At 41.4% G+C, this 131,021-nt stretch overlaps 5 protein-coding genes and 1 pseudogene across 7 annotated transcripts; 4 read left to right on the forward strand and 2 right to left on the reverse strand.

Moving 5' to 3' along the window:
* Positions 1–4,278: 4,278 nt before the first annotated feature.
* Positions 4,279–5,961, reverse strand: LOC138605038 (E3 ubiquitin/ISG15 ligase TRIM25-like). The gene has a single exon (XM_069677106.1). The coding sequence runs from the start codon at positions 5,959–5,961 to the stop codon at positions 4,279–4,281; it is 1,683 nt and encodes a 560-aa protein (XP_069533207.1).
* A 2,883-nt stretch (positions 5,962–8,844) lies between these two features.
* atp8b1 (ATPase phospholipid transporting 8B1) lies at positions 8,845–48,266 on the reverse strand. Its single transcript, XM_069677126.1, has 30 exons — positions 48,184–48,266; positions 33,092–33,273; positions 32,741–32,838; positions 28,603–28,716; positions 28,428–28,526; positions 28,114–28,175; positions 27,829–27,901; positions 25,735–25,805; positions 25,024–25,106; positions 23,647–23,805; positions 23,070–23,158; positions 21,901–22,091; positions 21,663–21,747; positions 21,297–21,420; positions 19,890–19,933; positions 19,397–19,553; positions 19,076–19,264; positions 17,935–18,047; positions 17,676–17,840; positions 16,135–16,246; positions 15,884–15,959; positions 15,623–15,755; positions 14,758–14,886; positions 14,512–14,668; positions 14,194–14,417; positions 13,940–14,023; positions 12,501–12,746; positions 12,061–12,199; positions 11,197–11,327; positions 8,845–9,815 (listed from the first exon to the last, which is right to left on the reverse strand). The coding sequence occupies exons 2-30, from the start codon at positions 33,252–33,254 to the stop codon at positions 9,582–9,584; spliced, it is 3,744 nt and encodes a 1,247-aa protein (XP_069533227.1). The 5' UTR covers positions 33,255–33,273; positions 48,184–48,266; the 3' UTR covers positions 8,845–9,581.
* Positions 48,267–51,593: 3,327 nt separating this feature from the next.
* On the forward strand, positions 51,594–60,296 carry txnl1 (thioredoxin-like 1). The gene is made up of 8 exons (XM_069677251.1): positions 51,594–51,860; positions 53,702–53,798; positions 55,303–55,476; positions 56,626–56,748; positions 58,445–58,514; positions 58,666–58,838; positions 59,808–59,912; positions 60,004–60,296. Exons 1-8 carry the CDS (start codon positions 51,763–51,765, stop codon positions 60,031–60,033), a joined length of 870 nt encoding a protein of 289 aa, XP_069533352.1. The 5' UTR covers positions 51,594–51,762; the 3' UTR covers positions 60,034–60,296.
* A 2,935-nt stretch (positions 60,297–63,231) lies between these two features.
* On the forward strand, positions 63,232–66,804 carry LOC138605039 (E3 ubiquitin/ISG15 ligase TRIM25-like; annotated as a pseudogene).
* Positions 66,805–69,944: 3,140 nt separating this feature from the next.
* Positions 69,945–81,377, forward strand: nars1 (asparaginyl-tRNA synthetase 1). 2 transcript variants are annotated; one of them, XM_069677349.1, is made up of 15 exons: positions 69,945–70,136; positions 72,466–72,548; positions 72,702–72,767; positions 73,025–73,117; positions 73,320–73,409; positions 73,701–73,779; positions 74,793–74,863; positions 75,356–75,442; positions 75,867–76,088; positions 76,879–77,078; positions 77,515–77,650; positions 77,884–77,997; positions 79,116–79,247; positions 79,753–79,884; positions 80,177–81,377. In XM_069677349.1, the coding sequence occupies exons 1-15, from the start codon at positions 70,094–70,096 to the stop codon at positions 80,306–80,308; spliced, it is 1,680 nt and encodes a 559-aa protein (XP_069533450.1). In that variant the 5' UTR covers positions 69,945–70,093; the 3' UTR covers positions 80,309–81,377. The 2 variants fall into 2 exon arrangements, with proteins under 2 accessions (XP_069533450.1, XP_069533451.1); XM_069677350.1 differs by having other exon boundaries at positions 69,945–70,115.
* A 3,390-nt stretch (positions 81,378–84,767) lies between these two features.
* On the forward strand, positions 84,768–107,163 carry fech (ferrochelatase). Of its 2 annotated transcripts, XR_011309312.1 has the most exons (12): positions 84,768–84,919; positions 86,490–86,574; positions 88,327–88,446; positions 91,948–92,096; positions 93,302–93,436; positions 95,619–95,725; positions 96,029–96,127; positions 97,557–97,664; positions 100,467–100,631; positions 101,298–101,357; positions 104,820–105,047; positions 106,695–107,163. XR_011309312.1 is itself a non-coding variant. In XM_069677312.1 (11 exons), the coding sequence occupies exons 1-11, from the start codon at positions 84,880–84,882 to the stop codon at positions 104,955–104,957; spliced, it is 1,206 nt and encodes a 401-aa protein (XP_069533413.1). In that variant the 5' UTR covers positions 84,768–84,879; the 3' UTR covers positions 104,958–107,163. The 2 variants fall into 2 exon arrangements, 1 of the variants encoding a protein (XP_069533413.1); XM_069677312.1 differs by having other exon boundaries at positions 104,820–107,163.
* The last annotated feature ends 23,858 nt before the right edge of the window (positions 107,164–131,021 follow it).

Below are 131,021 nucleotides of genomic sequence, written 5' to 3' on the forward strand. Positions count from 1 at the left end.
CCCGACACACACCTTTACCTTGTGGCCTTGCCGTGTCGGCGCCCTCAGGTGGGCTCAGTCTGCAGCAGAACAGCTTCTTGTGTCGGTCTGAAGCAGATATTCACGCTTAAGGAAAGTTCAATGACTGTAGTGTTAGTGTTAGTTACATCTCCTCTCGCCGTTCCTCTACTCTGCTACTCGGGAACTGCAGGAGCTCCATTTGTCAACAGAGCTGTCAATCATGAGGCCACACCCCCTTTTTATAGCATCAAATAACTAATTAAAAGTAAACTTGTCAGAAGACACTTGGACATAAATCAGCATGATAAGAACTAACTATAATGACAGAAACCATGTTTGAGAAAAATCTATTTTTGATTTTAAAGTTTGACTCATGTCCCATCTGTTAACATGGAGGAGGCGGGCTTTATGAGCTATACTGCAGCCAGTCAGCAGGGGGCGATAGAGAGGGTTTGGCTCCACTTTAAGGGAGCTGTCATGTCGGCCATCTTTTTATACATATTATCTAAAACTTTTGCTGCTTCTTGAGGCAAAAAAATCTCTTGTTTTTGTGGGTTCCTTTTTTCTGAACTTAACTTTAATTGTTATCTGTTTTGTAAAAAGAAATAATGAAGATTCGAAGAAGAAGAAGTTATGATATATATTTGACAGATTGTTGCTTTCACATCAAAGCCTTTCACTGTCATCTGCGTGCTGTCAGTGTTTGGGAGGCAGGTTTGTGTGTTCAAAGTGTGGGTGTTGTGAAGGTGGCTCTGTGATAACAGTGTACAGTTGTCTCAGTGTTTATTAGAGAATATCATGCTGAAGAGCAGGACAAAGACCAGTGCAGAAATACAAGCTGATCACAGCTGGTCCAGACTTTTCACATCCACAGGAGGTGAGAGTTTGATTCTTAAAAGACTGATTGTTTGAATATCACTTTCAGATGATACACATTGTGTTTATCTGTCAAATCCACCTGTTTCATTGTGTCCGGCTCACACTGGTCCGAGCATTTAAACTTTTATTATTTAGTGATGTGTTTTAGTTCTGTAACTGTTTTATTTGAAAGCTTTATTATTTGTATTTGTTGAGATTGTTACTTTTTATATTCACTGATCATTGTCACTGATCAGCACTTCCATCAGGCACTCCATGGCGGCGACTTTGCACTGTTTTTCTATTCATGCACATCTACTGTAATATATTATAATAGTATAATGTCATGCTTTGCTACGTATACATTTTTATAACGTCATCCATACCGTGCAATTGTGTCTGTGCAATTACTTTTCATGTGCAATTGTTATTTATTATGCAATATGTCACTTTACTTCTCATCAACCAGATCACCGTGATACACACCGTGTGTTTTTGACCTGGTGCAATTATTATTTTTTACAAAACTTAACCATCCACAATAAGTGAGAGGTGAACATAGAGTATATATTTATTATTGTATTTTATTGTCTTTTTGTCTTGCTTTTTTTATCCATCACTTGTTTTACCCTGTCCTTTATTTTGAGCTGTAGTGAGGGAATTTCCCCCAATGTGGGATCAATAAAGTCTATTTTATCTTATCTTATCTTATCTTATCTTATCTTATCTATCTGTGTCCAAGTATAAGTTGTATGTAGATTTTGACCTGTCTGTGTCATCTTTTTTGTCCTTGTTTAAAGCTACATGTCTTTGTTTCTCTACTGCGTTGTTCTTGAGCCTGTTTGTAGGTACAACTTCAAATTTGAGAGAAATTCAGCATAAAAAAGGAACAATATGTTGAACCTCCTGTCGTGGCTGTAGCGTTAACTTTAACTTTAAAAAAATTAATTGATTTATACTTAATAATTGCATGTTTACATATGAATTAAGCGATTTACATCTTATATTATTTCACTTGATGAAACATATGAGGCAACTATGGATGCTCGATATCTTAAAATCCTGCAAGAACTCCTAAAGCAGAAATTATGTTCATGCTTTTAATATGTACAAATACCATGGCTTTTACAAAAAGAAACACGCTCTGTAGTAAGAGCATATTAAGAGAACGTGCAAGTGTGGATACATTCAGAGCCATCGATCACATACCATCTCTGGAGCTCAAACTGCAAACGCAGGAGAAGATTCATCACGTCTGAGGAAACAAAAGTGATGAAACCTGTTTCGATGTTTGGTGTCGTGTGAGCTGCCATCCACCGTCTCTGCAGCTGAACTACAGACAGACACAGTCCTGCAGTGACACCTAGAGGCTCCACACAGAACTGCTTTGTTCACATGTGATATCTGGTCACAAGGCCTTTAATCAAAGACTTGTTCTCATGTTCTTGATACTTTGACACAAGTAAAGATATAAACATATAAATATTCATGAATAAAATGTGTATCTGGGTTCATGTATAAATTCAGACAAAAACTCGCTCGCTTTTTAAAAAATTCCTTTCACTCCAAAAGATGTGATTATATGACCGTATTGTTCAGCAAACATATATCCCTCATGTTGATGCTAAACAGAAAAACAGTTAGTTTTAATGTATTGTTTAATATATATTACATTTAGTATTGCATTTTCTTGAGTTGTGGATGATTTTTAAGGTAATTTCACTGAAACCATCTTGAAAGAATGAAGAATTTCAAACGGGATCCGGGGTTTGACTGAGAAAAAAATTTACAAATTAAATTAAATACATTTAGAATACATTATCAGTGAGTGATACATGCTTTTATATCAGCCGGCTCCCTGTTCGTTTGAGGATAAACTTCAGATTTTAAAGTTCGATTTAAAATCTTTGAATGTGTAAGCACCTCCCTACATGTCTGACCTCTTGCATGTCTATACCCACTCGACATATTTAAGGTTCGCTAATCAGTTTTTTCTTGTTCCTAAGACGAGGCTGAAAACCAGCGGTGACCCCGTGTTACCAACCTTTAAATCACGCCTACAAAAGTTATTTTTATTCTTAGGCTTTAACCCACCTGAGAGTTGTGCTTTTCTCTCTGTCTGTCTGTGTCTTTTTATTGTTATTATATTATTATTATATATTATTATTGTATTGTATTTTTTATGTATTTTACTGCGTTTTTATTTCTGCTTTTTAATTCACTGTGCAGCACTTTGGTAAACTTTTTAAAAAGAGTTATATAAATAAAATGGATTGGAGAATAAAATCAATTAATGAATTAAAAAAGATTCTATGTTTAAAATGTATTGGGTACTTGAAAAAAATTACAAAGGTGAATTTTTCTTGAGTTCACCAAATCTAAATAACAATTATAATAATGATAGTAATGATAAAAAATAATAATGATAATAATAATAATGATTATATTAATATTAATGATGATGATGATGATAATAATAATGATAATGATAATGATAATGATAATAAAAATGATAATAACAATGATTCTGGTTCTTTTATCCTCAGACTTAACTGATTGTATTATTTATTTGTCATGTCGTATCTAACTGCATGCTTACCCTCTTTGTTGCACTTGATTTTTTTAACCCAAATAATAACAATTGAATTTAAAAGACTAAAAATTTTAAAAGACTGTTGTGTTTTTTCTGTTGACTCATCAACAACTTCCAATAAATAACCAGTAGTTGGATTTCTAGAAACAGAACACTGAGTTTGAATTTATTTATTCTTACAGAAATTACAAATACACATCTGGAAACTTTTGTTCAGTTCACCTTTTAAACCCTCCATGTTCCTCTCCTCTTGATGTGTCAGGACATACCCAGAAGTCACTGAGAGTCTGTGATTGGTTATAAGCATGACATGATCATTTGTCATTACAACTTTGCCCTCTTGGAGGGGCTATAACACAAGGTAACTGACAGCTTTTACACACCTGTTCTACCTGAACTGATTCATAAACTCCTGCAGAATCCCAAAACTTTTACAGTTTACATCCATATAACGATTAAAAAAAAAGATCTTCATTTGAAACGTTTTAACTGGAGAAGATTTATTCATTTCTGTCGATCGACTTATCAATTAAATGTTTCTTATGTGGCTGCTGCAGCAACAAAAGGACGTAAACATTTAGGTTGTGAGCTCAAACATGTATTGTAATTTGTAATAAATGTAGCTTCATACTTTTACTACGACCAAAATTGCATTTGATTTATTGTCACCATTTTCCAACATCAGTGGCAAAACTCTTTGCTTAAGATAACAATGATTAACGATAATCCACAGTGAATGGCATCAACAATAACAATGGTAAAGGTCAGCCAAGTCACGCTTACACCTTATGATTATCGTCTCACCCACCTAACCCATACCTTTCTGTTTACTTAAACTGAACTGAGGATTCGTAACCAACCCAAAGTCCAGCATAGAGTGGCTCTGTGAATGTAGTCTGGACCGTGTGGAGGAGAGTCATGGTTTCAGAGACACTGTAGAAAGACAGAACACCTGCATTGTGATCCAGGTACACTCCCACTCTGGAGGACTGAGGGCCTGAGATGGAAGTTCTGGTGTTGTTATGTCTGAATTGATAGGTGCCCTTCAAACACGCTAATGCCCAAGACTTGTCATTGTACCCAAAGGCCCTTTCATGTAGCGCTCCTCTCATACAGTTGTAAGTGACTGCTACTGAAACTGCAGTCCCACTCCACTCCACCTCCCAGTAACAACGCCGAGTCAGACTCTCTCTGCTCAGGACCTGAAGCCTGCAGAGGTCATTCGGGTCATCTAGGGGAGACATATTAAACTGCCATGACATCTTCAACAGATCAAATAATAATAGTCCCATCAGTGATGCTTTTCTATCTCCATCAGATACTAAAAGCTGACTGTTTGCAGTGTTTGCATCTATTGAGATTGCACGTGAATATTTCAAGAATTCAGCTCTGGTCTTTGGCTCTGCTTGGAAAATATCCACTGATCTCACTGCCTGTGAGATCTTGGTCCATGCATCACTAAGAACATCCTGTAGTATATCTCTGACCTCAGACACAGCAGCCTTCACATCCTCAAAGTACCGCACAGGATGGATGTTGATGCTGGATAACTCTGTAGATTCACTGAGAGAAGACAGTGAGGGGTAAATGTGGAGAAACTGGATGGGGTCCTCTACGCGTGAGAGCTTCTCCAGCTCAGTGTCTCTCCTCTTCAGCTCAGTGATCTCCTGCTGCAGCTTCTCCTGAAGCTCTCTGACTTGACGGACTTCGGTTTCCTGCTGGGATCTGACCTGCTGCTTCACATCAGAGCGTATTTCCTCCATGAGACGGATCAGCTGAGTAAAGATCTTCTCACTGTCCTCCACTGCTTTATCAGCAGAGCGATTGATAGCCTCCACCTCCTGATGAAGCACCTTCACATCTTCCTCTCTGTCCTGGACTCTCTGCTGGATGTTTTTCTGACTCTCCCCGAGCAATCTCTGTATTTTAGCCCTTTCTGCAGCAGCTGACACTGTGACGTGGTATTTATGATCTTCTACAGAGCAGAGATAACAGATACACTTTTGATCAGTGCGACAGTAAATCTTCATCACCTCATTGTGACGAGGGCAGATGTTCTCCTGAAGCTTCATGGAGGGGTCGACCAGCTTGTGTTTCTTAAAGGCAGGGGACTCATAGTGAGGCTGGAGGTGTTGCTCACAGTAAGAGACCAGACACTGCAGACAGGACTTGAGAGCTTTCAGCTTTCTCCCAGTGCAGACATCACAGGCCACATCTCCAAGTTTGGTCAAGCTGGGACCGGCCGGAGCAGCTTGAGGTCCGGTCTTCTTCAGGTCCTCTATGACGTCTGCTAGCATGGTGTTTTTAACCAGAGCAGGCCGGGGTTTGAAGGTCTGTCTGCACTGAGGGCAGCGGTAAGCTTTCTTCTGATCCTCTTCATCCCAGTGTTTTCTAATACAGCTCATACAGAAGTTGTGCCCACAGGGGATAGTCACAGGATCCTTCAGTAGATCCAGACAGACGGAACAGCAGAGTTTGTCCTGGTCCACATGAAATCCCTGCTGCGCCATTTCACCTCTTAGAGACAGCTAATGTCTGGACTGAAATATGTGGACTGAAAGGTTTTCAGGACATAAAAAGGAGAGCTTATCAGATCAGACTTTGATTCATGTCTGGAAGATGACTGGTGGGGCCTAAGGTTGTGTTTATAGGCACCTGTATAACTGCTGCTGTGATCAAGTTGTTCCTTCAACAATCGATGATTCATGTCACAATTTCTGCTTTTGAATGAATAATTTATTTGAATCAACAAACGACAATGTTAAACAATAGTTGTAACATACTGAAGGGATGCCAAGATGACACAACCTTTTTCCACAAACACATTTAAAGTCCTCTTTAACCAGCAGGGAGCAGCCACACCTGTGAGCCTGTAGATCATTATCCTGCTTTTATAGCAACTTGACTTTGTGCATAGGTAGCGTCGTGATGAGCTTGTGATGAGCTCAAATGCTGTAACAAAATGGACAATGTTTGCTTTGTGTTTCCTGTTTGCATTCGCCCATTTGCTACTGTAAGAGAACCCCTTAAGGAACCACTTTGTTGCTAGTCAGTGCTGTACTCTGCCCCATGATGCCCCCATGTCTAAAAAAACGTAGCGGAAGTGCCTTCATGGATGCCCCTGTCATGGGTAAAAACGATTAAGTGCCCCCTGGGTGCCCTACCAGTGGGTAAATGATACATGTGGGAAAATTGGCTGGCCTCTGCACAATCATTCATGTGAGACAATGTGCCCTCACGGAGCCCCTTTTTTTGCCCCTGCCCCTCAAACAGCCTGAGTACGCCACTGTTTCTAGTATTATTTTTTCTATGTTCAATGATACGACAGGAAAGGTATTAGGCCTAAATTCCTTGCTAATGGTTATGTTAGCAAGCTAGAGATGGCTGGATGGACAGATAGAGTAAGAGTTGCATAAATGCTAAAATGAGCTGTTTTGACTTAATTACCCAGAATTACCCAAAATGCACCTCAACCACCAAAAGTTCTTGGTGGTTGAGCATTTTGCATTTAGCTTTTTTTTTTTTTAATTCAGCAGCAACATCTCTTTTCCAGAAAACGTCCCTGTTCCTCTTGATGATCCATATTTTAATTATTTATATGAACCACATCCGTCTGAAATAGAGCCTGTGAAAACTGTTTAGTACGTTCTCTGGAAATACTTAGCAGATATTGCATAATGAATATTTTGTTTGGCCCTTTGTACAGAAGAGTCTTAGGGCCAGGCATAAGGGGAAAAAAAGATGAGTAAGATTAATTTTTTACTTTGCATTGCAAGATTGAAGTCGAACTTTCAGTACGAGTTTAAGCCAAATATAAAAAAAAAAAAGTAAAGCTCCTATGAGGAACTTTGGGTTTGTGCTGATTTTGGCGCCCCCTGTGGACAAAGTGGTACCTTGTATCTCTTTGCTGATCTTGTCCTGTACATGTGTTTTCCTTTAACATTCAAACATGTCGCTGTGTCGCTGTGACACCTCGGAGTCGATCGCGCCCATTCAAGTCAATGCTCGTGATTCCACAGCACGCGCCGCGGAAGCGACGCTCTGCTCCGCTAAAGATACGCAACGGGTCTATTTTGACGGAGGCCACTTAAAGCACGCGTCAAGCTGAACGGAGCAGATCGTTCCCAACAGGAAGTCACACACGAAAACAGCATAGAGCATCCGGTCATTTCAAAATAATCCTGTGGGATCGAGGTGGTCTTGTTTGCTTTTGTAGCTCGTCAAGAAGCAGCATTATTAATTTCAGTCCGCTTCATAACTAACTAAAAACTCCTCACAGAAGCTTTAAATTACAGAATAAAGTTAATTTAACTTTGAGAATAAATTCAAATGTTACATAAAGTCGAACTTTTAGTTCTTGTAAAAGTTCTTTATATTTATTTGTATATCTTTATATTTCCTTCCATTGAGCATCTATACCGCTTATCCTGTTCAGGGTGGCGGGGGGCTGGAGCCTATCCCAGCTGCCATGGCACATAAAGACCGACTTTTACACTCACACCCACGTGCAATTTAGAGTCACCAATGAACGAGCATGTCTTTGGACTGTGGGAGGAAGCCGGAGTACCCAAAGGCATGCAAACTATGTCCTGACCGGGATTCGAACCAGGAAGTTATTGAAAAAGGAACCATTTGGGAAACGGTCATGAGTTAGATCTTAAGTACTTTATATCAAATGTTATCATGCCAAGTAGAAAGACTACATTCATACATAAATTATAGAAACACAAGTAACCACAATGCAATAATCACTTGTTTCAGATTGCTAAATGTGCCCTTGGCTTTTATTAACAACCACATGATAAAACACCATCATAAGACGGAGAGCAAACTGCTGCCGACACAATCAACAGGAGTCTGCATCTACTGCCTCCATTCATTCAGTAATAAAAAGACATCGTCTGCGTACAGTAACAGTCAGAACAGGAATGTGTCGGTTTTGGCTGTGTGGTGAACACCAAGAAGCTGATTACAGGACTGGAAAACAAACATCTTTGGGTTTCTTGTAAACAACCATTGATACACACACACACACATAACGATTATTATTTTCATCAATTAAAGAACGGGTGATTCAACGTCTATGAAGAAGAAGAAACTACTATAAAAATTCTGTGTCTTTTCCAAGTAGAAGGAGCTCTTCAGTTTACATTTAGTGAACATAAATTGTGACACTGTTGCTGAAGGAAGACAAGCCAGAGTCCCGTGCAGGATTCCAATAGTTCGGAACTCAACAGTGTGAGATACAGAACGAATGATATTAGCATCCAGCTTTGTGAGAGGCATTTAAAAGATATGAACCCAAACAGAGTTGTAGTCTTATTTAAGGGACTACAACCCCCACCTGTAAGGACACTTGTGACATTTGATACAGCAGAGGACAAAAGATCTTAAATTAAGACACTTTATCACATCTGACCACCTTGCATAGCCTGGCAACGTAACATCCCGACATCTACAATAAAACATTAAAAGAGGACATGTCGGGTTGTAACGCATTGTTTTAAAGAGAAGATTTGGATTTCTAGGTAGTGATATATAAGTAACAGATGCTGCGGTTTGATTTCATGTAGCTTACGGACTGATTGATTGACGGGGATATTTATTAACACATCAAGTGCTCTGCAGACTTTGGGCTAAAACTGTAAATGTCAGAAACATTAAATATTACGGCTCAGCATTCGGCTGCAGCAGCAGTGGGAAGGGGATTAAAATAAGGCTTTTACTTTAAAAGATCCTGAGTTAAAGAACAGTCAGTCACACATTCACTGCATGACCTTAAACCCGGTGGTCAAGTTTTCGGTGAGCTTTTTCTTATTTTTCCTTTGCAAGAGTCCGTGCATAGAGGGGGAACTGAAGGCAGGGGAGTCAGGATCACAGACCGGAGCATAAACACATCAAGAGCCGCTTCTTTTCATCCTCTGCAAACCAGCGATTAACACACTGCTGGTCAACCTTTCATTTCATAAAACTGAGCGACTTCTTTTACCGTCTTTTAAGGCACTAAAGGAAGAGGTCGTTTCTGTGCAGAGCTTCTGATGTTGACGATGAAGAGTGTTCCTTCCACTTCCCCAAATATTTACAACCCCTCTGGCCACAGTGCTGCTCCATCTCTCCCACTCAGCCACCTTTAGATGTTCTCAGCCTCTCTCTGGGGGACCTCTCTGATGCTGTCCTGGGGTCCTCCACGAGATGCCGGGCGCCGCCGAATGCTCCGCCCGGAAGCGATGAGGTCGGCGTAGCCTCGGGAGTGAGAGAAGGCGTAGGCCGAGCGGCGTGAACGCGCGCCGCGCTTGAAGGCTGATGGCTTCTTCTTCTCGTCCTCTTCCAACTCCATCTCGTACTTCTTCCTGTTTCTATAGACCTGGGGGATGATGGGAAAAAAGAAGGCGACATTAGCGAAACACTGTTGTCATTTTTTCACCTTTTGGGAAAAGAAGAGGTACAGGGTTACTTCTATTTCAGCTAATTACACTACTTAAACTTCATTTCTCATCCCGTTCACAATTCAGGATCCGTTCAATTTAAACACTTGTTTAAGTTTTTTTTTCCTTTTGACATATCATTATTTGGGCCTTATTGATGATAGACATGTTAAACGTGGATTTTTAAAAATGATTTATTAAAATGCTGCGGAAGTTGGTAATATCGCAGTTACACAGTGTCCAGGAATACACTGATGAAATTACTTATTACATGGCTGTCTTAAATACTTGATTCTGATTGGTTAATTGTGGCATTCCGAGGTCTGTTATTTCTTGATAACAGACCGTTGCAGCTCTAATCACACCGGAGGACTAACTGTAATCATATCAATCTGCCGAAAGAAGTCCAGTAAATTTGAAGTCGGTCTGTTTACGGAGGGAAAATGAAAATAGACAAAACAGCGGAGAGAAAGCAGAAAAGGTTAAAAGATATAAAAACTGAAGGCTACGACAGAGAGATCTACAAAACTGAAGACGGCCATGAAGTAAACATTAAACAGAACACAGTACGGGATGTGGCGGTGTTTAAAGACTGACTCCTCTGGTCCGGTTTATCGTGTCTTCCTTCACCATCAGTGGAAATGTTTCCATTTATTGTGAGTATAGCTAGCTTAGCTCATTTAAATGTGCGTAAGAACAGCTCTGTAACAGACTATTTTTAAATGTAAAATGAAAATATACTCATTTTTAAATTAATAAAATAATTTCCAGAATGGCAACGCTTCGCGTCGGGTCCTGCTCACCCTGTCGGGGTTCCATGCCACGATAACAACCTGCTCACTTTATATTATCCCTTCCTTAACCATCGGCCCAACTGTCGTTATGTTTTTTTTAAGTGGGTTATCAAAGCTGACATGATCATGATTACTCTTGGTTGTATTCTCACACCTTTTTTTACCGTCCTCCTCCCATTTGCTAAAATGACATCTGGTTTGCAGTCTACTGTTTGACTTCAGCATGAAGCCCTCTACAGACGATGACACTCGATCTTGTATAATATCAGGTGTAACTGTAACACCGGTGTTACAAGTTTAGTACCCTGTGGGAAATGTCCTGTTACATCCCTATTGGTTATAAACAGACTTTGTTCTATTTTGGGCACACAAAGGGAGATGTAAAGTAATGTGTTTTTCAATGCTGTGTCCATCCTTGTGTAAATATATAAAAAAAAGGTTATGTCACATCCACTTCCTCCTCTTTTAAGGAATTATTCAGAAAGGCCCCGCACCAGGTTGTAAGCATGACCCCCTCAGGTCTCACCTTGTCTCCTACAGAGGGCCAGATGGTTTTATGGAGGAACTGAATGCAGATGACGGGCAGCAGGCTGATTCCCACAGTCAGGATGATGGTTAACCACAGGTAGGGCTGCCGCAGAGCGTTCGATGCTGCACCTACAAGACAAATATTACTGTTAAGAGAGTTTGGTTTAGCAGTTGGTTCGAGACTAATCGACAGTCTGTAAGATTCAAATTCTGCCAGTTTAATCTGACATACAGTGTGGGAAGATCAAACGCTGTTATAAACACAGTACATGTGATTTGACTCGAGTGAGAAGGCTTATTTGTTGTCCTTTTTTTTTTAATAGACTGAAAACACACCAGTCTTGCTGAATTAGCTGTTGTGACGCCAGGCAGACTTAACTTAGCACCCACTCATGTTTAAGCATTGAGATAATTTACACGTGTGAGTTATATACAGATTTAATGCACACTTTTTATAAATAGAGAAATGAGCTCTAGAGACCAAAACAGTTCTTTGTACCAGCCTGTAAACAAGTTGGGCGTTTTAACATGGTTCCAGATGGGGTCTGACTTGCTTTTGGAGCCATCCTCAAGTGGCCACATGAGGAACTGCAGTTGTTGGCACTAAGGCATCCATTTTTTTGCCCTGGAGGTTCCTGCTTTTGTGATATTCAAAGTGCGACAGGTTTAATGTCGCAGTTGCAAAGCTATGATTACAAAATAGCTGCTCATGTTCAGTTTAGTGAGGGCTATAATAGTGCGGCTTTGGTGTTTTGAAACAGCCGATTTCAATAAAAGACAAACTTTCTTCATTTTTACAGCTTTTAAACCAACTCGAATGAAGTAGAGACGACGAAGCCAGACAGGCTTGTTGCAGACTGACCAGTGAATGTGAACGCAGAGGGAAAGATGACGTGGATCCCAGCGCTGTGGATGTCGAACATGATGCCGAAGTAGATGGCTATGCTGCCCAACACTGCAAAGCAGTTTACGAAGGTCCAGTAGGAGGTGTCGAGAGAGATCTAAGAAACGAGAGGTAAAGAAGATAACAGAGGTCAGCCGGTCATTCACACATCAAATCAATACATGCACATCTTCTAAACCTGTTTACATGCAGTTTTATTCTTATATTAGGGTTGGAAAAGTAATCTTATTTCACAATAATGTATCATATGTATTCTGATTCAAATAAGACTTCAAAACATATATCGATGTTTCCTTTTTATAAACCTAAAGCTAAAACACTTCCACTCATCACAAAGATAAATATCAAACCTTCCCAATCCGCTCTGTAATTTTAATTGCAGCTGATGTGCGACTCACCTGTAGGTTGACTATGAAAACGAGTGACGAGGCGGTGACGACGGCTAAGGACTGGTAGTCGGAGGGGGCTTCTCCGTCCTGCCCCATGGTCTGTAGGAAGGCTCCGTAGGGGATGAAGAAGATGATGAGCGAGACAAAGATGCCGTGGAACAAGCTGATGAAGAAGTTCCTGTAGTTGAATAACACCCCCTGCTGGCCGGGAAGGTAGAGCTTTGGGAACTTGAGGCTCAGTTTATCGTTAACATCCTGCAGGAGGAGGAGGAGGAAGAAAAAGGATTAAATGACTGGCTGACTTTTTGTTTCTCTCTTCTTGAGCAGAAAAGGATGAAAAATGTGTGAGGTTGTAAGTGTCAAAATTACAGAAACAGAACAGAGACGGCAATAGACTAGAGCTATTCCCAACAATTATTCTTTAAATTATTCATTTAGACTCCAAATATCCAATATGTTTCAGCTCGAACTGACGCAGCGAGTAGCTTCTCGTTTTCTTGTATGTCGGACATGACATACCCTGTGGTCGTGGAAAAGATATTACTCTGTTTCAGAAGGGTGAAAGTGTTGGCCTGCATCAAGCAAAGAAACCAACTAAGGAGATGCTGAAACTACTAAAACTGGGTGAAGAACTGTCCAACATTATTAAAACCTGGAATGACAGAGGTGAGCCATCATCTTCAAGGAAGAAATGGGGTCAATCTTGAATGACCGTGAACGGAGATCACTCGTAAAAAAAATCAACAGCAAAAATCTGTTTAATAGTGAAAGTAAGAGCATGTCCACACGCACAATCCGAGGAGAACTCAAGGGATCGGGACTAAACAGCTGTGTAGCCTTAAGAAAACCACTCATCAGTGAGGCTGATCGGAAGAAAATGCTTCAGTCTGCTAGGGAGCATAAAGATTGGACTGGAGCGATGGAAAAAGGTCATGTGGTCTGACGAGTCCAGATTGACCCTGTTCCAGAGTGATGGCCGCATGAGGGTGAGAAGAGAGGCGGATGAAGTGACGCACCCATCAGGCCTCGTGCCTACCGTACACGCCTGTGGGGGCAGTGTAATGACCTGGGGTCGCTGCAGCTGGTCAGGTCGAGGTTCAGCAACGTTATGTGCCCAAAAAGGTCAACTGAATATACCGAATGGGATGTGCTGGTGAAGACTTCACGCAGCGACCCGACTCTCCAATCATCAATACAAGATCTTGGCGAAAAATAAATGCAACTCTGGACGGAAATAAATGTTGTGACATTGCATGAGCTTATCAAAACGATGCCACGGCGAAAACGTGCCGTAATCAAAGCTAAAGACGGTCCAACGAAATATTAGAGTGTGAGACAACTTTGTGACTTTTTTTTTTGGCCAGGCAGTGTATGTAAAGAAAGAGTAGGACTGTACTTTCCCTTTAATTTTCTATCAACCCGTGCAGCTGTAACTGTTCTGTCTTTACCTGGTCAAGAAGTCCGACAAGTAGAACAGGTAAGCTGCTGTAACAGAGATTGTAGAGAGTGATGAACCAGTCTTCATAGGCGACCTGCAGACAGGGGAACAATCATTTAGTGTATCTCTTATGCTAGCAGGTTGTGACAGATGACAAGCGAAGATTGATTTCTCTATCTGGTAAAAAAATTACGCATTTAAGTAACAAAATGTTCAGGGCTAAAAAATCCTTTTGACCGGGGCGAATGCTGCAGAGCTGCTGACCTGGGAGGAGTATCCGCTGAAGAAGGAGTACCAGAAGTGGACCAGTGTGAAGGCGAAGTTCTTGAAGAAGAAGAAACGCAGGAACTTGCACATTCGGATGTAGGACCAGCGTCCGTGCACCAGCAGGAGGCGCTGCAGGTAACGGAACTGAGCGAAGGCGTAGTCGCTGGACATGACGGCCTGCATCCCCTCCTGACCGCTGATCCCAACACCGATGTCTGCAGCTGGAGGGAAGAAGATCAGGAGAGGGGTTAAAGAGGATCAACTGGAAAAGAAAATGTGTCCTTTAACGTGAGCAGAGTTCCCTTGTGTCCTTACTCTTGATCATGTTGACGTCGTTGGCGCCGTCTCCGATGGACAGCGTCACAGCTTTCTTGTACTTCTTCACCAAGCTCACCACGTTAGCCTTCTGCTTGGGCGTGACGCGACAGCAGATGACCGCCTCGCACTCACAGGCCATGTCCACAAAGTCGATCTGTAGAGACATTTCACCACGTTTGTTATCACGTAAACCATCATGAAATGGACTTCAGTCATGTCTCACTTTCATCTCTTCATTAGTACCTGTCTCATCTCCTTCTCCCAGTCGTCCATCGGCTGTCCGTCCTGAGGGCTAGTGGGAGGTGGTCGCTTTCCCAGGCGGCGAAGACGCAGGCGACGGCGTTTCTTCTTCTTTTCATACAGAATCTCGTTCTGAGATGGTAAGAGACAAAATATATCAGTACAAATCAACTTGTTGGCTGGTGGGCTGCTTTTCTCAACACTAAAATTAATCATTTATCATCATTTTAAAATCAATGTTTAAGGGAAATACTGCTATTTCTAAATCTGGGCCCCATTTTTACTGATCTAAATGACTAAGCCATGAAACACGCTGTCATGGCTGCAACATCATCATTCTGTGCAAATGCACACAAACGACCATGTCCACTAAAAGTTCTTGTTCTTCAACGTGTCTGACATTATTACAGAACAGTACCTTTAAAGATTTTCATGTAAATAAATGTCTGTTAAGTCTCTATCGCCGAATGAGGTGACACAATGGTGATTGAGCATATTCCCGCTGATGAAAGACTTTGCCTTTGCAGTATTACAGACTGGGTGTGGAAAAAAATCACAAGCGGTGCCCAGATACAACTTCAACAATAAGTGAAAATCCAAAGAACAAGAAACAAACTCGACGCTCAGATGAAGCAAACAGTCTGAAAAGGAAAGCGACCGTCAGCCAGGAAAATCAAGAGTTACAACCGGAGCCAACTGTGGACGTCACACATGCAACACTGTCTGGATATCTGTGTGCTCCCGCAGTTACAGTTTATCGCCATAGGTGGCGCCAAAGAGAACGTAACAGAGATCTTCGAGATTACCACTTTAAGTAATTTGGACCATACTATATGACAAAAAGGGGCCATTCTTGAAGAGAACTCACCAGCCATCCTCCGGTGATGACAAGAGCGTTTTTGCCGGGCGCAGGGAAGAACGGCTCCACAGGTCTCTTTTTGCCTCGCCGGAGAGTCGGAGGCTCGTTTCTCCTGTTGGTCTGGCGAATCCTCAGCTTGTCACTGGAGACACGAGAACATCAGATATAAGCTTTTACTTTAGATTTCTGTAAGATTGAGGCCCTAAATAAAGACACCTAAACAGTCTCCCCGCTGACAGTCGCTGTATTACACATTTCACATAAACTCACTTGACGTCTTCTCCGTAGTGGATCTGCATGTCGTCTGTCAGAAGGCAGCAGGAAAATCCGATGTTCTCCGCCGTTTCTGGGGTAAAGAGAAAACACATTTAGAGAAGAGGAAACAGAAGCAGGACAAGTTCTGATCATGTGATTGTGATTCAGAAAAGCAAACCGAAATTACTGCAAAAACATCAGAAAAAACACTGCTACATGATTACAGGTTAACTAACTGACTCCTCTGTGTTCTGAGCTCATGGTACCTTTCTTATCTCCAGTCAGGACCCAGATCTTGATGTCGGCCTTGGCCAGTTTGGCGATGGTCTCTGGCACTCCGTCCTGCAGTTTGTCCTCGATGGCCGTCGCCCCGATGAGCTGAACAGAAGGAAACAGCAGCTTAGAAGTGGCTGGGACTTTTTTTATAGCTTTGAAGGAATTTTAAGAATATTTTACTCCTCTGATGTCAAAGATAGAAAGGTAAAAGTATGGAGAAAAACAACAAAGAGAAGCTAAGTGTGCTTAAATCAGCTTCTAAAGCCTCTTCAAGGTGAGTAGAAATAAGAGAAAAACAACACAGAGTAAAGCTTTTTTAGAAATTGTAATTTTCCGTTAAAATAATACACTTTTTTTTTGCATATGTAACGCATAAATTGTGACCTATATGCCAGTATGTAGCTAAACAATGGCAAAAAAGTCGTCTGTCAATATATCGGCACCCTCGGAGCCCATCAGCTAGTGTCTGTTGATGATGACGAACGTTTCGGGCATGTCCGGTGTAGCCGGCGTTTAGCAATAAGGACTTCTAGCCAAGACGTCCTTCTACGTGCGCTGCATTGTTTACAGTCCGTGTGTTCAGATCAAAGTGAAGTGAATTCTCCCCTCCAGATGTGTCTGCTAAATAAACGCTGTCATGTCTCGGTTCATTCGTCTCCCGGAGGAGCGCCCGTTCATCTGTCTGTGCTGAGTCTCAGTCTCACTGTAAACAGTAAGTTACACAGAGGCTGCACTCTGGCTTACTGCAGCGGGATGAAGCCCAAACAGAAACAGATTTTCTTGTGATCGACTTTAATTAACGGCTCTTCAGTTTGCTGAACTAACAACATCATGATGCAGATTAGGAACAACATGAAGCTTTGTCAGGTCTGTCCTCAAGAGGAGAAGAACAGTACTTTAACATGAGACATGACATGTTTGTTGAACGGAGGACGGAGCCATTGTTTTTGATGCATTCGAGGAAGTCGGGAAATCTAAACGGCTTTTGTGACACAGTGTCGAAGGAATTTGTGTCACGTTGAAAGTTTTGATCTAGAGCAGATTGTTAGCTGAACCTGCTGCAGATGTCTGTTCATAGAGATCAATAAAAAGCGATCTCGTTGTCAGATGACTGCCGATAGCAGCTGGCATGTTCTAACCGAGGACTGTGTTCCGCCTGCTTTTTTTTTTTGCTCTTCATTTTCCTGCATACACCAAAGCCTGCTGACATGATTGGTCAATACTACTCGGACTACAAACATAGTACAAAAGGAAACCAGAACACTTCTACTAAAATTACCAATGCAACTCTTTATTGTTCTGTTATTGGAGCAAAAATAAATGTCCATTACTTTTTCTATTTTCCTTACTTCCAAACAAAAACCTGCACAATCTTTAAGTTGTGCTCTGATCATTTTACTAAACCCCTTTAATTGTTCAGATTCTTATTTTTTTGTTCTATAATCTCTTCCCAGAGGATGAGTGCCCAGCCGCACCTCACGTTTTGTAACAGTACAGTTTACTTGTCAAACTAACGCTGTTTTTCACTCACCAGCAGGTTGCTCTCGATCTGCTCGTACACGTGGTCGAGGGCACCCTCTCTGTCCGACAAGCTCACTTGTGCGTCTTTGTGTTTCCTGGACCAGTCAGCGTACTCGGCCGCGCTGATGTCTTTGTAACACAAGCACAGCGTCCGCAGGGTGGCGTTGGCGAAGATCTGAAGCACAAAACACAGGCCATGTATTCTTCCATAGAAAACAGAGAAATATATGTATATATATATATACACGCATTTCTGCAGATGAACTCACATCCAGAGCTGCCTGCGTGGTTTCTTTGTGTCTGGAGTCGGGGGAGAGTCGCTCATAGATGACGGTGTCGGCTCCTTTGCAGTACAGGCGAATTCGACCATCAGGAAACTTCACTGAAAGACAGAGAGGACAGAACATTTCAGTTTGGACTGAGTCTTTGTTTTGAAAGACACTTTGAGGTCTTAACTTGGCTTGTCAAAAGTTCACAGTCATGACCAGTCCTTAGTTTAGTAATCCAGAACAAGTCATTATTTGTCTGTCTGCTGTTGCCAAACACACTTTTCTCTCCTGTACAGACAGGTGAGTGGCTTCTGTTGGATTAACTGGCATTAAACTATTTTCTAGAAGTCTTAAGAAGTCTTAAGTCATATAAATGCGACTTGCATCAAGGTTCGAGTATGGAATCTCCTAATTATCTGTAAATCAGTCAAGCTAAATTAAAAGACTTTGAATCCATGTAAGATTTCTAGGCTTTTATAAAGGTATGGTAGCTAGCATAACATAAGTAGCTTTTAAGCTAGCCTTCTTGACTTATGTTTTATTAGATGTACGGCTCTGAACTAGGTTTGGATTTATACTATATTTTTCGGATTATCAACAAATCCTGTGAAAAGCTCAGAACAAACATGTGTTCCTTGTGTGTTTGGCAACATGCTACATACTGCAAGTCAGGGAGTAACTGCACACTTAGGGCCCGATCAGACAGAGCGCGTTTTGCAGGCTGTAAAACGCGAGGGGCACCACCGAATCATAGCTGTCATTAACCTAATCGTTATATTGTAAACTGACAGAAGGCCCGCCTCTCCTTTCATCCGATTGGACAAGGAGAAAAAACGGCCATGACGTCGGCCGCTTTTCTGCTTTGAGTTGAAGTTTTTTCAACTAGAGGCGCTCGGAGCGTTTCCTCAAAAACATGAGGCACACAGAGTGGAAAAATGTGAGGCGCTCTGCAATTACAAAAGAGCCGCCAGCTGCTAAAACGCGCTCTGTCTGATCGGGCCCTTAAACATGTTTTTGAGCAGTAATCCAAATTATATTGCTGTTCTCTAATGAAACACATCAATGCTATTACATGCTGTAATATTTTATTCTGGTTTGAACGTGCACCTGCATGCGTGTGTTTGTGTGTGTGTTCTCTTACAGATGATGGACATGCGCTTGCGGTCGGAGTTGAAGTCGAGCAGCGCCAGCATCTCGTAGGTCATCTCCTGGTCCATCTCCTTGATGGTGATGGTGTCCTGCGTTCGAGAGAGAAACACGTAGCCGAAGTTCCTGGCTGCCGTCACCAGAGCGCCCTCATCAGGAGACGCCGCCTGGTACACCAGCTCACCTGAGAGACAGAAATGAACCCATGCAGGAGGTCAAACTACGGCTTTCATTTACAGCGACGTTTCCTTATTTAATTCAGTGAAAATATAAACAGGCTTCTTCCCTTCTCCTCAAATAGGGCTTTAATGATCACCTTCTTTGTTCTCCACCATGACGGTGTGGCAGAGGGAGAGCAGTTTGAAGAACTCTGAAGCGTCTTTATCCTTCCTGGATCTCACGACAGAAACCAGAGAATGGTCCATGAACGGGAACTTTTTGTCAGCGTGCCGGTTCCAGCTCCAGTCCACCAGCTAACAGGAAAAATGAAAAATAAACTTGAAAACTAAAGCAGAAGCATCCGGTAATTGTTTGAGTTTGTCTTTAGCTTAGCAGCAAAGTGTGTTTACAGGACGTGGGCATAGTTTAGCGTTTAGGTTGTTGCCATCTTGCTTTAATTATTCAACTGAGAAGCAATTCTGTGGTAGGCTTCCATCCTATCGGACTTCTATCTGCAACAAGAGGAGTCACCCCCTGCTGTTCGTTACAAAAAGAGCAGACCAAAAGGCTACGTCTACTTCTTATATTCACTCTCTGCTTAAAAGTTGTCCAGAAAGTTATTTGTAAAAGAAGCTGTTTGTGGTTTTTACCCGTCCTCTGTCCAGCGTCACTCCCTCAGCAGTGGTCGGTTCACCTGCGGAAAAATAAAGACAAATCTTGGAATGAAAAAAAAAGACAGATCTACACATGAAAGGGGGCAAAGAAGAAGTGCAGTACATTATTAAGATGAATGCTGGACATAGGTTTTTCTGCAGTTACTTATTTTCATGACCAAATGTAAGGATATTTGACGGCCATTTTTAGCTGACTGTTGGGGTCATCCCTACACTGAGTAACTGACTGAGTAACTGACTGAGTAACTGAGTGATTGACTGAGTGATTGACTGAGTGATTGACTGAGGGATTGACTGAAGGATTGACTGAGGGATTGACTGAGGGATTGACTGAGGGATTGACTGAGTGAGTGACGGTACTTTCAGAGCCGTAGAGACAGAGAGAGTTGCGACACCGCAGTGGCGGATCATGGAGCATATTGGACCTCAACTGATGCGACTCTCCGTCTATATGGCTCTGGAGCCGAGTGACCAGCTGGGCGTACGCCTGGTCGTAACCTTACGTCCAACTTAGAGCTGAAAGTTACGACAGACTTAAAATTACGCCCTGTGCACCAGTTAGACTTAAGCCCTGTTTGTGTTGCAGCCGGGTTTATCTTTTACGCCTAGGATGGAGCAGGCGTAAGTTTAGAAAGTCGGACTTAAATCCACAAAAAACGGTAAAAGTAACAGTCACAAAACCTAAAAGAAAAACATAACGGCAGCACGTCTTGTTGTTTTACAGGATAAATAAAAGGGCATTAAACCGAGAGAGAGAGAGAGAGTCATCCTTGATGGGACAGTATGTTGATCTAAAGGTTTCAAAGAGCTGTCCCCTCAGCTGCAGCATGTGTCGGACAGACACGCGACGCTGTTCCCGCCCTGCAGGTGCTGACTGAGCTTAGATTTTGTGCCAGTAGGGCCTCTCAGAACAGACAGAGGGAGATGATAAATGTACAACGAACAACGGCATGCTTGATTATTTATGTTTCCTCATTTCACTATCCGTAAAATGTATTTTTCTTTCATTGTTTTGTTATCCATATCTTCTGTCGATCATTTGATGAGAAAGGTTAGCGAGTGGAGACGTGTGTTGCTTGGTAACAGTCACCGCTGTGCGAGTGTTCATGAACATTTACTTATAAATCCTACAGGTTCAAGTGAGCGGTTGATGTTTTCGTATCAGTAAAACAGTCATTGTAATAAAAGACAGCAGGTGTCACTTTCTTCCTTTCTCTTTTCCTCTCTACCTCCACAACTCTCGTTTTCCTTCTGTGCATTTCCATTGTTTTAACAGGTTTATTCACCAAACTCAACCTCAACAAAGGCCATGGGCTCAGATTCAGCATGTCAGACAGAGTTTGTTTTACTCTTTATGTTTTGTGAAATAAAGCAGGTCAGTACCGTAGGTGCGCCCAGCGATGGTGCACTTCTTGAACTGCATGATGTTCTGCGTCAGAGTTCCCGTCTTGTCTGAGAAGATGTACTCGATCTGACCGAGCTGCTCATTCAGGGTGGTGGTTCGAGCCTGCACAGGGGGGAAGAACGGATTTAATGAGAAGGTGCAGAATGAAGCACAGGGAGACGTTATCGCTGCTGATCTGCTGCTGCAACAGGAGCTACTTTTTATTATGTGCTAAAGACACTGTTAGAAGCAACTCTTTGGTTCTTTTTTCCTTGTAAATAAGAAGTTATAAACCATCTGTGGACAGGATATGAATTTAGCAGTATGCCAGGAAGGCTTGAATGCTTATAAAAGTAGTAGTGTACCTTAGCTGGTGTGTCTTTCTCTGCAAAATACATCTGCAGGTCCCAGTTGATGAACTTACTCTGGCCCAGACGGATCACCTCCACACTGAACACAAGCAGACAGAAAAGGGGTTGGAGGTTAGGCTGCTTTTTGCAGTTTTTTCATCAGTGCCAGTACTGAAACAAGACTTTCCTCCTTCCTCCCAGGAAAGCTGAAAATGTGTACAGGAGCCAGATACGTTGGTTTGGTTTAACTGACCTGACATAAAGAGAAATGGGCACCATGGTGTTGAGGACGATGATGTAGCCCCAGAAGCTGAGGAAGCCTCTGTAGGAAGCGTCCTGGTCTTTCCCGTCGTTCAGATACCAGGCCTTCGAGCCGATTTCCTCGTACCAGAAGGTGTGACCGATGGCGAGGCCGGCCGCCACCAGGACCAGCAGCACGAAGATCTACAGGGAGGGACCAGGAACACAGTCATACACTGACTGAGGAAAAGATCTAATTATATTCACCAAACAATAAACTTAGAATTGTGTAACCTGGAAATTTTAAGTTCTGTCAACTCTCTTAACTCTCTAAAACATAAGTGAGCAGAAGAGCGAGGAGAGATCAGTTTTAAATGTTAAAAATGTCAACCTGGTGTTTTAAATTCAAACTAATGCATCCTTGAGTCCAAGTCTACACATGTGCACAGGCCTTGCTGTGATATTAGTGGCGTCTCAAGCCTTCGAAGGTGGCAGTCTACGGAGGACGAGTGGCCGAAGTAGACGCTAAATCCGGCCTGAAATGAGACGGTCTGGTCCAGGGATTTCCTGTTTGCGTCACCAGCTGTTCCCGCCCCTACAGGTAGCTAGCAGGCTAACTAGCTAACATAACAAACGTCGCATAACTTAACCTATTATTTCAAAGATAATTTGTTTCAAGGTTCCCTTTCTTTTTTTTAATACATTTGTATCGCAACTATTCGATTAAGTTGAAACCAAAAACGTTTACATTTAAAGTGTATTTCTCCACTGCGTACGAGTCCACCATCAGCAATGAATCTTGGGATACATTGGGCTGTGAAGAATGCACCCGTTGGATCCTCTGTGGCCCGGGAAACAGAGGACGCATTTGTCGGCAGCATCTGAAGGAGCCTTCAAATTGGGACAGCCTTCGACGCGCCGCTGTGACGTAATCAGCCTTCACATACATACCTGAATTGGGACGGGCTAGTGTGTGTTTTTTGGGACTTTTACGGCTTTACTGAGTGGGATGACAGCTGATAGTGTCGGAAACAGGGAAAGACAGAGTGGGGGATGACACTCGGAAAGGGACTGAGGACTGCAGCCTCTGCACATGGGACGCGCAATTTAACTGCAGAGCTAAACGGGCGAAACGAAACATTTTTTATGTGATGATTATGACTGCATCTGACAGAGACTTACTGTGTAAACCATGTAGTTCATCAGCTCGTCAATTTTTGTCCTCTTGAACCGCGTCTTTCCACCGTTCCTCATGATCTTGGTGTCAGCTCCTACGAAAAAACATGTATCAAAAGAAACGTATTCACTATTCTGATCAGATTTAGTTTGGTAGCAATGAGGGATGGGTCTTGATTAGGTCTGTGACTGGCTGTTATTTTAATTTGCTAAAATTATTCAGTCATAAAATGTCTGAAAATAACGACAAAGTCTCAAAACCAGTTGGCAGTTGCGTCCAAATTACAGCGATATATGACAGACACATTCTCTCACTAGAAAAGCTGAACCCAGAGAACTCAGACAGCGTCAGACTCTTTTAAATTATGTGGATTATTATTCATGTGATTAATTCAAAGACTAAATTTAATAAGTCAATGATATAAATCGGTTACAAGAAATAAATCTGTGAACCTTTGCTTAAAATGATCACACCAATTAGCAAGCAAACCAGGAGGATGTTCATCCACATTTTCCGAATGCACTGTCAGCACTAAATTATTTTTATATCATCATCATCATCATCATGATCAAGTGTTCAGACCTGCGAAGATGACGAGGCCGTGACTTTCCTCCGTGTTCCTGATCTTGCAGCCTCGGAGCAGCATGTTGTCCAGGTCCAGCGGGTATTTCTCCCTCTGCCACATCATCGTCCCCGTGAACTTGTCCAGGCGATTGTTGGGCTCCTCGCACTCGATCAGAGCTTCAAAGGAGACAAGGGGACACGATGAGGGCTTTCATTGCTTTCAAAGAGTAAAAAGTAAACACTGTATATACTTACATGTCAAAGGAGTATGTGAAAGCTGATTGGGTGCTGTATGCTCTCTGTGTGTGTATGCATATTTTTAATCTTTTAGGCTTTGGTATTTTTTGATGCCGTTTGAATCTTTTCTTCTTTGTATTTCTGTACTTTTGTTTTAAATGTAATGCAGTTTGTACCCTGTGTTTAAAAAGGTTAAATATAAATAAGGACTGACAGCTACATACAGTTTAGTGAGAATTGAAGAATGAAAATGAAATTTAACAAGGTTATAAACACTTTGCATTATCCAGACAGTGGCCCCTTTTTATCATCTTTTATTGCTTTTATTCATCTTTTTGTTGTAATGCTTTATTGCTTTATTGCTTTATTGCTTTATTGCCTTATTGCCTTTCTAGGTCTGCCTGTTTTATCACTTGTATTGCTTTTAACTGCATTTATTCTTGTTGACCTTTAGCGCTGTCATCGTGTTCTTGCCTTTTAATGAATTTTCTAGACTACTCTCTGTTTGGCTCATTGTTATCTTCCTGAGTCCGTGTTTTGACTTTGTTTGTCAAAGCACTGTAAACATCGGTTTTTAAAAGGTGCTATATCAATAAAGTTGTAATTATTATTTTTTTTATTTTTTTTTATTATTATTATTATTATTATTATGTTACACTGCCAGGTCAAGGCAGGATTTTCACCACTTGTCTTCAATGTAAAACCCACAGATGGTGGGGCGAAGTCCCTCCGCCTCTTAGCCGACGTTGGGGGTAGTAACAGAGGTGAAACGGTGTCAGTGTCAACAGGGGAGCCGGCAGAACGACACAGTGCCGTGTGTATGCATGTGAGGCACGCTGTTTGTGTATACCACACATGCTTCCCTTACACAATGTAAAAAACTCACACTTGGGCGGCTTTACGCCGGCATTATTATTCTTCATTCTAATCTGCGACTCCTGCAGCCATTATAGTTTTCTTTACTATTATTATTCAATGGCACTCAACCTAAATGTTATTTTGGTTGTTGTAGTGGTAAAGGGTTAGGGTTAGGGTTAGGGTTTTTGTTTTCTTTATTAAAACAATCTTAGGTTTTGTTCTCATGTTAGTCTAAGAGGGATTACTAGTTATTTACATTAATGTAAATAAAGTTGGCTTATAGTTGTGAAATGTATTCACCATTAAATTCAGCCAGCTGGCGTTCATGCTGCAGCCTCTCATCAGTCGCTCGAAGTCCCATCTTAAACTTCAGGTTGGTCTCTCTGCAGAGGAAGAAAACACAAAAAGGACTAAGAACTGAGACTAGAGGAAGTCAGGTAAACATATTCGAGTTCATATAACTGGGATTTAGTCAGAAAGTGATTTCCTCTGCATGTTGTTCAGGATAACTTGCTCAACCCAGATAATGAAAAACCATTTAGGAAAACAACTACCTCATAATTCAGTCTTTTTTGTAATTTCCACAAAGCTTTGAATAACACAAGTAAAGATTATACTGATATCTGTTTCAGTTTAGCTGCCATTTACTGTAAAAAGGTTCCATTAGAGATCAGCCTGGCTGTTGGATTTCAAGGCGTTCCTCATTAATCACAGAATATACTGTAACGCTGGTCACATGAGGGAGTTTGGCAGAGGCGGTTTAGTTCTTGGCAAAAGCTCTTTACAAATTTACTCTTCACTGATCGGTGAGTAAGATGTTGACTGAACTCTTGAGAAGACCACAGAACAAACAGAAACTTATCAGAGCAAATAGCACCCAACCTGCATCGCCCGGTACATAATGTTGACATAGCAATACTTATAGATATTACAGTGCAAACTAAAGTGGGCTTAACACTGAATTGTGATTGAAATAAAAATTATAGTTGTTGTCATAAAGGTTAGTCTCACCCGTCGAGCTCAGCTGTTTCTACGTAACACAAGCTGTTTGGATTGGAGCTGGATAAGAGCAGGATGTCAGCCTGAAGAGAAAGAAAAATATACATTATAAAAAAGTGAAACTCATGAAGCATTCTGAGGAGTTTAACACTGAAAAAAGATCACGCATCTACTCCGGATGTATATCTGTCCTGCTTTAGTTTGGCTTTTGTGGCACAGCTACCTAAACTAGATCACTCTGTACTCTGTCACAGACACTGAATATCAAAATTGCATAATCCGAAACCATAAATAAAATTGTTGTAACTTGGCTAAAGTCAAAACAAATTCACAATACATTTCAAATTATTTAGTATCTTGGTTTAGCAGAGTCTTTGAAGTACAGAAAATGCTGATTAAAGTCTGAATTGATAGTTGGTATCTGGATCCTGGCACAGCCTTTGACTTCATCAGCCATTAAATGCTATGAGATCATTTACAAGAATAGTTCAGCGTCTTTGCTTGACTAGTTCAAATCTTGACTTTTAAAATGAACTTTCTTGTCAAAATGCATGATTTAATCTCATAGTTTTGCTTGGTGAGTGCCTCAGGGGTCCAGTTTAGGTCCTCTATTGTTTTAGTTTGTATACAGTATGCTCTAAATGTGACACTCTTCATTTCTTGGAACTTGGATTGAAAAACAACTATTTCCTGTAATAATAGCCAGTGGTCCATTAAAAGCTAGTCTCAAGTAATGGTTGGGGGCGTGGCTGACACAAACATATAAAAGGATGGTCCCAAATATAGGATGGGCGAAGGAGTGGATAATAGCGTTTATATTCTCATATATGCATTACAATCAAAATATACATGTCCATCTGATCTAATAATTCAACGAAATAAATAATCCAATTACTAATTTCTTGTTACATGCCTGTATTTGTAGTAAGATACATGTGTAACAACATGGCAGTAGCTACATTTCGAGTGCCTTACAAGAACTGTGCAAATGGATTAATTTTCCATAAAAACGTAACAGAAAATGCTCCGCGATAAAATCCCTTTCAAGATATTAAGGATTCTGTCCACTGAAATTCAAGGGGGCTTTTAATTTGAAATGAATACACAAAGTGTTGAGTAGCAACAGTGCAACATTAATTGTCAACAGGAGCTGATCAAACTAGACCTCTTACTATAAATGACTAATTATACTGGTCAAAGAAACAGAATTAGAAATAAAGGTGTTTTATCGTCTATGTATGCTATGCTACTCTTTAATGTACTCGATAATAATGTGGTAAAGTCAGGATTTCTTTTTTTAATAAATGTCAGCTTACTTGTTAATTAAAAATAGTAATCAATGTTGTTTCAATAGGTATCGATAATTTGCCATCAGCTCACTGAACATCAGTGTTCGGGGTAACGTGTTACAAAGTAATCCGTTAGAGTTCTAGGATTTTTTTGTTGTTGTTGTAACCAGTAACGTGTTTTTCCTGCAAGTCAAGTAATCCGTTATTTAGTTACTTTTCCTTTAAAGTAATCTGTTACAAAAAAGTGCTGTTTTTCTCCTTTGCTTTTTGTCGCTACAAAACAAAGAGAAACCCCGAAGCACTGTTTGTTTCTCTCCTACTTCTTGGCAGGTAGCTGCGTACCAGCAGACGGTAAACACAGCTGCGTCAGTCAGCATGTGTAGCTAGCTAATTCAGCTAGGGAGATGTCAGAGAGGACAGCGTTTACTTTGTGGAAATATTCACATTATTCTGAATGTTTGGGTGAAAGGGACGAGAACAACATGACGGTGAAATGTAAGCTGTATCTGGAGGATAAGTGCTCGACAGCTGTGAAGAGCTCGACTTTAAATGTGAAGAAGCATCGATGTACAGCAGGCTACACGCCGTCCTGACAATATAACACACACGTGTAACGAGTCGCAAAGAGGGTTTAATTTTTGGTAACACAAAAGTAATCTAACGAGTTAATTTTCTCAGTAGGTAACATAGTAACGTAAGAAGTTATTTTTAAAAGTATCGTTACCCAACACTGCTGAACATGAAACTTCAGCTATCCTTCAGCCAAGTAACTGTGACCCTGACTAGCAAAAAATGTATTCTGGCTAAATCACCATACCGGGATGAAGTCATTCTTCTTCAGGCGAACCACATCTCCAACCTGGATGTGCCTCCACTTTGACTCTTGAAACCTGAAGCGGAAAACAATCACAGTTTTTACACTTGTATTTCGTCATTATTTGATTATTTTAATGACGTAAAAGTAAAACAAAGTTATACAAGATTTATCCTTCATCATCTTAAAATGCTGTTATTAGGTTAAACTAGCTTTCCTCAAAATTGACGGCAGATTTTAAAAGGTCTTGTTTTATAAACCAAAGCTTATAGAAAAGTAACTTCTGACCTTCCATCCAGCAGGACCTCACACTTCCTGTTGTTGATCTCCTTATCCATCCTGTGCCGGGCCTAGAAGAAAAATATAACTTAATATATAATCACATGGCGATGTACAGTGGTTTGAAAAGTAGTAGCTTGTATCTGCCTCAAAAAGTCTGGTTTTGGTAAGGCTACATTAAGGATCGTGCATGTGCAACAGCAAGATGAAAGTGACTGGTATAACATTAACCTGAAAGTTACTGCCGGAGTTCTATGAAGAAATGATTGCTTGAAATGAAACTTAAACCTGAGCCTGAAGAAAAATGTGTCAGCCTCTCTTACCAGATCGTCCACCAGGTCTTTGATGGCAGTGACTCCCAGCACCACGACCAGAGGAATCAGAGTGGTGTACCAGGGCAGAGTGCTGATGTCTGGAATAACCTGACAAAAAAGAAAACGTTTAATGGCACAAAAAATGAAAACATAGGCAGCTATTTTTGTATTTATTTTATTGTACCTGTAGGATGAGCAGAGCCAGGAAGTACAGGTTGGCAACTCTCTTAAACTGCTCGTACAGGTTTAGAGGAATGAAGGTGAGGACGTTGTACTTGTACGTCTTGATGGCATTTCCCTGAGGAGAAACATAACAGACAATGATGAGCATAAAGTTTATAAGGATTTTGTTAAAATACACCACTGGGGCATTTCCCTATTGTTACTTATAAAACCTGGTTTACTCATTAATGGGACAAATACTCAACCTTACACAGTTACATAATGTTGCCTAAGCTCTGGAGGAACTTGATAATCTAGATGACATCACAATGACATCATCAGGTTAATTTTAACTCAGGTTTGGAAACTATAAATGTATAACAGAAAGTGGGGATTGTGTTACAAACCGGAGGACTGGAATTTAAAAAGCGTTGGTGGTCATCAGGCAGAGACGATCTATATAAGATCCAACATTTTGACCCTTCAATCGTGCCGATGACCTCTGCTGCCTGGATTTGGGAGCTCTCTTAAATTTTTCTCGTCCGAGTCCTCCATTTTTTGGGGAAATAAGCAATACTCAATCACTGGAAGACTAAAGTTATCAAGGGTTTACAAAGGAGGGCTAGTGCTCTTCACCAGAGCACACAGCGACCAATGCAGGGCATCAGAGTCTGTGTGGGTCACCTGCAGGAAAAGGAGCATGCAACGCTGCAGACGTTCAGTCACGCAAGGTAGCTTTTTAGTGTGTGTAATCCTGCGATCAGCGGCACCTCGTTCCGGTCCTTGTTAATACTGTGGCCATAAATTGGACTGTTCAAGGAGCGAACGTGCCGCAAAGTGTTTACTTTTAGCGGCTAAACCTGCAGCGCACACATGGCTTGAGTTTGTGTGTGCTAACAGGAAGTAGTAGGGTGAGCTTACGATTCAAAAAGTTACCCTCAACTGGCGGGTCATGTTGATTTAATGTACATTTGACCACTGTTGCTGACATACCGTAAAAGTTACGAAACTGTGACTCACAAGTCTGTTTGTGTTGATTTCATTAAGAAACACATCACGTCTCCCGTATCCTCTCTACTTTTTTATGCAGCTGTCAAAGTCTCTGAACCATGTGTGGTGAAAGTAGGGGGGGGGTTGTTTTGTTAGAAGAAAATAGACTTTAAATGTCCTAAATAATATAAAGTATGATTGTTCATTGCATGTATCTGGTATATTTTCCTGTTTTTTTGTTGTTGTTTTTAATCGCAATAAATATTGCAAAACAAAAAGTTGTTGCAATGTCATTTTCCCCCCCAATATCGTGCAGCCCTATTACAAAGCTTTACAGGGCTTCCTCTGTCAGATATGTAACCTGAAGACTTTTTAAGTCAATAATTCCTTGCAACCCGTAATAACACGTTTGCCCAATGCTTGTCTGCCATTTTTCCTTTCAATAGAATGTGCACACAGCAATTCACATAAGCTTGAAAAATTCAAATACTCCTACATCAGGGGACAAAGCAGCCTCAGAGGGGGCAGTTTGTCCTGTATCAGTAGGTATCAGTCTGTCATCATGGGTGTCGGCACTGTGGCGATGCTGTGTTTCAGCAGAGGACAACCATCTGGTCTCTGTCCATCTCTTTACGGAGGTGGCTCTGAGCAGGCGAGGATTGTCGTGTTAAAAAGGAAAGTCTAATAAAACTGTTGCCAAAAGTTGACACCATGATCTAAAATATATCTGGAGGCTATAGTATTATAATTTCTCTTTAACTAAGGGTGCTACCAAAGGTACTGTTTGTGGGCGGGATAGGGATTAGAGTACTGCTTCAGTAAATAGTCTTCTCTATAACCTGAAGACTGTGTAATACAAAGGGTTTTCCGACCTATTAGTCAGAGTCCTGGTTGACTGTGCAGGCAGTGACCTAGTTTGTAGGGACACCAGTAATGAGACAGAGCTGCATTTCATCTTAGATAACCACCCGATCAGTTAAAGCCTCGATTCAGCTGCAGGACAATAACATGCAGTCATTTATCACGTTTCTACCTTCTGTCCCCAGGTTTTCTGTTTGATCTAGGACTCTAACGTACACATGTTTAGTGCTGAAGTTGTCTCTAACATGTTCTGGTTTCAGTCCCACAGAGTGTCTAATGTGTCTATTAGTGAGATACAGGTCGGCTCAGCTGGTTGATCAGGTTTCAGCCTCCACAAAGACTGACGACAAAAACGACACACTCCTCTGCTCACCAGCTGCTCACAAAACAAAGTCATACCAGCGAGTCCAAGCATTTCACCTTTTAGCTAGCGCTTAAAAATTATAGAAACATACTTCAAATGATGTTAGTTTCTACTTGAAGGTCAGGCTAACGGAAGCTGAATGATAGCCCAAAAATGGAGAGGAACAAGGAAAAGCCACGGCTCAAAGCTGGTATGAAAAACTTTATAAATCAAGTACACCCAGACGACTTTCATCATCATACTTCATCTTCTCTTCCATCTACCTCTCATTCAAAACAGACTGTGTAAAACATGACAGTGCTGCCAACGTGTTAATAGGTTATAAGATTTTTAAAATATGACCTTTCAGACGCTCAAGGAGCCCGTATGGAGTCAGAAATGACTCAGCAGAAACACAGAGGTCACAGCAGGAGGAAGCAGACACCAGCAGGTTCCTTGTTGTTGATGTAAATCAAATAGATCCTTTAACATAAGATTTATGTTTCATACTCACTTGTCTTTGGCAAATAGGGTATATAAAGAAACGTAAAGACCAGGCTTTAAGAGCCCCCTCAGATTATGGAATACTAGAACATCTCCTAACATGTTTATGTTAGATGACAACTCTACATAACAGTGTCACTAAACCCTCTTTGATTGTTGTTCGTTTTTATTGTATTTATATGTATTAGTACTACTATGGAGGTAGCTAAATCTATGCAGAATTCAAGACCAAGACAAATTTCGCTACAGGGACAATACAGTACATCGTAACAAATCAAATCGTATCATATCGTGTTGTGTCGTAACAAATCAAATCGTATCATATCGTGTTGTGTCGTAACGAATCATATCGTATCGTGTCGTGTCGTAATGAATCATAACGTATCGTGTCATATCGTATGGTAATGAATCGTATCGTGTCGTGTCGTATCGTAACGAATCGTGTCGTGTCGTATCATATCGTAATGTATTGTTTGGTATCGTGTTGTATCGTATCCTATCGTTTCATATTGTATAGTGCTGTAGCGTATCGTATCCTATCGTATTGTTTCATATCCAATCGTGTTGTAGAGTATCGTATCGTATTGTATCCTATCGTGTTGTATCGTATTGTAACGTATTGTTCCATATCGTATTGTATCGTATCGTGTTGTATCGTATTGTTTCGTATCGTATTGTATCGTATCGTGTTGTATCGTATTGTTTCGTATCGTATTGTAAGGTATCATATCGTATCGTATTGTTTCGTAACGTAACGTAACATAATGACCATAATGTTTTAAAGTGATTTTCATCCCCAATGTTTTTAGGTTTTTTTCATTTATGAAAATATTGAAACTCACTCAGTGTGAATACCAGGACATACAATATTTAATGGATAATGTAGAATAAGGTACATCGATGTTTTCAAACTCCTTCTTGTGTGCAAATTCAAGTGCTTCGTTTCTCTTTGGCAACCTGATCCTCAGCTTATGGTTTTCTTAGTGTTTGTCTGGACTGGTGAAGGGGTGCTGGTTTAGCTCAGTGGTTAAAGAACGCTGTGTATAGAGACTCGACGCAGCGGGCCCGACCCTCGGCCCTCTGCTACGCGCCATCCCAACTCTCCTCCGATATTTCCAACCCTGTTCACGGTCCTTTAAAAAGGCAAAAGGCCAAAAAAAATTATCTTAAAAAAAATTTGACTGGTGAAGGCAGAGCTCTACTCTAACAAAAAGTATGATTAAATTATAGAAATGAGGCCAATGACAGGCTTGGAAAGAAGAAAATAAATCTAATGAAGACGCTTTGAAAAATAGAACATTTTAAATATACAAGAGGACACACTTCCCCTGCTCTTTGTCCAGGGTGTGTCTGCCATGTTCAGCTCTATATGTTCAAGATTACTTTATCCAAGATCAACAGGAATGGAGGGTAAAGGTGCAGGATCATTACACAGCAGCTTTATCACAGAAGTTCAACTTACAGAGTATCTGCTCTTCTTGAAGCACAGGAAGACTTTCTTCTGAAACTCTGGCAGGTGGTGATACGGCCGGTCGTTAGCTTTCACCTTCCATCCCATCTCTGAAAAAGACAAAGTTATTAAAGATGGTTAACATAAAAGTCAAATATGAACTTCAGATAAATAATGTTTATGTAACTCCTTTAAATGGAGCAAAGTTAGCAGGTTCCGTCTACTTCCACTCTAAGCTAGGTTCAGCACATCACAGGATATCAATCTTCTCTTCTAACTTCGAAAAAGGGATTTCTCAAAAGAAAGTTAAATTCAATGTAAAGACAGAAAAAAGTCATTATTGGTGTGTCTTTAGTGACTCACCGCTGGGTTTAATCTCCACCGGGGGCAGTGGGGCTCCTTGAGGCTCTTCAGGTTCCTCTTCAGAGCTCACGTCCAATTCGTCATCCGTCTCATCGTCACTGTACGGCATGACCTCATCGTCAGGCCCCAAGGACCCATGGGAGTCCGCGCGCCGCCGATTCATTTTAGCGCCTCAAGTTTCTCTGGAAAAAAAAAAAAGGAGAACTTAAGTTAATCAATCAATCAATCTAGGATGAAATTATAAATATTCTTACATCATTCACATCATAAATGACGAGTTGAAGGAGCTGCACCCAAAGAGTCTTTGACTTCGTTAAACAATCCGTCAACCACATCCCACATGATGTAGCAGCTGTCATTTGGTAACATCCTGCCAATAAATTCAACTTTTGATCAATTGGAGACAAATCCATTATAGGTATTCATGTTTTCAAAAGGACCCACTGACTATTTGACTTATTTAACACTTTAAATAATGACCAGAACACCAAAAACTAATGACATTCCCATCAGTCACCGCTGTAATTTGTGTTTTTATTTATTAGAATATGTATCAGTACCAGAGTATCGATATGTTTTTAAGCTGTATCAATTCTATCAGTATTGATTTTTTAAAAATAGTTCATGTGCAAAGATGTTATTTTTTTACTGATACAGGCAAATGATGATGATTTGCTCAGACTGCACAGAAAGTAGTGCTTTGTTGTTGGATGTTACAGGGACTGTGATCAATAAAAGGAAGATTTGACTGATCTGTTATTATCAGAAGCATAACCTTCATGCTAAGATATAAAAGTGTAATGAAATAGATTTTAAAATAGCAATATACTGAGGTGTACATACAGTAGCTTAGGATAAGCATTCTAGCATTGTCATTATGAGAAGGAAGTGAAGCTTAAACACCGATTTAAAAAAAAAGAATTAACGTCAGTCTTTTGATACTATCAGGAGGAACGCAGAGTTTAAGATAAATGCCAGAGGAAAGATAATTATAGGGAGGTGATGGCTGCAAAAACACTGGCAGCGGGTCTAACTGGTTTGAAACTGACAAACTGTGTACCATTAAGAAAACCAAATATATCCTGCAAAATGGCTTCACCATGTAGGAGCACGGACAGATCAAGGATGCAGGTAAATCAGGGAAGGACGCTGATTAACAGAAGGAATAAACTAATGTCAAAGTAATACGCATATGCTGATAGATCAGTTACACTAAGGTTCACTTGTTTATGCAGTATATGGTGGAGGATATTCACGTGTGTTGTTGACTGCAAACAATACTCCGTGAACAGATACAGAAACAGAGCTGCAGTTGTGGTTTACCATCTGATTTGACAGGCCGGTCTCTGACAACCTCCTCATGTCACATGCTGCATGTGTGATGACGCTGCAGTGTGTCTTTGTGTGAAAGTGTCATATCAAGGATGAATACGCAGGAATGTGAACACACCCTTGTCATCATTGACACCTTCTACACAGGCCTGGTGGAAGGTGTGATAACATGAGCTTTGTTTAGCTGAATTGTCTATATTTAGAAGTAACCAGACACCTGACATGTTGGTGTGAACACTACACCTGGTGTCCTGTTTTAAATTAAAGGACCGAGTTAACTCTGCTACATGTGTGATGCAGAAACCTCACTATCATTTAAACCAGGGCTGGGCAACCCTGCTCCTGGAGTGCTGCCTTCCTGCATGTTTTAGGTTTCTCCGCACTCTGACACACCTGATTTGAATGATCTGCTCGTTATCAACCAACTGAAGCGTCTCAAGGGGTTGGTAATGAGCGAGACATTCAAATCAGGTGTGTTAGAGTGTGGAGAAACCTAAAACATGCAGGAAGGTAGCCCTCCAGGAGCAGGGTTGCCCACCCCTGATTTAAACCTTTCAGCAGGCTTCCCAACATGTTTTAATCTTAGTGAGACTGGAAGAGCCGGAAGAGCCGCTGAAAGCCGACGCTCCAGATTCTTTAATGAATGGATTAATCTTTAAATTCCTCTCGGCCATAGATCTCAAAAACGATTAAAGAAGAAAAAACTATTCTGAGTCACAGCTTTACACTGGGTGACATGTTCCTTCATTATCAAAACACACACATGCTGTAGTCTATGAATGCCACGTACACCTCCCTGCTGCCGGAGGACCGAATAGATGAGTGGTTCTCAAACATGATGCAACACAGCTCCTCACCACCGTGTAACACTAAAAACACTTCATGAGATTTGCTGGATTCACGTAACTTTTGGCTAATGTCTCCTTGCAAAGAAGCAAAAGGCCTTGGGCAGGATTAAAACGAGAATAAAATGTATTCTTCCCGATACAGAGGGAATTTCAAAGGGCTTTTTCGTTTTGTTCTTTCATTTGTTTTTCCCTGTTTTCAGCTGTAATGCTGCTACGTTTCAACCACATCATTTTTTTTTATTTCTAACCGTCATTCATAATCTACGGTGCAATAGCCTAAACAATTTATATTGGAAGCAACAGGCTGCAAATTCAGAGACGATGCAAATTCAAAAACGCATGCAAAGGTAAACATTGGAACACAATGGAAACGTGTTGCAAAAAGCTAAAACAAACGCATTAACGTTAATGCATATTTACTGTTTTTTGTCTACTTTCTTTAGAGATTAAGATTGACTGCCACAACTGTTTTGATGATCATATTTAATCCTGTTTCTATCAGACCGAAGATGTAAGAAAGTCTGCAGTCTCATTGGATATCCAGCATCCAGGAACATCCACCTAACATCTCGTGGTTAGCAGGAGCCAAGTTTACGTTGGCACCAAACAACTTCCAATCTCTTAAAGTTTAATGATGTGGAAGAGTCTATTAGCCCAGCAGATAAGGTCCATTAATCCCCTTTCCAAGAACAAACACCTAAAAAGTGCTGAACAGGGACACACGGGGACAGCTGCCGGACTCAAATAGGTGAAACGGAAGAGTTAAATATTTCTACGCTTAGATGTGTCCATTTTTGTCACTGCATCGGTTTTCTTGTGGGCGGCTCCAGACTTTAGAAATGTTTCAACAACAGAATGGGTGGTAAGACATTGCGCAACAGGAACCAGGCGTTTCTGCTCAAACGGAGTCGCTACTACAGTTTCCTAAGCTTTAAACCAAACATGAGCAAAACAGCTAATGAGACCAGCACAGAGGGAAAACCCTGACACTGTTCTCAAGTAAACTCCACATTTAAAAGAAACTGTGGTTTCTCTGAATGAGCTCTGCCTGGTCACACAAGTCCACACATGAATCTGAGTGAGGAGGGGGAGGGCAAGACAAGAGGAGGGAATGAGAGGAGGAGGAGGGAAGCCTCGAGAGGTGAGTAAATAAGATGACAGCTAAACCCTCAGCTGGTATTTCAGATAATAAGTATTAAGTAATAAAAGGTGAATCCCTGTATTGTGGCATCTAAATGACTAAAAGGTAGAAATATTTTGGAATTGCTTCAGACAGGCTCAAATGGCTGCAACCTATAAATGCACCCGAATAATGTACGTCCGTAGTTTTTTCTCCCCACTGACAGGCTCAGATTGTTCCTCTAAACGTCTGACAGCATTACAGAAAGGATCCCTACAGAGATAGACATTTTTGTCAAAGAGGAAGATGCTTTTGTTTTGTTTTTCCCCGTCAAGAAAAAGCTGTGAGGTTGCCACCTTCAAAGCAACCAGACTCCATTGATAAAAATGATGATTTTTGCCTCGCAGAACACAGGAGTTGCTGGCCTGCCGCTGTCTCGACCTGTAAGTTTGTTGGTGTTATCGTCTGACTTTGGTGTTATTTTAAATTGTAAACTAGACCAAACTTGACACAAGAACACAAACAAACATACTGATTAAGGCAGCGTCTGACCAGCAAGTCCTGTGATCTGCAAGGTTAAATTAGTGTTTATGTGAATGGAGTCTGGTGGCTTTGAACAGAGCGATTTAACAGCTGTGGTTTGGTTTAAAAATTGGATCTTACTGTTAAACAAAAAGGTTTTTACAGTTCTGATATTCCACTGAACAATTATCAAAAAATAGGAAGAAAAAAAATGAACGATCGCAGCGGCGGAACTTGTTCAAACTTCATGACTAATATTTGTTTTTACAGGAGATCATTGTTCCAGTGCTTCTGTTGCACTTTGAGTCTACTTAGACTAATGGAAAAACATCAACTTCAGACGCCCTTATCTTAATGCTCCTTCGAGGTCAACATCCAGTTAAACAAGGTGCCACACCAAAGGAACACACAACCTTAACAAAAGTGCTGCGTCACACCTGCATTCATCCGTACACTCTTTCAGAAACCTGTTATCACTGGAGGCATGCACCCTGTAAGAATAGAATACAGAGAGAAACGTTTCCTTGATTGCGAAACAGAGAAAAATAACATGTCTTTGTCTTTGTAGTGAGGTGGCTTTACGTGTTTAAGCTCAGTATTACGCCTCTGTTACGCCCCGTCTTCAATGTAAAAATGCACATTCCACCTCTGAGCCGGCATCGGAGGTAATAACAGAGGCGGAACGGCGTCAGCGTAAACTTTGCAGGGACAGCTCCGTGTGTGTGTGTGTGTGTGTGTGTGTGTGTGTGTGTGTGTGTGTGTGTGTGTGAAGCAGGCGCTGTTTCTTCCCATGTCACATGCTTTTTGCTTCCGTAACGGCATAACGCTGAGTAAAAACAGACACTGGGGCGTCTTTACGCTGGCGTTGCTTGGTCAAATGTAAACTGGCAAAGTTGCCGTGACGGCAGAGCTTCGTTGCGGCGCTGTGGCAGAACAACGATGTAAAAAGGGCGAATGTCTAAAGAAATTCTGTCCTATCTGACTTTTATTATTCATGTAAAATGTAATATGTAAAATAATTGAGTGTAACGACAGTCAACTAAGGCTGCATGGTATTGGAAAAAGGTGACATTGCGCTAACTATTTGTTCTGCGGTATTTATTGCGACATAAAATAAAAAAACACAGGAAATGATGTAAGATAATTGCAGTTTGTTTTTATGTAAATATACAATTAACAATTTAATTGTATGTTTACATTGTTTGGGTTTTTTAAGTCTATTTTCTTCCAACAAAACAAAACTCTATACACTATATTTTTATCACTTGGTTCAGAGACTCTGACGCCCTCATGAAAAACTAAAGAGAGCACAGGTGAAGAGGCACGTTTCTTAAAGTAAATACAAACAGACTTGTGGGATGCAGTTCTGTTATTTAATACGGTGTGACATCAATCATTTCTAACAGTGTTCAAATGTATGTTTAATCAGCGTGATCGGCCCTGTGGCAGTAACTTTTTGAAACAGAAAAGCTCACGTCTCTTACTTCCTCTCGGCACGCGCAACCTCACACCGCGTGTGCGCTGCAGGTGTAGCCAGTAAAAGTAAACACCTTGCTCGCTCCGTGAGCAGTCTGTTTATGTAGCCACAGCGTTAACCAGCATCGGGGCGAGGTGTCGCTGATAACGGGAGTACTCTCACTTGTAAGCTTTGCGTAATGGAGCGTATGCCTCGATCATCCCGCCGACAAGATCTGCGACAGCAGCAGCGTTGTGCGCATGTTTACACTCTACAGCAAGGTGACACACAGACTGCAGCTCAGCGGTCAGTTCACTCTGTGCTCCGGTGAAGAGCTGCACTCACGTGATAACAGAGACACTTTTGTTGCAGATTAGTGATGGAAAATGAGAAACTGGCGAGTTTTAGTTTCGCACCGAGCAACAATAAAGTAGCAGCTTTGCTTCACTAATGCACGTCCTGTAATGTGACTATTGCACATGAGCGCGTTGCAACTGAGATTGTTAAGCGATATATCGTGCAGAGCTACAGTCAACGATCAAAGTGTCAGCAGTTTGAATGTTTCTTTGAATCAGAGCAGCTGCTGTTTGGAGTTTGGGTTCATTTTTCATTTCATTTAAGATTGTAATGAGCAGACAGCAGCATCAGAGTGACCATCAATCCATCACTTTCATTCATCTAGTACAAGACATAGCCAACCTAAAACCTTAAGCTGCTTCAGATAAGGAGCTTTTAACCTCTAACCTCTGGGGACGATTTGATGGTGAAGTTGTGGGAGGAAATGCTCAGTCAAGTCATGATTAGCAAGCGGATTGTCGTGATCCAGATTTCAGGACTATTTGTCATTTCTTTGCAGCTAGATGAGTTTTAAATACATAATACGATATTTTTCTTGGTTATATTTACAGTGGATTAGAACAAAACCCAGTTACACCTTTATTCCCTTCATATTAAGTGTTATATTCCTCATGTTCATTTGTCTTTAAGAGCAACTTTAACTTTCTGTTATTTATGCATCGAGGCAGACAACCACCAAGTACAGGTGGGAATTAACACATTCTGCTCAGCGGCGGTGTTCCATAAGAGGACTGCAACAAGTAAAGTAAAAACACAAGCGCAATAACGAGCTGCAGCCTAAAGTCAGGGAACAGAACCTTAAACATGTAACGCAGGCAAAAATAAGTCCTGAAGTTAATTAAGTAGTAATTTTGAGAAGAAGTGTCTGCTACATCTGCCATGCTGAAAACAGCCTCATTAAAAAAAAGACAATTTCCTGCGTTGTTCCCCAGAGAGCTGCTCAAGCCCCGCCCACCTCACAAACACCATGTAATCAGATTTCAGCAGCAGCGGCAGGACTGTGAAGATCGACCAACTCAGGAAACCAGTTTGGGTGTCTGGCCCACGGCGTCGTGATGGTGACAACATGGAGCCGTGAGAGGGGGGAGGGGTTGACAGAGTGGGACAGAGGAGAACATACCTGAGTGACGACAGTGAAACCTGAGAGGTGGGAGATGGTTAAACGCTCGCCCAAGTGTGGGGGAGGATTCAGACAAAGTAAACTAAATGTAAGCACAGACTCCGCCTGGGACCAAAATACACAGCGTGGATCTGCAGATATCTCTTCTTTATTTCCCTCAGAGCTCGAAACCCGAGAATCTGATGGAAACAAGTCCTGTAGCTAGAAGAGCTTTAATATTCTTTTATATTCTGTTATATATGAAAGCAGACATCTTTGTGCAAATGAAATTCATATAAACAAATTCAGAAGTGGAAAGATTATACAGAACTGAACTTTTCTGTAGTTGCAGGTTTTGTTTACATTAAGTTTACCTCCAAATAGAGTGTGCACTTGAGCTCCATTCTGTAGGCTTTACTTGTAATCCCTTTAGGGGACATATCAATGATTAATTGACTGATAAAAAGGCACTAAAATAATCAATAATCAACAAGATTTTAAGGCCTGTTCACAGATTTTCAAGTTCAACATTTTTTAGACGATCCACCGGTATATTCTCGACGTATTTCGGATTCTGTCCCGCTCTGAGCCATCGCCTGCAGCGCAAACGGTAGTATTTCACTCCAGCGTCTCTCGCTGGGCCGTTCCTTTCAGAGCGAGTGGCGCAATGCATGCTGGGTGTTGTAGGAATGTAGAATGGGCGAAACCACGAGCTGTTTGCACAACTTTCTCCACAGCTATGGCGCCAATTTCAAATATTATTGCTTCTATTGATTACAGAGAACGCCAGCTTTGACTGACAGCGGCTTTTTCCAGGGGTGAACTGCTTCTTAAAGACAGTAAAGTTGAAGTATGTGCATCATATGTGCATGAGTGTGCAACGGGGATCCTGCTTGGGAAGGACTCCACAAACAAGCAAAATATTGAGAGGTAATTCATTAGTAAATACATGCAATGGACATTGCAGGGATGTAAACCTAAATTAATATTAGTATATTAATTATGGACTATGCTTTTGATATAATGCTCATAATATGTGAGTGACAGGAGCTGAATATGTTATTATCTTAAGCTCATGAAGAAAAAGGGTGCACAGACTCTCAGCACTGTCTGCAGCACATCCACAATCCAAATAAATAAGGTATCATTTCTTTCAGCTAAAAACACACTACAATCAATAGTTGGTGAAATGTTCCCCTCTAAAATCAATATTGGTCCAAGTTTCCCAAATCCTGCAACGGTCGAGTTCCAACAGACGAACACGCTGACACATGCCAGAAATCCCAGACTCCCCAGAGGCGTTTTCTCACCAGAAAATTGAGGCTCTATGCAAAAATACCTGAGAAATTCCCTGCATCTCTTACTAACAAATTAGACAAATAAAACGTCCTTCGCAGCCATTAAAAATGTCCTGATTGTCCTCAGCTGATCACGTAAGAAGAAAGAGCTGCTGGGTTAAAGAAAAGTGAAAGTTATTTTACTTATTCATTATTTTTCAGGATGAGTTCCTGACGTGACAGAGATCCGGGTCACAGCGGAGGGGAATGCATGAGTGTCCGTTACTGAGCGACCTGGCCGGCCGAGAAAAGATGCTATCAGTCAGATTAAAGCAGGGTCGGGTTTCTGCAGCACCTGAGGGGAATCCCTCAGAGCTGCTGTCTGTAGTCAACATGCAGGAACAAAAGGAACAATGGCTGCCTGTTCTCAGCTGGATTCCCAATAACACAGTGACTCTGCATGTAGAGAAACACAAACCATCTATCCTCCACTCTCCTCTTTTATACAGCAGCGTCTGCATTAGGTATAAAAGCAGCAGTGAGCACCGTGTCCGCCCTCTCTCCCTTGATGCTCCAGCCTTCCCTTCATCCAGATCAAGGGCCAGAGGAAGTACTCTTCATGCCTGCTTTATCAGTGCGTATCAAAGAAACCAGACGCAAGTGATCAAAATGTCTCAACTGAAAACATACTGCACCTTCAAAGTGCTTTCAAGCTTCTCAGAGGGGTGGTTTCAGAAGAGCGCCTGGTTTTAAAATCCATCAACCAAATATATTAAAAGATGGACGACATGACAGACGACATTGACCCTGTTACACGTCAAATACATTTTTCTCAAACATGGTTTCTGTCATTATAGTTAGTTCTTATGCTGATTTACGTCCAAATTTTCATTTTTCTGACAAGTTTACTTTTATTTGATGTTGTTAAAGGGGGCGTGGCCTCATGATTGACAGCTCTGTTGACAAATCGGGCTCCTGCAGCATCGAGTAGCAGAGTAGAGGAGGAGCGGCGAGAGGAGACGTAACTAACACTACAGTCATACACTACAGGGCTCCAACACGGCAAGGACACAAGGTAAAGGTGTGTGTTGGGGAGAGGACACCCCGTGCTCCATACATGAACCCTGCGGTCTACTTAGAGCCCAACGCTGATTTAATAACTTGGCAGACTGGGGGATAAAAGAGTTCCGTGATGTGTCGAGCCCACATGACAAAAAACCAATAACCCACGTGTGCATACGTTCGACTGTGGAAAAAACAAACATATTTTCCTGTGCTCACATAAAACCAAACTAAACAAATCAAACAGAAACAAAGCAAAAGTTTGCATTGCAGAAACAGCCTCCTACTATTGATCATAGCTGCTCTAATGTTTAACATGGATGGAGATGGAGGATACCCAGTGTGGCCTTAAAGCCCCATCCCATTCAGTACGATCATTACTCACTATTTATCCTAAGTACACAACGAGTTTTCATATGTAAATGTGTTTTTCATAATGTTACACAATGAACCTGCATTGTATACCTTTTACCAGTCAGATCCGGTGTCACTGCGGAAGCTCATCTTTAAACTCTTAAGTTTTAAAATCAATTTATGGGAAATGACGAACAAGAAAACTTTAGATATTATATAAAAAATCATCTGTAATGATGTCAGATAATCTGACTCTTCAGCTCATGTTTTTAAGGCTGAACTTGTTATACGTTTCTTTGGGGCGGTAACCTGCAGTACTTTACATTGTTAATCAATAAATGTTAAGTCGCGCTGAATGAGGTAACACAATGGTGACTGAGCCTATGGCCCACTGATGAAAGCCGTAGAATTTGCAGTATTACAGACTGGCTGTCTGTGGCGGAAAGAAATCACAAGTGGCGCCCAGGTAGTGACGTGTTTTCCATCAGCCAGCAGTGGTTGGTCTGCCAGAGAGGGTAGGCGGAACTAAGCGGCTGCTTTTCCGCTCTCTGCAAGTGTTGCGAGTAAACAGTAATCTACTATGGCTGAACAGACAAAGAAAAGATGGATGACTACAGATACAACTTCAACAAGAAGTGAAAATCCAAAGAAGAAGAAACAAACTCGACGCTCAGATGAAGCAAACAGTCTGAAAAGGAAAGCGACCGTCAGCCAGGAAAATCAGGAGTTACAACCGGAGCCAACCGTGGACGTCACACATGCAACACTGTCTGGATATCTGTGTGCTCCCACAGTTACTGTTTATCCCCATAGGTGGCACCAAAGAGAACGAAACTGAAATCTTTGAGATTATAACTTTAAGTTTAGTATCCGTCTAATACATATAATACTTTCATGTTGATTATAAATTAATCCACTTATTGTTTCAGAATAACTAAATATAAAAGCATCTGCACACCCAGTCGACTGCTCTGCGTGTGTGTTCGCTGTCAGTGGAGTTAATGAAGGTTAATAAGTCGAGTCTTCAGTGTTCTCCTCACAGCTGGAGTCCAGACAATGAAACCAGACACAGACAGACAGTCAGCCCACAGAGACACCTGCTGCTGCCACTGCAACATGTGACCTCACGCTGCCAGAGCGCCCGAGCATGGCAGAGGTGGAGGTTCATATTTTCACTGGATGTTTTCTAATCTCAGTCTAAAGCCACAGAGTTCTATAAACTATACGTTCATTTACAAAGTGAAATCATGCCGTCCTCCTCCTCCAAAAGCAAACACGCACCACCATCCTCCCTCATGTACTCAAATCATATTTAAATTCTAGTTTGCCTATGTTATACTGAAACCTCAGCAGGGCTCGAGCCTCGGGTGGAAAATGTGTCTGACAGCAGAGGTTTTGGTCAGATTAAAGGTGACTGTGGTTTTTTGAATCAATGCATTGATAATTAGATTGTTTATTGCTCACACTCGACTCGCGAGGAATCCAAAATCTATAAAACATCTCCATTAATCCATGTTTTTCTCCTAAAACCACACATAAGACTTGACAAATTTCAATATGAAATATGAAAACAAACCCCTTAAATAAAAGTAGACTGCATCTTTGCATAAAACTAGAAATTATATAATGAATTCTGTGCACGTCTCTCTTGAAATATGCATCCTGATCTTACTGAAACTACCTGCTTTAATAAAAGATGAAATAAAAGACCTGCATCAGAGGACGCCGCAGCAGCCACATGTTCATCCTGGCTGAAGATCTGTGTTGCATGCACCCTCTCAGTATCGCTGCCTGTTTCCTGCCGGTCAACCATTGAGAGAAATTAGGGGGCTAAATCTGCTCTTTAGCCCCTATTAGCCCCCAAGCTAGGTACACTATACAGAACAGGGTGACCTGATGCTCATAATGAGTGTCCTACTAATGGAGATTCCTAGATATAATTAGCTTCAAACTGTTTAAAATGACCAAAGAGAGATAAAAGATTGACAGTGAAACTTGGGATGTGGGGCTCGATTGTTCGTGTTGCTAGCTAGGCCTTCACGTTAAGTGCTAATAACAACCTATAAACATACTTTAACATGTAAAATTAGACAAAAACCGAAGATGTGAAACTTCAGACCCAAACAGATCCGGTACCTGAACCTGTCATGTCGTCTAAAGATCTCAAAGAGCTGCCGTGACGCCTTCACCTCAGCTTCACCTTCAGTCTATTTGACTCATAAGTCACAATTCAAATCCTCAGTACCTGCTTTCAATGTCGACCATTTCCATAAGAAGGCAAACATTTCCATAATCAAAGGAACCTGCGTCGTGTGCAGGAGGGGCGCTTCAGTTTGTGTTTATGGAAAAACACCCGGGCAGGTGGAACACAGCGTCCAGGAGCTGTTACTGTGTTCACACACAACACCAGCTACAGCTCGCAGTATGCAGGCGTGTTGTACAAACTACATGCCAGTCTTACCGCTGGTGCTGCTTCGGAAATCTTTTACATGAGCAAAGGTTTCTTTCTGAACTATAAAGTTGCTGGTTTTCTTTGCACCCTAAAACAGCAGTGGTGAGTGCCGATTCATGTGGGGTAAAGCTCCTGTGAGGAACTTTCGCTTTGTGTTGATTTTAGCGAACACTGTGGACAAAGCTTATCTCTTAGCTGATTTTGTCCTGTACATGCATAATGGCCGAGTCAGGCATGAGCAGAGTGTGACGGCTCCGGCTCACACTATCAAGGTCCTCACACGGGCTGCATGTCGGTTGCGTGTCGGCTACGGCTTCAGCTGGGTTAATCCTGCCAGCCCCGTCTTTCTACACGAGTTTCACCTTAATAAAAGGAACACAGGAATGAATGAAGAGGTGTCTGTGCAACTGTAAATAATATTTAGGCTAATAAAAATATATATTAATCACGCTTCACCTTACCTGGCTGTTTGCCATATCCAGGGGTAGTTTTGGTTCTTTGTTTTAAACGTGTCAGGGGTCAGAAAACGATCTTAGTTACATTAAAAACTGGACCTTAATTAACATTTGAGCCAACTGTATGAGCCAAGACAGAGACGGAGAGCGAGCTAGGGGGACTAACATAATGTGCTTATGGCCCGCTGGAGAGTTATGACTACGTTTTTATTTCAAAGAATATGAAGCAGGAACCGAAAGAAGGAGCCTGTGAGTGACTTTAACAAATTACTTCCTGGAAAAGTTACAAATAAAGTTTAAAGAAACAACAACGGCCCGGGAAACACTTCCAAATAAAAGCATTACGTACAAACGAAGTGAGTCAGTGTGAGGACTCTCATTTGTTTTCATGCATTTAGAATAAACATGTCCCACAGCCGCCACGCACACTCCACGCTTCCAGTGTGAATCAGCCGTCAGTAATCTGTAACCCTCATCCTGCTGGCTTTAAACTGTCAAATACTGACAAATGTAAACAAAGGCTCTCTTCTCTGCATCTGACACCGACCCAGTGAATGCAGCTTTAAACACAACTGAAACTTCTGGCTGATGGTCTTTTGCTTTTGTAGGTCACAAATACTCCTTTCCCACCGAAATTAGCGCCATGACAGGTTTTTCAGACCCGGGAAGAGCTGCAAAAAAAATGCTGATTGTCTCTCCTCACTGGTGCTTACTGTTGCTAGGTTACGAAAGTTGTCTTGCGGCACTTAAATCGCTCTGTGTGCTTAATATTTGTTTTTACTCAAGAAAATGTCACAAAGAAAACATAACGATGGAAAGGACTCGTGTCCTGGTGTTAGCAGCAGCTCTACACCTGGAAATTGAACCCTCGAAATAACAAAGGGATTAGCTCCTCCTTTGCGATTGTTATTGACAAAGTTGATATCAGAAGTCCCACCCCTTCTTGATTTTGATTGGTTGGTGAGGGAGCCGTGACATAGACGAGCACGGTGGTGTTCCATAAGTTGAAGTATTTTCAACTGAGAGTGCAGCGACAAAAAACAGTGTGTGCCGAAGACGTTTTTGTGCTGAGGACGCCGAACTGCATTGATTTTGTGTGGAAAATGTCCACTGATGGCACAAAAAACGGCGTTCTTTTAACTAAATATTTCAGCACAAGTCACTTTAAATGTCAGCTGTAAAAGCTGCAACACGAACATTTTCTCTTGCTTCATTAATGCCATAAAGACCTCCACACATCTGCATGTTGCTAATGTAGAACTTTTGTCCAATCTGCAAGGATCCAGTTAAAATAAGGACCCATAGGTTTGTCTGAATATTAAGTTGCGTTTGGATGTTGTGAACTAAAATGCACACAGTCGTCTGCATGTCCTCATCAGTTAGGATAGTTTTCACATGTCACGCATGCTTATTATGCTCTGTTAGGAATGTGGGAACCACCAGCCGCTCGTTCACGTGACATGTAACACCACATGTAACATCTCTAGCTGTAAAGATCTGCTGATTAATCCTCATCGATGTTCGAACGAGCCTTTTTAAACGGTTTGTTCAGTCAGATGTCATTCAAATGTATTCTCAGTTAGGGTTGTACAGTTTTACAACATACATCAATCAAATGTGCTACTTATGCCAACAAGGAGCGACACAACCGGTAAATCCTGTAACACTCAATAATATCATAAAGTTGTACAGTAAGATGCACAGTATCTGATCACATTCTTGGTATGAAAGACTTGACTGAAATATTATTGATTTGCAATAAAAGCTATAAGTTTAATGCTGTTTTTTAGCCGTGTTACAATTGAGGCAAACTGCTGCTTTAATTCAAACATCAGAAAGCGTCGTTTTTTTTCCTCACAGCTTGTTTTCTCCATTTTCAACTTTTAGTGGTTCATGACGGCACAACATGTTGGTCAATTATCTGAAGACATTACATGTGTAGGTCAAAGAATCAGATCAATCATACCAACTTTTATAGGAGCGTCTGAGGTTTGATAAAGCAAACCAAAAAAAAGGAGATTAACATTATTTTGACATGTTGCAGATGTTTAAGTGTGTTTTAGGGAGACCTGAGACATAATGTTGGTAAAATATCGTTTTACTCTTCTTTTCTTGTATTTTTACATAAAAGCCTAAAATTCTTGCTGCTTTCCAGAAAACAAGACGCATACAGAGCCTCAGAAGGGACATGTTTAAAAAGGAAATGTATTTTTAAAAAATAGACCTTTATTACTTTTTAAAACACTTCAGTTTACAAATGTCCCCATTGTAGTTTACGGCTGTGGTTCACAACCTTTCTGGCGTGTGATCTCTTAAGAATATGGGCCAAGCAAAAGATATAAAGGCACTTAAAAAATAAACATAATTTAATGTAGCAGAAATCGCCTTTGTTGCTTCAGTATTTTGGCCGCCTTTATGGTAGCTTTTAAAACAGAAACAAATTGAATGATGCATAATTAAAGTATTTTGAGCACTTTTTGATTACAGGAAACAATCACAAAGTTCAAGACGCAACCAGGCCCTGCTCACTGATAAAATTAAGCTCAAAACAAGCTTGAAATGAACGTTTAGAGCTCGAAACTCGGAGCAGACTGGTAGGTCTCTTAGGAGAGGAAAGGTGAGTTGAGCAGCAGCCGCCCAGGTGAAACACTCACCTACCCTCGGTGTGTTTTAACACTTTTAAACCTTTAAACTCAAAGTTTTAAAGGTCAAACACACAAACACATTAAGGTTAATGTATAGGTTTAACTGGACTTACTCCGTATCCTCGCAGTTTGATTTAAAAAGGTGAATCCTGTTCTTGGTCGGTGTCCAGGCGTGTTGTCACCGCACCATGTTTTCCTCTTCTTCCTGCTTGTAGAGAGCTCCGCGGCGGCTCCCCGCCCTTCCTGCCTCCGCTGCCTCACCTGCTCTGCCCCGCACCAACCTGCCGGACCGGTCGGACACGTCAAGCGTTTAAAACAACAATAAATACCTGGCTAAAAACAACGCGTGGCATTCAGGGAGGCTGCGGCAGCTGCGGAAGTGGGCGCCTAGGTGCTCTGGTCACGTGACGCCAGGTAAAGGTAGGCAACTGAATTCTTAATTAAACCAGGTGGTCTGTACAGAGTGAGTGCTGCAAGACTGCTGCTGCTGGTGCTGCTGGCAAACGTGCATTTTTTAAGGGTATTTGTGACTTTTGAAGCATCTTTTTCATTTAAAGTTTTGCTTGAAAGTTTAAATGGACTGATTTAAAATGTTGGAACTTTTACAACATAAAAAAGTTCATTTTACATATTTAAAAGTCCAATCAATCCTACTTTTGTCGTATACATGATTTATATTCTTGATTTTGATATGATGTGATTGATTTTGTATTTATTTGGTTACTTGAGAGATTATTGAGGCATATTAAGAGAGGTAAAAACAGATAAAGATATTCTTAAACTTTTTAAGCAATTTGAGTCACAAAAACAATTATTAATAGATAACCTATGTAAAGGAAACTGCTGCAAGGCATGCCAAGTTTATGTGTGCAGTATCCATCACCCTCTGGGCTCATTTGACAGCATGGAAGTCAGCACCGTCTTCTTGTGCTTTGGTTTCACCTGCTATCTCAAATACAGGCGAAAGACAAGTGATAAATAACTGAATGCTTGACCCCTGCAGAGAGGAGATCTAGTGGCTCTTAAACTGTTTTAGGCGTTTTACCGGTATAGTTTGGGAGAAAAGTCACTGTAAAACATCCTATGTTAGAACATTTCTAAGATATCTGGACGAGAGGCTGGACTGGACAGCTATGGACACTCTTCAGAAGAAAGGGCAGCGCCATCTGTGCTTTCTGAGAAGGCTGGGGTCCTTCAACATCTGCAAGAAACCGCTGCTGGTGTTTTACCAGTCTGTGGAGGCCAGTGTTCTCTCCAGGACTTAAAGCATATGACACTTTAACGCTCACTTATTTATGGTTATAAATCTATCTATCTATCTATCTGTCAAATATTGGTTTAGTAATCCTTTAATATTTTTCACGCGTCAGTTTGTATGTTTGTTTATTCTCCTGTCAGGGCCCCTGAACAATAACATCTGGGAATTGCTCCTCAGGCTCTGCACAGTTTCTGCCAACTGCTTCTGGATGGATACATTTGTGCAGTAATACTTTTTATCACTATCGTGTAAAATTACATTTAATCTTTACATTCTTCATCTGGTACAATATAAGTTTTTATTACTTATTATCACTGCAAATAACACGGTCAGTGTAATTGCCACCTTTACTTTCTGCCTAATTTTGTAAAAAACTTATTGTAATATTCTTATTCTATAAGTCTCTTTCTCATTTAAGTGAGAATAAAACTGGTAGTTGAATTTCCTCCTGGATAAATAAAGTTATATCATATGTTATCCTAAGTTATGCCATCTTAATTCAATAAACACATTTATTAATAATAACAATAATAATAATAATAATAATAATAATAATAATAATACATTTTATTTACATAGCGCTTTAAAAGGTACTCAACATGTAAAAACAACATAGCAAAGACAGTAAAAGCAATATACAGTATAAAACAATCAAGGTGCAGAAAAATAAAGTTAAAATGTGTATATATAAAAAAGAAAACAAACAGTTACAACAGTGATGATGAACGGTCACAGATTAAAAGCAGATTTGAGGTTTTGAGACCAGTTTTGAAAGAGGGGAGTGAGGGAGAGTGCCTGAGGTGATGGGGGAGGGAGTCCCAGAGGGAGGGGGCAGCAATAGAGAAGGCTCTGTCCCCCCAGGTCCGGTGCTTGGATCAGGTGAGAGGAGTGAGGAGGTTGCTGTTGGCGGATCTGAGGTTACAGGTGGGAGTGTATTGGTGAAGGAGGTCAGTGAGGTGGGGAGGGGGGGTAGGTTGTGGAGGGCCTTGTAGGTGATGAAGAGGATTTTAAATTGTTGGATGGGGAGCCAGTAGAGGTTCAGAAGGACTGGGGTGACCAATAAAGAATACATTAACAAGAAATATGAATTATATATTTTAAAAAATACTTTAAACAAAAAAATGTAAACTCCTGCACACTGGGGGTTTACATTTTTTTTGTTTACCTGTTCCTCTCCGACGCACCTGTTTTTAAGCGGATGTGCGAAGAATTTTTCAACAATAAAAAATAACTTTGCATGAATGATTAAAAATAATCTTGCAGTAATTTAACAAAAGCACTACAAAAATATTTGAAGGTGAAACTCATATTTCCATTAATAATTAAGATCTAATAGTTATCATAGACTCGTAATTCCAATTGTGCATTTGTGTACTGTTGTGTTTTTCCCATTGGTGGCTTACACATCGCACTTAATGGTTGAATTTTCTTTTATTTGACAGTGTTTTCACATCCTTCCAGTGTCACTTAACTTTTTTTACTTGCTAACCACAAGCTAACAACTTTAGTCAGTTCTTTTCTGACCGATTCAATTCTTCAGGTCCATTTGTAGACCAACAGCGCCACCTGAAGAGAATCCTGGATCCTGCTCAACAACGAGCCTACTTTTCTGAAACATCATGTGAGTGAGTAAAACCTCCTGCCAAAATGTAAACTGATTTCTAATGTTGGAGCTGTGGACTGAGTGGACCACAGAAGGTCCCTGTGCATCAGTTTAGGCATCGGATATGGTGGAGTGCAAGACGCAGCTTCATCATAGGGATACACATTTAATGATGTATTTCCAGGTGAAATATCAGCAGGTACTAACAGAAACAAAGGAACATGCCATTGGTGTGGCTACCCTGCTCGAACTCAAAGTGAATTTTTAATTTGTTGGTTTGTCTTTGTTTTGGGGTGGGGAAAAGGGGGAGTGGGAAACTGAGAGCCTTTTATGGACAGCAGATCAGTATTGAAAAGAAAAATGTGATCACAACGAAAAGCTAATATTAACCAGACTGAGGCTGAGACACTATGGGTTTACATGTTTACACATTATTGGAAAATAAAGAGCTGGTTGTGTTACTGTAAAAGTCTTAAGACAGGCGAAGGAGTACATTGTTAAATAGATAGTAAATTCTTTACAGTTTTTAGTCTAAGTGTTGTATTGTTCATCCTGTGGAGGGCAGTTAAAGCCATAGAAGCGTCTATACTGCCAAAAAATGTATAGACGAAGAAGAGAAAACCCCGCCTTTCCGGTTGTGTATTGGCCAATCAGAAGTCCACATCCTGAATCAGCTCGCAGTACCAATAGTGTGGCTTGGAAACAGTGCAGCTAGTTAGCTAATATACTGACAGAAAGCTAAAAACACAACACATTTTATTTATTATTCAGCCTTTCTTCCTGAACAACAGCCTCATACCACAGCCTCATACCACAGCCAAAGACTGTACCATGGTCGGTGTAAAAGTGATCGGGAGCGACCCGGATTTTCAGCCGGAGCTAGCGGCCGCCGGCTCCAAGCTCGCCGTGGTGAAGTTCACAATGGCTGGGTAAGATCACCAAACCGGCTTCGAGGCCGCGCGGCTAGCCGGGGTTAGCACCTTAGTCTCTGCTCCCAACAAAGGACTTTAAAACATTCAGAGCTTGTTGTTCAACTGTTTTAAGTAGTTGACACCAGCTGGATATCCACGTTATCTGACAGAAGTAGCTTTTATTGCTAGAAGTGCTAGGTTAGCATGCTAGCTGTCGTTTGCTAACTAGCTGTGTTGCTTAGAATGACATAGCAATTATTACAGTTATTTGGCTGAGGAGGTGTCAGACAATTTAATGACGTGTTGTTGACTAACTAAATGAAGAGTTGGCAATCAAATCTGTTCTTTGATCTGTCTAAAGGGAAAAAACAGCAATTACAATTCATTTTAATGAAGAAAAAAAGTTATAGTTCACTACATAATTTAGCTAACCCCTGTCATGTTAACCTGTGTCTTTACACCGATTGTACCTGGCTCAAGGCTTTGTTCTGATTCTGTAGGGCTGGTTATTTAGAGGAAATTCAACTAATTAATTACAGTTTTGATTTATGACGTTTTAAAACACAAGACCTTTCCTGTTCACAATAAGGCTGTTGGCAAGAATCTGTCAATGTGATACATAGAACGACGAAGGGGATACAATTAAATCTATTGTAGATTTCAAAATAATCTTTTAACTTTATAGAAGCAGCACCATATACATAAAGTCTATTGTTTTTACTTTGTCATGATTGGAACAGTGACATATGCCTCTGTATTCAACACATTCCCTGATATACCAATGAATACTTTTTGTGCAGTATGAAAACATGAATAAACATGGGCTCATATCATTTAAGAAATGAAATCTTTACATGTAAACTTTGATTTACATTTGCTATAATGTTTTTGAGACTTCATACAGTACCTAAAAAAATAATAAAACATACTCAAGTTTATCAAAATAAAACTGTAAAATTTTTACACCCCATATTTACAGCTTTAAAAAAGTTTTGCTGGTCTCCTCTGGTAGCCAGAAATAATTTTAATAACTCAAAGATTTACTAGAGTTGATCAGAAAAAGCAGATAATGTGATGATATCATTTAAAAAAATTAAAAAAAGATTTTATAGCATATATACTCATAGTAAATCATTCGAATATGAAGGCCTAGCCTCAGTAGGTATTAATTAACAGCCAAGGCACAGAAAAATAGCTCTGATGGAGTTATTTTGAAGTATGAAACATCTATAACAAGTTCATCTGACATGTTGCCGTGCTTAATATTTAGGTTTTTTGTAAATTTGTTGTTCTGACAAACATGCTGAAAAGTAGCAAAAGAAAAGCCAAACATATCTTTGATTTAGAGAAAACGTCTCCATCACATCGTCTGTCCACCAGAGAGCACTGTCACTTACATTTGCAGCCGCTCTGCGTCCGACCTTGTACATTTCTTCATCCATCCGGCCAAAAATCTGAATGTTTTGTATTGACTCCAACATAAAGGACATGTGTTCAATCAGTGCCTTAAAATCCAGTATCAGGCAAGCTATAAACAGTACTTGCAGAATGTCAGGGGTTTAACGCTTAAAAACAGTAAGTAAATGGTCAGATTCTAAGTTTGTGTCTTATCTTTTACATGATATTCAGTGAAACATATCAACATTGCAGTAATCCCCAGTATTTGTGTTTATTATGATATATTACAGCAGAGATGTGATTTGATTTTTTAAGTCATTTTTCCTCTTACTTAAGAACTGAAACATTTAATTGATTTATTGTTTTCTCTTAAGTTCATTCACCTTTTTGATAAACTGACTCCTTGTTTCAGCAAAAGAGACCAGAGCTCATCACTAACACTCTCTCCTCTGCCTCCTCAGGTGTCGGCCCTGTGTCAGAATAGCTCCGGCTTTCAACATGTTGAGCACCAAGTACCCACAGGTCGTCTTCCTTGAAGTAGATGTTCATGTCTGTCAGGTGAGTCAGCCTCATTCACCACAAGGTTTCCATCCAACAGAGTCTTGACAAAGCTGTAGAGAAGGTTCAGAAAGAACAATAGTTGTTGAACCATTTTCCTCTAACACCTTGTGTAGCCTACTTTAATGTTAAAACTTATTATATTAAGATTTTATGATTATTCAAGCTGTGTCATCCAAGAAAAAAATCATGTCCGTTAACTTGCGACTGAAAGCTTGAGTGAAAAGTAGAGTTCCTAAAGCTTAAATCTTGTTAATTTCACTATTTTTCTTGTCAACAAATCTGTTGAAAAGACCAAAACCAATTTTTGTTTGTCCTTCTCTTAATACTTTTAACTTCTCTAATATGTCTGTGGTACTCTGCTCCAAGCCAATTAGTTCCTAAAGGAGACATTAAAGCCTTAGACATTAAAAACAGTAAACAAAAACACATTTTTCAGGAAAAGGTCTGTCCTTTCAGTTATAAACAATATTTACTCAAACAAGGGGAAATTACTTTTGTGGGGAACTATTTTCAGTGACAGAAGAATACACATTTACATGAATTACAGTGCGTCCAGCAGGAGGACAGTGTAGATCGGATTCACTCAAAATTAACTGCAGTCTTTCTTCATGGTAATGAAGGAAAAAGTCACCCAGTGCCACAGCGTGGCTAAATGATGTGTTGTTTTTATTCTGACAACAGTAGAGCTTTCTGGCACAGAGGAAGAGGATATATCAGGGTTTTGATACACATGCAAGTACATGTTGGTTTGATGCATTCATCGTAGATTTACTGACATTTGTTGACAATAAGAACAAATCTCAAACATCAGTCTTATTCTTAAAATCAAAATTCAAAAGAATGTGACATGAGAGAATGGAGAATATGAGAATATGACCCACTGATATTCAGCTGCTGAAAAAAACACTGCTAAGGTGATTCTGCAAAAATAGTGGACTAGAAGCACAGATTTCCAATTGCAGGCTGAGACAGACTGACAGACATTGATTGCCATGCTGAGAAAGACATATGAAATATCAATACGTCATCAGAGCTGGCTGGTAAAGAACAAGAAACTGCATGCAGGGGGGTCCAAAAACGAATAATTAAGCCCCTTTCCCACTGGTCAAAACACCCGCTAACAGCCGGCTTTTTTTCTTGGTGGTAAAGGTTACAATCGGCATTCAGACACGCTAATCTCTGCTCCCTTTCCGGCACGATGCCATGACACGCACAGCTACCGTCTCTGTCCGAGCAGCGCTTGAACATCGTTCCAAATTTGTCGGCGCCGAGTTTGTTCTTTGTGCGTACTATTGTTTACGGTGACGCAGCAGAAAAGCTACCGAAAGGAGTATACTCCACTGTCAATGGGAAAACAGAAAATCTGCTTTTATTAGTGGGTTTTTCTGGGTCTGAAAAACCTGCGTCAACGTGCTAATTTAGGTGGGAAAGGGGTATTAGTTTGCGATGCTCTTTTGATAATACAAGGCTAATATTTACAAAACGTATTCTCTTTTCTCAGGCAACAGCAGGAGCCAACAACATCTCAGCCACACCAACGTTCTTGTTCTTCAGGAACCGAGTTCGGGTGGATCAGTATCAGGGGGCAGACGCTGCAGGTCTGGAGGAGAAGATCAAACAGCACACAGAGAACGACCCGGGAAACAGCGAGGACTCCGACATTCCAAAGGGATACGTGAGTGAACAATTTCCTCCATGTATTTGTGTAGTATAGAACAGTGGTTTTCAAAGTGGGGGCCGCCAGGGGGCGCTAGGGGGGCCTCAGAAAATTAGAGGGGAAAAAAAAAAATTTGAAAAAAAAATTTTTTTTTTATAACCATTTGTCCTGAACCGTACAACACGTAAACTGCCGTAATCTCGGATTCTCAAATTCAGCTGCAAATTCGGCATGACGACGTCATAATCTGTGTAGACCTGGCGGTTGTTATCAAGCTGCTCTGCTCCTCAAGCTGTGTGTAGCTAGCTAGCGCAAAATGGACAGGTTTTGGACAACAAATAGACTGAAGGAGCAGACCAACAGCCCTGCCATGGAGGACTCTGCTGCAAAAAAAAACTAAGAACTCAGCAGAACTCACTCTCATGAGGCAGCATACATTAAGTATGGCTTTACAGCAATACAGAAAAATGGCCATGATTGCCCGAAAAGCGTCCTCTGTCTGGAGACCCTCTCAAACGAGTGTTTAAAACCTTCGTAACTTCAGCGTCACTTGATGCAAAAACATCCGGCAGAGGCCGATAAAACAGTAGACTTCTTCAGACGTAAAGAAGAGCATTTGGTCAGGCAATCTGCTGCATTCAAACAGCAAGCTACCGTGCCCGAGCGGGCCCTGAAGGCATCATTTTTAGCCTCATACCACATTGCTCGTGCTAAAAAACCTCACACAATTAGAGAGGATTTGATTCTACCAGCTACCAAAGACATTGTCGGAGAATTGCTTGGTGAGGATGCTGCCAAAAAAATCGACGCTGTCCCACTCTCTGTTGTCTGTGGGTTTGGGGGTCCCCGGCCAGAAGCTAATGCTGTTTGGGGGGCCTTGGCATGGAAAAGTTTGGGAACCCCTGGTATAGAATATTAAGCTTCATCAGATAACATAATCCACCGTTTTTTGCATTACTCTTAAACAAGCCTCTTTTGACTCCAGGTGTGATTAAGAAATAATATCTAGCAGAAAAAGTAAAGAAACACAGTATGTGTCAGGATAGTGTAAACAGCCGTCAGAAGAGAATGTGAATTAAGCATTTGCTTTAAAGGGACACACTCATAGGGTTTAAAAGGCGGAGATAGACTCAGAAGTTGATTTTGTCTTGTTGTCTTTGTTCTCAGATGGACCTCATGCCTTTTGTCAACAAAGCCGGCTGTGAGTGCCTGAACGAGAGCGACGACTGCGGCTTCGATAGCTGCCTAATCAAAGACTCCACATACCTGGAGTCTGACTGTGATGAACAGGTATGAACTGTTAACTCTCAGTGTCCCACCCCCTCCAGAATATGTCATCTTCAAGTCATGCATTTTTGCAGACACAAAGTTTGCTTTTACAAGTCCCTGTATTTTAGCAAAAGGGGCTGGAAAAGGCGACGCACCAGCCTTTCTTTATTTGCAAGTTGGCAAAAAGGAAAAAAGGAGAAACAGCTAGACAGCATAGACCAGTTAAATGAATATACGTGATGATAAGTTTCTGAGTGTGGAGATTAGTACCGTAAAGTCCAGAGTATAAATCACACCGGAATGTAAGATGTAGTCTATTTTGGGGGGTAACCCAGAGGGGCAAAGGTTTTCTATAGCTATTAATAAAAACGTATGTACAAGTTATTTCAACACTATTTCATGTTCATTTCAAACACATTCAAAACGCAAACAAATTACAGTCTACCAATCTGTTTTCACCATGTCGAGTTTGCAATCCTGCTAGCTACCGGTACGATAGTTGAGCTCAGCCTACGGTAACATTTGTTGTGAGGATGGCGGCTGCACCGGCAGATCAGATCATGACGACGCATGTCCGTGACGAAGCTATAGCTAGATTAAACACAATAAAATACCACTCTGCATTTTATACTGGTATATTGGTCGGTGTATGTGACGCAGCCCACTTTTTCTATGGAAAAAAAAGCATTAAAAGTGCGTCTTATGAAACACATTTTACCGTAAAACTCAGAGTCTTTATATCAGTGCTGTCAAAATTACTTTCGATTATTTCTTCTATAAAAAACACACTATTTTTTAATCTATTTTTGCACAATATGTCCACAAGAGGGCATACCAATACTACGCGAGACAAACATACTTGCACAGATATATTAAACATAGACATGCCTTTTAAAAGATCAACACAGGCTTCACACACCTTCCAAAATAAACAGATAAAATAATTCAGTTACGGTAGAATAGACATTCAGCACGCCGAGCAGTGCGGTGACAGGTTTATTTAAACATAAACATGTCTTTTTAAGAAAACAAAAATCTATACCTGTTTGTTATGCTGGGGGTAAAAATATTCCCTCTCTCTCTGGCCAGCCAGAGATTTAAATTCTCCGGCATCATTACCACACGCCAAATGGTTGTTGTTTTAGCTCGTTTTAGCTAGACTGAAGTTAATTATGAACGTATCGTAGTATATAGTGACGTGATGTATTCAAAGATGCTCCGTAGCCAAGAGAGTGAGTGCAGGGACATACGAGGACACACGAGACAGCCGCGGGAACATGTTAGAACATATCAGAGCTGAGTTTTTTCACAACGAATATTCATTTTAATATCCGAATTTTTTATCACAACTCGGTAATATATTTGAATTAAGAATATTCGGTGACAGCCCTGCTTTACATGCAGAGCGTGGCCAAGTCTTTGCACCAACAATTTAAAGGCCCATGTAGGGACAGGCATTGCAAATTAGCCAAGGCTATAAATGCATTAGTGTGTGGCATTGGTTTACTTGCTTTCATACTTGTCCCTATACAAATAAACATTAAATAAATAAATAACAAAATTAGTTTTAAATGTTGATTTGCAGAATATACATTGTTTTCTCTTATCAGTTCATGAGAAACTTGATATTTCAACCCCATTGCCCAGGACTGTCCGTACCTTCTCAGTTCAGCTGCCTAATAAGTTTTCTAATATGTTGTCTTTTAATCCTGTGTAGCTGCTGATAACCATCGCCTTCAACCAGCCTGTGAAGCTCTTCTCTATGAAGCTGCTGTCCTCAGACTTTGGTGAGCCTTACAATTAAGTCATTAACCTGAGTCTATCATGCGGACGTATTGGAATGAAAATAATTAACATCCTATCCTTTGCTCCGTCCTCCCATTCTTCCACCTTTCTTTTTCCCTCCTTGCCCCTGCTTCATTCTCTTTTGTGTGTCAGCCCAAGCCCCTAAGGTGGTGAAGGTGTTCATAAATCTCCCTCGGTCGTTGGGTTTTGACGACGCTGAGCGGAGTGAAGCCACTCAGGCTCTGGAGCTTTCAGAGGAAGACTACAAGGATGACGGTTTGATTCCTCTGCGCTACGTCAAGTTTCAGAACGTACAGAGTGTTACGGTAAGGACTTTGATCACTGCTTAAAACTTAGCCATGGTTAGCAAATCTCAGTCCTGATGGAGGACATTATTTTTCAGGCCCATGACTGACAGTTTCTGATTGTATAAGTGTGAATGATAAAGCAGTGGGAAGTATTCTGGGGCCTTGATTTATCAAGCGGTTAAGGGTAGGACAAGCCCCAAAAAAGTTAAGACTTATTTGGTCTTACTTTTAAGACTAGGAATGTTTCATCAACTGTCTTCACTGAGGTTTAAACCTGTTAAACGAGCAGTTCACGCCTGGAAAAAGCCGCTGACAGTCAAAGCTGGTGTCCTCTGTAATCAATAAAAGCAATAGTATTTCCAATTGGCGCCATAGCTGTGGAGAAAGTTGTACAAACAGCTTGTGGTTTCGCCCATTCTACATTCCTACAACACCCAGCATGCATTGCGCCCCTCCCTCTGAAGGGAACGGCCCAGCGAGAGACACTGGAGTGAAATACTACCGTTTCGCTGCAGGCCACAGCCTATATAACGGTGGATCGTCTAAAAAAATCCACAGGTCTGCAGTCTACAATTCAAACCTGACAATTTTGAACGAGACATGACATCGGAGGCCGGCGTTTCCTAGATTGAGGAAGTGTAGTTTAGCGAGCTCCGTGGCCTCCTTGGACCTTGGGCCCATTGGAGAAGTGGATAGCGTCCTCCAAAGGCACAGAGTGAATCATTATGGCATTCGCTCCTCATAACAGCATTGTAGGACTGAGGCTGAAAATCGGTGAACTGGCCCTTTAAGAGCTGCTGGAAGAGATTGTTTTTCAGGAGGAGATGTGTGCGCATGTTTGTCATACATGTCACATATATAAACAGTGAGGATTCTGCACTGTATTTACATGAATCTTAAACATTGATAGTTAACAGTGCTAGAAAAGCCATCTAGTATAACTGGTTGATTGTGTTTACTGACTGTCCTTCTTTTTAACCTCATCAGTTGTTTGTCAAGTCAAACCAAGGAGACGAGGAGACGACAAAGATCAACTACCTGACATTCATTGGCACACCGGTACAGGCCACCAACATGAACGACTTCAAGAGGGTACGGACCAGTCGCAGCACACCGGGTTCATTTATGTTCAGGATTGTTTGTGTGCTGAACTTATGGATGATCATTTGTCGTTGCCATGTAGGTTGTGGGAAAGAAAGGAGAGAGTCACTGAGCAGGAGAACAAAGGTGAGAATGAGAAGAAGAGGAAGAGGAGGCTGCAGATACATCCAAGGACTTTCCCTCTGCCAAAGCTGCCACACACTCTACTGTCACACACACTCACACACACACACACACACACACACACACACACACACAGAAACACACAGCCTCCCACTGACCTCCTCTAGATCTGAATGAATTCTCCATCTGTGGAGAGCCAGTCTATAAATCATTTGTATTGTAATTCTGATGAAAATCACTGTAAATAAAACACAATCCTTTTTCAAAGGCATGTGCGTCGTGTCTGCTTTCTGTGGGCTTAAACCTGACGGAGTGGTGTTAGAGGCGGAATTGGGATACATGCAGCAGCATGGGTAGATGTAGTATGGGCATCTGCAACAATATTAGCAGATAAGATCTGCAGTAAGATTGTTTGTGTATGTTTGCATTTCTCTGGCTCTGTATACTCTGTACAGGTATGAAGCAGGAAAAACGTGTTTGTTGTACCCTGTGTCAAACAGACTATTTAAGGAGTAGGTGTAACCATAGTGATCATTTTGAAGCCACTATTTTGGCCATCGTCTTGTTTTTTAGAACGTTATTAGTGATCGTATTTGGACGACAGAGTCAATCCAGGCTGATAGGTTGCGACTTTTCAATCACAAAATAGCCGCTCCTTAAAGCACACCCTGCTGTATCATCTATTTGAATCTAAATGGGGCCTTGATTTAAAAAATGCTTAAAATCATGCTGTATTGAAGAAGACTGAAATCTAGCGATTGAGACCATTTTAAAAAAAAAAAAAAAGGAGGAAAAAGTTTATGGTAGTAAATCAAGTGAGAAGTAGGCCCTTTTTCTAAATAACTTCTAAACAGTAGGACCTGCTTTTGGAACCAGTGGCGGGGACCCCTGCTGGCTTTAATAAAAAATGCAGGTTTAAGGAACTTTGCATTTTTCCTGAACCCTATTCTAAACATCTGAATTAAAGTAGTAGTTCGCTTGATACATCCTCCATTCTGTTTATGAGGGAGGATGTGTCTGCTCCGTGTGGCAGAGAGCCAATCAGCTCTCAGGATGCAGATGTCACTATGAATGCTGGGTAATGTAGGCACTAATAACACTGACTCACAGCAGGAAACTATGTATTTAACTGATTCTCCAAAATAACTCTGAACGTTTAGTTATATCTAGTTCTGTTATTGTTTCTTTATCACATGGCTGAGGGTGAGAAAACTGTCTGACTGTGAGTTAGTGGATACATGAGCAGAGGGAGAGAGCTGCTCTCAGGTCAGTGTGTGACTGTTATCATCCTCTTCAATCAGAGACAGGTTGAGTTATCATCTGATGTAGACTTTAACTGTTGGCCTCCCTCTGCCTCAGATGATTGGGTGGTTTCTTCTCTCTGCATGAAGGACAAACACAGTTAGATTAACAACATCACACATCAGACCTGCAGACCATCAGACTTTCAGACTGTTGGACCGTCGGACCAGCAGACCGTCAGACCGTTGGACCAGAGTTTATTGCTGCTAGATGCGTGCAATTGTGCAAACACCAGCATGCAAATGACTTCAGTTATCATCTGAACTCAAGCACAGCTCAATTAGCACCAGTTGTAGTAGTGGGAGTGGAGTGTTGTTGAAGAGAGTAGAATTTTAAATGTTAATAAAAAGAGAAAATTAATTTGGTGCATATTTGCAAGAACATTAGAGCCACACAGTCATGGGACTTATGAGATCCATGCTGATTTTAGAGGGAAATATTCAGCAGTTACTGGCATGATGGTTGATCCAGTGATTTTTTTAAAGCTGGATTGAAAATGAATTGTTTCTGCGTAGATCATGCACCATCTTCTGATTACTATGCAAAGGTAGTTCTGCAGCCAGACTGTCTTCACCAATTCTAGTGTGGACCACTGTTTGCTGTGTTGCTCTGCTACGTGTTCTGCAGATAGTGCTGGGAGATTGGTAAACCATGGAGTCAGAGCGCCCTCTATTGGACAAACTACGTGATGACACCTTTTCTATATCACTCAAAGCATTGTTTTCTGCATTATATTTTTGTGTAAAACTGCCTGAAGTTTGATGTATATTAGAAAACATATGCCAAAACCAATTTATCTGTTATACGACCATATCGGCTGACAATTTTTGCCAATATATCAGACAGGCACCAATCTCAGAACCCATCTGCAATGATATGACGACAAAATATAGTCTGGGGGCAACAGCGAACATTTTGGGCTTTCCGGGTTATCAAGCGTTAAGTGTTATGTGCCATACTTTGTGTTGCGTTTTTTGTGTGCTCCTCGGGTGCTGCTCTGCCCTGAGCTGCAGTATGTGATTAGGCTCACCTGTTTCCACTTAAGCAACCAAGGCAAGAAGGGCAGGAGAGAGGAGGCATGCGGTGACGTCGCTATCTAGTGCTAACTCCTTCTGTGGAAGGAGGGTATATTTCTTCAAGGCCTTAGTGATTCTCTACTGTTGTTTGTGTTATTTTGGTTTATAAGGGTTAAAGACTAAAAGATCAGCTTCTCTTTTGTTTATTTTTGACAGAAGCTGGCTTTGTGTCTAGTTTGTAAATAAATTCCTTTTAAATGTGCGTATACTATGGTCCTCCCTTCTTTTTCCTGGGTTCTAATTTATTGTTACTCCTCTCATCCCCTAGCCCATTCTGAACCTAACACTAAGCTACAAGGACTTCCAGACAATTCTTCCTTTTCCGTGCGCTGCATTATTTACAGTCAAGTTAGCAATTTGAGAAGTGACCGTGTGTTCAGATCAAAAATGAAGCTTAATTCGCACCTCCAGATATGTCTGCATAATAAACACAGTCATTTCTTGGTTCACTACATCGGTTTCCATAAAGTTACACAGAGGCCTCACTCTGGCTCTGGTTCCGCCTGCTGTTGCTGTCCACACGGACTGTTTTTCTGCATACACCAAAGCATGCTGGTACATGATTGGTCAATACTACTCGGACTACAAACCAGAACACTTCGTGAACTAAAATCCAGAACACTTCGTGAACTAAAATCCAGCTGCGCGCCTAAATCTGAGTATTGACTGATATCTAAAACTCATGTGCTACTGTAAATGATTAACACAGCCTGGGCACATGCCATCTTTTACTGCTTTACTGGACTGAAACACACTTCCTCTTCCGTCTCAGACGTGTACAAACTATTAGGCTTCCTTGTAGTGGTAAAATGGCGCAGCGAAGTATTCAGCAAGACATCGATAAACTCTGCTGTTCGATCTGTCTGGATATACTGAAGGATCCTGTGATTATTCCCTGCGGACACAGCTACTGTTTGAGCTGTATTAGAAACCACTGGGATGAAGAGGATCAGAAGAAAGTTTACAGCTGCCCTCAGTGCAGGCAGTTCTTTGCTCCGAGGCCTGCCCTGGAGAAAAACATCATGTTAGCAGATTTAGTTGGGGAGCTGAAGAAAACCGGACTCAACGTGGCTCCAGATGAACTCCGTTACGCTGAACCTGGAGATGTGGCCTGTGATGTCTGCGCTGGTAGAAAGCTGAAAGCTCTCAAGTCCTGTCTGCAGTGTCTGGTCTCTTATTGTGAGCCACACCTCCAGCCTCACTATGAATCCCCTGCCTTTGAGAAACACAAGCTGGTCGACCCCTCCAAGAAGCCTCAGGAGAACATCTGCTCCAGTGACACTGAGGTAAAGAAGAATTTCTGTCCCACAAGCTTGTAGTGTATCTGTTTTCTCTGATTCACACATATAAAAAACCATGAAATTGTTCTCTTGATATTTTTTTAATGTTGGCGTTCAGACAAATACATAGATTCAGAGTGTTGTTAAGTCTTGGAACTTAAATGCTAAGTCACTACTAAATGCATTTCCTAACATATTAAATTAAAGTTGTAAGGTCAAAGATCACAGTTTCTTCTCTTTGGCGGCACCTATGGCGATAAACTGTAATTGCGGGAGCACACTTCCCAGATATCCAGACAGTGCTGCGTGTGTGACGTCCCCGTTTGGCTCCGGTTGTAACTCTTGATTTTCCTGGCTGACGGTCGCTTTCCTTTTCAGACTGTTTGCTTCATCTGAGCGTCGAGTTTGTTTCTTCTTCTTTGGATTTTCACTTCTTGTTGAAGTTGTATCTGTAGTCATCCATCTTTTTTTTGTTTGTTCAGCCATAGTAGATTACTGTTTACTCGCAACACTTGCAGAGAGCGGAAAAGCAGCCGCTTAGCTCCGCCTACCCTCTCTGGCAGACCAACCACTGCTGGCTGATGGAAAACGCGTCACTAACTGGGCGCCGCTTGTGATTTTTTTCCTCAAAAGTCGCCACAGACAGCCAGTCTGTGATACTGCAAATGCTACGGCTTTCATCAGTGGGCCATAGACTCAATCCCCGTTGTGTTACCTCATTCCTCATAGATAGAGACTTAACAGACATTTATTTAAATGAAAATCTTCGAGATAATTACCTTAAGTTGTTAAGAAACAATTTTGGCTTATTAGCCTACATTGTTAAATATTTTGGGATAAAATTTCCCAGAAGATTTTTTTCTCATTTGAAAATATCAAGAGCTTAATGGGGGGGCGGCACGGTAGTGCAGTGGTTAGCCCCCTTGGCCTCACAGCTAGAAGGTACCTATTTCAAATCCCGGTTCAGACGTAAGGGGCCTTCCTGTGGAGTTTGCATGGTCTCCCTGTACATCGGGGTACTCCGGCTTCCACTGATGGAAAAAGTTTTGGAAAGTCAAATGTCTTAAAAGTTAAAGTTTTTATGGTCAAAATGTCTTAAAGTTAACGTTTCTATAGTCTAATGCCTTAAAGTTTTTCAGTCAAATGTTTAAAGTAAGGTCTTATAATCCAATGCTTTAAAGCTCTAAAGTAGAATCCTAAGCTGAGAAACTCGCTGGGCTCATTTTAAAAGCCAGGTGCAAATCAAAGGGTGGGAAACTGGCCGCATTATCTGATCTAGAAAAAAAACAAAACAGGTGTCCCCTGCCCACGAGCCCCTCCCTTATCCGTTGTACAGTGCATTGGCGTGCCTAATTGGCCAGAGTGAGGAAGAGTCCTGCGGAAAAGTTGGAAATGGGTCGGCCTCCAGCAGGTGGTGGCACAAGTCTGCCACTTGCAACACACTTTGACCAATTAGGCAGAGACCTGAAAATGGGAAAAAAACGTGCCGAAGCCCAGCGAGGGAGGAGTTTAGAATATATAAGATCGAGCGGCTGACCTGTGGGCAGTCTCATCCGGATGGACTCGGGTGTATTTGTTTGTATTTATACGGGAATAAACTGTTTTTGCATCAGATTCTGACAGTCTCTAGTGTTTGCTTGTCTGAGTTTTTTGAAGTTGTTCTCTAATATAGTAGGGCTATTGCTTATAATTTTAGATCACGCCATGATCTGTTCCTAAACCCAGTGAGGTAGTTTTGGTCCTTTTTAATTGTAAAATTGTTTGGGCAGAATTATAGTACATCAGAATTATATTTCACATTGGACGCAGTGGTCTCCTGGGTGAGAGATACAAAGCTTCTCACTTTGCTGTCAATCTTCACAGGAACTTATTAGTTTACAGAATTCTTCATACTCTACAAGTTGAGTTCTTAAACCTAATTTATTTACATAATTTGCCCCTGAATTTGAAAGGTTTTCCCAACTCTTGTTTTTACAGAGAAGTGATGAACTTCAGGATCCCACAGTCTCAGCTGGAGAAGAAATGACTACGGGGCAGAGTCAGCAGCAAGTCCAACAGAGAATCAATGATAAAGAGAGGAACTTGAAGGTTTTACTGCAGAAGGAGGAGACTATCAATAAGTTTGCTGATGAAGCAATGAGCGACTGTGAGAAGATCTTCACCGAGCTGGTCCATCTCATTGAGGAAAGGTGCTCAGATATAAAGCAAAAGATCAGATCCAAGCAGGAAACTGAAGTGAGTCGAGTTAAAAAGCTACAAGACGAGTTGCAGCAGGAGATCACTGAACTAAGAAGCAAAGTCTTTGAGCTGGAGCAGCCCTCACACTCATCGGATTACACTCCATGTCCACACAATTACCCCTCCGTGTCACAGTGGGATGAATCTTCAGACTCGTCAAGCTTGGAAATGCCTCCGCAATTCTTTGAGGACGTGACAGCGTCTGTGTCAGAATTCAGGAATAAACTAGAGGAAATTCGTGGTGAGTTACGGGCCAAGATCCTTCTGACAGAGACTGAAGTGGATGTTTTACTGCCACAAGCAGAGCCAAAGACCAGAGATGAGTTCTTAGAATATTCATGTCAAATCACACTGAATCGCAACACAGCATACAGACAGATTATGTTGGAGGGCAGCAAAAAAGTATATCGCCGTATTACTAATGATAACTATCATCAAGCGACTCATCCGGACAGATTCATTGACGTCCCTCAGATTTTGTGTAGAGAGAGTCTGACTGGACGTTGTTACTGGGAGGTGGAGGTGAGCGGGAGCGAAGTTTTTGTTGCAGTTGCATACAAGGATATTAGCCGTAAGGGTGATGGAAGTGTATTTGGAAACAATGACAGGTCTTGGGCTTTGGAGTGTTTCACTGATGGTTTTGAATTCAGACATAACAAAATCAGAACGTACATCTCAGGCCCTCGGTCCTCCAGAGTGGGAGTGTACCTGGACCACAGTGCAGGTGTTCTGTCCTTCTACAGTGTCTCTGAAACCATGACTCTCCTCCACAGAGTCCAGACCACATTCACTCAGCCGGTCTGTCCTGGACTTGGTATTTACTCTGATGGAAGTTATGGTACAGATACTGTTGAATTTTTTTAGCTTGCTAATGCAGCCAGAAGACAACTAAAACCTAAAACGGCGATAAGCCACACACGACAACATGCCTACACCTGACGTGCAGGTTTGTCAGTCTTTAGGTTTATGCACGTTTATTTAGTTTGTGCACGTAATCAAGAGTTGATCATCTTCAATAAAAGATGATTATTGTTAATCAATATAGTTCGTTAATAAAAGTTTTTTCAAATCTCAGTGATTTTTTTTGTTCAGCGCATCAGACAAGTACCAAGCCCGACCGCAGCCTCTCAGCGACTTTGTAAAGTCACTACAAACTTACAAACATTTTTTTTCAGTGGTTCATAAATAAATATGCAAAAAAAAAAAAAATGCTTCTCAACATTTTTTATTAGTTAAACATACCTAATTTTACTTTTAAGTACTGAACTTGTAACCTGTTCTCTTTATCACAGATGAAGGATTCTTTACTTGTTTTGTTCCTCCCACTTAAGTTTTGGAAACTCATACCTGTTTGCATCTTAATGATTTGTACCCTGTTCCAGACTGTGATATTTGTCTTGGCATGTTTATGTTGTTTGTTTTACAGTTTAATGTCTGCCCTCTCAGCCCCGTTTAAAAGACTGTCACCTGGTTAAATAAAGGGAAACTATCTGCACTGAAGGGCCTCTAACACCACTGTTTCAGGCACCGGCTGAGATGATCCAATACAGTTAAAAAAAAAAACGACTATGAACTTGTTTAGATTATGAGGTATTTACTTTTTTTGAACTACTGGAAATCTGGAGAAAAAAAGTGTCTTAATTTTTATTATGGAACTTAAAACCTGTTGTGAAGTCTTTATAATTCTGTATTAAGTGTACATTTGTATTGTTGCTGTAAATGATGCTGAATTGAGTTGAATGTGTAGATTGTAATATCGTATATATGTGTGAACAGAATAAATCAATAAAGTTGAATTAAATGTTTCTCTTCTGTTAAAGGAAGTTTATTAAAGAGCTGGACAAAACGTTTCACTGATGTATAACTGAGGACATTCTCAGCATAAAAACAACAAAGTGCTGTTAGAGCGGATGTGAATCCCAAACTCTTTGTTTAGAGAACTGCTTCTATGTAATAGAAGGTTTATTTCATGTCACAGCATAATAAAACATGTTTACAGCCTTGTACATAAAACAGATGTCTACTGCATAGGACATCAGTAAAAAAAGGAAATAACTATAGAGGGCCCTTAGGTGAGGAAGGCCCACAAAGGTAATATAATGGATAGCTATGGGTGCAGGGAGGAACTCATAGAGAATGCCTATGTTGGCCTTACAGGGTCCTAAATATGTGCGATGTCCCTGTCTTTCACAGTTTGCTTCCCTTTGTTTTATTATTTTGCGAAAATACATATTTGTCTCAAGTGTTGAAAAAATCCTTTATCACAAGAACATGGTGTGTTTTTTTTCTGTACAAATATGCAGCACTGTGCAAAAGTATTAGGCAAGAGAAATCTAAATCAAATCAATATTTGGTGTGACCACCCTTTGCCTTCAAAACAGCATCAATTCTTCTCGGTACACTTGCACAGTTTTTGAAGGAACTCGGCTGGTAGGTTGTTCCAAACATCTTGGAGAACTAACCACAGATCTTCTGTGGATGTAGGCTTCCTCAAATCTCTTCATGTAACTCCAGACAGACTCGATGCTGTTGAGATCAGGGCTCTGTGGGGGCCATACCATCACTTCCAGGACTTCTTGTTCTTCTTTATGCTGACGATAGTTCTTAATGACATTGGCTGTATGTTTGGGGTCGTTGTCCTGCTGCAGAATACATTTGGGGCCAATCATATGCCTCCCTGATGGTATTGCATGATGGATAAGTATCTGCCTTGTATCTCTCAGCATTGAGGACACCATTAATCCTGACCAAATCTCCAACTCCATTTGCAGAAATGCAGCCCCAGACTTTCAAGGAACCTCCACCATGCTTCACTGTTGCCTGCAGACACTCATTATCGTAGCGCTCTCCAGCCCTTCGGCAAACAAACTGCCTTCTGCTACAGCCAAATATTTTACATTTTGACTCATCAGTCCAGAGCACCTGCTGCCATTTTTCTGCACCCCAGTTCCTATGTTTTCGTGCACAGTTGAGTCGCTTGGCCTTGTTTCCATGTCGGAGGCTTTTTGGCTGCAACTCTTCCATGAAGACCACTTGTGGCCAGACTTCTCCGGACAGTAGATGGGTGTACCTGGGTCCCACTGGTTTCTGCCAGTTCTGAGCTGATGGCACTGCTGGACATCTTCTGATTTCAAAGGGAAATAAGCTTGATGTGTTTTTCATCCGCTGCACTAAGTTTCCTCGGCCGACCACTGCGTCTACAATCCTCAATGTTGCCCGTTTCTTCGTGCTTCTTCCAAAGACCTTGAACAGTACATCTTGAAACCCCAGTCTGCTTTGAAATCTTTGTCTGGGAGAGACCTTGCTGATGCAGGATAACTACCTCGTGTCTTGTTGCTGTGCTCAGTCTTGCCATGGTGTATGACCTGTGACATGAAACTGTCTTCCACAACCTCGCCTTGGTAGCAGAGTTTGGCTGTTCCTCACCCAGTTTTAAGCCTCATACACAGCTGTTTCTGTTAATGACTGTGTTTCAACCTACATGTGAAATTGATGCTCATTAGCACCTGTTTGGTATAATTGGTTGATCATACACCTGACTAAAATCCTACAAAATCCCTGACTTTGTGCAAGTGTACCTATAAGAATTGATGCTGGTTTAAAGCAAAGGGTAGTAACACCAAATATTGATTTGATTTAGATCTTTCTTTTGTGCGCTCACTAAAAATAAACAATTATTATTTATATTTTTGAAAGCATTCGTAGTTTACAGCATATTTTCACACCTGCCTAAAACGTTTGCAAAGTACTGTACATTGATTTTTATTTGTATTAAATTGTTGTTTTTAAATGTATTTTTGTTCCGTAGGTAGACCTATATATGCACAATATTCAGAAGCAAATTTCACGTTAGGGGACAATAAAATCGCTCCTTTTTATTGACAGATAACCCAGTTAACTGACAAGGAACTCTACGAATAGGACTTGCTGTTATGAAAGTGACGTGGCAACGCTAGCCAATCAGCGCTGGAGGAACCGCCTCTTCACTTCCTGTGTCCGTTACAGTGAACTGCGGCTTGGCTGATGTAAAGTTGCATGTCCACGGCTGAATAGACGCCACCGGTTGTCGCTTCTGGCGTGTGATTTCTTTTTTTTTGTATAGAAAGTATTTAGCTTCCCCTTCTCAGCGGACTGTCGTGGCATCTGGGCCGACATGGCGACGGAGATAACGAAAGGTGTGGAACAGGTCTCAGTTGGTAAGAAAGAAATTAGCTTAGCCGAAGCTAGACAGCTAGCGTAGTAAGCTATCTCCTATAGACATGTTGTGGTTCATATTGCATCAGTTGCAGTGATGTTAGCATTTAGCATGCAAGCTAACCCTTATTTCTGATTATGTAGGTGTTTGTTTGATTTATACTGACCAAGCTTACACGGTAAATGAAATTGTGTGCGACACCCTAATGAATAAAAGTATTAGATATAAAATTGTTTGCCAGGAAAATCAATTTTAAGCAAATTATGTTTTAATTCAGCCATGACAGCTGTCAGTTTGTAATGCAGCAGCTAAGGGGCGGTGATAGTCAGTTAACCTAGTTTAGACACTGACCTTGCTTTGTTATTTTAATCTTTTTTTCCATCAACGTATGATGTAAAATAGTCATCAAAATCAAGTCCGGTAACATCAGACAGTTGAAATATCTACGTACTTGATGTGCTTTCGGTTTTGGTTCTGCCTGACACCTACTGTCTGCAGAGCTGTGTCCACCCATGCATAATCATAATATCTCTATTTCTAAATATGTCTATTTGGTATTCTTACCACCTCACACATAATGTCTGTGTACCAACCCCAAAATATAAGTGTGATAAGCTTCAGCTCTTCAGGAAGCTGTGGTTTGCTGCTTGCCAAATTTAGGAAATGTATTTTTTTCTAATTTAATTCTAACAATGGTGACAATTTTGAACTCAATTTATAAGGTGAAGGGCGTGAAGAGGGGTAGAGTATATGGCCTAGTCTTTTACAATTTAGACTAGTCCCTTAATATGTGAGCTATTCCTACCAAAGATATTCGTACTACTACTGTAGTACAAGTACAGTAACTTAGCACTTTACTAGACAGTTATAGAATGTGATTAATAATAATAATAATTATACTGTTTATTTATATAGCGCTTTAAAAGGTACTCAAAGGCACTTTACATGAAAGAAAGAACAGAAGCAACAAAAGACATTAAGAACATATACAATGAAAAAAGTACAGTTAAATAAAATATGTATATAAAGGTAAGAGAAGGTTAAAAAGAAATAATAAGAGATCATAGATTAAAGGCAGATTTATATAGGTGGGTTTTGAGTGCGGTTTTAAAGGACAGGAGTGAGGGAGTTTCTGAGGTGTTGGGGAAGAGAGTTGCAGAGGGAGGGCGCAGCGATGGAAAAGGCTCTGTCCCCCAGGTTTGGTTTTTGGTTCGGGTGAGGAGGTTGGCATCAGTAGATCTTAGGTTAGGGGTGGGAGTGTATGGGAGAAGGAGGTCAGCGAGGTAGGAGGGGGCAAGATTGTGAATGTATGTAATATATTATACATACTTTACATTCACTACAGCAACAGTGTTATTTTTAACATTCTTTCTAGGAATGCGCGATATTGGATTTTTCGCCGATATTTTCCAACCCTTTTTGCCGATAAATGATTTCGTTACCGACATATATTAGGCACATGTTTTTTTTCCACCTAACTGCAGAGAACATCAAGTCTACCCTGAACTGGAATTGATATCATGCCTACTCTTATTGTAGTGGCCCACTGGCAGATGCAGAAATGACATAATGCAGTGCTTTTTCAAATTTACACATTTACTTGGTAAGATAAGAAAACTACTTAAACTTAGGTTATGTACAAAATGCCATATTTATTTGTATGTAACATTTTCTTTCAAATAAAACTAATATTCATACAGCATAGACAGGCATGGATGACATTCAGCCCCTCCTCACATGACCGATGCTGAGCAACCATTGCAAATAGCAACCTTGCTGACATTCGGAAGCTTCGATAAACTGCCAAACTGCAGACATTCTGCACCCTTCTTCACGCCTGACAGAAGAGGCGTGGTGCGTGCAGTGCGCACACACCTGCGCCTAGTTAATGTCGTAGCATTACATCAAGCTTTCTTAGGGAATCTTCGAGCATTGAGGCATAATTAAAACGTTTGAGCAGCGGAAAATATCGCCGGAAAAATGACATATCAGCCGATGTCATTTTCTAGCCACAATCAGCAGATATCGATAGCGTGCCAATATTATCGAGCATCCCTAATTCTTTTCATTTATTTTGCTTAATTTAGTTTTATACTGCAGTTAGTTCCTAACAAGTCGTTTCACTTTAAAAGAGGCATTGCACATGTGCTGGTATAAAGTACAACAGAACTGGGACTCCAACAGAATGTGGAACTTAATATGTATCATTCCACTTATGGTGTTCCAAAGTCGCTTAAGTTATTTAACAGGAAACGGTGTTGGTCTAGATTGATGAAGCAATTTTATGATTCAGAGTGAGTGCTGAGTCATATTCTGCCTCTGATCCTCAGGTGAGATGTATGTGTCGGACAAATGTGGCAACGACCAGGATGGAGACGGCACGGAGCAGAAGCCCTTCAAAACTGCTCTCAAGGTAAACAGTCATGCAGCTTAAAGAACCTCCTGCTTTGTAGTGTTGTTGTATCAAGGCATGTGTTATCATTGAATTTATTTGCTTCACTGGTTGATCCAGTTAGGCTGATATGTCTGTCAACATCTTATTTTGTTTATGAACAAATCCTTACAGGCTCTGATGTTTGCTGGGAAGGAGCCGTTCCCAACCATCTACGTGGAATCACAGAAGGAAGGAGAGGTTAGTTTCTCATGAAATATCCTCTCTTTACAGTTTTCTACACTGCTTTGAATTAGCTACTAGGTTTGACACGAATGCTTCAATCAATCAATCAGACAATTCAACAGATTCACCCATAGAACTGCTGGTTGCCCCCCAAAAAACATTGTAATTTAAAACTCACTAAAAGTGTTTTGTAATTGTTTTTATTTTACACCAATTCTCTTTTTTTTCTTAGTCTCTTCATGTTTTGTGTTTCTCCTCTTCCTCCTCCTCAGCGTTGGGCTGTGATCTCTAAGACGCAGATGAAGAATGCAAAGAAGGCCTTTAACCGGGAGCAGACGAAGAACGATGCCAAAGATAAGAAAGAGGTGTGTGTATGTGTGTGTGTGTGTGTGTGTGTGTGTGTGTTCCTCACATCAGCTCCTGCTAGAACAAAACTAAACAGATTTCTGGGCTCGTTATGTTTTCTCTCTGTCATTAGTGTATCAAAGCTCAGTATGTTGTTGTTTTCTTTCTACTTAATGAATTAAAGAAGCAGATGTAAATGTTTGATGCATGTTTGTGGTGCAGGCAGAGGACACCGAGAGGAGAGAGAAGAACCTGGAAGAAGCCAAGAAGATCGTCATTGAGAAGGACTCGAGCCTGCCTGAGCCTGACGCTGTAAGCCTAGCCTTTATCAATGCAGCCTTTTATTGTATGAATTGCGACACAGGTTTTACATAGTGGTTGTTCATATTGTCAGCTGCAGTTATATAAAAGCCTTAAGGTATTCATTGGACGTTGGTGCATATGAGTAACTGAATAACTTTCATGAAATGTTTTTGTGGTAACACTTTATGTTTTAACTGCTCTTTAGCTTTTATAGGGACCGAATAATTACACACCAACACTAGGCAGTTTCTTGTACAAAACAAGTTCCCAACCTTTAGTTGTCTCTTGTTTATTGTGCAGGTTAAAATCCAACATCTGGAGCCCAAGAGAGGTCAGAGAGTCAAAGTGTTCGGATGGGTTCATCGCCTCAGGAGGCAGGGTGAGCGCCATGACACATGAGAATAATACTAAGGCAACACTTGCATTCACAATGTGTCTTACTTTTACTGTAATTAAAAGAACAATATGTATTTTTTATATATAATATTTATCATAAAAAGGCCATGATATGTCATCAGAGATTAAGGCAATGCTGCAGCCAGTATGTTCTCCTCCTGAAATTTCCATTCCGATGCTGAACGTCTGTGTGTTTTGGGCTAACCCTAACCCTCACCTAACGGTCGGAATGCTGAAGCAGGAAAGGCTAACATTCGAATTTGGACTGCAGTACCCTTTTTAGACGCTAGCTGTCAATGCTGCATATTGGTCCTTTAACAGACAATAGGGCTGTACCCGGATCAGAATTCAGATTAAACTCTGATTAAATATATTACAGCCTTAGGTTGTTACGTGAATATATAAGGAGCCTCATTCACCTTCATTAGACTTAAAAAACCATCATATAATACAAACTGTGATGCCGACTCACAGCGCTGGGAGGGAGGGAGCGGGTGATGAAGTGATGACGTGATGTACAACTTAGTTTGATCATGAAGCCTGATGCTACTGGTGCTCATCAGTGAAATATATGAACTACACAGCAGACTGGAGTCGCTGTTAACAGTGACAGACAGACAGAAACATCCGTGCGATTAACACACAGATCCACATTATTAAACGTCTGTGTCCTCCCCGCGCTGCGTCATGATAAACTATGATGAACTGATCGCAGCTTCTGCTCGTGTCATTCACGTGAGGAGACTCATACTTTATAGTAACTGTGCGCGGAAATACAGACAGATCGAGACGTTATTGAGCCAGGTACAGAGCATGAGAAACACAGATGGTGATCTCTCTGCAGTTAACCAACAGCGCATGTCACGGGGGACAAAAAAAAGACGGCTCAACTTGAAGTCGACTGAGGGGTCACAGACAGATTCGACTCGTGGACTTCAGGGGGCAGCCCTAACAGACTTATATTTTCATTCGCTGTATGTTTTTTGTCTCCTACAGGGAAGAACCTGATGTTCATCGTGCTGAGAGATGGAACTGGTTTCCTTCAGTGTGTCTTGGCTGATAAACTGGTACAACTTAATAACTTACTCATTTTACACTTTTTATAGTCAGTTCATTTAATGTGCAGCCATATTTGGTCTTCATTTATGCTGTATAACAATTCACACAAAGACGTCTTTTTTTCTGATATGGATTTAAATAGAGATTGGAAAACACAGAACCTAAAACCTACCACACTTCACTCTGATTAAGATTGTGTTTCTCGCTTTGTAACAGAGACTAGAGTACTCTTTTATAATCTGATTAGCTTCTGAAGTACAAATGTTTCAATCAAAATAAGGCTAAATGAATCTTCTAATCAGAGCACGCTCAAGACAAACGCGTGGGATTGGTCAGGCAGATTACTGTGATTAAGGAGCGCTTGAGTTGATGCATCAAAGCAGACGCTAAAATACAAATTAGCAATATCACAAGTGTTCATTTTTTAAGCTGATACAGCTACATGGTAACTGCTCTTCCTTCAGATGCTAACTGGCTTGTTTTCTTGTTGTTGTTTTCAGTGCCAATGCTACAATGGCTTGGTGTTGTCCACAGAGAGTACTGTAGCTCTGTACGGCACTGTCACTCCAGTTCCTGAGGGGAAACAGGTAAACACACCTGCTGCACAACATTTAAAACCTGCAGTACATCTACTGGCACTCAAGAGACAAGGTTACTCAGAGAAATCAGGTCACACAGGAAATCAGACACTAAACACTTACATGCACTTGCATGCGTCTTTACATGCTGTATCATTGTCTTAATCTTTTCTGATACGATACCTACATATGTCAAACTGCCGTTACTGATGAGTGTTTTGATATCGGTGAGATTGTCTGGGTAGAGTTTTAAGGGGGGGGGGCAGATGTTGAGATCCTCAATTCTATAGTTTGGGCATTATTGCAGGCGTTTCCAGTACTGGTATTGGTATCAGAACAACGGAGAGGGAGGGGAAACACACATTCATACTGCACGATAGATGCTGTATAATAACATGATGGTCTTCATTGAGTTCCTGTCTTCCTCTCCCAGGCGCCCGGAGGCCACGAGCTGCACTGTGACTTCTGGGAGGTGATCGGCTTGGCTCCGGCAGGCGGCGCCGACAACCTGCTGAACGAGGAGTCGGACGTGGACGTCCAGCTGAACAACCGACACATGCTGATCAGAGGGGAGAACGTCTCCAAGATCCTCCGAGTCCGATCCACCGTCACACAGTGCTTCAGGGACCACTTCTTCAGCCGCGGATACTACGAGGTGAAACACGGCGACTGCAATGATGAATGATTTTCAAAGCTTATTTATAAAAAAAAGAGCAAAGTACAAATAATTCAGGTCGACGGTTTCTCACCTAGACTGTTCCTTTAACAGGTAAAATAGACTGTTGTTGCACAGATGACGGAGTATATCACCTATAGACTAATCTGATTCTTTTAATGTGACGCAGCAGAAGTGGGAAATGGTTTTTATGTGGACTTGCAAAAGCAGTTAGTTAATACAGCTGCAGGAGAGCAGAAAATAGACGGTGAATCTGATATAAAAGAGTTAAAATTACAAACAGTAATGCTTGATCTCATGAGTGCAGTGGATGCTGCTGGAAGTCCATAAGAAACTGCATACTAAACCACTAACTATTTAACCTGTCACTACACTCAGAGTTTCTGTTAACGTCAGGTCGTGCAAAAGACAACAAAACATTAAAGTGTGACTGCACCCACAGGGTGACCATAACTCCACCCACTGCACAATTTTGAAAAATGCTCAAAGTGGGCAAGAGGCTGAGAGGGGGGTGGAGGGGGCGGGTGTGTCCGGCAGCTCGGTGACGTCCCCTCCCCTGGCCAGAGATAAATGGAGAGCGACACAAGGCACAAGGCACATATGCCCCAGAGGGCTCTTTTGAGGTGGAGGACTTCTCCCCTCCAGAGTCCCCTGAAGAGCACTGCAGTGTGGTGGAGGACCATGGTCCAGTTATCCAGTTATCTGAGACAACCCATCATATACGGGCTCTCTAACCCCTGTTTGTTAATTCTTTTGTTCCCGGTTGTAGATCACTCCTCCGACCCTGGTGCAGACTCAAGTGGAGGGCGGCTCCACGCTATTTAACCTCAACTACTTTGGCGAACAGGCGTACCTGACTCAGTCCTCCCAGCTCTACCTGGAGACCTGCATACCTGCCCTGGGCGACACCTTCAGCATCGCCCAGTCGTACCGGGCCGAGCAGTCCCGCACCCGCAGACACCTTTCTGAGTGAGAATGCTTTTTTTTCTCTCATTCCCAAAACGAGCTAATCTTCATGTCACTGCCTGCTGCTTTAGCTGCTGGCTTTAAGAGTACAATTCCAACTTGACTGGTTACGGCATGCAATGTGCTCCGACCGGTCCAGTTCCTGAGACAACAATTATAACTGTTGCATCACTACAAAGACTTCAGGAGAGAATGAGGAGACACATATGAGTTGTCAGGTCAGGTCAGCCATGTTCTAATTGAGTTTAGACAGATTTCAGTCGCACATGATTCAGTAAATAATGAAAACCTGAAAACTAAGAACTACTGCATCAGACTTTAGGAGACACCTCGTCTCTTCCCTGTGCGTGGATGAACCTGCGTTCCTCCTGACACTGTGCCTTCTGCATTCTGATTATTTGTTTATTTATGCATGATCGCTTTATTCTCCTGTGTTCAGGTACACTCACATCGAGGCCGAGTGTCCCTTCATGTCCTTTGAGGATCTGCTGAACAGACTGGAGGATCTGGTGTGTGACGTGGTGGACCGAGTGCTCAAATCCCCCGCTGCCCAGCTGCTCTACGACATCAACCCCGTACGTCACGTTTTGTGAAAATGAAAGATGGTTTTCAAGCTCAAACTAGGTGTTAAGTTTGACTTTAGTGTTACATTTTGCACCTTTATTAACACTTATAAGGAGTCATACATTATGTTGAAGTCATTGGTAGCTTTTCTGGTGCTTTTCATCACATGATCCTCGTTAGTAGATCTAGTTGATAATTTAATTTAAACAGATATTGATAATTTCACTGATGCTGTTTATTCTAGAACTTCAAGCCTCCCACGAGGCCCTTCAAGAGGATGAACTACACTGAGGCCATCGACTGGCTCAAAGAGCACGACATCAAGAAGGACGACGGCACCTACTACGAGTTTGGAGAGGTGCGGCAAAACAAGACGCACACATAAACACACCCATCAGAATGTCTTACACTCTCCAAATGAGCTCAAAAGAGCTCTCATCGTCACCCACAATTCCTCCTGTTTTTTGTTCGGTTTTTAAGTAAATCTGGAGTCTGCAGGATGTTCGCCAGAAACTCTCTCTCTCTCTCTCTCTTAAGCGTTCAGACTCCGTGCTCAAAAACAGTAACTTGCAAAGTGTTTCAGACTCGTCAAAATAAAAGTAGAAGCAGAGATATCTGGTTTTCTGGTCCGTAGCATTGATCCTTTCATTAGCCACTGCCTGCCTGCCTGGTAAACATCTTTCCACCTCCCCAGTCTTTTTGTTTGAGGATACTTGTCTCTTGGGCAACTCTGATGACATCACTGTGACATCACAAGGGTAGTTTTCCCAGATTTTACGTTCAGGTACTTTCATTAGGCATGGGCGGTATCCATTTTTTCATACTGTTATACCCTCTTGCCATAACACCAAGGTTTAAGGTATATGAAAATGTGGAGCGGCTTGTTGTGACGCTGTCACAGATGTATGGCATGGTTGTGCGATTACTCGGACGGTCCTTGCTACACAACACAGGATTATATGACATGTTAACATAAATGATACGACTTGCAGATCTCAAGGACCCACACACATGAAAATAACAGCTTTATTGGTCGCTGATCTCTTCTCTTTTCTCTCCGCTCTCCGAGTCACCGCGTGTGCCCATTTCCAGGGGGCGTTCCCGCTGTAACTCTCCGGAGCCATCCTCCGAATGCAAAGTCACCTATAATTTAATGAGGTCATCAGCTGTCAGCATAATACACGGCATGCTGGCCATAATAACTGTTGCGTAAACCTGTATTATTTGTTACAGTTGCACCATCTTTCTCTGCTCTGTCGTTCACCCTGCAGCAGTAGCCTGACCTCTGTGCGCATGCTGTGCATCCCAATCACCTCTACATAACATTTGCATCAGTTCAATAGCAAAAAAGCGTCTGGATTTTTGACGGTATAGAAATTCATACCGTCTGGATTTCTAAATACCCTGGTATACTGAAACACCATGATACCGCCCAAACTAATTTACATCTGTTTGGTTTGTTTGTGTCTCTCTCAGGACATCCCGGAGGCTCCAGAGAGGCTGATGACCGACAGCATCAACGAGACCATCCTGCTCTGTCGCTTCCCAGCTGAGATCAAATCCTTCTACATGCAGCGCTGCCCTGAAGACAAACGCCTCACTGAGTCGGTACGAATCTAAATGAATTGAACTTCTGGCACCAAACCTGGCGGGAATGGTGCATCAGGGTGATGTAGGGCACTTTCTTTGAAGGCTGACATTCAGGTCACAAATGTCTTTTTGAGGTACAGAAATACATTTGAACTCTTTGTGAGCTAAATGAATATTATCCTCTACAGCAGTGTTTCATTTAATTCTTGAACTTTTCATCAGAAATGACCACGAAGCAAATAATGCAGCTTTGTTTTCAGTAAGCTTGCCACCATTGCAAGCAGTAATTGTCCATTCATTTCCATAGTATATAAAAAAGCATTTAAGAATATTTTTTACAGTTATGAAAAAACCGTACAGTTTTGGGCTACCTCCACTCTGGCATTAAGGATCTCTTAAAACGAATACTTTCCGAAACGCAGTTTACTTCGTCAGGACTGATTTTTAATGTGTACACTGCAAAGCAGAGACTTTGCATTATAAGACATTTGAACGTCGCCTCTGGTGTGTGTCTGCTCTGCAGGTCGACGTGTTGATGCCAAATGTTGGCGAGATAGTCGGAGGCTCGATGCGTATCTGGGACGCTGAGGAGCTGCTGGAGGGATACAAGAGGGAGGGAATCGACCCGACCCCGTACTACTGGTACACTGACCAGGTAACGGAAAGCTACAGTTGATTTATTGCTTCAGTAAACATTTTTCTAATGAGTTTATTGTCTTAATCTCTAGTTTAAAGTCTTCTTCAATACAGCATGATGTATTGGGCCGCAACTAACGATAATTTCTGTTATTGTTTAGTCTTTTGGTTCTTCAGATAATCGAGTAGTTGTTTGAAATGTTAGAAAATGTTTCCCAAACCGTAAGCTGACAACTTCAAATCCCCTGTGTTGCTGTATTTTAGTTTCAGTGTGTATTAAAACCCTCTCTGTGTGTGTTTGTGTGTTTCAGAGGAAATACGGCACATGTCCTCACGGCGGTTACGGCCTGGGTCTGGAGCGTTTCCTCACCTGGCTGCTGAACAGACATCACATCCGAGACGTCTGCCTGTACCCCCGATTCATCCAGCGCTGCCGACCATGAACACACACACAATCATACACAAACACACAGTTACATTCGCATCTTGTTAGTATTTCTTGACCTGGCATGTGGCAGTGCTTTGTGAGCCAAAAAATGCGTCGCTTCAATATTCAAGCAAAGAATAATTTTTCTTCATGTGTGCTGAACTCCAACACGTCTCAGCACAGATGTTAGAAATCTCACCTTCAAACGCCACAGCTTCCTCATTTGTTCCGTAGCTTGAAACTGGCTTCACTACACTTTGCAAATGTGGTCGTAAAAGCTGCTAAATAAAAAGCAACTTCTGAGTCAGATGTATTTTTTGCAAGCTTACTGTTAAATCAAAACAATTGCAATTGGGTGTCAAAGCTTTATTGGAAAATTAGAGCAAGTAGTCACAAAAAGTCTTGGAAAAATTGTCATTAGGTTTAGATACAAAGTCGATTGTCAGAATACATGTAACGCCATGTTTGCATTAGAAAACCACCTTTGTGTGTCTGAAGACGTGAGAAAACCACAGAATGACTTCTGTTCCTTGCACTGAGGAGAAAACTAACTTTGAGGAGCGAAAGTCAGAATTCAAAGTTCTTTCATTTGTTTCTTTGATGCACGTCGAAACATAATTTGCAACAAAGCTCATGTCGGTGACAGTTGCACAACATTTACGTCTCTGTGGTGTCCAGAAAGGTAAAAAAAATAAACAATACATTGAAGGGACAGTACATCTGAATTATGATCAACGCAGCGCTGCCACACACACACACACACACACACACACACACACACACACTTTATTTAACAGACTTTATTGGCGATGGTAAATGCTGTCACTGGTTGGTACAAACTCAAACAACACAAACATCCGCTTCGCTTTCGTGCTCTTTCATGTATTTTTGAACATCTATGAAGTCTGGAAAACACAGTTAGAAATATAACATGAGGTAATGCACTTAAATGCCTGTCAATCATTCAGTGAAGATTCATTCAGTCATTGGTGGTTTAGAAATCATCATGTTTGTGTGTTCTGCCTCTTCATGTGAAAAAAACACCTCAGTTCAAAAATGCACTTAAATAAAATGGGAATCAAACAGACGGTGGTACGAGGGTTTCTCTTCAGGTGGGTCTGTTTGGATCTGTGCAGGGTTCCTACGCAGGAGAAGTAGGAATAAGCAAGAGATTTGATTTTAGTCATTTCCAAGTATGGAAAAGTATTTGTTTACAGACTAAAAGCCCTATTCTGTTTTGTAAAATATAAATTCAGAAATGCAAGTTTTCCAAATATAAAGCCTGGTTGACTAAAGATTCCAGATTAGAAAAGAAAGCTGCAAACTTTGTCTAAAATCGTTTGACATCTCCACAGTCTTAGCTTTGGAGCTTGAATGAACATGGACTACAGTACCTACAGGTACAATCTTCTGGGAATTATTTGGCCACATAATAGCAAATATAGTCAGAATGTAACACGTTAAGAGTTTGATTTCAAAACCATTTACTTGCATAAATATCTAGCTGTTTGCCCTTCAGTGTCAAATATGGTCTGAAAAATCTACCGAGATGTGTGGAAAAGTACGGAATTTTGAAATGGAAAATGTGTTGGAACCCTGTGTTTGGTTTGCCCTTTGGAACAGATATAGACTCCCTTGTCTAAGAGGGGTCTTCATACCTCTCAACAATGAAACTGAATTAAAAGTAAAGGTCCTAGATCAGGGCTGGGCAACCCTGCTCCTGGAGAGCTACCTTCCTGCATGTTTTAGGTTTCTCCGCACTCTAACACACCTGATTTGAATGATCTGCTCGTTATCAACCAACTGAAGCGTCTCAGGGGATTGGTAACCCTCCAGGAGCAGGGTTGCCCACCCCTGTCCTAGATCGAGTACCTGGTAGAAATATACCACAACAATACATCCTGTTAAACTTAAAAAGTGTCACACTTACGCTACACTTTACTTTAAAGGTTTCATATGCTTAGAAAAAAAAAAGAAAAATGGACTTAATATCCAATATTTAAATCTAACATCTAAAAAAGAACAAATGATAAATATATTTATAAGTTATAAGTATGACACATTTTATTAAAGTTTATCTTAAAGTTCTATGTTGCAAATTTGTCACTGTGTCAGATCACGTTAGAGACTCTTTAAGTAACACTGAAAGCATATTGTCTATTTACAGCACTTTTAAGGATACTACTTATTAAAACTTTAACTAGAGGGAGAAAGTGCATTTCTTTTTTGCTAAGAAAACAAGCAATATGTTCTTAAATCTGAGTAATTATCTCAGAATTCTGAGGAGATAATAAATAAATATGGGATGCCTTGTAAGTAAGTATAAGATCAGAACCAGGAGTCCTTAGAGCTTCCAGATAAGTGTACTGTCATGGAAAAATACTCAGGTTAAGGACTCAAAGCCTCAGATAGTTCTTTAAGAATTAAATATAATTTGTGGTTACATTTTTCTCCGTAATCATGTTAGCTTCATTACATTTGCTTTAATAAACAAATAATGTTACACATTTAAATGTGCATAGCTTCAGCTGGCTGTGTTTTAGCACTACTAGCGTTCCAATCAGTAGCTGACCGATTAAATCAGTTCAGCTGCAGTTCGTCTAATGGCCACCAGATGCTGCTCAAGTGCAAGTACTAGTTCAAGTCGTAGCGTGAATTAAGTGGGGAAAAAAATCTCAACTTGTCTGTACATCTGTACAAACGTAAGGAAACTCTTGAGCAGGGTTGGGTATGGATATGAAATTACAACACCAGTGCAAATACCATGAACCTCAATGTGAGACAGTAATACTTCTTTTTTTTCCTTATGATCTTAATGTAAGGATGTTAAAAATATTATTATTAAATATCAAATGATATAAATTAGAATATATTAATTTAAATACTAAAACATTATTGAAGACAATTACCACTGCCCATATCTGTCTGTGTGAGGTCTTCCCTCTTTAGGTGCCACTGTTTTCTTGCTTTGTGTGTATGTTTATTTAAATACAGTTCCTGGTTCATCTTCGGTTCTTTGCCTCAATTCTCGACAAGTGCTTTTGAAAGGAAGAAGGAAATGCTGCTTCACAGAGCAGTTCTGGAAAAACAGGTCTCATTTAAAAGTAACCTGAGCAGTTAAAAGAACAATTGTATAAAAGAAAATAATTAAATGTTCTTGAGGAAGTAAAAGGATTTCTCTTTTTACGAGCTGTTGTGTGACTGAGAGTCAATGCTGATTAAAGTCCTGATAGTCCTGCTTTTATTCTCTTGAAATGGTCTGTTCAATTGACTTTATTATAGCAGGCAGTGCTAGAGGTGTATTAATGTATTGTGATTACTTGCAGGGGGGAAAAGTAAGCTAGATGGCCACAAAGAAAGTACACACAGTACAATGGACAGGTATAACTACATACCTTTGCCCTATAATGTTCCAGGAAGTGATGTATGGAAAATGAAGCACCGTAATTAGAATACTGAATGGTTCTTCCTCCATCTCCCACTTTCTTTCTTTCCTCCATAGTTCTCTTCTGTCCTTTCAAACTTCCCCTCTCATGTGCTTCTTTCCTACACCGGAAACACGTTTAAACAATCAGTGAACAATGTTGTAAAGGAGAGTTTTAAACCATATCTGAGCACACACACACACACCAGACTTTTTGACACACTTACAAACACGCACACACGCTGTCAGTCTACGGAGTGGGCGTGACCGGCACAAACCGGGGCGGGGTTATCTGACAATTTTAGACCGACGTTTATTTGACGTCATACTAACGGCTTTACGTCAAGGACACTAGAGTAAGCGAGATTTAGACCGGAAATTAGGCTAAATTGTCTATCAAATAAAAGCACAAAGTCCATACCTCCAAAAACATACAAAATTAATATGACAAAAATAAGATATATTTAAGTATAAATGCAAGTACCTACAGGCACACCTTTTTTAAAAGTGCACTACCTATGTACAACCCATTCTACAATACCCAACTTTAAATACACTTTCATCCCTCTCTCATTAACATTGGCAATTATAGATCTCATTTAACTACTAAAAGGTGTTTATGCTAAAAATATGTAATTTTTTCTCTTACCTCTCTTCATTGCTGTGCTTTTATTTCTTATTATTGACTCAGTTTCCCCAAAATCACTAAATTGAAACACAAAGCATGTAAAAAAATACAAAGTAAAAAGTAAAGGTGACAAACAGTAACATAAAATTGCAACAATATTTATATGGAGAATAGGTATGTAATGATCAATTATAATTGATCATTACATACTACTAGGAATAAAAAGGTAATGAAACATAAAATTATGAATCAGGAGACATTAAACATGTTATATATGTCATCCGACGTTGTTGCTCTCAATGGTTTTATTTTGAATTTCCATACCGGAAGTGTTGAGATTGTCATTGTTAAACTTGACGGGAGCCTGTAGTATACCGGTGGTAGCTGAAGGAATCTGACTGACACATCGCACTGCCCAGCGAGTTACTCACATTGGGGAGATACTCGTGGATCCAGCCGCGGAGTGCACAAGTGTCCAGCCTTCGTTTCAGTAGGGATAGAGACCTTTTATCGGCACTGAAATAAGGAATTTACCATGATGGCTGTCCTTGGCAGCGCAGGTCGCTTGATCCAATGTAAGTGTGACTGTGTAGCTAAGTTAGCCTGGCCAAAGCTGTGCACTGCAACCTTCAACTATGGCGATGTAGCTCACAATTTGATGTTTCAGAGTTAACAGTGCTTTTCTTTTTGAGTGTCTCTTTAAGGCCGATTCAATTCCCAGATTGGCGGTATTTGGTGTAATGCAACGGTAGTGCACATTCAGCAACACGCTGACATTGGCATCGTTTCGTAAATGACGGTTAAGCTAGCAGGGATATGGAAGTACGCTTTCCTTTGAGGACTTTCACAATAAAACCAGCGCTGTGACTTCAACGCGTAATATCTTGTATTATTTGCTTTCAGAACGTCGACATTTACTTCTGCTGTCTATAACTACTCAAATATTTTCTTCCTTGTCAATGTTTTCTATTTGGTTCATTCAAAATACCCAAATCTGTGGAAAGGTGAAATCGTTGCTTTGCTTTTACTTGCACACTAATGACGGAACTTCCGCAGCTAGTCAGCGGCTAACTCCCGTTGTCTTGACGCAGTCCAACGTTACTGTAAGGTTACAATATAATGTTAAATGTTGCATAATAGACTTATCCTGTACTTGTGCTGCATTTAGTAACAGGCAGAGGATCAGTTGATCCAGTAAGTAACGTTATCCGTTCACGGTCTTTGTTTCCACAACGAGTTGTAAAGAACTAAACATTGTCATGGAGTTACACAATTCCAATATTGTGAACTTGTGTAATAGCAGAAGACGTCCTGGTGGCGCTTCAGGGTACTGCAGCTCAGGTTATGAAAGTAAAGCTAACTGTACAAACTATGTCAGACTAAGTTTAATGTGTCTGTGTTTTCATAAAACAGTATAGTAAATTAGTTTCGGGGTGTCATATGAAATTTGTAGTTTGTTTTTGATCTAATAATTAAAGTGCTTTTAGGGTCACTGTATGACCTCATGTAAGAGGTCATTATAGAGCCTGGCATGCAATATGGCAATTTTCTTCTTAACAAACTCAAGTTGCAATTGCTGTTCCAACTAAATTAAATACAATTATAGTGGAGTTTCCGTATATGCTAAATGTACCAGGCTTTTTTATACTGAATAAAGTTATTCACATGACACCAATATTCTCCTTCGGTCAAATGTTGCCAGGTTTGTGGAAAAAGCGACAAAATTAAGTACACTCAAAGCAGTTAGCATACATTGTAATGGCTATGATTGGACTTTCGACATGCACAATCGTCCCGCAATGCGCTGCACAAAGAGGGTAAAAAATCCAACCAATTATGGAGTTGAGAGAGCCTACAAAACTAAAACTATTGGATGTTTTAGAAAGAACATTTTGCTCTCTTATAATATTTAATTGTATTTTATGCTAGCAAATCTTATGTAAGCAAATACAAACTATTAATTTGTTTCTAGTAAATCGAAGAACCTATTTAGTTCTCCACTGAAAGCTTTGGGGGGAATGTTTTGGAAGCAGGAAATGACCATATGAACGTTGGTGGAAAACAATGTGCATGTCCACCACTATTGAGTTGAAAATAATGTGTGTAACAGATGCATGGATAACATGTGTTTTTCTTCTCCTTTAGTTGCCAGGAGCAGCGTCAGTTTGAGTGTGAGGAGACGCTCCACTGCTGCTGCTTTAGCCCAGACTCCAGACACACAAGAAAACAGGTGACGCACACACAGACACACACACACACAGACACACACACACACACACACACACACACACACACACACACACACACACACACACACACAAGCTGGCTAAGTGGATGTAGTTGGTCATAAATACAGTCTGTAAGATTACTGTTGCAACTCGTACGCAACAGGACTGTGTGCTGTCGGGTGAATGTTTAGCATCTGTGACTGACAGTTGCCTCTTCTCTTCCTAATTCTTCGGATCACCAAGGACACACTGATCAAACCAAATGTAAACAGGGCCTTTGTCTGCTGTTGTTGACTCCAGTTGGCACTTAAAAAGCAACTTAAAGGCCACTGTGGACAGTCCTAATCACCAAAACAAATTGTGTGTATTCTAGTATTCTAAGAAATGTTTTGATTGCTCTTCCTTAGTCATAAAACACTTGTAGTAAGTAAAGTAGTTTTTTTATTTAAAGTTTAAAACCTGTACTTAAGAGCTGCAATAATTAATCAATTAAAAAATGACCCAATATTTTGATACTTGATGAATCATTTTGCTGGTTTTCAAACAAAACTGAGGTAAATTTAAGTAGATCAGAGAGCAGTTGGTTCCCGGTTCTTAAATGTAAAAACTGAGTCTTTAAGGTGAATACTGTTGATATTGTATTAACATGTTATCAAAACGGTCTGAAGAAGCAGTGGGTGGAGCTCCTACTGTTAAGCATTCATCAGACAGATGTCCTGATTTCACCTTCCTTTTGCTTTCCATACACGTATAACTGGATCTTTGCCAGCAGTCTGTCTGTGCTTTCTGTTGGTCTTTTCACATGATCCTTCTCAACTCAGTTGAATGCTCTCATCTGCCCTCCGAAGACGGCAGCCAAACAGTAATTACGAATGAGACGGCAGAATCTTCAGGAGCATTCAAGGCTCAACGTGTCTGTTATCGCTCGGTGATTAAGAGAACAGTTTAGATGGTAGTGCACAGCTGAATCATTGCAGCACCCATCAGAACTGACTGACAGGCTAATATTAGCTGGTCATGCTAAAGTTGGCTCGACAAGCAGACAAGACAAGCTAGCATTTGGGATTTGAGCCGATGAGAGTTTCATAGAAGGAGAGGACAAGCTAACACATGCTGTTAGCTGCCTGCGCTAGCAGGAATCTAGCATGCTTACAGGACAAGCTAGCATTAGCTACTGAAGTTAGCGTTCCTTTTAAAAGCTGACATCATTACAAATCTTCTGCTCACTCTTGGAGTTAAGCTAGCAGATTAGTGTTATCTTTGTGGATTTTGTTGCTTTTAAGCCATGACTGTCTTGTAGTTATGCTAATTATTGCCTATGCTAATTTGTTCCCACTGTGTCAGTCATCAGGAAACCTGCAGGCAAAACTGATCTGATGAAAAATCTGATTGTTTTCCATTTGCTGCATTAGCGAACATTCAAAGCTAACATTTTGTGCTTTACGTTTACAGTGTCACACACCTGATAGAACAAGCTAACATTAGCAGCTAGAGCTAACTTTTATTAAGCAGGTTTTATGTTAAGCTTAAAACGAACATACAGTTTCTCCAAATCCAAAACTGGTATTATAAATAAACTGCATCTTTTTGGAAATAGCAATTTGCAGACATGAAAATCAATATTCTGTGAGATTTAATTGTAGAAAGAGACCGTTTTTAATCATTGTACTGAACAATAAGTTCAACATTTTTGTGCAGTGAGTCAAAGAATGTTCAAAATAAAAGATTGATTACAAATGTCTTTTTTCCTGCAGGAAACCTAAAACAGGCATCTTGATGCTGAACATGGGAGGACCCGAGAAACTAGAAGACGTTCACGACTTCCTGCTGCGGCTCTTCATGGACACAGACCTGATGAAACTTCCTGTACAGAAGTATGTACAATGGACACACACATATACCCCTTTCCCACCTAAATTAGCAGGTTGATTTTTTTTAGACCTGCTTATAGATGCTGATTGTCTCTTTTCCCATTGCCAGTGAAGAATACTCCTGTGGGTCTCTTTTCTGCTGCGTCACCGTCTGACGTCACAAACGCGCCATAGACAGTGTTAGTAAACATTGAAGATGTTACGGTGGTTAGGTCTTTATTGTATTTATTACTTATTCGGTCAGTTTATCAAACTGCCGACAAATGTGGAACGATGTTCGAGCGCTGCTCGGACGGAGACGGATGGAATTTGTAGCTGAGATGACGAGGAGTCGCAGAAGTTACTGATGGAGCATAGCATCGCGCCGTAAAGGAGGCGGAGATTAGCGCGTCAACACGGGTTTTGTGTTCCCATCAATGCCGAACGGAGTCGAGGCAATAATAACCCGGGTCTACTGCAGAGTCATTTGACCCGGGTCTGAATGCCGATTGTAGCCTTTCCCACTAGCAGGTGTTAGCAGGTGTTTTGACCAGTGGGAAAGGCGCTACAGAGTAACGTGTTGTTTTTATGAGTTAATGCAGCTTTAAACAAATGTAATCAGCATCAGCACAATAAGCAGGATAGTAAACATCTTTCTCTGGACCAACAAACAGGAAACATATACTATGATATACACTATAACATCTACAATTCCTAATTTTTTAAGGCAAAAGATATCACAGTTATAACCAGCAAATACAGTCGAGGTCAGTCGCATCTAATGCCTCTTACAGATCTACAAAAAAAGCAGTAATGGGGAGAGTTGTTGGGTCATGGTGCTCTGCCGTGCCTCAGTCTGTTTCATAATAACCGACAGTGACCCAACAAAGTGTTTCTTGTTGCTGCTGAGAAGAAAAAGCTCTTCAGTTCCTCCTTTCACATGAATTATGAACAACACTGATCTCTTTCCAGTCTGTTAACAGACGTTTCCGTAAAAGGAAGAAATATTATCTTCTGACCCAACTTCACAGGCCACGGCTTTACTGCAGCTGTGAGTTATCACGGTTTAACCGAGGTGTGATTTTCCTTTTTCACCTGACATGAATGTTTGCAGTTATTTTGAAAGAGGGAAAAAAGGGAACATCAAAGGAAAGAGACATACGACTTTATTTTTTACACATTTAACGACCTTGTGGCCCCACAGATTTATCTTTGCTAACATTAAACCCTGGGCTGTAGCAAAGAATTAGGAGATTTTGATTTGATCAAAGCTTTTATTTTGGCGGTGATGTAATAGGAACTATTTGAAATCAGTTCCCTGCCTGGGGCCGAAACCAGCAGCACAAAGGCAGTGTTGTTTTGGTTTAGCAATCCTGGTGGTCAGGACTGAAATATCCAACAGATATTTCACTGATGAATTTTGCACACATCACATCCCCTTTGATATGAATTATCATTTCTTCCCCCTGACTTTTTATCTACTGCCATCATCAGGTAAAAATGTCTCTTTATCCAGTACTACTAAAAACCTCCCCTCCTGCCCCCTAGATCACCACTGATAAGAGAGGAATCTGTTGAGACAAGGTCAATTATTTGTTTAACTTTACTTGAACTGAGAAAAACATTTTGAAGTTCCTGGAACATGGGCTGAATTTTTGAGTCAGGCGTTCAGGTCTAAATAACGAAGCCATGGTCAACGCTGATTTAATCTGTTTTACTCCGGAATAGGGATCACAGGATGTGGATGTGACCAATCAGGGAAGGGCACATTGTGACTGATAAAACCCAATTAACAAGCTAATGTGGGTGGCATTGTTTCAAAAGGTCTGCCTGCACAGACTTGAATGCAAAACTGCTATAACAGTGTGAAAGCTCGACGGAAACTTAACAAAAGCCGTGTGTCAGTGTGTAGTATCGCTAATGTAGCCTCAGATTGAAGTATGCCAAAAACTCATGGTGCCTAAAACATCTAGCACCACCAACAGGTCAAAATTCCGTCAAAATAAATCCTGAATCCCTGTTGGCCTCAGTTGTTCTATGAGCATGGAATGCATGTTGTGCCATTAAAGTGTCAGTAAGCAACATGAACAGTCTCTCTGTGTTTCTCCGTTACACCTAACATGCAACAACGCACACAGCCGTTGTGCGGTGCGTCTCTCTGCAGCACCGAGGACACGAGAGAGGGAGAGGAGAGATGCTGTTTATTCAAAAGTACACTTTATTGCTGGCAAAATGTTCAATACTTCTAAAGTTATTATAGTTATGATTCTAGGTGTGGACTAAAGGCCTTCACAGGTCCAAACTTTCGTACCCACACCAAAAGAGAACCGGAAATGTGCGACCCGGAACCAACCGGACGCGTCTTTTATTTGAAAGCTGGGGCCTGGCGAAACAGACGCAATCAGCACCAACTTCACAGCTGATTGCTATGAACAAGTTACTGTTAGTCAGCTGTCCAAACAGGACTTTTTGTCCTACCTAATGTGACATAGCCTTCTCCCCTGACCCTGGCCGTTTTACCTCTTTACATTCATTTTCTTTTAGCTTTTTTGTCCGCATCAGCCACTTTATTTCCCACACGTTCTCATCTGAATGACACATTGTTGCAAGTTAAAATACACACACACACACACACACACACACAGCACTTTAATCACGACCAACACTGTCTAATCATTGCCAGGTCTTCCCGGAGCCACTCGGTACACATAATGTTGAATAGACCCGTAAGCCGTGGTTATAGAACGAGTCCCGACCCGGACCCGTCCAGGTCCCGGTTTGGGTCCCGAGTCCTTGGGTTCCGGTGCACCCATGAAGACCTCTAGTGTGGACCACCTTTTTACCTCTTGATGTTTGAGCTTAGTGTCACCATTAGCTGTTACCATAAGAGTTATTTTTACCTGTCAAGAAGGAACAGGGCAACCTCTGCAACGCTCTTCAGCCCCTTACACTCCCACTTGTCTGATCCCTCTTTTCATTTCGGGCTCTTTGTAGCTTTTTTTCTCCTCCAGGGTCTTTCTGTTGTTGTTGAGTCCTGAGTCACCTCAGTGCTAAACACTACACACTGGGGGACAGTGATCTTTAGTTTATCTACTTATTCATGTGCCAGAAAAAAGTCTTGCACAATTTTATGAAAGAAACAAAAATATATACAGTATGTGTTCAGTTACTCTCTGTGTCTCTGTGTTTTGTTTTGACCGTCTCAAAATAATCGCAGAACTGCTCTTTTTGTCTTTTGGTTTTTGGTGTTGCTTCCTGCTTTCTTACAGTGCACATGCTTTGCTGCTCGCTGTCTGCTTTGCTTACATTCTTTTGCTGATATCTTCTTTCTTTTCACTCAATCTAATATACAGTGGGTCCTGGACAATTCGCCATATCGCCATTTCAACAGTTTTATGACCTGCGTAGGGCTCCATGACCGTGGCCTAACAACAGCACAAGCCTGTACTGCAGCACTTAAACGTAGCACACAGCTAAAGCTAATTAGCATCAGGATGACAACATCTGTCCTTTGCTCTTTTGCAGTAAGCTCGGCCCGTTCATCGCCAAGCGTCGCACACCAAAGATCCAGGAGCAGTACAGTAAGATCGGAGGAGGCTCGCCCATCAAACACTGGACGTCCATGCAAGGGGAGGGGATGGTGAAGCTGCTGGACGAGATGAGTCCCGAGACAGGTGAGATGGTCCGGGGGTCTTATTTATAACCGTTGCGTATAATTATCATTAATATCAAACGTTAATGACAGATCCACGGCATCATCAGCATTCATAGCAGCAGTGTTATTTGTACTTGCCGTATTCTACAAGCACGTTTCAATTGGTAAAGATTATAGATCTGTTAATATTTCACCTTCACCGGCTGCTTCATACACTTTGCCTTCAGCTGGCCTATCTTCATCACATGCACATATTGATTGTGTAAATGAGTGTGTAAATAAAGGCCGGTGACAGCTCTCTCTCTCTCAATCATTTCATATCCATATAACCAGTCCCAAACACCGTGCAGGCCAAGTTCATCATAACTAAACCGACATTAATGAAAAAGCTTCTATAACATTCTAACCCAGAGCAGCTGGAGACCTCTGATGGAACATTCTGGTACACTGTGATGGGATCAGTTTGGTTTCTATTAACACATACTGAGGAGACACTTGTGTGTAGTGCTGCTGATGGATGCACTGGCACTGCTAGAGGATTACCTGAACGCAGCAGCAGCAGACCGACGGCAGTCGCTGAATTTTCCTTCCTTTCCTTTCCTTGCTTGATAACCTTTACCTCAACCACCAGCACCTCCATATCTGTGTCAGCAAGTAAATTTTCTCCGTCTTCCTTTTGGTTGTTGCCGTTTTTCTCCCTAACGATCAGCCGCCTCATTTGTACGCATAAACAATCACAGGGTGCTGTGCATTGATTGTTGATGGTTGAATGTGGGCGTGTAGAGGGCGGAGCAGGAGGCCGATTCCACGTGCACGCATTTCCAGGTGGATTGTGATTTATAAGGGGGACCTTGCATGCAGGTGTGTGTGCTTACCTATACTTTTAGCATTGATTCTACACGCTGTTCTCTCCCTGGAGAGAATTTGCACTGCTGTTTAACAAGCAGAGAGGATCATGGGAGCGCGCTGTGCTGCTTAACAGTGCTCCTAAGTGCTGCTGTGTTTCCTGCTGTTCGACTCACTTGTTAGCAGCAAAATGTGTGTGAGGTTCAGATAGTGACTCGGTGAAGGAGTGTCTCTGCACACGCCTGCACACACCTCGCTGATAGCAGCACAGACAGTGTGCAGCTGTTTGCACTGATCGTATCTACATCTACTAACAGGATTCAGAGTTTCATGCTTTACTTCTCATCTCATCTCGTCTTTCTTTGTCTCTGTCTTCAGCTCCTCACAAGTTCTACATCGGATTCCGGTACGTTCACCCACTGACAGAGGAAGCCATCGAGGAGATGGAGAAGGACGGAGTGGAGAGGGCGGTGGCCTTCACACAGTATCCTCAGTACAGCTGCTCCACCACAGGTCACAACCACTCACAGATCACACAGCATACAATTAGAAAAGCTGCTTTACACAAGTAATAATTCTCATTTAGGAAGTTAACTTTTCCCAACAATCACATTAGTGCTGCACAATATATAATCTAACAATTTGCAATTGCGATGTGCACATGTGCACATGTGCAATAGTCACATCGCAGGACGTTCGTTTGTGAAGCAAATTAAAGGGCCAGTTCACTGATTTTCAACCTCAGTCCTGTCATGCTGTCATGAGGAGCTAATGCCATTATGGTAGGAAAAAAACGCAGTTCAGCTCTGTGCCTTTGGAGGACGCTATCAGCTTCTCCAATGGGCCCTGGAAAACCTCCGCCAGACTACGTAAAACTGGCGGAGGCCAGGGAGCTCGCTAAACTACACTTCCTCATTCTAGGACGCACGCCTCCGATGTCATGTCTCGTTCAAAATCGTCAGGTTTGAAATGTAGACTGCAGACCTGAAGATGTTTTGGACAATCCACCGGTATACTGGACTCTGTCCCGCTCTGAGCCGTTGCCTGCAGCGTAAACGGTAGTATTTCACTCCAGCGTCTCTCACTGGGCCGTTCCTTTCAGAGGCAGGGGCGCAATGCATGCTGGGTGTTGTAGGAATGTAGAATGGGCGAAACCACGAGCTGTTTGTACGACTTTCTCCACAGCTATGGCGCCAATTTCAAATATTATTGCTTCTATCGATTACAGAGAACACCAGCTTTGACTGACAGCGGCTTTTTCCAGGCGTGAACTGCTCCTTTAAGTGAAACATGTCAAGCTGCTACTTTTTTGTTGCTCGGTGCAAAATGAAAACTCACCAGTTTCTTGTTTTCAATGACTATTCCATAGGAACAGTCTGTCTGATGTCACAGTAGTGCAACTCTTCAACAGAGCACGCAGAGAGCTGAGCTGCAGAGTCAGTGTGTCACCTGCCTGTAAACTGTAAACAAGCACGAAAGCTGATGTCTCCTGCTTCCTGTTGGCACACAATCTCACGCCGTAACGGGGCTGCTGCCCTCTCAGATAATGTTGGCAAGATGATCGAGGCTCCGTTACACGAGGTTGCTTTTAAGTGAGAGTATTCCCGCAGCAGCACCTCGCCCCGGTGCTGGTTAATGCTGTAGCTACATGAACAGACCGTTCACGGAGCACACGTGACGTGGAGTGTTTACTTTTAGCGGCTACACCTGCAGCACACACACGGCGTGAGGTTGTGTGTGTATCGACAGGAAGTAGGAGACGCGAGTTTTCACTTCCAAAATTTACCGTCACCAATCTGATCACGCTAAACATACAGTACATTTGAACACCGTTAGAAATGGTTGATGACATACCGTATAAATAACACAACAGCAGCCCACAAGTCTGTTTGTATTTATTTTATAAGAAACGTGTCGCTCCGCCTGACCTCTCTCTACTTTTTCATGCGGAGTCTCTGAACCAAGTGTGGTAAAAGTAGAAGGGGGGGGTTTTGTTCTGTTAGAGTTAAAAGTCCCAAATAATAAAAGGTTTGTGTATTAATTGTTTATACAAACATGAAACATGAAAACACACTGTGTTCATCTGGTATAGTTTCCTGTAATTTTCTAAATTGCAATAAATATCGCAGAACAAAAAGATATCTCGATGTACAGTATCTTTTTCCAATATCTTGCAGCCCTAAATCACATGTTGAATTTACAGAAATAAAAGATAGAATTTAAAAACTGTTGAAAAGATAAAAAAGGAAGTTTGAGGCCGTTAGCGTCACCACACCCAGAGCGCTGTCCAGCCTGTTACCTTCTGATAACTGCACTCACACGCTCTGTGTTCTCAGGCTGCTGTCAACAAGCTAGCAGAGGCTAAATCTGCAGCCTCGTTCACTGGAAGTCTGTCTGAAGTCTGGCTGCATAAATCCCCAATCCGTCTGTGATTAACCCCCACATCTCCCATATTCATACTTCATTTAAACAGGTCCATTGTGCGCTCATTGACCTCTGTTTTTAGTCTTTATTAACGTTAGCCACTTAGCTGCAATTAATAAAAACTAGCAACAGAAAATGGCCCAAAAACGTCCTCTTTCACGGCTCAAACAGTCCTGCTTTTGAGCACTCCAGTCAGCACTACAGAGGACTGTGGTTGTTGACTAATGCTACATGTTTGTGATGTTAATGTGTTTGATTGTGGTCCACACAGGCAGCAGCCTGAACGCCATCTACCGTTACTACAGCAACAGAGGGGACCGGCCCAAAATGAACTGGAGTGTCATCGACAGATGGCCCACACACCCTCTGCTGGTCGAGGTTAGACACACTCACACACACACTTTTATACTGCTAAACCAGAGCGCTCGTCAGACTCCTTCTCCCCTCAGAGACAACTAAATAAAAATGAAAAGTAAATTGAGGGGTGTAAGAAGTTGTCATAGCAGCTAATGAGCTGAAAGTGGCCTTGGTTGGTTTTCATAGCAACCGTCAAGCATGGCTGTATTTTTAGATCTCAGCGTGTTGTCCCCGTGGTGGAAAGGGATCATCAAAGAGTAACAGAAAATAAAACAGAAAAGAAGAACATTTAATCCGACAAATGTTCTCTGTGTTTCTTTTTAGTGTTTTGCAGAGCACGTCAGTAACGAGCTGCTGAAGTTTCCAGAAGATAAGAGAGACGATGTCGTCATTCTGTTCTCAGCACATTCACTACCCATGGCTGTAAGTACCCCGAAGCACTACACAGATGCTACAGACCATAACACTAATACACTCCTGCCTGCTGCGTCTCCTAATGATGCTGATAGTCCTTATGTTACACACTCTACTCGTACAACAGGGTCTGTAAATGTCTCCTCTGCCAAACATTCACTTTAATTAAAGCCTGTGTGGTTCAGTGCGATCTTTAGAATGTTGGTTTTCGGATGGAAAGTTAACTTGAAGAACTTCCTCTGCAACACGCTGTGGTTCGATCTGGCTCCACAGATATCGCTTCTCTCTAATCGTGATTAATAATCAGTGCTGCCTGCGTTTCTTTCTAAACAGATGAACAGAAATTTGAAGGGATTTAACAGAAGCTGTCATTAAAAAGTTAAAACTATACGTTTCTTTGCTTTGGGAAATTATTGTTGCTCTTATTTAACTGTTTTTGAACTTAAAAAGAGACCACACCCAAATATGAGACAGCAAGTGTACACCATTTCATACCATAGGAGTAGCTTGTAATTAGTCATCTTTTTCAGAGAGAATTTTTGGTGTTATCACTTCTTATCTCACTTCTAACGCTACCACTGCTTCTACTACCACTGTTGAACTGCTGATATTTTATCCATACTGCTAATCAGTACTGTGTGTTACTTAGTAGTAGTAGTTACATGGCTTCATAGATACTTGATTCTGACAGTTATTTCTCAATAATAGACCGTTGTTATGAAGAACAGACCTTTGATAGGGATGCGGCTCTAATCACACAATCTGGAGGAATAACTGTAATCATATCAATCCGCTGAAAGAAGTGCGGTAAATGTCTGTTTACAGAGGGAAAAAAGAAAAGAGACAAAACAGCAGAGAGAAAGCAATAAAGGTTAAAAGATGCAAAAACTGAAGGCCACGAGGTAGCAGTAAACATTAAACAGAACACGGTACAGGATACGACTGTGTTTAAAGGCGGTGACGAGACAGAAAACCTCAATCAGGTGCTGCGCTGATTCATGCAGTCCCGTTCACCGTGTCTGACTTCACCATCAGTGGAAATGTTTCCATTTATTATCAGCTAGCTTAGCTCATTTTAAGAAGGCTACAGAGTTAACCGTTGCTATGGACGCAGCTCTCACTGTGAGTGTAACGGATTATTTTATATGAAAAACAGAAATATAATAATTTAGAAATTCATAAAATCATTTCCAAATGAATGTTTTGTGTCAAATGATTGATGTCCTGAGTAGGTTTTCTGTTCTTCCAGCTGAGAACAAACCTTAAGATTACAGGTATTTGCCTCTCAGAACAGTGTGTGGTGGCATCCTCATCAGACCTCTAAGGCTTTCACTACTGCTGCTGCGATTAGTGCTCTGCAGATACAGATGCTATTATTGCTACACTATCATTATGCTATTATACTACTAACAGTGCTCCTGCTGTGTTCTGTGTGCAGGTTGTTAACAGAGGCGACCCGTACCCTCAGGAAGTGGGAGCCACAGTTCAGAGAGTCATGGAGAGACTGGGACACTGTAACCCCTACAGACTAGTGTGGCAGTCCAGGGTGAGTACACACACACACACACACACACACACGCGCACACGCACACGCGCACACACACACACACGCACGCACGCACGCACGCACGCACGCACGCACGCACGCACGCACGCACGCACGCACGCACGCACGCACACACACAAAACACTAAACACATACACAAAGTTCAGACTTTGAACTGGCATGTTATATGTAGACCACTGATACCATCTAGTGGCTGTTTGCAAAAACTGATTTGAGCTAATGTGAGTGTTAGGGCGGGTTCACACCAGCCTTGTTAAGTCCATTTGAGCCGAACCCTGGAGCGTTTGTCCCCTCGGTGCGGTTCGTTTAGGTGGTGTGAACGCCGGAATGAAACTCTGGTGCGGACCAAACAAACGGGCCATGGTCCACTAGAAAAGACAGGTCTCGGTCCGTTTCCAAACGAACCACTGTCCGGTTTGATTCTGGTGAGAACGTAAACGGACTTAAAGTGGGACCAAATACAGGAAACAGACCATCAAACGCTGCATTGTAGTTTACGGGTGCTGACATTTGCAGAGACAGGCAGCGAGATGAGCAGAGGACAGACGTGGGGGGGGGGGAGAGGAAACAGAAATATGGGCGGACCAAACTATTTCACAAATGCTCGTGGAAACGCACAAGAACACGGAGGTGTTGAAACTGTTCAGTGAGAAACTGAAGGAGATGGAACTGATCGAGCTGTGGAACAATGTTGGTTAAAAGAAAAAAAAACGGACAAACAATTAAAGTCTGCAATCACGTTGAGTGTGATTGAGGAGTGTGCTCTCTTGCTTTGTTTACTTCAGGGAGTTTTCCCACATGGAAATTCTGACCAATCAGAGAGCAGTTTCCTCGCGCATCAAGAATTTGGTCTTTGATTTGGACTTTAGGTGTGAACGCGCCCTTAGAGCTGCATCTGTCCTGGACCTTTTACCTTCTATAGATACACTTCATAATACAGCCTGCCATTTACAGTGTAATTTCATTCTTTGAAAGAGGTACCAACAAAATACTGCTGTCTGGTTTTTACATATTTTACGGTGGAAAACATCTTTTTCCCCCTGAACTGTACTGCATAGGAACTAGGGCTGCGCGGTATTGGAAAAATGCGACATGGTGATAACTTTTAGTTTTGCGATATAAAAATAAATAAAGGAAACCAGATAAGTACAGTGTGTTTTTATGTACGTATGTACAATTAACAATCATACTTTTTATTATTTGGGACTTTTAAGTCTATTCTCACAAAACAAAACTCTTACTGTTAACACTCTTGGTTCAGAGACTCTGACACCCTTATGAGAGAGTTGAGAGAGTTCAGGTGGAGCGACACGTTTCTTAATAAAATACATACAGACAGACTTGTGGGCTGCAGTTGTGTTACTTTATACGGTGTGTCATTATATCGAGTCATATCATATCTAACGGTGTTCAAATGTATGTTTGATCAGCGTGATCAGACCGGTGACAGTCACTTTTTTAAAACGAAAGCTCACGTCTCCTACTTCCTGTCAACACACAGTCTCACGCCGTGTGTGCTACAGGTGTAGCTGATAAAAGTAAACTCTCTGCGGCACGTCTGCTCCGTGAGCGGTCCTGTTATGTAGCCACAACATTAACCAGCACCGGGGTGAGGTGCTGCTAATGAAAGGAAGACTCTCACTTATAAGCCACCTTGTGTAACGTAATCATCTGTGACAGCAGCAGCGTTGCGTGCATGTTTACCGTTTACAGGCAGGTGACAGACTCTGCAGCACCGAGTGCACCTCTGTTGTAGAGCTGCACGATTGTGATGTGATGTAATCAGACGGTCTTTTCCTGTAGATAAGTGATGGAAAACGAGAAACTGGCTAGTTTTTGTTTTGCACTGAGTCAAGTTGCAGCCTGACGTGTTTCACTTACTGTTATTTGCCTCACAACGTCCTGCGATGTGACTATTGCACATGACAATTCGGTTGTCAATTTGTTTGGACTACAGTGTAAAAACTCTTTTATAGTTTGAATAACTTTGTAAGTAAAACTCTACACAGTTCACATAACAGTTTCCTATTTGTCAGGATGAACTCTCTGTGCTGCTTTAACTGATGCCGCCACAAGATGGAGCCACTTGTCTGTCTAATACTGCAGCTACGACAAAGCAGGAAACCTCAGAGCTCTCAGTCCTCAGGTCACAGCAGCTCACAGTTTACAAAATGGAAACAATTTGTTCTCACAGCCGATCAGCTGTTCACAGTGAAAGAGTTCTGGGAACAGCTTCCTGTAGAGCAGATACCAAACCAGACATGAACAGTATGCTGGACATAACAAAAGATCACACATGCAGATGTTTATTGTATGACTCTGAATCAACCCGTCAACTGTTTTCACATGAACAATATGTCTTCTCAATAAAATGCATAATGGCTTCAAAGCCAGTTAGCCAGTTAGCTTTGTAGCTAACATTTGATCAGGCAAAAAGTAGGCTAAGAGACACTTTCACTAACTTTTCTTTGAATGTTCTGTCGTGAAAGATGAACCTGGATGTTGTGGTGGTCTTGTTACTATGTTTTGAACTGCTGCTCTTCTTTTCTTCATCAAGGCCTCAAAACCATCATCAACAATATAATCCTGTAATTAAAGTATTAGCATTTTCGGACGAACCTTCCTCCATTATGGCAGCCTGATGCCTTGGCCTCTGCTCGTCTGTTGCATTGTTGTTGAGATTTAGGCCTGTATCAAAGGGTTAGACCAGGCAGAAAAGCTCGCCTTTCATGTCCACCACAATGAACTTAAACTGTTGTCATGTGTTGTGTTTGTCTTCAGGTGGGGCCCATGCCGTGGCTCGGCCCCCAGACAGACGACGTGATCAAAGGTCTGTGTGAACGAGGGAAGAAGAACATCCTGCTGGTGCCCATCGCCTTCACCTCGGACCACATAGAGACTTTACACGAGCTGGACATCGAGTACGGACAGGTGCTGGGGGAGGAGGTACGTTCACTGTTCTGTTAGCTTCCTTTGATGTTTTAGATTTGTTAAAGTAAAGACCTTGAAAGAGTTTAATTTATTTATCTATTTTCTATCAAGTCATAATGGATAAACGTGTGATTTAATGTTGAGTTTAGGTTAGTGAGAGTGTTAGTCAGATGTGACGGCTGCAGCCGTGTGTCCTCTGTCTGTGTGAAGGCACCAGTGAGCATGACCACCAATCAATGTGACTGGTGCCACAAAGACACACACACACAATTGTTTGTACTGCTGTACTTGTGAGAACCCAAAATGGTTAATGATTCATTCTCAAGCCTTAAATTTAACCTTTAGATCTTTAAATTATGTCCTGAGATTCCTAAATGTTCCCAACATGTTCTCACTTTTCAAACATGTCCTCCAATTCCCATAAGGTCACCACTTTCAAAAGGTGTCATAATTCTTCAGATCTGTCCTAAATGTTTAAACATATCTTCTTTTTTTTCCGGCTGACACTCAAATGCAAAGAATAATTTATAGCTAAACGTGTCCTGACTTTTCAAACAAGGTTAGAAACTTGAACTGGTCCTAACAAAGATAGAGGCACCAGAGGTGGACCCTGTGGTGCGTCTGCATGCCTGCTTCATTAGTAATAGCTTGTGACGGCTCTTCCTCTCTCTCTGTGTTCAGTGTGGGGTGGAGAACCTGAGGAGAGCGGAATCACTGAATGGGAACCCTCTTTTTATGAAGGTACGTTTCTCACGCACTGAGCTGAATCATGTTTAAATGTTATTCACTGGATGTATACTGTAGTTACATATCACATCATTAAACGTATGCAGCAATTTTCCTTTGAATCAGGGCAAGTTTAAGTGTTTATAAGTGAGCAGAGCTGTATTTTACACAGAGTCTTTCGGCTTCCAGATATAGAACGCAAAATGTAAACAGTGTAAAGGAAGGAAGATAAAAGACACAGAAATATGTAAACTTCAGGCAGTAGATGGTTAAAAGGTGGATTCCAAGTGCACACTGCATCATGCCCCCAAGTAGTTTTTGGCTGACCGCTGGGGTCAGCCTTATACATGAGCCCTAGAGAGAGAGAGTTGCGACATCGCAATGGCAGATCATGGAGCATATTGGAACTCCACTGACGCGACTCTCTGTCTACATGGCTCTGGATACTTTGTTTGGGGAGTAGGCGGGGCTGCTCCTCCGCTGCTCCTCCGCTGCTCATCCACTGTCCTCACCTACGTCTGCAGCGCGCACCTGCTTTCAAACGTGTTGAGGTTATTTTGCTGCCTACAGCTGCAGACTTCGTGACTACTGTCTATGCGGCTCTGGATACTTTGTTAGGGGAGTATGCAGGGCTGCTCGTCCGCTGTCCTCACCTACGTCCTCAGCGCGCACCTGCTTTCAAACCAGTGTCATCGGCCTCATAACGACAGTCCTTTTAACACATTGCCCACAAAAGAGCACATTGACCTGATGCGGTCAGCCACATTCTAGGTTTTGACCTAGTCTTGTTATTTAACTACCACTACGGTAGTCAGATGTAGTTAATAAATGGATTCCTCCTTCCTTCCCTCTGTCTCTCCTTTGTCTACTTCCTTCCTTACATCCTCCCTTCCTTGCCCATTCCACCACTCTCCTTCCCTTCATCCTCAACCCTGCAACCTTTCATACAACAGGCAACTCCTCCAGCTATAACAGCTCTGTGTGTGTGTGTGTGTGTGTGTGTGTGTGTGTGTGTGTGTGTGTGTGTGTGTGTGTGTGTGTGTGTGTGTGTGTGTGTGTGTGTGTGTGTGTGTGTGTGTGTGTGTAGGGTTTATTAAAGGAAGGGGGCAGATCAATGGGAACCTTTAGAGCTGACTACAGTAGAACTGAACCGCCCGGCTGGCTGGCTGGTCAAACCAGCCGCGCTCAGAGACCCCTCGCCAAGTCTCTGAGTGTGTGCGTGTGTACAAATCAATATCCAGAGGATGATTAGTTGGTAGTTACTGAAGGATGGTTTCCTCTGTGTAGTTTTAGTTTCTCAGTGAGCTGCATCAGTCTGCTGCCGTCTGCAAGCAGGAAGAAAAATACATTCATCAGAATCTTTACCGCAGAGGGCCGGTGTGTAGACGGAGAAATCCTCCATCAAGTTGCACATCCTGCACGATTTTATTTTAAGTTGCATTGCTTAGACATTCTTACCCTTTGATTAATACTATTATGCATTTGCCTCATCACTCTATGTTGTGTAAAAGTCTGTTATTTTAAAGCCAAAGTCTTATATTATCCGTCGTTGCAGTTTAGTTCTGTAAGTTAACTTAACTATTCCTGCAAATATTTCAAAGTAAAAGAAAACTGCCACTACAACTTCAGCCACTCGTAGACTTTTAAAGGTGCCCTGTGGAGTTTTCTTGTAAACCGAAAAAAGAAAAGTTATGTTAAAGAGCAGCTTATAATAATAATAATACATTTTATTTGTATTGCACTTAATATTTAAGGAATCTCAAAGTGCTCCAGTCATGACGTATAAAATTCTCTGCTTGAAATAAATTGTGTCTGATATGTTTTTTCTGCAAAATACGTTTAATTACCTTGTAAAAATCCTCCCAAGGCATCTCCTCCTTCTCCCTCATTACAAATTCACCAATCTGCATAGGCCCCGCCCACTGTGTGCTACATTTCTCCTTTCTTAAAGTTACAGCTGAAAACAAAACTCGTCTCTGCCATCGTTTAGTGGCAACTTGTTGAAGCTTAGCTAGCTTGAAATGTTGTAATTAGCAGTAGTAACGTGAACGTTAGCAGTCAGTAGTGAGTTTGCAAACATTACGATGGCAGTTACAGCTGGCTCGCGCATCACTGAAGTGGTTGCCATAGGTTACACATAATGATCGGCATAGCGTCACCCCGTCCATTAACGGGATTGGCTCCTTAGGTTTCTGACGTCACAAACCTGCCAATCAGAAAACGTGTTGTTCAGCCTGTCCTTGGTACACTGCAGTTTAAAAGCAGACAGGCCCAGCCGTGGAGACGACTGCTTGATGTCTTGTAGCACATGAGAAACACCACATGTTGAGATGTTTACAAGGTTAAACACTGGATTTTACCTGGAGGGCTTTAAGCCTTCTTCTTTTACTCGCCATCATTTTCTTCCTCATTAAACACTCATAAAACAAATGTTTTTCTTCAGATTTGAAAACTAGCACAGTTTGCACCCACCTTTAGCAGCAAGACCTCAGCCCAGTCCCACTCTCCGCCCTAAAGCCTAAGCACTGAGCCCTCATGGACTTTAATGACGTCAGGCGTGCAATGCGTAAGTCTGTGAGGGCTTGAGAACTGTATAAAGATGAGGAATGGGACACACTTTCATGACATCACACGTTGCCTGGAAACAAGATGCGTCATTAAATCGAACTAGAAAAAAAGCCTGCCTCCAGTATGTGTTTGTTTCTTTCATTACAGTGTTTACAGATTTTAGCACATAATCAGAAAAATCAACGACATGTTGTCACTTCCAGATAAACGTATTTGTGTATTTTGCGTCACTCTCCATGCTTGCTTTGTTTACATTTAGTGGGGGGGCTGCACAATAAAGTTTGTACATCTCACCAAGTTCGCTATGAACTCTGGGTAAGTCCCGCAGGAAAGTCTGCAGATATGTGACTCACGGAAAGTGCGTTATTTAGCGTTGCATCAGAGCCCTCACGTACTTGATGATTTGACAGTGAGACAGCACTAAGCACTCACACACTTACTGGGAACATGCCTTAAAGTCTGCAAGTCCCTGGGTGTGGAGATTGGAATGGGCCCATGTCTTCTTTCCTGCCTCTGCTTGTGCATCTTTGTGCATCACCGTCTCCTATGCGTTAGTGGCAGGGATGTGAATCATGTACAAGTGTGTCTTTTTGCACGTGCATGAGACAATAAACAAGTCATAGAAATAAGAGTCTTCAGGGTTCTTTTTATGTGAAATGTCTAACCAGGAAGTATTTGTTGTTATTCCCCGCTGACTTACATTGTTGGATTCAGTGAAGTAGAATTAAATTGAAATATTGAGTAAATGAAAACAGTATTTTTGTGCTCATTAATTTGAATTTCAGGGCGAAAAATAAAATAACAAATCAATCAAACCTTTGTCAGACAAACGGAAACACAACAAGCAGAACTTGGTGTCTCTGTTTATCTCCGTCTCAACATTAAATATATGTTGTTGTTCCTGTCCAGGCTCTCGCAGACCTGGTCCAGTCCCACCTGAAGTCCAACAGGCCGTGCTCCCGCCAGCTGACCCTCCGCTGCCCGCTGTGCACCAACCCCACCTGTGGAGAGACCAAGGCCTTCTTCGCCGGCCAGACGCTCTCATAGATACACAAACAGATGCCCCTCCTGCAGAAGTGCAACCTGTGAATACACTTAAGGCCTTCTTTGATAAGCAGAAGACTCATACAGGCACATGTAAGCGCACACAGTATGTTCAGGAATAGTGTCATTAGCACAGAACTCGAAGAACGAGCCGAATGGTTTCTGCAAACACACATTGCCGTTTGTTTTATTGGACCTGCATGTCGATTGGGGAAAGTTAATTCATGGCAAGGATGTTAAAAATAGGAGAATAAACTCGTATTTGCAATTTGTGATTCATACATCAACAATCAGAAAAATAGCCTATATAAAGCTGTGTTTGGACCATAAGGGAAGTAAATAATTAGCACAATTGCATACAAACTTGCTTGCCCGAGTTGGCATTGTAATAGAGAAATACGTGCAGCCCTTTGTCCCAGCAATCCTGGAATTGACCAGAAATGGTCGACCTGAACTCCATTAAAAAAACAAGCATTTTTTAAGTCATTCGCTTGTCGCCTTGCAGACAGGCGAAGTCTTGACGAAGCATGAATTAAAACTTTAAAGAAATGTGCATCATGTTGTTGTTATTTTCGGCACCCTTGTTCCCCATTTATTTCAATTAAATCGCAATAAAATCAGTTAATTATACGGTCGGTAAGCCAGATTTGCTGAACGGCTACAACAGAACGAGTCTCATCTAGTTAACAGGTCATCAAACTGGGCCCTGGTCAGCAGTGGTAAAGTCGATCCAGTCACAGTTTGTGCAGAAGGAGGTGATGTTAACCAAGATGTGTGTGCCACCTGAAGGTGTTACGAACCCAGAACCAACAGCGTCTGGTTTTTCTGACACATCTAAAAGGGCAAATATTCTCCGGTTATGTTTAAAGATACAATCTCCAAGATTTTAGTTTTGTGCTTGAGCACCACCCATTGGCGATAATTGGTATTTACGGGAACACACTTTCCAATTTAACAGTCGTGGACGTCCACGGTTGGCTCCGGTTGTAACTCTTGATTTTCCTGGCTGACGGTCGCTTTCCTTTTCAGACTGTTTGCTTCATCTGAGCGTCGAGTTTGTTTCTTCTTCTTTGGATTTTCACTTCTTGTTGAAGTTGTATCTGTAGTCATCCATCTTTTCTTTGTTTGTTCAGCCATAGTAGATTACTGTTTACACGCAACGTTTACAGAAACCGGAAGTGCAGCCGCTTAGCTCTGCCTACCCTCTCTGTCAGACCAACCACTGCTGGCTGATGGAAAACGCGTCACTAACTGGGCGCCGCTTGTGATTTTTTTCTGTGAAAGTCGCCACAGACACCCAGTCTGTAATAAAACTATATACTGCAAATGCGAAGGCTTTCATCAGCGGGCCGTAGGCTCAATCACCATTAGGGCGATAGATTCAGCGATAGATAGTGACTTAACAGACATTTATTTACTTGAAAATCTTCGAGATTGTACCTTTAACGTATGCAGAAAAAACTAACGTGCAAGAAACACTAGGCAAAAGTTATCTTTGCTTTTGGTCTGAAAACATCTAAAGACATTACAATTAATTGTTGTTTTTGGCCTTTTGACAGGACTTTTAGACGAACGTTAATGTAAGGTTTTTGCAGATACTATTCGGTGAAAGTCTGTGCAGATAACAGAACTGACACTCAGCAGAAACAGCCCACATCACATCCAAGCTTAGGGAAAAAAAAGCATTGCACTAGTTTTATTTTTTTAATACGCTCCTTTGCTTACATTCCATTCACTTAGCCCCTGCAAACCCCGGTCAGAGACCCTGTTGCTCCTCATGCTGGTGCTAAGTGATTAACAGTCAGCCATGGCTACGACGACACATCACACAGGGGAGTCTGGTTGGATGTCGCTTCATGCTATTTTCCCTCCAGCCAGTAACCCCGCCCATCCTGCTGCAATCCCTGCAATGTGATTGGAGGAGGTTAGTGCTCCTCGAAACACTGCTGCCTAATAGGTGAATACCAGTGAGCATCAGAGAAACATAAATGAGTTAGGGGTCGGGACACCTCAGGGTGTTTGTAGAATGGTTTAGGAGGAAGATGTTATTAATAGAAAACTTTATTAACATGTTTATTTTTATACTCTGTCTTTTGCTTTTTCTGTGCTGGAATATTATCCATTCATCCATACAAAAATAGGTGTGCGGTTTTGTACTATATTTTAGCACAATCGCGCAGGCCTTGTTCTTCTGTTACTGTGAGAACGCTGTACTGTTCCAGTTTAGGCGTTAAGGCGTTTTATGTTAATCATTGTCGGTGTGATAGAAGCAGAAACAAAGTCCCTTTTTAGGGATGGCATGAAAGGCTTAAAAGGGCAAAAACGATGCAATGACACTGGAATTTTCCTTTTAATAGCAACATTAGTATGTGTACTCACTGGGTAGAGAAGGTGCAGTGATGTGTCAAACATTACATACGTCGGGTGTAGAGTTTTAGGACTTCTGTCTGCCTAAACTTTAAATCCAGGTCATCATGTGTTTCTTACACTTAGAACCTCCCTGATCACATTGCAGTAACTAAATGTGTTAAAGAAGTCAGTGGGTTATTAAAGAATGCTTTATTTAGTGTCACAGTCAGGTGCTACACCTCCTGAAAAAGTCACAGGTTTGATCCAATCTGCTGTCTCTCGGGATGTGACTCCATAATAATGTGTAAATAACCAGTTTAAACCTTACCCTTTTTATGGGTAGTAACTCAACCTTTGACCTCTGCTCTCCTTTTACTCTTTTGGTTCTGTTTTGCCATGATAATGTGCCTTTTACACTGGCTAACTAGAGAAACTGGACTTGTGCTTTATGTCATTTTTACATGTGTTAACCAAATGCTGACAGGAAAAATCCTCCCAGAAATCTGAACTGACATGTGCCTGCTGTGATCTGGGTCATCCACAACCTACTGCATGTGTTTCAAAGGTCCGGACCAATGACTGTGTATAAAGATGGACGACGCGTCTCCATCTGCTCTCACTGTACGAAATTGAAGCCAAAATTCCCCCCGTGATGGCGCTGCTCCGGCAGGTTCGAGTGTTTAACAGCAGAACAGCTTCTCTGTGTTGGTCTGTAGCAGACGTTCACAGATATGGAAAGTTCAATGACTGTAAGTGTTAGTTACGTTTCCCTCTTGCCGATCCTCCTCCACTCTGCTAATCCAGAACAGATCGGCTGCAAGAGCCGTATTTGTCAACAGAGCTGTCAATCATCCGTTTTATAGCATCAAATAACAAATTAAAAATAAACTTGTTGGAAAAATGAACACCTGGACATAAATCAGCATGATAAGAACTAACTATAATGACAGAAACCATGTTTGAGAAAAATGTATTTGATGTGTATTTTGATTTTATAGTTTGACTCATGTCCCATCTGTTAACATGGAGGAGGCGGGCTTTATGAGCTATACTGCAGCCAGTCAGCAGGGGGCGATACAGAGGGTTTGGCTTCACTTTTAGGGAGCTGTCATGTCGGCCATCTTTTTATACAGTCTATGGTCCAAATGTTGGTGTTGTATATTTTATACTGCTGTACACGAACAAGCTAATCTGCTAACAGCAACCTAACTAGATATAGGGCTAGCCAGCAAGCTAAGTAGCATTTACTTCTCTGTCGTTGTGCAACTCTTTTCTTTTCATTACTTCTACAAACTGTGTCAGACTGCACATCCCAACTGCTGAAAGGAAGACAAATAACTGGAATTTCTGACAGCAGCAATATCTCTGAGTTGGTGGCAGAAAGTAGCGAAGTGTCAACAAACAATTGGCAAAACTCTTAATAGCTGCTAAGAAGCTTATGCATGCTGAGAGTACATTGGAACAATGGGAGTAGCTATTTTGGAATAACGCACAAACCCCCAATTCACAATATCGCTTAACAATTCTGCTTATGTGTAGAAGACTCAGCCTAACAACTGTGGCGAGCTTGTTAGCTCGCCTTCTAGGTAGCCAACTAACTTGTGCTTAATAGTGCTAACTCTCTGGCTAGTTTGCTCTTGTTTAAGTGCAGCCTTTCTGAAGACGAGTGACAGAACAAATTATTTAAATCCATTTTTTGGAACGTCTGAGCTGTACAACACCAAAAACCATTAAACCTTTAATAACGGCTATTCTCAGATTTACTGTCAGTGAAGCTGCTTTAAAGAAACTTGCAGCTTTTAGTTGGTAGGAGCATGTCAGATCAGCCCTTCTCCAGTCAGAACAGAGAGCATACACACTAGCTGTGTCCCAATCCACGGAGGATACGCCATTCATAGCCTGTGTAGACCGCTAAAGCCGAACTGAAATGAGACGGTCTGGTCTACGGAGGATTTCCTGTTTGCGTCACCAGTTACCCTTGTGTCACCAAACACGGCTCCTGTCGCCTAGCAACAGATAGCTGGTGGGCTAACTAGCTGGCATAACCGACGTCACGTAACTTAACCTATTATTTTAAAAATAATTTCTTTCAAGGCCCCTTTTCTTATCTTTAAACAAATGAATCTCTTGCTGTTAGACTGACCGTTTAAGAGTCCGCCATCGTGTTTGAATTGGCGCGCAATGCATCTTGGGATACGTTGGGCTGCGAAGGATGCACCCGATGGATCCTTCGTGGCTTGGGAAAAGCAGGACGCATAAACAGCTAGATTTTGGTGCTTTCGGCGTGTTTGCCATTGAGAACCAAGTTAAAGTTGCGATGTATAACGATGTTAAAAGATCTGAGCCTTTTTCTCTCGACGTGTAGCCTCACTGGACCTCCTACCAGCACTGACAGTTGCTTGCATGAATCGTAGAGTTGTTTTAAGTTGGTACTTTTTCTGCTTCCTCTGTGTGATGCACATAGCAATGCATTGTACAACACAGATTCACATTTACCACAAACAGCGTTACTTTCTGTTCTCTTCCGTTGCTTTGAAAGGGAAGGTTTAGTTTTTTTGGGAACAAAAACTTAAACTTTAATGGATGATTTTGGGTTCAACTTTGATACTTGTATACCTTCAGACTGTTTATCTGTAATGGTAAGAAAAAGTTAAATTCCTACCAAAACAAAATCCCTTTAATACAGTCATCACCTAAATGTGTGCAGGAGTGGCAAAATGTTTGGCTCACAGCAGGACGACATGCTGAGCTCTGTGATGGGCGGGTTTTTCCTCCACCAACATGTTGATGAATTTATTTTGAACCACCCCGGTGTGTCGGTTTTTACAACTGTTTGTAAGACTTCATCTGTGTGTGTGTGTGTGTGTGTGTTTTCTTTAACTGCACACAGTTTTCGTTGTACATATAAGATGCTACAGCTCTGTTGCAGGCTCACTATATTTTTGTTGTTTGGATTTATTTATTTATGTTTTTTGATGTGTTCCAGACCACACAAACCATCTATCTCCACTGTTAGAAGTCTTTTTTAACGTTTGGGAGTCAAGGTGTTGACAGTGTGATTACACATAACGAGTCTTCCTTCAAAATAAAATAAAAATCAACAACTTGCGACTGGTAAAAGATGAAGTATTGGTGTCATTTATTCCTTTCTTATTGAACATTTATGTGAGACGATTTGACAAAGACTTGTATTACTTTCTCTGCCAACATAACCGAACTATAGTGAAAGGAGGGGTTTACGATTCTTGTTCAACACGCTTGTTTTACATTCAGCATTCTGTGTTTGCATTTAAAAAAATCTTACAACGTGTATAAGAAGTGAGCAAAGCTTCTAAGTTTCATTTAATGTGCTTTAAACCTCCTTTTTTCTAATGACCAGCAGGGGGCGACTCCAGAAGTCCAATTGTGTAGAAAGCTTTGATAAAATGCTCCCACTTCTCTCTTGATTTATTACCTCAGTAAACATTTTCCTAACAAGTTTATGGTCTCAATTTTTAGTTTCCAGTCTTCTTTAAAACAGCATGTTTTATTTTGTAAATTCCTCTTCCCGTTTATAGTAAAATAGACGATAAAACAGCGTATGCTTTTTGGCTTTATTGATAAATTGCTCCCACAGCAAAGTGATGATCATTTAGTTTGGTGTTTAGCTCTGAGGAGTTGGCATTTTGTTGCTAGGTACATTTTATCTTGATTTCTATCAAAGGTTACCATTAAATACTTCTTAAACAGCAGGTGCTAGCGTTAGCTTATAAGTTAGCGTTTGCCTCCCTCTTTCTCGTCTCAAGCGCCGCCCTCATGTTCAAATATGGTCAAGAAGATGCTTCAACAGTACACAAACCTGACTACTGGCTGTCGTCATGGTGTCTATGTTTAATTATCATATACAGTTTGTCTTATTTCTAAAGGACACAATTCTTACTACATTGATGCTGGATAAGTTAAATCCTGTCAGATGATTGACAGAATGACCCTGGATACTGGGCATGACGGGGACAACCAGATCACAGATCTACTCTGCCGGGTGGAAGGCGTTGGTGGATTGATGTTATTACAGGTCCGTTCCTACAGCATCTTTATGTCACGATGACAATTTTTCCTAGCACCTCCAACAGTTAGCTTTAGCACATATCCAGTGATATATACATACGTTCTGTAGGGATGGGAATCGCAGGGTAACTCACGATACGCAACGCGTGGCTAGAGATAATATCACGATACAGGAACGCTGTGATAGTTGATATATTGCATGACAATCATACAACGATAGATCACAATATCTGATACACTGAAGAACGATAAAATGCCCCTGAGAAGGTAAAGTGCAGGATTAATGTATTTATTGAAATTTGGTGTCAGTTTCACAGAATTTGACACAAACAGATGAAACAAAGAACGTGTACAGAGCTAAAGAACAACTGTAAAACAAACGAAGACTTTGTATTTGAATGTGGCTGGCGCATCTCTTAACTTCTTTTCACCGGTGACATCCAGCTGTCTTCTTTTATCCTGCTGTCGACTTCTTCTTCGGCCAATTCATCTCTGTTCACGTTGCCCTCACTCATGTCGTAAGCACCACTGCGAGGAGTCATGAAGGAGCGGAGAGTCAAAGTTGCAGGAAAATGTGTTTAGCTATGTTGATATTTTGTTTTGGGTGGATTCAAACTCCGACGACGTGATGCCCTGACTTTTGGTCTGGAGCCACACTTTGATGATGTTTGTCACTTTGAGTCAAACATCTCAACATGTACTGATGGTTTGCTGTTATATTTGGTGCACACATCCATGTCCTCCTCAAAATAAACTGTAATCACTTTGCTGCTCCCTTTCTCTTAACTCCCTCTCACCTTTTTCTCTCCTCCCATCTTTCTCCTCAATTCCTCCTCTGTTAGTCACATAATTTACCCCTTTCTTCCTTTCACCTCTCCTCCCTCCCTCCATCTTTTCTCCCCTTCTCACCTTTCTCTCCCTTTTATCTTTTCCAATCTGCTGTCCTCCCCTCCTTCCTTTCCACCTCCTCCCCCTCCTTCCATCCTCACCCCCATTTTTCCTCCTTTTCCAATCTTCTCCTCATCTTCCTGCTCCGTCCCCCCTCCTCCCCTTCCCATTCATTCCTATCTCGTTCTCCCCCCTCCCTCCTCCTCCCCCCTTCCCTCCATCTTTTTTCCCAGCAGTCCCCTGCGGTGTTGCAATCACCTCTGCTGCTGTTGATTAAGCTGAGAGAGATTGGCTGTCCACGACCCAATAACCCCTGAGGGCGCCGGGCTGGGCGCCTCCTCCCCCCTCTCTCTCCCCCTCCTCCCCTCCCTGCATCTGAGCCAGCTACAATCTCTCCTTTCATTTCATTTTCTCCTTACCTTCTCTTTTGTCTTGTCCACCTCCCTGACCTCCTTTTCTCCCTTCATCTCTTCCCTCACCACTTCCTTTCTTCCCTTTCACCTCCTCTTTTCTCTTAATTTCTCTCCTGTTTTATCTCCTCTTTCTCATGTTTTTTTATTTTTCCAGAAGATATTTTCTCTTCTCCTTCTCCTTTTTTTGTCTCTTCCTCATCACCACCATCAGATCTGCTCTCATCCTCTTCAACTGCCCCCTGTCCTCCTGCCTCCTCTTCCTCTTCTATCCTCTTTTTGCCTCCCTTCCTCACATTTCCTCAGGCCTCCTCTTTCATCCTTTTTTTAGCTCTTCCCATCACACACCTCTAAATGTGTTGACCACTTACTGGCCTTTTTTCACCCATATTGTCCATAAGACTGGGTCAGCAGTACACCGGTATTTCAGACTGTAATATTATAATAAAAAATTAATTTAATCTCATTAACAATTTTGCCTCTGTAATCGATCCATCTCATCCTAAACTACCTTATTACATGGCTCTGTTTAATACTTGATTCTGGTTAATTACAGCATTCGGAGGTCTGTTATTTCTCGATAGCAGTCTGTTGCTATGAAGAACAGACCTTTACTAGGGATGCAGCTCTAATCACACAATCCGGAGGAATAACTGTAAGTATGTCACTCTGCCGAAAGAAGTCCGGTAAATTTGCCGTTGGTCTGTTTACTGAGGGAAAAAAGAAAACAGCAGAGAGAAAGCAATAAAGGATAAACGATGCAAAAACTGAAGCTACGAGAGAGAGACCAACAAAGCTGAAGCCGGCACATGAAGGAAACATTAAACAGAACATTTATTTTTTGTCAAGTCGCAAGTCATCAAAACAGTGACTTAAGTCGACTCAAGTCCAAGTCACCAAGTCTCAAGTCCACATCTCTGCATATCTACATGTCAAGTATCACTTTTTAGTGTCTCTGTTCACTGCTTGTGATGTAAAATGATCTGATTCGTCTTTTGTGTGAAGCCAAACCGCCCGTTGATGCTCGATGGTTTCTGAGATTTTGTTTGCATTGTCTTTTCTTTGTGTGTTTTTATTCTGTAGTAAAGAGCAACAAAGTCTGTGCGAGGAGCAGGTTTGGGCAGGTGCTCGGGTTTAAAAAGGTCTTTTATCTCAAGAATGGGGTTTGAATCTCACGTCAAATCAAACTCAACGGTGATGATCTCCTCCTGGACGTAATGCTTCAGGCAGCTAAACCTTGGATCAGGAAAAGATCATATTTTCAGCTAAACACTTTAGCCCAAAACGGTCACACATTGGGCTGCATGAGTGAAAGAAAACAGCCGACTTTATGCGGACTTCTTCCTGCCAGACTCGGAGTAAAATGTCTGCAAAAAGTCGGAGTGAGCCGATGTGTGAACGCAGCAAGGAACATTCACCACAAGCGAGTGGGCGGGGTGATGACATCTATACCATGTGACCAGCGTGAAACCAAAGCCCGACCTCTACCTGACATTTAGGCTGGCAGGAAAAAGTTAAAGTCGGGGTCAAATATTCGACCGTTTGCATGCACACATGAAGGCCACCTGGAAAATGTCAGGAGTGCCGTGCATAGAAGAGCGGCACATAACAGGACGATTAAAAACATCAGAGGTTGAAGATGACAAGACGACAGCAAAGATGTCTGAAGAGATTCAGGAGCTTCTGGCTGTGAGGGCCGACCCGAAATTGTTCGCCAGTTGCGAGAAAAAACTGCCGCTGTGAGGGACGTGTGTGTAAGGGCCAATCGGGAATATTTCAGGGGCAGACTGTCACGAGTGCATGTGTGAAAAGGGCTGATGACAACGTTGACTGTCCTGCATGAGACACAAACAGAGGAAGAAACAGAAGAAATCAGGACAGGACCTGTGGCTGTGAAGGATGACGTTTTATGGATCTGCGCTGAGGCCGTTCGAACCATCAAGAACACGAATGTTTAAGGACTTTTCTGTGTCGTTCCTCAGACGTCAGTGAGTGATGAGGTCTGTCCAAACCCCAACATTCATCCACAAGAGGACTCAAGCCGACTTCCTGCAGAGAGGCCGCTTGGGATGCAGACTTCACCAGACTTCTACAAATGGATTCAGCCTGAGAAACACTCCTCCTGCTTTCACCTCCTCATCAGGTAACTCCTCTTCTTATCCACCTGATGTCTCTCCACTTCCCTTTATTTTTCTATCCCTGTCTTTTTCTCTTTTCAACATCCAAACTGCTCTTTTTAATTTTGAAATCTTTTCTCTTTCCTCTCTGTCTGGTGGCCCGTCAGCTCAGGAGGGGGAAGGGCTGTTCAGGACGAAAGGTGTGTGTGTACGTGTGTGTGTGTGTGTGTGTTGTGGTGACTGCAGGCTGCTTGTAATTGAAAAGCCGGGACGCCAGCGCCTGCTACCCCCGTGACCTCCTATTGAGAGAACGACCATTGATTTCTACAGAGAGAGAGAAAGAGAGAGATAGAGAGAGAGAGAGAGAGAGAGAGAGAGAGAGAGAGGGAGGAATTAAGTCAAAGAGAAATCTGGAAAAATAAAATTGGGAGATCAGAGAGGAAGAAGACAGAAAGGCGAGAGAGGAGAAAAATAAGGAGAGAGAGTTAAAACCAAACGGAAAGCGATCTTGGTAAAATGGAAAGGATGAGAGGAGGAGAGATAATGAAGGATGTAGACAATGGAGGGAATGGAGGAGGTAGGAAAACAGAGAGAAGGGAGAAAAGAGGAATTAAAGAATGGAATCAAAGTTGAAAAAATTACGTGAAATAAAGTCAGGAGAGAGAAGCAAAAGGAGGGAAAGAAACGGGCGTACATGCTTACTCAGCATAAGAAAAGAAATTGGGGGAAGGTTAAAGTATCGACGACTGCAGCTCCCTCCTGGCAGGCCGTCCTGCATGCACATTCAAACCTCTGCAGATGATCCAGAACGCAGCAGCGCGACTGGTCTTCAACCAACCCAAAACAGCACGTCACTCCACTGCTCATATCCCTCCACTGGCTCCCAGCTGCTGCTCACATCAAATTCAAAACAGCAACAAAAGCGTCTCCTGCCTACCTGAACGCCCTCGTCCAGGTCTACATTCCGTCCCGCCCACTACGCTCTGCCAATGAAAGGCGCCTGGTGCTCCCTTCACAACAGGGCCCTGAGTCGCTAACTAGACTCTTCTCCTCTGTCGTCCTCGGTGGTGGAACGAGCTACCAAACCCGTTGTTTCCCATGTTTCAACTAATGCAAGAAAAAGTTTGTTATACATCGTGATGTGGCTCCATGCATTGTTTTTCTTCTGCAAGTCCTGTTACCCTGCATTGTGGCGATTTGTCCATCCAGCCATCTATCGCGCTTATCCTGTTCAGGTCGTGGGGGGGCTGGAGCCTATCCCAGCTATCATTTGGAAAGAGGCGGGGTTACACCCTGGACTGATCACCAGTCAATCACAGGGCTGACTCATTAGCCCCTTTTACACTTCGGTTCCGTCTCAGCGTTGGGACGAAGCTTCGCTGTCATGCAGCCTTTGCCATTTTTACATTGGATCACGCAACGGCAGCGTAATGCCCCAGCGTTGCAGCGTTGCAGAAGCAAAACGTGTGCGAGGTGAGAACAAACAGCAGGTGCTTCAAATACACACAGACGGCACATTTCTGTTACGTTACGCCTCTGTTACTACCTCGGAGGCGGAACAACTTCGCCCCACCATCCGCCTCTGTGCGTTCTACATGAAAGACGTAACGTAATAGAGGCGTAATAATCCCGCCTTGAACTGGCTGTGTAAAAAAGAGCTATAGAGACAGACGACCTTCATGCTCACATTCACACCTACGGGCAATTTTAGAGTCACCAGTGAATCTAACGAGCATGTCTTTGGACTGTGGGAGGAAGCCGGAGTACCTGGAGGAACCCACGCAGTATCAAACAGGCCACCGCTGCACAGAGGAAGTGGAACTTATGCACAATAAAAAATGGCACTCTCCAAACAACACAAACAAACAAAATGACCTCAGGGTTAAATCAGGTCTTGTCGGATGTTGTCGACTGAGTCTGAACCTTTAAAGCATCATAAAGACAGGATCACGGCTTGTTTACATCCGTGCATGTGAGAATAACGTCAGTTCAGTCTAAATTTCTCCCCGGAGACTTTTCTGTCAGCGTGTTAATGAAGACAAACATTTTACAAACGTTTAGAGCGAGTCTCTCCTCTGTTTCCCACCCTTTGTCCTCCTTATCGGCCATCTGACCCGCAGGTAATAGAAAGACAATGTCACCAGATTAACGGCCGCAGAATGGACTGCTGTTTCCCTGGCAACAGAGGGAGGAAGAGGAGTCGGAGGATGAGATGGAGTGATTAAAACGGGAGAGGAGGAGAAGTGAGGAGGTGGATTGATGAGGGGAGATGGATGCTGGGATGATTACACGGACTGAAAACAGAGAAGAAGAGCGGCAGAGAGAGAGAAGAAAAGAATGAAAGGAGAAGAGATGTAGAAGGAGACAGAGAAGGAGATAGAGTCATTAAAGACAGACTGAAAGAAATAGATGGATTGAAGGAGGGATGGAGTGGTGAAAAAGAAAGCAGGGACAATGAGCAGGTGAGAGGATGGACTGACATGACTTTGGATCGGATGAAACTTTAACGTCTCTGTAGGGAAATAAATTCAGCTTCAAAGTGAGAAACATAAAAAGACAAAGGTCCCTCCAAGTGAGACCTTTTGTTTCATACCATGTGTGTGACATCATCACATTCATCCTAAAAGTTACCTTTTCAAACAGAATAATGACGATGATAATACATGCTCAAATCATTGCATATAAATCTTTGCGTGAAGGCATCTTTATCCGCTTCTGGCTACTAAAGCTGAGAAAAGTTTCTTCCCTCTTCACTTGGACGGCGAGCTAATGTTAGCAGTTGAGTCCTCAGATTTGTTGTCAATTCTGTTACGCCTGGATCCCACTAGTGCTGTCAAAATTGGCCAAAAATGACGTTCGATTTCTTAAAAAAAAACATAAATGTTCGAACTATTAGAATATCTATTTTTGCACAATATGTCTCTCTGTCTGGCCGGGCCGGGATTTAAATTATTTTCTAAATTAATTATTAATGTATCATAGTGACGTTGTGATGCATTCAAGGATGCTCCGTAACCAAGAGGGAGGACACACAAGAACTTGCGAGCTCGCAAACAGCCGCGGTAGTGCTGATTTTTTTTTCACAACGAATATTAATTTTAATATCCGAATATCCGTTTTTAATTACAATTCGGTTATATATTCCAATTTAGAATATTTGTTGACAGCCCTAGATCCCACAGGATCCGTGTCCGGCGCGTTCCGTCTGCGCCACGTCAGACGGCGTGAGCCCTTGCCCACAGGAAGCGTGTCTGATTCGCAGCGCAGCGGAGCGCTGGCCCAAGCGCAAGATTGCAAGATTGCAAGATTGCACGACAATTGCGAAATCACGCGATAACATCGATGTTAAACAGGGCAACACAAACAACAGTTCAGTTTGCACCTCTGAGGTTGATTATCGGCTCATCTGGAGATCATTCTGTTCATTCTACTTAATTAAAAGTGTTCTTTTTTCAAGATCTCAGTGTATTGCTGTTATGAAAACAGAATGTGTGACTTCCTGTTTGCAACGATCTGCTCTGTTCAGCTTGACGCGTGCTTAGAAGAACCGACGCGTATCTTAAACAGAGACGGACCGTGGCGCGTGCTGTGGAATCCCGAGCATTGACTTGAATGAGCGCAATCGACTCCGGTGGTCGCGGCGCACACGGAACGTGCTGGAGACGGATCCTGTGGAATTTGAGGGTTAAAGAAAGCTGCTTTGTTATTTGACATTTAAGGTTTTTAAACCACAAGCCTCACTTTATTCACACTGCTTCTCAGATGCTTTAATGTAGCAACCGACCGCTCGGGGCGGCTTGGTTTGCTAGCGTGCTCCATTTTCACAGCTAATAGCACAACAGTACTACTGATTACTACATTTCAAGCTAGTTAAGTTTCAACAAGTTGCCACTAAACGATGGCAGAGACGTGTTTTGTTTTCAGCTGTAATTTTACGAAAGAAGAAACGTAGTGGGCGGGGCCTATGCAAATTCAGGATTTCAAGCAGAGCATTTTATGTCTTAAAACACGAGTGGAGCTCTTTAACATTTTACTGTAATATCAGGATGCCTTACCTCAGATAATCTGTCTGAGACTCTCCCACAGATTCTTCCCACAGCTTGTCTCTCCGTCTCCTGTTACTACAGTGCATTGATTGAATTAAATAAATAAAGTGTGTCAATATATCGCCGGGGGGATGTCGTTGTCAAGCTGCCTCTTTGGGACATCATCACCTGTATGGCTGGGTCAGATTTAGGGGGATCTGCACGCCCCTCAACCAATTCAACCAGCTACAGAATGCATTGCTTGTATTTTGACAGATTAGACGCACAGTGGGGGAAAATATCATGGATTTTAAATGTCTGGCGGCCCACCACTAACATTTTAGTCCCGTCTCGTCTCGTGTGTCGTCAGAGCTTTTATCATAAACAATCTATTTTTAACCCGTTGACGTCTCGTCTTCGCCATTGCAAAAATTTGTTGACAAACATTTATCATCATAGTTTTTGTTAAAGAAATAAACACTGTTAAAGACAGTCAATCTTTCTTTCACGCTCACATTCACACCTACGGGCAATTTTAGAGTCACCAATGAACCTAACCAGCATGTCTGTGGACTGTGGGAGGAAGCTGGAGGGAACCCAAGCATGCGCGGGGAGAACATATAAACTCCACACAGAAAGGCCCACTACATCCAAACCAGGATTCGAACTCCGAACCTTCTAGCTGCGAGGCAACAGCACTAACCACTGCACCACCGTGCAGCCTCATGATGCAGTATAATCAAGTAATATCACACAAGAAGGAGTACTTGTAGTTGTAAGGAATATTAGCACAGCTGTGATTGGGTGAGAGGCATGAAGTCTCGGGTGTGTTATTACTTTTATACAACAGTTCTACAAGTCACCTAAAGACGTAAACAGTGATAAGCACTGTTCTCTTTCATCTTTACGTATCTGCTCAGGTGTTTCCCATCAGAGTACAGAACAAAATAACAGTAGGAAAAGTTGTACATGGATAAGACCATTGTGATTTCTTTATTGATTTTTTTCTTCTTTTATACATAGAGTGGAACAACATTAATTCTTCAAATATCTCCTTCATTTTGATCATCGTTTTATTCCACACCACAAGTTTTCAGTCACTTCTCTTTTTCTGTTACAACCAAATGTAGAAAATAAAAATGCATCATTTGATTTTTGGTTTCTGTGTGACGACCATGGACGGAAATGGTGAAAGACAAAAGAAAAAGAAAGAAATGAAAACATATTGTTTCTGGTGAGGCGAGGCTTAGGTGGATCATTTGGTCATATTGAACAGTGGGTGATTATAACGCTTGTATCTGATACAGTTATCATGTTTAACTCAGGAAGCCTGTTATGAAGCCTTTAAATGGGCTGACTAGTTCAAATCTGATGTTAGGATCTGCTACTTTGACCTTTGACCCCGCGCTGAGAGATGATATTGATGAGTGTAAATTAATACTGTGTGCAAAAATATCCTTTTTACAGGACTTCTTTTTTAGTTTAGAAAAAAATATAATAGCAGCCCTGTGGATTATTTAACTTACACTTATATTTAGACGTAATACTTTGATCACAGTAAAATCAAAACAAGTAAAAAAATCTTGAATCTAAATTTCTTTACCATTCATAAAATATATCATGCAAACAGAAAACATATTACAATGCTGTTTGATGCTCTGTCGCTGACATGGAAGACATGTCGGTCTGGAAGTGCTCAAAAACTTTGGCTTTTCTTTACGTAACACTGCAAGAACTTTAATAAAGCAGAACACCTTTTGTCGAACTTGTTGATCTTAGCGCTCAGACTAAATCTACCTTTTGATCTCCCTCTCAGGAAACACTGAAGTCACTTTCACCCTAATTATCACAAATTTACTGAGTTACTAAGGGTCTTTTGGGATTTTTCTGTTTTGGTCTTTCCAATAACAAAAATGTCTTTGTTTGATTGGATCTAATTTTGTTCATTGGCCCGTTTGTTCTCTTGCTTTATTTCTCTGCTGTATGATTTAACACTCATCCGTCTTTTGAAAACTGAATTTGACTTTGAAACAGGCCCGGCATTGATAACAGAGGTGGGGATGCAGTTTGAACCTTGGTGTTTGCTTGCTGTTTTGTGTTTTTCAAGCCACACCACACGATTCCAGAGGGTAAGTAAATCCCTTTTATGCTTCTGTTGGCTACTCTCCTTTTTTAACACGGCTCACGAAGAGTTAGTGAAATAATCACAGAGATATATAACTCAAAGTTTTGTGTTCATGGAAATAAATTCCCCTTTTTTGTGTCAGTCGGCATGAATTCAAAGTTAAACGTTCCAGTTGGAAGCATTTGGGAAAGCAGGAGAAGTCATTTATCAGACATGAGTTGCATCACATACGTGACTTCCTGCTTTTATAGATTAATGGATGAACGGTGTTATAACCGAACCCATGATCTTTTTTACTAAACCCAACCATGTATTATGTTTTAACATCACCAAATAGTTGAAATGTCTAAACAAACTTGATAATTTGTTTAGGCTCCAAACGTGCCAATCAGTTTCAAGGTTTGGGCTTAAACAGTACGTAAACGATGACTTGGGTTTTGGGCTCTCATGTTGCAGGATTCTTTTATTCTGCTTGTTATTAGTTAGATGTTATAGTTGTTGACATTGACTTTCGGTGGGCTGGCTTGTTACTTTCTTCAGACCACACCTTTATAGGTGTTGGGCTAACGTGTATTTATTTAATTGGACAGTTGGATTGAAACAGATTGGTAATATCTTATCTTATCACAGTGTTTTCCTCTCCAGTGTTTGGGGTAACACGTTACAAAGTAATCCGTTAGAGTGCTTGGATTACTTTTTCGTTGTAACGAGTAATGTAACGTGTTAGTTCTGCAATTCACGTAATCCGTTATTTTGTTACTTTTTCCTAAAAAATAATCTGTAACTGGAAATAAATCACCGTATTTTTTTTTTCCTTTTGTCGCCACAAAAACAGAAACTCTCTGAAGCTCTGTTTCTGTTTCTCTCCTCCTTCTTGGCAGGTAGCTGCGTATTCTGAATTATTATTCGGAACACTGTTTGGGTGAAAGGGACGAGAACAACATGACGGTGAAATGTAAGCTGTGTCTGGAGGATAAGTGCTCGTCAGCTGTGAAGAGCTCGACTTCAAATGTGAATAAGCATCTGAAGCTAAACACAGCTCCGCAACACTGGTGGGACTCAGAGCCTGTGTTGTATTGTTATCATTGAAACAGCTGTGCCTAATACTGTGCGCCTCTGCCCGGTTCACTAACAAATACAGTTACAGATTATGGGCCGTGAACGAGGCTATGCAATGACAACAGAGACGATACATTCAAAGGTAGACGTACAGCAGGCGACACGCCGTCCTGACAATAAAACCCAAGTGTAACGAGTTGCAAAGAGGGTTTATTTTCGTTAACGCAAAAGTAATGTAACGCATTACTTTTCTCAGGAGGTAACGCAGTAACGTAACAAGTTCCTTTTAAAAGTAACGTTACCCAACACTGTTCCTTTCTTATTCATGTGTCAAGTTGAATTTGAATTTTTTGGAACATCTGGTTACTTGTGTAATTTCATCGGTTGCTCTTGAAAAGCTCATTTTCCCCTCTCAGATTTAAATGGAAAAGTTTGCACGTTTTAAATCAGCAGGTCAAAGGTCATACTACTACCTGATCCAACACAAAGTGTAGTCTGAATAGCATAAAGAGACGGAAATGAAATGAGAGGATGATAATAAAAAGGTTAATAATAAGAATCACAATGCATTACACGGCTAGCTAATCGTAAATATACTCATGCATAAAATCTGGGCTATAGCACTGCTGTATGGATAATGTAACTGTGATGCTAGCATTATAACACAGGACACCAAAAAGAGTTAAAAAATGATGCATGAAATTAAACTGTGGCTGGATTCAAAACTAATTTGATGGTTTAAAGAAGCCGGTGTTATTTTGGGTTGAAACAAGTAAAATTCTGGCATCGTCTCAACAATGTTCCCAATCCCATAAACATCCACATGAGGGGACAGTAACCCCTGTAAAAGAACCAGAGACCAATAAAAATAAATTATTTAAAATCATAAATCTCTCGATCCTCGGCAGATTGGACGTAGAGAAATACATCAACAAGAAAAGAGAGCATAGAAGAAGACAAGCATTTCTCATTTTTGGTTTCAGCGCACCTTTTTAACTATTACAAAAGAAATCACAACTTAAAAATGTGTAAAGCTTTTTCCCCACATTAGTTTCGTTTTAAAGTTACAGTCACCAAAATAAAAAGGAAGAAGAGCAAGTGAATAATTTATGACATACGCTATTATAACATCATCCTAACACTAGTGTCTATGAGGTATATCTGCAACAGTTTGGTAAAGAGAGCACAGTCTGCGCACAACTCTCACAGGTTTGTCTCCATGTCATCGTTTAAAGCTTTGCAACCATTTGAGGAAAGAGGAGAAGGACTGTGAAAGGGAAAGAGCTGTGATTCCACCAAAGAAAGGTGCAAATGTTTCGTTTTATTCGACACTTAAAGTTTAGTTTTTAAGCCGCTTTAGCCTTCCATAGCAAGGCCACAGAGTAAAGAACATTCGCACTCTTGTAGCTCATCTGCTGCTCCAACCAGCATGAAACAAACATCAGATTATTTCAAATTGATGGGTCACTAAATTGCTGGTATTCTACAACTTTCAGGCATTGCAGCTGCAGATTCATGATCTCATATCTGTGCAGAAACACAAGGAGAATCTGATTTGACTTGGTTCTCCTTTGCACAGCTGTGAGAAAATGATCTGGGCCACAAGGAGCTGAAAAACAAGACCTTCTGGTGAAAACGCATCTGAGAGAAGGAAAGAAAGAGGGTGAGATAGAAGAGAAGAGTAAAACAGAACAGGTAGCCTTTGGTATTAACTCTGGATCTCTTAGCATTGATTGCATTGCAAAGTACCAGAGAACAGAGAGGAAACTCAGGTGCTTGGCATCGGCAGCGCTGAGGTATTTACTTTACAGAAAGTTTACAGCACAATAGAGAGGTCAAGACTTCGCTTTGGTTCAAGGCACTCATCCGAGGTTATCTCATACTTTGCAACAAAAGCGCTCTCTACGTCCTGTTGGTGAAGTGGCCCGGTTTGGAGATGCAAAGTGCAACAGTCTGAAAATGAACTCAAACCAGAACAAGCTCAGGATTTGTTGCCATTTGGCTTCCCTGATTGATTTTTAAGCCAAATGCTCGTTTGAAGGGAAGCAAAATGGCACCGCTGGACGTAAAGATCCCAGGCATCTAATCCTACTTGCGTATCGTTGCCTCATGAGAAAAAAAAAAAGGTGTTAAAAAATGTAATCAAATTATAGTGTAACATGGGCTTGTAGGTGATACTCCTTCGATCTCATTCTCCATGCTGGCAAAAGAAATCTGCCAACTTGTATTTCTCCTGCATGATTTCAGTATGCTTTGGCAAACAGGCAGGTGTCATCAGCATAAGGTCGATGCAGTATTTCAGTATTGTCTATCTCAGGGTTGGTTTTTTCATCTTTTGGTGGCAGAGAAGGACCAAGAAAGCAGAACAAAGACGTTCATAATGGATTTGTTACTTGTATTTTGAAGTGAGGTTTATGTTTTGCACTGAAACAGCAGCTGGAGGTTGTTGTGGCCTTTTTGGGAAGTCCTGTTCATTTTCTTGTGGGTGCTTTGTTGTCTCATTCAGACTCACCTGGAAGAGTCTTTTTGAAGGTGTAATTTCTTCCTTTTAAAAAGGGATTCTTTTAAGGGCTGTCTTCCTGCTCTCTAACAAAAGGTAAAATCTTTTTCAGCGTCTATTTTAAGTTTCCTGTTAGCGTCTGTTGTAAGGTACAATTTAGGGTCTGTTTTAAGGTAGCAATTGCATCTCTTTTTAAGGTACCCATGATTCCCTTTCTTCTCTTTTGTTTGTTTAGGATAAGGCAAAAACCTCTTTGGTTAAGCTTGAGTCGCCATCATGGTGTGAGTTAAAGCCCTGATTTGGGAATGAGAACCAGCTAGCTGTGCTAAATAACAACACCCTCCATTAGCTTTGGGAGTTCAAGCTCTGGTAATCTAAGATCTTTTGTTTTAAGGTTTCTTTTGCAAAAGCAGGAAGGAGTTTCTGGTGGGACTCAGTTAGTGACTTTACAGAGTCAACAGTCAATTACAAAGACCTCGAGTTATTAGGGTTCCTACCACTCAAAAAAGTTGAGCCATGAGCTCAAAGGGTAAGAGCAGCGTTGCCTCACTGCGGTTGCTACGCGGCACAAAGTTGGTGACAATCAGCCATCTAATCACCAAGTGGAGTAGGACCAGGGGAGAATGCCTTTGGACGTAAAAATAGCTCCAAGAAAGCTTGCTGTTGATAAAGGAGGAGGGTGTGGGTGTCTGAACATATCACCTTCTCCAAGATATTCTGGACCATAAAACCCCATAAATCTGCAGCTTTTGTTTCAGTGCAAAAATGTATTTTCTTGGTTTAAAGTCTAAACGCTTCATTATGCTTCAAACCACCTGAAACGCCCTCTCGAACGGCAGAGTTTGGGGGTTTGATCTCCAACGACAGCAGACTTTTCTTGCCATGGTGTGACCCTTAAGAACAATTTGTATTGTGTCTGTTGTGCAACCTAATTTGTTTGAAGCATACTGAGGCCTTGAAATTCAAATTTTCATCTTCAGCAGCGGAGGAGTCAGGAAAAACATAATCACATTTCAACAGCAACTCTTCAAATACGTCGGTCAGTTTGTTTGACCCATGCATCGACCCAGACCTCACTTTTAGCGAGAGCACAGCGTCCAAAAATGACAATAGAGACGTACTGAGAGTGTCATATTTGGAGGCGTTGGGCCACTGAACAAGCTCCTTACTCGACAAGTTGGGATTGACAACAATCTCTACATTCCCAATATACAGATCATCTACCAGTTTTTAAAGTTTCAGGTTCTTTTTCTTGGTCTTCAGCAGCATGTTTGTTTGCCATTTTGCTGTATTTAAAAAGAAAACTGCTATAACAAATGTGGAATTATTTATTTCTGCTTGCGTCACTGGAATCTAGCATTCAACCCAACCTTACGCTACATCTGCCTCCTTCCCCTACTAACTTTTTGTAGGAGAAGAGACAATGTAAGGCCAAGAGAAAGGGGTAAGAAAGAAAGAGAGCAAAGAAGAAGAGAGGAAAAGAGTTTTCATCGTCCTTAAGAGGAGGAGGAGAGCAAAAGCGTGGAGCTGAGCGCAGACCGTACTGAAGAGGACAAAAATCTTTGGTTTCTTTGGTTTCATCAACACGATTAAAAGGACAAATGGAAAGTCAGTGAGGTAGCCTCTCTGGTTCTCACTATTGAAATAGAAAGTTTTTTTTCTTTTTACATACACACAAAGTCAGTCTTGGAAGCAGCTAGCTTTAAGGGACGCCTCAGTTTTCCTTCCTAACGAGTGAAACAAGTTGGTGTGTTTGCATTCACGCAGCCGTGCATTGGTGTGTGTCAACATCGCTGGATAAGATCTTAAACCAACACACTGAAAAAGTGAGTACACTTTCTCTGAAACACTGTGTCGAGCTTTATGTTGGTCCTCTAAAGTTTTGGGGAATTTTGGGGGGGCCCTTATTTTGACTATCATTTCTGAATTATTTTTGCAGCTCATGTTGAGATTACAAAATAGTAAAATGCATTTTTCACAACATTCATATTCAGTGATAATTTAAAATTTTGTAGAGCTTGTTGGCTTTTACTGAGCCCCAAAGTGTGCACCAACAGTTCTGCTTTGGATGGAAAACTATCTTGGTTAGCATTAGCAGCTGTGTGCTGCGCCAGCTATACAGAAGGTCACCCATAAATTACGCTGCAAAGAACAGAAACAAGAAAGATAAATGCTTAAGCTGTGCAAATGTTTGTTTGCACTAGGAGATGTAAAATATCAACACTGGCCAAAATATTCCTGCAGAAAATAATGTTTCGACTTCCTGTGGTCGATGTTTTTTCTCATGCCAAAGTGTCTTAAAAGTCTTTGCAAGGCAAAGATGGTGGAGATGCTAACAGCAAAAATCGCTAACAAGAACAAACACTAGGGCAAGGTTTTACAATAGGGTGATGACTGTTCGACCTTAATCTGCAGCTGGTGCAAAATAAAAGACTTACATTGAGTTTAAAATTGGCAAACTGCTATGAATCAGGAGTTGTTGATTTGCATTTGCTTGCTAAGATTAGAACGTTGGTGTCCAATGTGATCACAAAAGTTCTTATGATGACATGATTTAATTTTCTTTTACCCATGTTCTCTATAGAAGAAGTTGAAATAACTTGTGGTTTTTCTTTTTGGGGTATTTTCGGACATGTGTAAACTCTATAATTTTCCAAAGTAAATGTAGGAATAAGACCTTAACCAGGGTGCAATCTGCGTGGATGTAAACACACTCTGTTTATTGGCCTCTCAAGGATTCCAGTTATCTTTGGTGAGTCAGTTTATATCAACGTGTGGCCCTTACGTCACCTGATCAAGTGTCACTAGAACATCAGTCTGAAATTCATTGCTTGTTCAACAATGGTCAGTGGGATGCAAACAAATTAAAGACAAAAGCAACCAATAAATTAGCCATAAAATCACAAGGAAGAAAAGAAAAACAGATGCAGTGCTCATCATTTGGTCGGCTATTCTTTGTAATAAAGAGATTGTTTCCATTTTTGAAAAAGAAAAATCAAAACCAGGACAAAAAACTAGATCGGCTAAAGAGTGAGAGCAAGTGTTGACATTCAGAAGTACTAGAAGTCTAATGCGACATTCCTACTTTGTTCTGCCGTTAGATCTAAACATTCATAAAACAACATTTCATTTGCTTTTTAAAGTAAAGCTAACTAAGAATAAATTAACAGGCCTGGCATAAGCACTGCATCTTTGATGCAACTAACATTCTTAAATACTCATAAATATTCATCAAAAACAATTACATCTAATTAAATAACATTAAATTATTATTAAGTACAAAACTAGTGTGTTCTAAAACACCTCATAAATAAATACAGCATTGAACAAAAAGAAAAGGGAACAAACAATGTAAACTTTGGCAAAGCTAATCATCAAGGGAAAAGGGTTCAGAGGGAGATTTGGCAACAAAATTTGTTCGCTTAAATTAATTCACAATTAAAAAGAAAACATAAAAATCACATATTGCAAAAAACCTATTAAGGAACAAAGTATTAATAGTAGACACTTACGTATTGGCAAATGATTTTAAGTACTTAAAAACAAACAAGCAATGAAAACCTCTTTGGGACAGTTTTTGGTTTCATACCCATTCTTCTTTTTTTTGGTTTGGCAGGTTGAGCCTGTGTTACATCCAGACAGAACTGCAAGTGGGAATGGAAAATGGCCGCCACCCTCCTGAACCATAAACCACGCCCCGTCATTGGGCGTGGTCGGTAGGATGGAAGGGTCAGGTGGGCGGAAGATTTCTTTGGACTAGAAGCTTTACATACAGAAAAGAGAGAGAGAAAACTCAGGATAAAGCTATTTGACCGATATTTTAGCAGTTTCTCTCAGCGGGTGTAGCTTTTTGGTTTTGTTTCATTTATTGTTGTTGTATATATGGAGCAGCAGCACAGTTCCTCCCCCCTAAAGACCAAGCTAACGTGGGTTTGTTAGCTAGCATGCCCAATCATCACTCTCTGTGAGGCTTTTCTTCCAGCATGGCAATGCAGGGTTCAACAACCTCTGGTGGAAAACCTGCTCTTCCATCCAAGCTAGCAATGCTATTTTTAGCTAGCCAAAACTCGATTAACTGTTTTTTTTACAAGATCGTCCCCAATCCATTAACTTCTTGGTTGGTGAGACGTATTCGTATTTAGAAATGAAATTCTGTTGTTCTTTTTCAAATTCATAATATTTAGTTTGCTTTTGGACATATCTCAACAAGAAAAGTGAGGAAGCATGTTCTCGCTAGGCTACTCCACTGAGACGCTGCTGTTCTTCCAGGTTTAAGTTGAAAAGGAAAAACTTGAAGTGAGTTACACAACACTGTGGGTGACTTAATGCAAAAGGAAAATTGATCAACTTGTAAAGGAGTATGGCTAAAAGAAAAAGGTGTCAGTGTGCTACTGTCTGTACAGCAAAAAATCTTTGGTATGCACTGTACGTTTCACATAGCATTACTTTGTCACTATCTCCGCAGTAGCAAGTGCGCCGGACAACAGCCAGCTTAGCATGAAAGAGTGGCTTGTTAAAACCCCCAAACTGAAACCCAGTGGAAGCAAAAATGGAAGAAGGAAGCATTTGAGATGTATCAATGCTAACGCAGAAAACTGCTTTGAGCCAGAATTTGTCAAAACATGGACATGAAGACGGGAAACCGTCGCTGTACTGATGTCTGGCAGCTTTTGTTACTACTGCTGGAGATCGTTGGAGGTAGACTTTGTCCTGTGGAGCAGGTCATGAATTATGGCGGGAAAAAGAAAACATAGAAACACAAACACCTACAGCAGCTGTCTCAGGGGGCTTAGTCTTTTTGAAGTTTGTAGAAATGTGATGTTTATCTGTGTGTGACAGATGTATTACTGTGATGGCTGCCATGCTGGAGGAAGGCCAAAAATCTAATCCTGAATGTATGTAAGTAATGAAACACATAATACTGTTAATTGGTGTCTTGTTTGGCAAAATTAAGCTAGATATTTGTCAGCTAACAAGCTAAATACTGGCTATGCTAACAAAAATGGTGATGATAATCATGGTTAGCTTTTTAAACTTTGATAACTGTAGAAGGATGACAGAAATGCTACTAGCTTTATAGTTAAAGTTTGATTAGCCTACATGCTAACCCAGAAAGATTTGCTAGCAACAGATGTAGTTGAACAATGCTTCGTTTGCCTTTATGGGGGAGGAGAACTGCTACTGGAGTTAACGGTGAATCTTTGGTTTGTTAGCTGATGAGGTTTCTGTTGTTCTTTTAACCATTTTTTACTTTGAAAAACTGCATAGGCACACGTTAAAGACACTCTTCAACCGTGAGAGACACATTAATGTTCTGCCTTTTTTGGGGGGTCGGAGGGAAGAAAGTGAACGACGGTGTCCTCCGTTGGTTCCTTCCCTCCTTCCCCGTGTGGTTTTACCCTTTTCAGACCCCAACTTGCTTCCCCTTAAAGATGACCTGACGCAACATCAGGCAGAACAAAGCTACTTCTTCTCCACTCCAGTGATGTCATCCTTCTTTCTATCCTCCCTCCATCTCCTCGTCGATGACGTCATCCTCTATCCTCGACATCGTCACCACTCTTTTTTTGTTGTTTTTTTTTTCTTTTTTGGTAATAATTCTCTTCCATCTTCAGTTTTTTTCCGTTTGTTGGAACAGTTAGGTGCAGAAAAAGGTTTTCTTTGGTTTCGATTTGTCAATAAATAGAAAAAGTCTCAAGTGTCCATTTTTGTATTTTAAATCGTTCTTAAAGCCTTTGGCTCGCCTCTAACCAGGCCGGGACTCAGCCTGGGGTTTCTCGGGAGCAGGGGCTGCTGACTGACGCCTTTCCTTTGGTTTTGTTTCTTTTTTTGGTTCAATAGCTTGAGTGAGAGATGATTGATGAGGTGATTGCGGATGGTGAAGCCTATTAAGACAGAGTAGGAGGTGGTGGCGGTTGAGGTTTTCTTAGTATTTACATCAGGCTGTACAGTGTTACCGTATCAAACCAAAACCAATGGGTGCTGTGGGCTTTGGTACAGAGGATGCTTGGTGAAAGACAGTCAGAGAGACAGGCACAGACTTGTGCTCTGTGTCTTACAGTCCATCTGTCTTTCTTCAACCCTTTAACCAAGCACCCAACTCTCCAACGCTGCAAACAAATTCCATTTTGAGTTTTGTCCTCAAAATCAACTGATGAATGGTAAATTTATCCAAGGACGCCATTAAAATGGTTTGTTTGCAGCATTTATGGGAGTCGTTTTGTTTTCCAGCCCGCTGACCCTCGGGAAGAGACGGACCTGCCAGGCATCGTCTTTAGATTGTCCTCTTTAACTATTACAAAGGCCCTGATTCGCCTGGACAGTTCGTCCTCCTCGGGTTCAGACGGTCGACTGGTTCTGCTGTTGTGTCACTTGAGAGTTTGTGGTTTGGGATTTTTGATGGCAGCTGGCGGCTTCCAAAAAGCATCTTAGTGCTACGGCTGGATGTACACCAAAAGGTCAAATCTGGTTGGTAAGGCTCTGAGCAACTAAGAACCTCTTCAGAGTCCAACATGTGTGAAATGAGCACAAACTCTGGAAAGGGATT

The sequence above is a fragment of the Semicossyphus pulcher genome, unplaced genomic scaffold (genome assembly GCF_022749685.1).
Source record: "Semicossyphus pulcher isolate SPU_LCO1_2020_fin unplaced genomic scaffold, fSemPul1.0.p SCAF_28, whole genome shotgun sequence".
NCBI classification, from domain to species: Eukaryota; Metazoa; Chordata; class Actinopteri; order Labriformes; family Labridae; genus Semicossyphus; species Semicossyphus pulcher.

Coding starts and splice junctions, on each gene's coding strand:
- LOC138605038 (XM_069677106.1), bottom strand. CDS start 5,961: ATGGCGCAGCAGGGATTTCATGTGGACCAGGACAAACTCTGCTGTTCC.
- atp8b1 (XM_069677126.1), bottom strand. CDS start 33,254: ATGAATCGGCGGCGCGCGGACTCCCATGGGTCCTTGGGGCCTGACGAT. Junction 14,887..15,622: donor TCATCACCGGAGGATGGCTG/GTGAGTTCTCTT, acceptor TTACCATCTCAG/AACGAGATTCTGTATGAAAA. Junction 12,200..12,500: donor TTTTCATAGTCAACCTACAG/GTGAGTCGCACA, acceptor CTCGTTTCTTAG/ATCTCTCTCGACACCTCCTA.
- txnl1 (XM_069677251.1), top strand. CDS start 51,763: ATGGTCGGTGTAAAAGTGATCGGGAGCGACCCGGATTTTCAGCCGGAG. Junction 51,861..53,701: donor GTGAAGTTCACAATGGCTGG/GTAAGATCACCA, acceptor CTGCCTCCTCAG/GTGTCGGCCCTGTGTCAGAA. Junction 56,749..58,444: donor AGTCTGACTGTGATGAACAG/GTATGAACTGTT, acceptor AATCCTGTGTAG/CTGCTGATAACCATCGCCTT.
- nars1 (XM_069677349.1), top strand. CDS start 70,094: ATGGCGACGGAGATAACGAAAGGTGTGGAACAGGTCTCAGTTG. Junction 76,089..76,878: donor TCAGCCGCGGATACTACGAG/GTGAAACACGGC, acceptor TCCCGGTTGTAG/ATCACTCCTCCGACCCTGGT. Junction 79,885..80,176: donor ACTACTGGTACACTGACCAG/GTAACGGAAAGC, acceptor TGTGTGTTTCAG/AGGAAATACGGCACATGTCC.
- fech (XM_069677312.1), top strand. CDS start 84,880: ATGATGGCTGTCCTTGGCAGCGCAGGTCGCTTGATCCAAT. Junction 84,920..86,489: donor CGCAGGTCGCTTGATCCAAT/GTAAGTGTGACT, acceptor CTTCTCCTTTAG/TTGCCAGGAGCAGCGTCAGT. Junction 93,437..95,618: donor GTACAGCTGCTCCACCACAG/GTCACAACCACT, acceptor TGGTCCACACAG/GCAGCAGCCTGAACGCCATC.